Source organism: Rhinolophus ferrumequinum, chromosome 6 (assembly GCF_004115265.2).
Source record: "Rhinolophus ferrumequinum isolate MPI-CBG mRhiFer1 chromosome 6, mRhiFer1_v1.p, whole genome shotgun sequence".
NCBI classification, from domain to species: Eukaryota; Metazoa; Chordata; class Mammalia; order Chiroptera; family Rhinolophidae; genus Rhinolophus; species Rhinolophus ferrumequinum.
Window position 1 is genome coordinate 64930021 of NC_046289.1, and position 108352 is coordinate 65038372.

Genomic DNA, 108352 nt, shown 5'->3' on the forward strand with positions numbered 1-108352 from the left:
CCTTGCTCTGGAGGAGAAGTCTGGTGGGGTAGGCATTCCCATTCTATTCAGAAAGACACATAATCATACTCTATTCAAAGAGAGAGACCTTCACACTTTATTCGGAGAGACTGGGCTCAGGGAAGGCACCAAGTTCTGCAGGGACAGAGGAGCGACCAGTGATAATAATGGATGTCTGCAGAGAGCTCACAAATGTTACACAAAACACACAGTGCTGATCGTTTTGAGTGAAGCAGAACAGGGCAAGGCAAGGTGCTTTGGATCAAATTGGGAAGAACATGAGGAACAACATAGGGCTGACTGACCCAAGGGCTTTTGGAATTCCGAGCAGGGTCACTTCTCACTGGGGTAATCAGGGAAGGCTTCTCGAAGAAGATGGTATTTGAGCTGGGGGAAGGAGAGGGAGGGGAATGTCACTGGGCTGAGTTGGGGGAAGGTGGACCCCAACCAAGGCCCTGGAGGCCTTGGTGCCAAAGCAGAGACTGAGAGATGCCTCCTTGTTCCAGATGAAACACCTGGGAGGAAATTAAACACATAAAAAGGGTGAAATATTCTACCAAGATCAGAAAGAGAGGGAGTTGTGTTTACTATTTTTCCTCTGCTTCCTCTTCCTTAGGAGGGAGGGTATAATTCTTTCTCCTCTTACCCATCAATTTCTGACCCATCCTACCACCTTTCCATCCTCAGCCCCGCTTCTTTGCCCTACAGGAACTGTCCATTGTAACCGCAGTATAATAAAAAAAATGTATATTTGGTCTTTGTCCCCTTTTCCCTGACACAGAGCTTCAAACACCCTTGTTGTTTCCTGAGTAATAGGAGTGTCTTTTGTTATTTATAATGAGCCCTTTCCACCATACCTGAGTTTATGCTAATGAGATGACTCACGTGGGCACTTAGTTTCAAGGGAGGGTCTGGCCAGTCCACACAGACTGTAGGAAGGTGTGATTAGAGGATTGGAAATTTCATCCCCACCCCACTCCCAACCTCTTGGGGGAGGAGAGGGGCTAGAGATTGAGTTCAATCAGGAGATCAATGATTTAATCAATGATTCCTATGGCAATAAACCCCATATAACAATTCTGGACACTGAAACTGAGAGAGCGTTCTGGTTGGTGAATATACTGACGTGCTGCAAGGGTGACACACCCAATTCAATGAAGAGGGGCACAGGGGCCGGCCCGGTGGCTCAGACGGCTGGAGCTCTGTGCTCCTAACACCGAAAGCTGCCGGTTCTATTCCTACATGGGCCAGTGGGCTCTCAACCACAAGGCTGCCTGTTCGACTCCTCGACTCCTACAAGGGATGGTGGGCTGCGCCCCCTGCAACGAACAACGGCAACTGGACCTGGAGCTGAGCTGTGCCCTCCACAACTAAGACTGGAAGGACAACAACTTGACTTGGAAAAAATCCTGGAAGTACACACTGTTCCCCAATAAAGTCCTGTTCCCCTTCCCCAATAAAATCTTAAAAAAAAAAAAAAATAGGGCACAGAAGATCTGTACCCCCTCTCCCCAGACCTTCCTTATGCACCTTTTCCCTTTGCTGTTCCAGAGTTGTGTTTTGTAATAAAACTCTAATTGTAAGTATAGCAATTTCAGTGAGTCCTGTGAGTCATTCTAGCAAGTTATGGAACCTGAAGGGGGGTAGTAGGAGCCAACTCAGACAGAAGTGTGGGTGGCCTGGGGACCCATTTGCATCTGGCATCTGAAGTAAGGGCAGTCTTCTTGGGGACTTTGACCTTTAACTTGTGGCATCTGAGGCTAACTCTGGGTAGTAAGTATCAGAATTGACACTGAATTGAATTGCAGGACATCCCATTGGTGTTAGAAAAACCAAAGAGGGCTTCTTCTAACCCTCCCTGTAAATCACCCGCCTAACTTGAAATGTCTCCTCACCTCCCACGTCCACTAGGCCATGGGTCTCAGCTTTTCCAAATCTTTTCTTTCCTTCAAAGTCCACCTCCTTCGTAACATAGTACTGGAGGTGCTGCTCTGAAGCTCTTCCTTGCATACATGCATCCTTTCCTACTGCCAGATAGCATCTGTTTCGAGGAGCAGGGCCCTGGGCAAGGGAGTGGCTTATTTAATGCTCCTAGAGTAGTAGAAGGGGAAGGCTGCACTGGAGTGAGAAGGCTGCTGGCCTGGCTGAGCGCTCCGTGAAGATGAAGCCTGCAGTGCCGGCCTCTCCACCTCTCTCCTTCCTGTGTGCTGTGAGAAGCAGGGTCTTGGGAGGGGCAAGGGTGGGAGGTGGGCTTTCACTCTTCATTTCACAGCACCACTGGCCTTGATTGTCAATACAGAGTTTTGGAATCTTCTCTGTCATGGTTTCTAGTGCTCACTTAGGCCAACAAATGCACACCGTCGTGTGCATGTACGTCTGTGTGTGTGCATGTATGTACACGTACACACACACACACACACACACACACACACACACACACACACACGAGCATACCAAGCCAGAGTCTACATGCTCTGGGCTACAGTTGAGGAGTGGCACACAGGTCTGGCCTGTTCCTCCTCCATCTGTATGCGATCCGCCAACATTGTCTTGGCGGTGTGCAGCCTGCAGACTAAAAGCCAACGGAGAGCCGTGTGTTCCCGTCTCCCACACCTTCTCACCCTCCCTTCCACCCCACACACTGCACCCTGTACTGAAGCTGCCTCCAAGAATCAAGGGTGGTGGCTCCTTTTTAAGCAGCTTGGACAGAGTCTATTTCACCTAAGCTACGTGGGTAATGCGGTGGGAGGCCCCGCCTCTCTCCCACTCCACTAGAAGATGAGCAGGTAGTAGACATGTTGGAGCTAAACTGGGCTCCCTTTCTCAGGCTGCTAGGGCCTAGGAAGCAAACGTTTCAGAAAGTGACCCAGAGGCATTGAAGAAGCCCACAGCCTTCTGCCATATCACTGCTCACGGGGAACTGGTCTGGGCTGCCAGTCCTCTATCGGGCCTCAGAAAATGCCTGGCTCCTCTGCTGTTTAGAACTCTACCTTCTCTCCTTTTTCCAGTCCCAGCCCTCTTAAAGCCTCTCTCTGCATACCCTGGGTCCTAGAAAGGTAGAATCTTAGCCATTTAGACCATCCCGGGAATTTCGACGGTATGTCCAGTTTTAGCTGTAACTGTGGTATGAAAGGCTTGGTGCGCAGCTGCAGGGGTTTTAAGGAGCAGCTTAAGTGAGGAAAAGCATCGGGACAGCTGGGACCTTTCCTGCCTGGCGTTACCGCATCCCACTTTCTGCTCTCAAGGGTGTCCCTTCTCCCAGCTCATTCAAAATTGGGGGTGGGGGACTGGGACTGAGGAATGACCTCAAAATATCTAGGATTCTGGCTCTTCACCAAGCGTTGGGACATCTTCTTCCATAAAATTAGCTCATCTTGAGGTATTGTCAGTCTGACAGGCCCACATTTCTTTATCATGGGGACCTGGGGAAACAAAACCCATCTCAGGTCCTAAATTGAATCCAATTCCATTTTATCTAGACCTGAATCAGATTCTCATCCTAATTTCTCTCCCAGCTACCCCAGCCCCAGACAGGCATTAGAACCACCCCAAAGCTACTTCAGGGCATTGGAGTCTCACATTTTTAAACTCAAAGTCCCCCTTGAGCTCATCAATTCCAGTTCCTCATCTTACAGGGGTGGAAGATGAAGTCCACTGATGGGAAGTGACTTGTCCAAGGTCACACAGCTTTTTAGTAGCAGAATGAAGATTAGAACTCAGGGCTTCGACTTCCAATCCAGTGCTGTTTCTGCAAAGCCACACCACTTAACATCCCCACTCATTTCAGAGTCTGAGACCTGGAGATGAGGTCTTCACGAAGAGTCAGTCCCTGAGCTCCCTTTCTACTCCCAGCTCTTGTTTTGTGTTTCATTGTCTCCATAAACTGAAGCAAGGCTCTAGGGTAGGAGGAGGTAGGGAGTGAGGGGGGCTGCTCAGCCGTGTCATGGCTCTTCTGGCCTCTGTGCCTGGGCCGATGGGGGCTTGTCCAAAACCGACCTGGGGAGCAGGTGTGGGCCCTCCGTCCCCAGAGCTTCTCGAAGAACAGTTTGTTCTGCAGGGGCTGCAGCCGGGGTGGAAAGAGAGTGACAGACACCAGCACAGCCCTGGAGCCTGCTGCAGCTGCTTCCTGTTGTCAGAGGGCTCCTCCAGGGAGGGGCTGAGCTCCCTGGCACCCCCACTCTCCTGCCTAGCTCTCCACATGGTCACCCGCTCAGTAGGCCAGCAGCTCCCCATGGACACATGTTAAGGAGAGGGAGCTGAGGAAGGACGTGTCTCTGGGCCAGGCATATGACCAGCCTCATTGCTGTGCATGCAAATAGGGTCCTGTCCCCTAATATGCATGTTCATTCCTGCCTCAGCTTCCCTTCCCTGCCTGGAAGACCTTTAGCACCATCACTGCAGAGCTGAATTTTCCCCATTCTCAGGGCCTCCTCAGCCTTGTCTGAAGTGACTACCTCTACCCCACCCCCTCAGCCATATGAGACTGTCCAGCATGAGAATGTGGGCCCCAATCTCACACTGCCTTGTTTTGTGGTTTGACATTTCACCTGGGTTTGTTCTGTCTCCTCTTGAAGACTTAAAGATAGGAAAATCTGGGTCCCTAACCATTGCCTCCTACTTCAAACAAGATCCCGTACAGAGCTGAGCTCAGAGCTGACCCTATTGTAAGGGCATGATAAATCCTTGCCAAATGTTTCAACATCTCTCTCTTGGTTCCTGCCTGAATTTTGGTCATGCCAGGCTGGGGCATGTTGGGAGGAGGAGGACGACGACTGGGGCTCCCCTCCCTGGAATTTTCTGCCTGGTAGTCACGTTGCCTCATTACAGGAAGCTGACCAATGGCTTGCCCCTCTCCAAGCTTGTTCCCAGGTTCCCTCTGCCTAATAATGAGTGTTATGGGGCTACCCTGAATGGACTGCCTCCTGTCCTACAAAGGATTCCTGCAGTGTGAACTCTTGCAGGTGTCTGGCAAGGGAAAGGGAAGCGTGATGGGCACCTGCAAAGCTGCCCCCATGCCCAAGTCCAGGGCATGGCTCACAGAGCCCTCACAATGGGGGCTCTCCAGCCTTGCTTTCCCTTCTATATTCCAAATCTCAGGTAGGGCCTAGCTCATTCTCCCCAGGGGGCCTGAGAGGGGCTGCAGTAGGAGTGGAGTGAACAGTAACCCAGGACTCTCAGCCCAGCACTCTTTCCCCCATTGTGAAATGGCCTTGGATGAGGGCCAAGCAGGAAGCTGCCTCCTACAGCCTCTAATTTGGTGTTGGTGCGCGGGGTGTGAGGATGGGCCTCCTTCCCAAGGGAGGACTGAGGTTAACATGGAGCCCACCTGCTAGGAGACTGCCTGAGCTGCCCTTGGCTAATCATGAGGAGCCTATGTTTTCCTTCCTGGCCTCTGTCCCAGCCCTGTGGGATTTTCAGAGGGGTGTGAAAGGCAGTGGAAAGTGCATGGGCCTGGGGCTCAGGGCTTCTAGCCCCTTCTCTCCATTGCCAAGCTTTGTGACCTTGGGCAAGTCACTTTCCCTCTTGGGCCTCACTCAGTTTTCTTACTTGTCAGTAACCAGACGGTAAAAGGTTGGTCTAGAAGGTCTCAGAGGCTTCTTGCCTGTCAATATTTTGACTCATTGAAGTCAGTGATTCCTGGATGCTATTACCAGCACGTGGCTCTGAGGTGATGGGGTACTGCTCATTGTGTCTGTTCGGGCGCCCTACATCACTCTGCATCTGCGGGTCTCAGAGCTGTGGAGTGGGCTTGCCCGGACCATCAAGGATGCCTGATGACAGAGGCCAGGAGATGACCAGCATGTTCCTTCTGGGAGTTAGGACACCTGGCTAATTTGGGTAGAAACTGGCTATATAATCTCCTGTCCTGGACTTCCAGGCAGGAAATTTAAAATTTTGGGACCCCTAATCATAACGAATAAAGGGGCCCATCTGCCCACTCACTAAACCCATAGAAGTGGGGGAAGGAGGAAGGCAGGAAGAAGACAGAGTTCTTTATGCCCCAGACCTCCAGCCTGGGGCTGGGACTATTTGAATAATAACCATGCCTGCTTTCCTTGGTCTCAGGTTCCCCTCGTACAATATGGGTGGGGTGTGGTGACGCTCCCCATCCTGAGGTTCAGCAAAGAAAGAAATCATTAAAGGGAAGAACCTGTTAAAGCTCACACGTTTCATGAGTTCCACCACCTGATTCGGTGCACAACTAACCTTCCAGGCATGTGGGGCTAGGGCTGCCATGGGGTGCAGTCTGTGGGGTACTGAGAATTCCTTTGAATCTCCCCAAAGCCCCAGCACCTGAAATCCCACCTTTAGAGTCTTTTCTTTGTTTACTATTGCCTAAGTTGCTTCCAAAAATGGAGTGTGTGTGACATATATAGCCATTTGTCATGAACATGTTAGCATGGTTTAGCTCCCAGGTGGATTGCCTCTGTGCAAATAGCTGAGGTTAGCGAGAGGCTGGGGTTTTAGTGGGGGTGGAGGGGAGCTGTTTTGGAGGACGGACTATTGCTACTCAGACCACTGCTTGAGTAGGAGGGGGAAATAACAAGAAACCTGACCTTCCTACCATGCTTTGTCACTTATAACTGCACCACAGCAGTGTGAGGAAGGCACCCATTTTACAGTTGAGGAAATGGAGGCTCATAGGCATTGAAGAAGTGACTTTCCTTCAGAGACACAGCCAGAAGGTGCTGAGTTGGGCCTAGAACCTACGGATTGAAGACCTAAGCGACAAGATTTTGCCTGTGTGGTGGTGGTGGTGGTGGTGGTGGGATGTCTGGGATGGGGGTGGACAAGGACAGGGCCTTGGGATGTGGATCCACATCAAGAGGAAGGGAGGGAAAGTGAGAGGTGGAGAGTGGAATCCCAGGTTTTTCTACTCTGCCCACACCTGGCCCCTTCCCTGATTTCCCTCCTTTCCCACCACCTGCTACTCCCTTCTTACCACCTCTTTGGATATCTGAAAGTCCCTGTCTCCAGCCTGGGCTCCCCTCAGGCTGGGTTCATTTGCTGTCCTTCTGCACAGAGCCTGTTGGAGCAGGCTGGTTAGCTCTAGCGTCACTGGGCAGGGGTTCCAATCTCTACTCCACCTCTTTCTAGTTGTGTGACCCGAGGCACGTTGTCGTTTTACCTCTGGTGCCTCAGTGTCTCCGGCCAGAAAATGGATGTAAAACAACACTCACCTCACAGGGCTATTCTGAGGGCTCAAGAGAGAATATATTTAAAGCACTTAGAAGGAAGCCTGGACTTAGTATATTCTCAATAAATATAAGCGAGCTACTATTATCTGAGAAAAAATTAGTCCCTCCTCTAATGCAGAACTGGTCAGCTTCTTGTGATCCCAGCACCTAGAGCAGTGCCTGGCACGAGTGGGTACTCATTTATTCAATGGTTGAATAAATGGTAATATCCGTTACACAGAAACCGCTAGCTGCAGCAGAAATGACTTTGAAAAATAATGACAACAATCTTGGATATTCTTATGGTCTAAGGTGATCTGGAAAGGCTGGGGCTGCCCGTGGCTGCGCTTTTTCGGCGAGGTCAGGGCGTCCCCTGCTGGCCCCAAAGAGAGCTGCAGGCAGGGCCCTTCAGGGTGCTCCCACCCCGAAGATGCTCGCTTGGAGGGAGGGCATGGTGGTATAGCCTAGTTCCCTTTTCTTCCCATTAGGCAAGGGGAAGGCCAGTGCTAACCACTGACACTCATGCGCTCCTGAAACTTCCCTAGGGCCCCCAGGAGGGGCCAGGGGCAGAGAATCAGTAGCTTTCAGAATTTTGGAAGTAGAAGTAACCTTAACAATCTAGTCTAAGTCCTTAATATAATGATGAAAAATAAAAGAAATACACCTATTTGGTGCTTACTCTGAGCCCGTTACATGGATTTTCTCACTGAAACCTGAAAACAACCCTTTGGTTTAGGCACTATGCAGAGGAAACTGCAGATAAGCACCTAGCTCAAGGTCCAATAGAAAGTAAGGGACCAGCAGCAAACCCAGGCCCCCTGACGCCTAGTCCAGTGCTCTCATGCTGTCTCTCTAGGGCACTAGTGCTGAGATCTAAATCCAGGAGTTCATCTCCACGGGTGGCGGCGGGGGCAGAAGTCACTGGAGCCCTGAATCTCCCAAGAAGACACACAGTGAACACTTACTGACCGACTGACTGAAGGAAAGAATAAAGGAATTGGTAGCTCTGAGTCTCTGGGTGGGTTCAGTTTAAGAAGTGTGTTGCCATGGCTTTGGGGAGGTTCTTCTCTCACTCTGGGCACCCAGACATCTAGGACACACCTTCAGTTCCCTCTGGCCAACCCTCTGGCCTTCTCTAGGATGCCTCCACCAGACCTAACCACTTCCCAGACTCAGAATGTCTCCAGGCCTTAGGACCTCACTCCTGTCACCCTGAACCCAAACCGGCCAATGCCATTCCCTGCTACATTCTGACAACACCCTCCCTCCTCCATTCTGCGCTGACCCTAAAGTCAGCACACTGGGGCTAGTGAGGCAGAACCTGTGGTGCCTCTCAGAGTGAAACTGGAAACCAGCACAACAGCTGGCAAGGTGGGCACTAATCCATGCTTGGTGTCATTGTGACTGGCTTCTGCAGAATCCACCTTGACAAATAGAAGAGGGAAACAGCCAACTCCAGTCTAAGGGACTGGAATGTAATAATGCATACCTTAGCTCATTTACCCCTCCCCACGACACAGTGAGGTAGGCATTTGAATTACATCCTCATTTTACCCGTGAAGAAATTGAGAGACAAAAGGATTTAAGTAAACTTGAAATAAGCAAAAGAAAAAAAAGTGGGTGTTTCCAATGGAAAACGATGCACTGTTTAGAGCACACCCTTCTGCGCCATCTGATTATAGCCTTTCATTGCCTTTGAGCTACGGTAGTTGGCAGACCTGTAGGTTGCAGAGAATGGATGGCAGTGCAAAGGATTCTTGTCTATGGATATGCAAATGATTCTGTTCAACTCTCCTCTGTTGTGGAAAATTCAATTTTACTTCCATTTTCAAATTCATTTCTATATTCCTGATCTATAAATGGTCTGTACTTTGGATTTACCTTGAATGGACTGTAGCATCTCCCTAGTTCCCTCATTAATAAGAAGGTAAATAGATTATGAATATGGGGATGAGAGTTATTTCACTTTTTTTTTTTAAATGACCTTTTAATTTGCCTCCAGTCACTTAGACAAGGAGAGGTAGAGCTGGGATTTAAACCCAGGCAGCCAGGATGTAGCATCTATGTTTATAACCACCATTCTATATTCTAGGCACTGCCAAGCTTAATTGCATTCGAGTAACTGCAGCCGTAAATTACTCAATCTTAACCTAAATAATACCCTTAAACCTAATTCAGACCTTAGCCCTAATTAATACCTACTAAATTCAATATGTTCTGTATGAGGAAAGGACACATGTGACCACAGCATTCGGGAGAGATGACCTTAGGTAGTACAAGCAGGACACTCCTCCAGGCCCAAAGGCCACAGACCACTGAGGAGCACGTGGTCTTCTTCTCTTCCAGATCTTGCTTCAGCCTGGCACTTGGGGTGGCAGCTGAGGCTGGTCTAGCAGGCACAGGTGTTCTGTGCTAAGGGGCTCGGTGTTGCTCGTGTTGCTACCTACGCCCTTGATGAAGGTCCCAGCAAGTGGGAGGAGATTTGGGAGCCATTTTGATTTTCTAGTCCTCCAGCGAGGGAGGATTGAGAAGGTGTGTGGCCAGCGTGACTGGGCGCTGGTGACCCAGCTTCCTGCCTCACATACTCCTCTGCTTCAAGGGCCAAACACCACTAACTTAATTGCAAGGTAGAATTTTGGGTGCTTGGCATTAAAATTTTATTGACATACGACCCTCAATTTCATTGTTCACTGAGCTGTCTTTATTCCTGACCATTAACAATTCCGTTTTTTTCTCATTGGGGAATTTATTTTTCAGATATCTATTTTTAGACATTTATTTGCTTCATTATTGCATTATTCATTGTTTTTAACTTTTTAAATCTAAAAATTTTAAATTTAGCCAAATTATTTTGTTTGGTAGTATTTATTTTTATGATTCCTTTTACTAATGGCAAATGATAGTGATTTTTCATTTATGATAATAATCTTAAATAAACAAGTATAAAATGAGTCAACATAAAGTATTAACTAATAGTATAGGTGGTATTAGGATAATGGCAAAAATCAAGATGGTGGTATCCAAATGATGGAAGATGGATGGTCCATAAATAATAGTCTATTACTGTTTATTGAGCATTCATTGTGTGCCAGCCCCAATGCTAGCTAGCCACAGTAACACTGCCCAACAGAATATGTGATGACGGAAATGCTCTATCTCTATTCAAGACACATGTGGTTACCGAATCCTTCAAATGTGGCCAATGTGACTAAAGAATTGAATTTTTTCCTTTACTTACTTTTAATTATTTAAACGTAAGTATCCATACTTACCCTATTAGACAGAGCAAGCCTGAGTCTTAAATATAGTATATTATACATTTTTTATAACCTCTATAAAATATTGTCACTGCTGATAGAGATTTAGACCTTCAGAGGTTGCCTGAGGTCACATAATTAATCAGTAGCAGAGGCATGATCTGAACCCAGATTATCTGACTTCAGAACAGGTGCTGTTAATCACTTCCAACAGAGAAATGGAGCCTGAAGAATACTCTGGCATTAGTTGAATTATACTAGGCCAAGTGTGATGCTAAACTGGCAGATTTGGATACTTCTATTACTATGAGAGTAGTTTATTTTGTCATGGATGGAAATGAGATGTCACTGACGGGCCACCATGACTGTTGATTCTTGAGTGGAACTGAGGTATGACCGAGCCTACAGGAAGCAGTGAGATGCGTCCCACTGAAGGCTAGTCCTGATAAAGTTCCAGATGAATCATGGCCTCCAGGCTCTGTTCTCCTCTGGAGAAGGGCCATTTCCTTCACCCTGGTGCTCCCAGCACCAAGCCCATGGCTCCAAAGAACATCACTCAATGTTCAACGAATGATAGAAACTCAGAGCAAAATGGTCACAATTTAGGCCAATCCTTAGATCATGCAAACACTGTAACTTGTTCCACTTAAATTTATGACCACAACTATGAAGTGGACCCTGACATTTTCTGGTAATCTGATAACACATCTTGAATATGTTTGCTTTCTGATGATTTCACACTCTCTTCCAAAGGTCCAGCACCCTCTGCCCACCTCTCACCCTAGGCTAATGCTCTTGTGTAGCAGATCGATGCTGGCTTTTGTTTTCCTGGGATCTGAACCTATTTGTAATCCCCCATTGTGGGGGTCTTGGTGAAAGGCAAAGAAAATAAAAGGGACAGAGGGTCGCTCTCTCATCCACCTACAGGATTTAGGCTCAAGCATTTGACCTAAGATTGGCCAATCTGGGGCTCCCAACCAGGACTCCAACTTCTGAATTAGTGATACCAAGGCCCAGGGCTCTTTAGAGGTATCATGCAGGCTGTCATGTGGGGTATCTGCTCCTGCTTCCCGCATAAGAACGCATGATATGGTGAGGCCAAAAAGGAACCCCAACAGAGCCATGGATAGGGGAGTCATACCACTACATTCTCGCTGCCGGCTGGGTTGGAGACACAGGAAGCAGGAGCCATATGATCTGCAATCCGCTGGCCGCTTCTCTGCCAACCAACAAACAACCAAACCCTTGCTAACTGCAATCCGCGCTTGCCAGCCACCATCCGCTGCTAGCATAGCCACGGCAGTTACATTAGTGGCCAATGGCTCACTGGTTACAGCTGATGGCCAAATAGCCACAGTTGATATCCATTTACTACCCGAGCCAGCACCCTTCCACGTGAGGCCGAGAGCCTGGAAACTGCCCTCCTGGCTGTTCCCACATTCCAACCCTCCAGGGTCTCGCCTTACAATCTACGTGACAAGTGTCTTCCGCGAGGGGCCCTGTGCGAGGAGCCTGGAGGTGAATCAATATCCTGGACACAGCCAGGCTCTCTGGGCACAGCCAGGGTTTCTCAGGGCACCACCAGTCCTTCTGGGCACAGCCAGACTTCCTGGGCTTCTTAGGGTACCACCAGTCTCCCCAGGCACAGCCAGGGCTCCCAGAGCACCACCAGTCTTTCTGGAACAATAATGGCTCACAGTCAAGGTGCTTACATATTCTCGACGGCAGCCGGTCAAGACACAGGAAGCAAACACCCACCGGTTCCACTGCATGGTGGTATGTTCCCAAGCACACAGTCAAGCGGTCCATCAAATCAGGGATGGAAGGCAATTCCCCATAGTCCACAGTCATTCGCCTGGGCTGTGCACTGGCCCCACAACGTGTGCCCTCTCCGCAGGGCACGGGCTCCAAGTCCGCCCCAACCTGGGGGTGAGGGACGACCTTGACCTCACCCACATCTCCCACCGAGGACTCAGCAAGTGTTTCCTCCTATGACTACAAGTCCCGCATCCGGGCTGCCTCAGCAAGCACTTCCCAGCCCACATGGCCGCAACGACCTTTGCTTTCTCCTGCCTATGCTGGTTGGGGAACCATCCACATCTTCCCACCCCTCCAGGGGAGTCCAGCTCTCCGGCAGCTGCTCCTCCTGGTCTTCCTGAGACTGAGTGTTCATAGGCACAAACTGCTCCACCACCGCCTTTTGGAGAGCTTTGGCCGGCACCGTACCCTGCTGGAGAAACTGAGCTTTCATACGTATAGACTGCTCCATTATCCCTTTGGGGATTCTGGCCGACACTGTACCCTGCTCGCTGTGCCATGTGCCATGCAGGGTGTCATGTGGGGTCTCTGGTCCCGCTCCCCGCATAAGAACGCAGGAGATGGCGAGGCTGTAAAGGAACCCCAACAGAGCCATGGATAGGGGAGTCATACCGCTATATTCTCGCTGGCGGCTGGGTTGGAGACACAGGAAGCAGGAGCCATATGATCTGCAATCCGCTGGCCGCTTCTCTGCCAACCAACAACCAACCAACCAACCAACCCCTTGCTAACTGCAATCCGCGCTTGCCAGCCACCATCCGCTGCTAGCATAGCCACGGCAGTTACATTAGTGGCCAATGGCTCACTGGTTACAGCTGATGGCCAAATAGCCACAGTTGATGGCCATTTACTACCCGAGCCAGCACCCTTCCACGTGAGGCCGAGAGCCTGGAAACTGCCCTCCTGGCTGTTCCCACATTCCAACCCTCCAGGGTCTCGCCTCACAATCTACGCGACAAGCGTCTTCCGCGAGGGGCCCTGTGCGAGGAACCTGGAGGTGAATGCAATATCCTGGACACAGCCAAGCTCTCTGGGCACAGCCAGGGTTTCTCAGGGCACCACCAGTCCTTCTGGGCACAGCCAGACTTCCTGGGCTTCTTAGGGTACAACCAGTCTCCCCGGGCACAGCCAGGGCCTCTCAGGGCACTGCCACTCTCTCTGGTCCTCTCAAGGTACCGTGCTGGAACAACAGCGACTCACAGTCAAGGTGCTTACATATTCTCCACGGTGGCCGGTTGGGACACAAAAGCAAACATCCGCCAGTTCCACTACATGGTGGTATGTTCCCAAGCAAACAGTCAAGCTGTCCATTAAATTAGGGATAGAAGGCAATTCCCCATAGTCCATAGCCATTCGCCAAGGCTGTCCTGGGGGTGAGGGACAACCTTGACCTCACCCGCATCTTCCACGGAGGACTCAGCAAGCCTTTCCTCCTGGGACAAGTCCCGCATCCGGGCTGCCCCAGCAAGCACTTCCCAGCCCACACGGCAGCAACGACCTTAGCTTTCTCCAGCCTATGTTGGTTGGAGAACCGTCCACATCTTCCCACCCCTCCACGGGGGTCCAGCTCTCCAGCAGCTGCTCCTCCTGGTCTTCCTGAGATTGATGCACAAACTGCTCCACCGCCTTTCGGAGAGCTTTGGCCGGCACCGTACCCTGCTCGCTGCGCCATGTGTCATGCAGGGCGACCTGGGGGTCTCAGCTCCCGCTCCCCACATAAGAACGCAGGACATGGTGAAGCCGAAAAGGAACACCCACGGAGCCATAGGTAGGGGAGTCATACCACTATAGTCTCGCTGGCGGCTGTGTTGGAGACACAGGAAGCAGGAGCCATATGATCTGCCATCCGCCGGCTGCTTCTCTGCCAACCAACAACCAACCAACCAACCAACCCCTTGCTAACTGCAATCCGCGCTTGCCAGCCACCATCTGCTGCTAGCATAGCCACGGCAGTTATATTAGTGGCCAATGGCTCACTGGTTACAGCTGATGGCCATCCAATCTCAGCTGACGGCCATTTACTACTACCTGAGCCAGCACCTTTCCACGTGAGGCCGAGAGCCTGGAAACTGCACGCCTGGCTCTGTCCCCAGAGGTTATTCATAGTGGCGGTCATGGCAGAGTGGTCCTGTGCTGGCAGCCCCATAGGAAGGGATTCACTAGACTGTTCCAGTCTGTGCTAGTTCGGTGGCAGACGGAGATGTCTCCCCAGTTTTTATTTTTGTTTACCTTGCCACTGAACTCCAAACTTGCATATTTAGCTGCTTACTTGATAGTTCCACTTGGACATGTAATAGGCATCTCAGATATTACATGACCAAAACAAAACTTCTCATCTTTTTACAAAACTTTTTACTTCCCAAGTCTTTCTTCTCTTAGTAAACGGCACCACCATCCACCCAGTTGCTCAAATAAAAAACCTGAGTCATCCCTGATTTCTCTTTTCCTCGTAATGTTCACATCCAATTGAACATGAATCCCGTTGACTCTCCCTTCAAAATACAGTGAGTCCTCACTTAACGTTGTCTATAGGTTCTGTGACTCCAAGTGAAATGATGTATTATAAAACCAATTTTACCATAGGGTAATCGACATAAACAAGAGTTAAGTTCTTAGGGCATCTCATCAACGTTATAATGATGTTAATTAAGCACCTGTTATATACCCTAATCTGATTGCAAATGTGCTAGCACCTGGACTTTTGCAATAACTTCTGTGGTAGGACCCCCCAAAGATGTCTATGTCCTAATACTCAGAACCAGCGAATGTTACCTTACACGTTTAAAGGACTGCAGATGTGATTAAATTAAGGATTTTGATATGGGGAGATTATCTTCGATTATTCACATGGGCCCAGTGTAACAATAAGGGCCTTGTAAGAAGGAGGCAGGAGAATCAGAATCACTAGTACCATGTTTCCGGGAAAATAAGACCTACCCCGAAAATATGCCCCAGTTAAGATTGTCAGCCAGATGGACACATTTAATATGTTAGGATGATGTTCCAGAAGAAGATGACTATATTTGAATAAATGTAGATTGTTGTATGTAAAAAAAGAAGACATCCTCTGAAAATACACCCTAATGCGTCTTTTGGAGCAAAAATTAATATAAGACTCGGTCTTATTTTTGAGGAAACACAGTAAGAGATGTGACAATGGAACCATTGGGTTATAATGATGTGAAGAGGGGGCCACAAGCCAAGGAAGGCAGGTGGCTTCTAGAAGGGCAAGGAAACAAATTTTTCCTGCGAAGCTTCCAGATGGAATGCAGCCCTGCAGACATATTGATTTTAGACATCTGACCTCCAGATCTGTAGAAAAATAAATTCATCTTATTTTAAGACACTAAGTTTGTAGTGATTTATTACAACAGCAATAGGAAGCTACAATCCTCTAATTGGTCTCCCCATTTTCTGCCTTGTCTCTCTACAGTGCGTTCTTCATGCTACAGGCAGGGGAATCTTTTAAAAACGTACATTATAGATGGACACTGTCCTATTTAAAGGGACAGTGTCCTGTTTAAAGCTTAGCAAGAAGCTTCTCTTTGTATCTGGAACAAAATCCAAAATTACCATGGTGGTAGGCCCTACATGACCTGATTACCGGCTCTCTCTCCAAGCTCTCCATACTCCTTCCCTCCTCCTTCCACGTGCCCTCTCTACTCCCCCACCACTCCCAGTCTTGGGGAAGCAGGACAACTAGTTTCCCTTTTGCGGCCTTTGTTCTAGCCATTCCCTGTTGTCTGAAACGTTTTAGCCTCAAATCTTTGAATGGCGATTTCCTTTAGCTTTCAGCTCAGAGTTCTCCTCACAGAGCCTTCTCTGACCCCAACCTAAACTAGTGCCCTGTTGTTCTCATCTGTGTCACCCTGTTTAGTTGTCTTCACAACACATCATCATTGAAGCTATACTTCTTACTAGTTTTATTGTTTATTTCCTCCCTCCTTCTTTAATGCAAGTTCCAGGAAACCAGGAACTTAGTTTGTCCTGTATCCTGCTGTATCCCCAAGTCCTACAAACAGTGCCTGGTACAGGCTAAGAGGCTCTCAGTAAAAAACCGTTGCACGATTGAATGCTTGACGTTACAGGGTTCAAGTTGGCCACTGGCATAGCAGGGCCTGGAACACACATCCCTTGACTGAATCCAGAGGTAAAACTAAGACCGGGTTCCAGTCCCTCTTCCTAGAGACCCTTCAGGGCCACCCCGCCTGGTCAGAGAAGAGGGAGGGCTCAGAGGACGGCTGTGGGAATATATAATAATGACGACAATGGTAATGAAAACAACAGTAACAGCTAACGATTACCGAGAACTTTCTATGTGCCAGGCACTGTTCTAGGTATTCAATATAAATTCAATTTTCACAAGCACACTGTGAAGTGGACACCATTAGTATCCACACTTTAAGGATGAGGAAACTGAACCGTTAGATAATTTGCCCAACATACAGCTAAATATACACAACCGTAGGTTTCTATCACATCTTTCTTTCGCGCTCTCTCACTCCCTCACGTGATTAGGAGGACAGGATTTCTGGTCAGGTAAAACCCGGGACAGCCCAAGGTCCCTCGGGGTTGCCCCCCTCCCCCACAGGCGGGGGCTTCCTAAAGCGCAGGCGCCGGGCAGACGGGGCGGAGAGAGGGCGGAGGCAGAGATTTGTGGACTAGAATTGAAACCTACTAGCGGAAGTCCTGCGCAGCCTGGGCGGGACTTCCGGCTACAATTGCGTGGGACTTATGCTGACGGTGGGGAGCGAGTGGAGCCGGGATGGTGCTGTTGGAGAGCGAGCAGGTACGGTCAGAGTTGGCCGGCTGAGGGGCCGATGCCGTTCGGGGAATAGCTCGGGACCTCTGTCTCCTGCGGGCGGAGCCGGGACTTGACGCGGCGGGGTGGGGACGCGGGGCTGCTTAACGTGGCGGGTTTTGTTGTGTTCTAGTTCCTGACGGAGCTGACCAGGCTCTTCCAGAAGTGCCGGTTGTCGGGCAGCGTGTTCATCACCCTGAAGAAGTGTAAGCACTGTCGACGCGGCAAGGCCGGAAGGAAGCTGGGAGGCCGAGAGATGGCCAGGCCTGGGTGCCCAGTGTCCGGGAGTCATGAGCGGACGCTGCGGCCCGTCCCTTGCTTGTACATCCAGGACTGAGGGACCCGAGGATATTAGGAGTTGGGGCTGGTGCGGCCGCCAGCACTTAGCTACTGAAGCCGGTTTCGTTTACAACGGGCTCCAGCATGTCAGATTTCTTATTTTTGTCAAGGATCCCAAAGCCCACTACACTTAGTGAGATTTAATCTGCTTTGATGTTACAATATTCCCGTCGAGGCAGTAGCAAGTAGTTTCCTAAGGAGGTTTGGCTACACCGTGGATAATGGTGGAGGAGCTGCTTAGCTGCCCTGTAGCGGTTCAGGTGGATCAGGCATCCCCTTCGTATCCCTTCCTTCCTTTTTAACTTATTAACTAACCGTTACCGTCTGTGACTGTTCACCAGGATGTATTTTTCATGCAGATGATGGGCGAACTAAACCTATTCCAAGGAAAGGTTCTGTGGAGGGCTTCGAGCCCTCGGACAACAAGTGTCTGTTAAGAGCCACTGATGGGAAAAAGAAGATCAGCACTGTGGTGAGTTGGATTGCTAACAATACAATTTTGGAATTTAAAGACTTAACTTGAGGATGGGGTTATATCTAAACCAGATTTTTTTAAGTAAAGGCTAATGATTGTGTAGCTCCCCGGATGTTTTGGAATCAGGGCCTTCTCTTACTACCTTAATTAATACTAGAAAGCTCAAGAGCAAAGTTAAAATGAAGGTAGAAGTTAGACACTTGTTCTGCTGAAGTTTTTGTGGAAATGAAATTAGCATATTGGTCCATACTCTTAGCAGCACTTTGAGGAGCCAGTTAGGATACATATTTGATTACTTAGTCCCCTTACTGTGCTGGGCTTTCAATGAACAGTTTCTTGGTATCAGATGATGCTTTTAAGCTGTTTATTCCTTTACTTTTGTGGTTCACATAGCAAGTGTGTAGAGCTATGTTAGGCTTGGGACTCCAGAGTGTAAATTTAGTCAAGAGCCCTAGTGTTCCTTTTCAAGGTGGAGACTGAATATGGCAAAGCAAGAGACTCCCTGGACACTGAATGAATACAGGCATACCTCGTTTTATTGCGCGCTGCTTTATGGTGCTTCCCAGATGTTGCGTTTTTTTAAAAATTGAAGGCAAGAGCCTCCATCAGCAAAGATTATGACACACTTTATTGTGATACTCACTTTACTGTGGTGAGTCTGGAACTGAACCCGCAATCTCGCTGAGGTCTGCCTCTACTTTTTTATTCTGCTGGGCAGAACCAGACTGTCCTCCAGTCACGTCAGTATAGGATGCTCAGGAGAACGTAGACCATAATTAATTGATGTCTCCCATTACCAGTTATGTAGAGAGGACTTTTATAGTAAAGCTTATGTGGTTTTTAAAAATAAAGTTTGGGTATCATGAAATATGAAAACCCGAGGAATCTTGAGAGGTAGAATTTCTCATTGTGGTAGCTTGCAGTTTGCTTAAATTGACCTGAATTAATGGAAGGTAGGTTTACAATAAGATGGGGAGGGAAAGGTTTAAATGTATCTTGCACAAAAGATTAATATTTGATCCTTTGACATCTCTCAGAACCCAGGGGGATAAAGTAAATGCCATGTGTGTAAGAGATTTCAATAGAGGTGAGAAGCAGTTTCTTTAGGACCCCACTTCTGCCTCTTTCCCATCTTGGTACAGTTCTCGTGAAAAAAAGTCCAAAGCGACTTTACTTGTTCCTCAGGCAGAGGAAAGCGGAGTAGAAAAATAACCTTTAGTGTAGTATGACCCCTGAAGTTGGGAAGAAATATTTTAAAGATTAAGATGTTGTCTTCTTGAGGCTTTTGAGTTATCTGGGATGAGGCAGGAGATTTCTATATGGGTAACGGGTGAACTTTTTTTCCCTCTTTTCCAGGTGAGCTCCAAAGAAGTGAATAAGTTTCAGATGGTGAGTTTCTGCTGTTCCCTTTCTTAGGGCAAGATTCAGCACAATATTGAGCACTGGGTCAAAATTGATACTTAGGTTCACTGCTCTCCTGTGATTTACCAGTTTATAAGTAAAAACTGCCAGGCTATGAATTTTATTTTCAACACTGATACTGTTTTCCGTTTTAGTTTTTTAAAGCTAGATCTTGTCATCTTACGCTTCACATCTGCTCTACCTATAGTATCGTTGAACAAGAAGTTGCCTGCAGTTTTCCCTTTTCATTTTTTTTAAAAATATGCAACTCACTGTGGGTGTTGTAGAAGCTACTATAATGTATTTTCCTCTTACCCCATTTTCCTTAAGATACAAGTATCCCATTGTATTACATGCTTTATCAGATAGGATTTCTGATTTTGGCTACACTAAATCCATTATGGAAATGGGGCAGCTGCTCTACCAATTTGCAGTTCTTCCCACTAAGGTTGCGCTCTGTGTCTTTTAGGCTTATTCAAACCTATTGAGAGCTAACATGGATGGACTGAAGAAGAGGGACAAAAAGAGCAAGAGTAAGAAGACCAAAGCAGCACAGTGAAGGGCGCCTGATTCCCTGCTTTCCCCAACTAACCACTGAAGTGCTGTTTTTCCTTTTGACCACAAAGCTAGGTTTCTGGTTCCCCTACAATAACTGTTTTCATGTGAGATTAGGGTCATTTTGGATGGGAGAAGGGATGTAATGTTTACAGGGTAGTTTTCAGAAGCCAGTTTATTTTAGATCTGGCTAATTGGTCTGTGTTGCATAGTGTATATTCCTAGATTAAAGTCTCTATAGCCATCTGTGTGAAGAGGGATGTATCATTAAATCTATTTATCAGCACTGATCATCTCTTATTCCTTTTCCCATCCCATAGTAATAGTCTCTGGCAATAACTACTAATTCTGGAATGTGATTATGAATAGGCTTTAGCCTTATCTTCCAGGTTATCGGAGTTGAAACCTGACAGTTTTATAAAAAGTTATGTTAGTTCACGGGTATTTTTCCCAACTGGCTATATAATTTTATTACCATAGTTCTTTTAGCAAATTTGAGTGGGTTCTCATAGTTAAATTAGAGTTTGCTTACCCACCTTAGGATAAGCATATTACAAATTCAAGAATAAAGATTCCAAGTTAATGATGATATTTGACTTCTTTACACTCTTCAGTTTGGACATTCTCATGTGCTTAGTCATAAGAGTTAAGGGAAGAACAAGGCTGTTGTATTCTAGCACCACAAAACCTTTAGTGTTAAATTTGCAATTAAAAAGCAGCAGATATATGAAAGCATTTATTATATTCCAAAAGATAAATTTATATTACATACGAAAAACTTACAAAGCTCAACTTTGTAGGACAGCTTCTTAGAATGTCAAGTTAACTTAAAATTACAATGAATGTACAACATTTTATAGTATACGTTCCTGTCTGAATAGTGTAATGACCGTTGTTTAGGATTAAAATAAGATTCTGTAGTAGTCATCTCTGTAGCTGTATAGGAATAGCACAGACACCCTGCAAAAGAAAGGAGAAGGTATGATCAGTATAATGGGTGAAGAACATTAATAAAAAATTATTTTTAGAACATTTAACTGTAGGAGTTTCGTTTAATCAAAAACAAGATGGAAGGCTAGGCACTAAAATATTGCATAAGTTTTATAGACGTTTACTGGCTAGGGTCTGCAGTATAAAGTTCCTAAACAAGGAGACCACCATTCACTTCACAGGCTTTGCTCTTGTTGCCTTTTAAGTGTCTGGTAACATGAACAACTGGGTTCTGACATGAGGACATAAAGCAAAGTAGTCACGGCTATCATTTAAACATTTCTAGGAGTTACCTGGATGATTAAAATTATAAGTGGGATAGCTGTTCCTCGGACTGCTGTGTTTTGTTACTGATTGATTCAGTCCTGAGCAAGATTTACTGGTTACCAGTCGCAGTTCTAACATAACAGCTTATCAGCCATCAAATCTCAATAAGACAATAAAATCTATTACTTTTAAACCCCAACTTGAGTTTTAACCCATGTTGAAATCTGTAATGCCAAAGTGATAACTTACTTTTTTTCTACTTTGATGTTATAGATTTCATCACAGACTAATTTCAGGTATCTTTGCTTTGGCAGGCGTGACAGCAGCTGCTTCACAGTTGTATTAAATGCCTGTTCATCAGCATCCCACTAGGAAAAAACAGATAAGACTTAACAACAGGTACTAGGGTTTATTAACTGGCCTTTTTCTGGGTCACTAATGAAATGCCAGTGCCATTCCCCCCTTAAGTATACTGAAGAAATCATTATAGGGAGACAGTAGAATTGGTGGGGAGACTTCCGGCCGTCCTCTGAAGCCTCAGTTTTCTTGACAACAGACTACCTTATTAGATCCTGATTAGCTGCTGCAGCCTGTGTGCTGATGTAACTTTACATTGACAGGAATATGCTTATATACAAGACAACAAAATAGTATGAAATGTTCTGGGGCAAAGTTTATTTTTCATCTGTAATCTGACTAAATACTCTGGGTAGAAAAAACAGTATTTGATACTACATGTTGCAAAAATCACGCATAACTATGATTACAGTTAAACATTCTTAATAGCAAAGGTGTAACTATTAATTAAAATTTTAAAACAGTTCTTATTAGGCTATTTGATAATAAGGGTATGTACCCATAAAAAAACAAAAAAAGGACCAAAATTAATTTTTACCAAAAGATCTTCCATATTGTTCTAGTTCTACAAATGAGCTTCCCTAGCTGGAGTGAAGGTTTGAGGCAGCAGAGTATGGATAGTGGTTAAGGTCATGCATTCCAGTAGTCTGCCCTGCTTCAAATCCTGCCTCTGCTACTTATTAGTTGGGTCACCGTGAGTAAGATATTTAACCTCACTACTTCCGTCCTCTGTAAAATGCTTCCGTTTATCTGTAAAATGGGGATAATAACGGTACCTGAGTCTTGGGGTTATGATTAAATGAGTTAATATTTGTAAAATGCTTAGAACAAGGCCTGCCAGAGCCTGACACTCAGTAAAATGCATCAGGTATTTGTTAAATCTCTGAAATTTAAAAGAACATCACTAGAACAATATGGTTCCTTCAAAATCTGATTTAGTAATATATAGATGACGAAAGGAACAATGTTACCAAATTCCTGGAACTGCCAGAAAAAATACCTAATAATCATTAACAAAGTAATGCCATTTTCAATTTTATTTTGGCAAATTAACAGCAAAACTTAAGAAGGATTTTAAAAATCGTAATGTAGAAGAGTTCATCTTGCTTACCTCTAGTGATAAAAATTGTAGGATTGTATCTTTGGGTAGATCCACCTGTTAATACACAAAAATGTACGTCTTTACTGACTTGTGACAGTGGTGTCACTGCTCGGAGCAACACAAATACGGCTGCAGAGTCTGGGATGCCACTGTGCTACAAAGCAGCCTCTAGGAACCATGCCGTGGGAAGAGCTCAGCGCTGGCTCACAAATGACACTCCAAGGGTTTGACTCAGTGTAGGCTTAGTGAGGCAAAGGCCTGAAACCGAAGAATAACTTTCGTTTTCACGTCCCCCACCCCCACCCCATCTTTCAGAGGAAGAAAGCAGGAGAAACAAACATAAAATCTTCAGTTTTCTCCCCAGTGTTTTACAGATTTAGATTACAGGTGGTTCACACCTGTATCAGCCTACAGTGATAACAGGCTTGCATCCCATTACTGCTGACAGTGAGTAGAAAAGCCCTGACCTCTGAGGAAACTACTTTGACAATATGGGTAGAAGCTATCCTTAAAATGTTAAAGAAAGCGACTTACAGCCAAAATTTCTATTTCACTGCTTTTCTGATGTAAGTTGGCAAGGGAAGTCTGAAGTCGGGTTTGTACCTAACAAGAAAAAAACATGTCAGAATTCAGAACCTGTCAAACCAAGCCATCTTGTCATTTTATATCCTATTCCAGGAAACAATCAGGTGACAAACCAAAGCCTAAAATGGATCCAAGTATTATCCTAGGACTTGCTCTTAATCCACCTGGGGAAGATGCGTGTGTAGCCTATGATGATTTCAGGGGAAATGAGATTTTATAGCCTGTCTTTATAATTTAATAATCCACCTAGTTGCTTATTTCTTTGTAACTTTGAAACGATACCTAGTAAAAGCTCAGTGAGACAGTGCATGTGGAAGCAGGAAGATTTCAGTATTAAGCCCAATTTGGCAAAAGGGGAAGGTGACAGCAATGAGCACATGGAACTGAAATATGGCAGGTGAGGAAAGCAGTGGAAAGTTGTGGAAAATGAGTTTCCACCTGGCCTGAGAAACAGGAGAGCTTCCAAAAATGAGGTAACCTGATCTTTTGTATTTCAATCTGTCACATTTCTAAAAAATGACTGCCCTCTAACACCCTCTCCCCCAGTGCGGCCTGTGTGCTGGCTGTGCTCATTAGAGTGTCCAGACTGCTGGACACTCTACCTTCCACTTGGAACACCCTCACCTGCCCTCCCTGCTTATTTCAGTTCTTCAGGGGTCACCTCCATAAGGCCAACACTGGCCTCTGTCTCTCCCATGTCTGTAGTACACTCTGACATTCACAAACATTTTATTCAGCCTTCTATTACTTATTTTTACCTATTGTCCCCAAACTATAAAATGCATATGCTGCTAAGACGATCAACTCTTTTGAGGATTTGGGCCGTGTCCTATCTCTCATATTTACCCGGCACTTAGCACAGAATCACACACATAGCAGATTATGTATGCAGTGAGAAACCTGCCCCAAGTCTTGGGATAGATCTATTCTGCTTTGTCACTTAAAGCAAAAACAAACCCCATCTGCCATTAGAGCCAGATCAGAAAGTTTGTTTTTGGATCCAGTTAATTCTGACAACAGGTGCTTTCTAGGTGGGCGCCCACAGTCCACACTGGAGAACATAACAGGGCAGAATCCTGGCACCAGAGAGATACTTTGTGTTGATGAAACTTTTAGAGGCCACCAAATTAGGGAAGTGGGAAGGAAGATATTTCCAGGAAACTTTATTTTCCTTTCTTGCTTTTTTCTCTGTAGCTCCCATTAGAAAGCTTCCCATGGAGACTGTGAAGGTACCTGAGTTTCATATCGCCGCCTACAGCTGGCTGACAGCTTCTCTGGGGCTATCACACTCACAGTGGGAACAACTGCTGCTCCATGGATTTCAAACAGACCTGAAACAGAGAGTTTCAGAATTCATGGTCTTATCTTGTTCTATGTTCTGTAACACCCCCGACGACGGTGGTGGAGGTGATTATAGAATCCACTCTGGTGATTCTATGGGCTAGATTCTGTCTGGGCTTTGTCTTCTCTCTAACGTCCTGCACCTTCCCATGAAGGCCCAGAACCCCAACAGCCAGCAGTTCTGATGCTTCGTCAAGCCCACCAGCCTTCTCTCCTCAGGTGGGAGTGGGAGGTGACAAAGGCAGAGGGATGCAATATGAGTCACCAAAACCTCATGAACCTAAGAAAAAAATCAAAAAGTATCTCCCAAGCTCTAATATGTCCTTAAATTCCTCAAATATTTGAAATCTGATGGTGGCAGAGTCAATACTAACAGAAATGAACCAAAAAGACCCAATTCTGTTAAAAGCCCAATATGTTGTCTTGTGTACTTAAGTGGGACATTTCTTTTTCAGTAAGATAGATAAGATGAAACTGAAGGCATAACTATCACCACTGTTCCTTCCTGGCTTTCATGAAAAGAAAATGTATAAAGTGTCTTTCTCCAAGGGATTTTAGAATACTTTCCTTTAATCTTCTGTATGGGGAAAATTTCCAGGAAATTTAAACTATACGATAAACCAAGTCGAAGGAAGATTAAACCACTTGTGAAAATAAGACAGTAAGACAGAGACATACCAGGATCAGAAGAGTCATGAAATGCCTAGTTTCATTATTTTCTAGGATGTGGGTTTCAAACCATAGGGATAAACTCCATTTGTTACAATTAATTGTATATGTGTTACCTTAAAAATATATTTTTTATGCAGCAAGGCAAGGTGTTAGCCACAATCATAAGTGCTTAGAGCAAACACACACAAAAGCATTATTATGTTTACATAATAATTAGTAATTATACCTGAAGCATTAGAAAATGACCCCTTCAGATTTTGTACTGCAAGATTTTCAGAAACTTCTCTAAAAACAAGCAAACAAAAACAGAAAACAGTCAATAAGGCAACACAGATTACTTACAGTGAGCTATACTTAGAGTGAACCACTTTTTCTATTAAATATAAAAATATTTAATATTGGTTATTATTCGAGGAAAAACAAAAGCAACAAAAGATTTGCACTTAATTATGCTCTTAGTCAAAGAGCAATTAAGAATTACAAAGGATGTCATTTCAAATTAACCAAGACAACATTCTGATTTATTCAGCGGGGTTTGAATTCTTGGCTAACATAAGAAGCTAATTTCAATGAAATATAATGGATGTTCTTTCTGTTATCCTCACAATATAAGCAAACATTAGTAACGGCAAGCCCCACTTTCATTATGGCAACAACCTTGGCTGATCACCCACAGGAGAACATTTAGTAAATCAAGAGATTCTTTCAAAAGCTGTGAATGGATGTTCTTTCAAAGACTGTGAATTACAACCTGTAAGAGACAATAGCACTGTATCTTGGGAAGACAGGTAAATAATCATTCATAAGGAGGAGAGACTTTAAAACTTTCCCTGCTAAAATTAGATCCCATCAAGCCTTTTAAGTGTCTTGATAATATTCACCTGCACTCAGTTGACTTTGTTTTCTAAGCTTCTGTCTTTGATTTAGATTTGTAATCCTAATAACTGGTGACATCAAAACCATTCTATTCCCTCAGAAAAAGCCTGGAGAATTTATGCAAGCTGGATACAGATGGGAAGGGGTGGAGCCGGGAGGGAAAAGAAAGCAAAAACGTTTATTTTATATAAGCCAGGATTTCTCAGTCTTGGCATTATTGGACATTTTGGACTAGATAATTCTTTGTTGGGGGGTGCGGGAGTTTCAGTCCTGTGTATTGTAGGATGTTTTACGGCATCCCTGGTTTCTATTAGACACCAGTAGCACCCCCAGTAGTTACAACCAAAAATGTCTGCAAACATTGCCAAATGTGCCTAGAGGGCAAAATTGATGCTGGTTGAGAACACTGATGTAAGCCAAAAAAGGATATTGTATTTTTATGATTATGAGCCTATATACAAAGAGTTACAAAAGATAAAGGAAAAAAACAAAAAAACACACAAAAAAGTTATAAATAAATAGAACAACTTAAAGAAAACTAAAATCCCTTGTAATCCCACTAATCAGAAATAACTACAGTTAAAAATGTGGTACATCATTCTAGACATTTTTCTATGCATGGGCTGTGTGTTTTGGTTGAGAAAATTAGGATCATGTTATACATGCTATTTGTGGTCATCCTTCCATGTGAATAAACTCAGCTTTACTAGAATCATCATTTTTAAAGGCTGCACAGTATGTCACTGTATTTACCATAACTCAAACAATCTACCAGTGAATGTTGTGATAGTATAAGTGAGAGATTCTCAAAGTGTGGTCCAGGGACCTCTGAAGGTTTCTGAGATCCTTTCACAGGGGATCTGTAAGCTCAAAACTATTTCACAATCCTAAAATGTTAATTATCCTTTTTATTCTCATCGTCTCATGAGTGTGTAGTGGCATTTTCTAAAGATTACATGATGTGTGATAATACAACAGACTGAATACAGAGCAGATATGACAGTCTAGTTTCTTCTATTAAGGCATTTTAAGAAGATTCAAAAAAATGTAAAACCATGCATTAACAATATCTGGGAAAATGGAAAACTATGCTGCTCTTCTTACTAAATTTACTTTGTTTTGGAAAATACAGTTATTTTCCATTAAAAATATTTAGGTTAGCATGTAATGGGTTTATTATTGTTATTTTAAAATAAATAAATAAATACATAATTTAAAAAATGTTTACATTTTAGTTTCTAACACAAATCATTGATAGATGTTACCCACACAGACAAAGCTCTTTGGGGTCCTCAAATAATTTTGAAGGATATAAACGGGCTCTGAGGCCAAAAAGTTTGAGAACTGCTGGTACAAACAATGCCTAGATAGACCTCTTTGTTCATATCCCAAAGGAATAATTTTTACTATAAATTCCTGAAAGTGGAATTGCTGGGTCAATTTTTTCTTAGGTTTAAGGCTATTAAATTCCTATCCAGAGAGTTGAACCAATTTACATTCCCATGATAAATATATGAGATCTATTCCCAGAACATTTTAGAGCTCTCAAATACATTGACAGAACACTACTGAAATTCACTGATTAACAGACCAAATAAGATAATAGCAAATAGATTTTTGGCTCTTTAGGCCTTTCAAAATGATAAAAGATTCTTTGACATGTTATGAAGAACAAACATTGAAAGTAAGATATGCCTAGTCTTACACAGGAGGTCATGCAAGTAAACTGCGGAGTTATTCAGAAGCAATACAAAGGTTCATTAAAAGTTATCCTGACGTATCTTTATTTCCCAAAAGGATCAAACTGACTTTTAAAATAAATGTATGTAAGCTCCATCTAGGCACTTGCAGCTGGCTTTCTGGGCTTTCGCTTACTAGTTACCTGACCGTCTTTTCATCACTGACTTTAGTCCTCAGTTTCTGCACAACGTGGTCCACAAGATCAGACTCCAGCACGCGTTTCTCTGTTTGCCTTTCCTTCTCAAAGGACTTAACCTTAAAAAGAATGAAACAGACCCATCATTTCTGAAGCCAGCAGGCTGAATCAGAGTACCAAAGTAGACTACTCAGTCAACATTCAGATTGGTGATTCTTAATCAGGGGTGATTTTGCTCTCCACAGGACATTTGGTCATGTTTGGAGACATTTTTTGTCCTGACAACCGTGGAGTGTATTACCAGCCTCTAGTGGGTAGAGCCTAGGGATGCTGCTAAACATCCTGCAATGAATGTACAGGACGACAGCCCCATGAAGAATTATCTGGCCCAAAATGCCAAAGTGTGGCTGTTGAAAAACCCTGGTCTAGACTAGAATAGCTTATCACAGATAGAATTAAAAAAAAAAAAAAAAAAAAAAGGCCACAATGAACCAGCTCCTATATTTTTGATTCTTTCACATATCCTTCCCTTTAAACATCCTTTAGTCAGTCACCAAGGTTTCTACAACTCCCCCTCCTTTTCAAATCCAAGTCCTGTTACCCCACTTTTATGGTACCTGCCCTTTCATCTTCACTCCCATGGCCAGCACTCAACCGAGGCTTGGGATAGCCTGATATTCTTCCCACAGCCATCCCTGCCTTAAGTTTTCTCTCACTCCATGTTACACACACCCTGTAGATTTTCTCATATACAACTCTCAACTCTGATGTCCCCTTCTGTCTAAACATACCTCACTTAGGTGCCAAATCAAGTCCAAATTCCTTGGTTGGGTATTTTGGCTCTCCATGATCTAGCTAGACCCATTCTCTCCTGCTGAAGTACCCTCGTTTACAATCTGGCTTCACCCAAAATATTGAAGGTAATACCAGAATAGTTCTCTGCTGGCCTGCCTCTATCTTTGGGGTAATCTATGGAAAGCACTACCATTACATTTGCTATTCCTTCTGCTTTAAAAGGCTCTTTCGGCACATAACCTATATCCTGCCCATCCATGAAGATCCAACTCTGCCCTGAGGACTTCCTTGCTACTTCCCAAATAATGTCCCAGGCTGATGAATCCTCAGAGAACTTCCTCTGTAGAACTTTCATGACATTTAGCATTTTCTAGGTCATAATTATGCACAAATGTTTTATGTTCCCTACCAGATTACAGGATCCTTGAAAGCCTGTGGCTTTAATGGCCCTGTATCCTTCACGGCCCTAAATTTAATCCGTCCCACACTATGACTGCTTAAAATGCATTTGTTGAATGGATGAATGCAATGTTTTGCTCTTCAAATATGAAGATGATGCTATTGACCCATCATTAACCGGCAGAAACAAGATTCAAAAGAATTGGACAGGCTGGAATATGTTGAAATAAACAAGATCACATTTAATAGAGATAAAGATGAAGTCCTGTAATGAAAGCCGTCATTGTAGAAGGCCAGCCAGACATAATGTTAACTGAAAAGTCCAATGGGTTTTAGTTGATATATTCAGTATGAGCCAAAGGAGCCATGTGGTTGCTAAGAGTTCACTTAGGAGAAATATGGTATTTGGCTTGAGGGAGGTCAGAGACCCTTCCCATTTAGTCAGAACATGCTTACAGAACTCTGTAGAATTCTAGTATCACATATAAAGACAGTCATTGACAAACTTAAGTGTGCCTAGGGAGGTTAACTAGGAGGGTCAAGGATGTGGAAACCATATTATGAGGAATGGCTTAAGTAATTAGATTGTTTAAGCCAGAAAAGAGGACACTTCAAATGGCATGGCAGCTACCTCCTAAAATTTATTTGAAGGTGGTTGAGAGGAGGAGGAAGAACTGGATTTGTTAACCTTGACTACTCCAGAGGGTAAAAATAGGACCAACGAGTGTAAATTTTGGGAAGCAGATTCTGATTCAAGCTTTCAAAATCTGCTAACCATTATAGCAGTGTGTTATGACACTGGAATTATCCATCAGAGGCTAGACAGTCATCTCTTGGTAACATTGCAGGAGCAATCACTGCTCTGGAAGAGGCCTGATCTTAGGGTCATTTATGATTTTGTGATTAACGAGCAGAGAAGTAGTGGGGACTTTCAAATCTGCCCATGGAGGATTAACTACTATAAGAATTGCCCTCCTGGGGCTGGCCTGGTGGCTCAGGCGGTTGGAGCTCTGTGCAAATAACACCAAAAGCTGCCAGTTTGATTCCCACATAGGCCAGTGGGCTCTCAACCACAAGGTTGCTTGTTCGACTCCTCGACTCCCGCAAGGGATGGTGGGCTCCACCCCCTGCAACTAAGGTTGAACACGGCACCTTGAGATTGAAAGGACAACAGCTTGACTTGGAAAAAGTCCTGGAAGTACACACTGTTCCCCAATAAAGTCCTGTTCCCCTTCCCCAATAAAATCTTTAAAAAAAAAAAAAAAAAGAATCGCCCTCCCACCTTAAACTAGAAAACCAGGCAAAACATAAACAATTGTTTTGAGACACTGGACAACTGAAGGACAACTTATCTCTGAGATAAGGAAAACAAAGTGAGCCTACAAGTGCCCCAGGTTACTGTGTTGAGGAAGTTTGCAGACTGCAATGCTGGGACGTGGAACCTAAACAGACCAGGAGTCTTGCTAAATGAGGGAGACAGACTGGAGTTTAGGCAGGCCAAGTTGGCTAGAAATTGTCGGGCAGAGGACCAAAGAGGAGAGACGTACACATTCACAGAGAAAGAATGATTTCTCTCCAGAGGGGTCCACTCACAACTTCGGTAGAGAATTGATCTGTGCATGGGTGAGAGGAAACTACCCAAGGCTGAGGTAAAAATCACCAGAAATGAGTAGGCATAATAATTTCTGGAACTCAGAGGCTGGAAATACCAGAATAGAGAGATCTCATAACAGGGCATGAGGCAGAATCCTCCGAATGGCACTGCCTTATACTGGGGCTAAATTAGGCAGAGGCTAAAAGCTGCCCTGGATGTGCCCAAACAAAGTTTAAAACCAAGCCTGGAAAGGATCAAATAGAATCCAAGGATCCTAACTACATCCCTGAACAAAGCTCAACAGTATTTATAGAAACTTAAGAAAACTCAGCATCCAAAAATGTAAAATTCATAATGTCCAACAACCAGTCAAAAATTACTAGGCATGAAAAGTGGTGAGAAAATATGACTCACAATCAGTTGAAACATTAAAAAATAGAAACAGTTCCAGAAATGTTGGAGATGATGGAATTAATCGACAAATACCTTAAAACAACTATTACAAATCTTATAAAGAATGTAAAGAAAACAAGAACTAGAATGTGGAGAAAAATGAGAGACATTAAAAAAAAACACATCTATAACTGGTACAGATGAAAAAACACAGTATCTGAAATAAGAAATGCCCTGGATGCGATTCACAGCAGGTTAGAGATTGTAGGGACTGACTGAGAATAAAGCAGAGGGGGAACAAACAGAACAAAACAAAAAGGAGAGTCTCAGTGAGCCGTGGGGCAATATCAAATGATTAACATAGTGCAATCAGAGTTCCAGAAGGAAAAGGGGAAAAGGGACCAAAAAAAAAAAAAAAAAAAATTGGAAGAAATAATGTCTGAAAAATTTCCAAATTTCACGAGTACGATACATCTCCAGGTTCCAGGTCAAAGGAGCCCGAGGAATACCAAGTATTAGAAACAAAGACTACCACACAGGCACATTATATTCAAATCGCAGAAAACCAGTGACAAAAAAAATCTTAAAAGCTACTAGAAAATTTAAAAAAAGATACATACAGAGGATCAAAGCAGACTTTAAAAATCAGGTCAGAAGATAAACACATTTTCAAAGTGCAAAAAACAAAAAATAAATAAAAAAAGTAAGTAAATCTTGAATTCTATAGTTAGCAAAAAAAAAAAAAAAAAAAAAAAGTGAAATGAAGATGTTTTCAGACCAGTAACAGCTGAGAGAATTCATCACCAGCAGACCTGCACTAACCAGAAATATTAAAGGAAGTTCTTCAGGCAGAAGGAAAATCAAATCAGAATGCTACCTGGCTCAATACAAAGAAATAAACAGTTCCAGAAATGGTAACTATGTGGGTAAATATAAAGGACATTTTCCCCCTTATTTGAAACCTCTTTAAAAGGTAATTGACTAATTAAAAATATTAACAATGTATTATAGGGTTTATAACATGTAGAAAAAAATATTTGGCAACAACAGCACAAAGGATGAAAGGGGAAATGGAAACATTCTGTTGTAATACATGTGAAGGTGTGTGATATTTTTTGAATGCAGAGTGTGGTAAGTTAGAGATGTGTACTATAAATCCTAGAGAAGTCACTAAAAAATCCTACCCAAAACAAAGAGTTATAGCCAATAAACCAACAGTGGAGATAAAATGGGATAATAAAAAATAATGCAAAGACATGAAAAGAGGAAAAAATGGAAAAAAGAACAGATAGTAAAATGGTAGATTTAAATCCAAATATTTCAATAATTGCATTACATAAAAATGGTCTAACCACTCCGATTAAAAGGCGGATTGTCAGAGTGGATAAAAAAGCAAAACTCAATTAGTGACAGTCTCTAAGGAACCTACTTTAAATATAAAGACACAGATAGGGTGGGAAAAGATAAACCATGTAGACACTAACCAAGAGACTTAATAACAAGAAATATTACTAGGGATGAAGAATATTTCATAATGATAAAGAGGTCAATTCATCAAGAAGATATAAAATCCTAAATGTACATTCACCAAATAACAGTTTTAAAATACATGAAGCAAAAACTGACAGAACTAGGGGCGGCTGGATAGCTCAATTGGTTAGAGTGCAGTGCTCTTAACAACAAGGTTGCTGGTTCGATCCTCACATGGGCCACTGTGAGCTGCGCCCTCCACAATAGATTGAAACAACTACTTAACTTGGAGCTGATGGGTCCTGGAAAAACACACTTAAATAAATAAAAGTTTAGGAAAAAAACAAAACAAAACCGATAGAACTAAAAGGAGAAATAGATAAACCTACAATTATAGCTAGAGATTAATGCTCCTTTCTCAATAATTGATAGAACAAGTAGACAAAACAATTTAGTGAAGATACAGAAGACTTAAGCAATGCTAACATGAGACTAACATGAGATAATTGATGTTTATCAAACACTCCTCCTAACAATGCAGAATACGCATTCTTCAGGTGTACATGAAAATTTATAATGACAGACCATATTTTGGACTTTAAAACATGTCTCAATAAAATTTAAAGGACTGAAATCATATAGAGTATGATCTCTGTATGATTAATTCCACAAAGGAATTAGAAATCATTAAAGAACGATTTCTGGAAAATACCCACATATTTGGAAATTAAACCACACACTTCTGAATAGCCTATGGGTCAAAGAATAAATCATCAAGGAAATTAGAAAATATTCTGAACTGAATGAAAACAAAAGCACTAAATATAAAAATGTGTGGTATGCAACTAAGGCAGTACTTAGAGTGAAATTTATAGTGTTAAATGCTTGATTTAATTGAAACACCTAAAATCCATGATCTAAGCTAGGTGGCCAGCAATTTTTTTTTCTGTAAAGGGCCAGGCAGTAAACATTTTAGGCTATGCAGGTCACACACTGTCTTCAGGTCGCACACTCTACCCCTCCCCCTTCTCTTCCTTTGAATATAAAAACGATTTGTAGCTCACAGGCCATACAAAAATAGGCTGAGGGCCAGATATGGCCTGTAGGTTGTAGTTTGTCAACCCATGATATCTGTCTGAAGAAACTAGAAAAAGAACAAACTAAATCCAAAGTTAGCCGAATAAAGAAAATAATAACGAATGGAAATCAATAAAATAGAAAACAAACAAAAATCAATGACGCCAAAAGCTGGTTCTCTGAAAAGACAAATAAAATGGATAGACCTCTAGCCAGGTTGATCAGGAATTAAAAAATGGGAAGACATAAATTACTGGTATCAGGAACGAAAGAGGGATATCACAACAGATCCTACAGAAAGTGAAAGAACAACAAAGGAATATTTGAAAACTAAGATGAAGTGGAAACATTTCAGGAAAGATATAAACTACCAAAACTCATTCAACAAAAGGTAACTGGAACACCTCTATGTGTATATCATGGCCCATGTGGCTTTACTGGTGAATTCAACCAAATATACGAGGATGAAATAAGACCAATTCTACACAAAATCTTCCAGAAAACAGAAGAGAACACCATCCAGTTCATTTTGTGAAGCCAGCATTACCCTAATATCAAAACCAAACACATTATAAGAGAAAAACAAGCAGAAAATGTTGATTTTAATTTTTTTCCTTTACAAACGGAAATAAAGATTATGAGGTGGTATAGTTATGAGCATTTTTAATTAAATGCAACACAGTAAAACTGGTTAGTAAGCAGCCAGAGGATATGCTAGTCATTAGTATCAGCTCTAATTATTCTTATTTTCTTATATGGAAAAAGGAAGCAATGGGAAAAATTTACAGATACCGTTTTATTTTTTTAATTTTTTAAGCTCTAAGGAAGTGTTCAGATTCAGTTACTCTCTTCCTCATTTTATATAGTCTCTCTAGTAACAAGCCCAGCAATGCAAAGAGAGTGAAGTAATGAATTTCCACCCACACCTAAGGCTACGGCCTCAGTGGGAAGCTGCGTGCTCCACAGTTAATACAGAGTTTTGGAAATCTGTGGAACTGTGAAAGATTTCTTTACCTTGACATGGCTTCCTTCTTTATCTGAGACAAGGGCCACATATGTGATTTCACGATGTCTGCAGTACTCCTGTAATTCCTCTTGGGACTGAAATAAATAAGCACAGTATATGAAATAAACACTGAGCATCTGGAGAAGCAGCTTCAAGGAATTAAGAATGAAAACACTGTTCAACTGTATTCTCAAAGCGAACATGCTGACTTCAGGGGTTATAAATATTAAGCAAGAAAAGTATAGAATTCAAAGGAGGAAGAAGACCTCTTTTGCTTTCATTACTTTCACTATTGTTCTACCATGTTTCCCCGAAAATAAGACCAGGTCTTATATTAATTTTTGCTCCAAAATACGCATTAGAGCTTATGTTCAGGGGATGTAATCCTGAAAAATTGTGCTAGGGCTTATTTTTCGGTTAGGTCTTATTTTCGGGGAAATACAGTGTAAGGGGCCACTGGCAATCAGTGTGGTCAGGACACAGTAAGAAGTTTTCAAAAGCTTCAAATCTTGATGGAAGGTGCCAAAAATTACACAACACTCTCTCTCTGAAATGGCCTTTGAGGAAAGCAAAGGCAACACAAGAAATAGTGGAAGGTGAAAAGCAGAACTGAAGCATAAAGCATAGAACCTCAGAACAGAGAAGCCCGCGGGGGACGCCCCTGTGCCGGACTGGGCTTATATTTTACTGTAAGACAGAGTACTTACTTCTCTAACAATTTATGAAAGAAGTAAACAAACGGAAGAGGATACTGCTCTGTCAAATGATTAAAAGTTATTGCCCAGCCTACTTCTGACATGAGTTTTTATATAATACACAAAATGGACAGCAGCAGCTTCAGAAAAACCACTTGGCAGGTGATGTGAAAGGAGCAGGAGGGAAGGTGGGCGTTCTGTTCCTACGGGCATCTGTCTTCATGCTCTGGTGCACCTTGAGTGTGGGTGAACGTGTGTACAACCTGGACGATCACTTAGGGGTGCAGCCCCGCTGTGATCTGCTTGTGGCACTACAGAAGTTACTTATGTAAAGGCCCCACGTTCTAAAGGGCAGGCAGGTGTTCAGTCGGCTATAGGAAGTCTGAGGATATGAAGCCACAAAAACACTAAACACAGCATGCCTTTGGGAACTGTGGTCGGCGGGATAATGGCCTACAAAGGTGTCCACGTCCTAAGCCCCGGAACCTGTGACTGTTACCTTATACAGTAAAAGGGACTTTGCAGATGTGATAAAGTTAAGGAACTTGAGATTAACTGGGTGGGCCCATTGTAATCACAAGGATCCTTGTAAGAAGTAGACACAGTCAGAGGTAGAGTCAGACAGATGTAAGGATAGAAGCGTAGGTCACCAAGGAAAGAAGATGCTACACTGCCGAGCTGGAACACAGAGGATGGGGCCTTGAGCCAAAGAATGCGGGTGGTCTCTCGGAGCTGGAAAAGGGAAGGAAATGGACTCTCCCCACCACGAGCCTTCAGAAGGAATCACCCTATCAACACCTCGATTTGAGCCTACTGATACTGATTTTAGACTTCTGAATTTCCGAAATGTAAGCTACTACACCTGTGCTGTCTTAAAGCACGAAGTTTGTGGTCATTTGTTACTCGCAATCAAAAACCACTACAGGAAGCAAGTCTAACCACAGAGGTAGATAGAGTTTGAGGACCTGAAGCTGTCGAGGACGGTGTGCCATGGAAGCCATGACTATCTGCACTCCTCCCACGGGTGCTTTTGGTCTCCTTACCTGTGACCAGTCATACATGATTTCTGCTGTGATTCCCGCCGTCCAGAGCTTCTGGGTTATGTTGATGGCCCTGGACATGGACATCTGGCCAACACTTACCACCAGGAGGTCACAAGAGCTTATTGTAACCTGGATCAGAAACAGAGTGATGACATTTAGAAGAGATTGCAGGCGTGTAGGCAGGACCACCACCCAGGAAGGAGGCAGCACTCCTACAAAGACAGGCATTTGAAATCCTGTACAGCAACACGTGTGCAGAAGTCTGTGCTTCAAAGTGATATAGTAAAATACATACATACATAAATAAATAACAGTTAAAAAAACCCCCACCTTTAATATTAGTCTTTTAAAATAGAAGTTATTTCAAGTACACTAAGTCATCAGGAAGATATTCTTTTCCTCTGGGAAAACTAATCTTGCTTGAAACACAAAGGAATTACATAGCTTATGATAGACGAGGAGAGTGAGGTTAAGAAAGGATGGATGGATTGTCTAAGGTCCCCCAGCTAGAGGTTGAGGACTGAAATGCAAGAACTCATGCCAAGTCTTAGGCTTGCTTATCAGGGCAAAAACAATCTCCCAAACTCTAGTCTATCACTGCCATATGGGGGCTCCATGTAAATGACTACAAAATGAAAGACCACTTAAGGCGCACTGGAAAGCAAAGCCAGAACTTACTTGTTCTTCCATGTTGAGGACAGCAGCAGATATCTTGTCTATAGCTATGCTGACCCCAATGGCAATGGGAACTGGCCCCAGAGCCTGTGGTCCTCGAAAATGGGGGATCTGCAGAGAAAGACACACAGCTCTGGTTATGAAATAGAGAAGAAACTTCAATGATGGGCAAAGCAATGATTAGAGGGCAACTTATCATCAGAGTTCAACAAAAAGATGTGTGTGTGTGCAACGAGAGCGAGAAAGAGAGAGAGAAGCAAGCACACATGCAAGTTTAGGAAAATGTTACATACAGAACTGCACTGTTCAATACGGCAGCCACTAACCACATGTGGCTTAAGCATTTGAAATATGGCTAATCCAAATAGACATGTGCTGTATGTATAAAATACATACTGGTTGCAAAGATTCGGAGTAAAAAAAGAATGTAAAATAGCTCAGTAATAATTTTTAGATGTCTGATTACATGTTGAAATAGTATTTGGGTATATTGGGTTAAGTAAACACTGATTGAAAATACTTAGAAGAAAGAATGTACAATAGCGCCTTGATTATTTAAAAATTTTTGATTACATGTTGAAATAATATTTTGGATATATGAGGCGTGATCAAAAAATACGGTGAATGTTTAAATTTAAAAAAATTTATTACAGTAAAAGACACATTGCCGTTAATCCCCCTCAGAATATTCCCCCTGCTTGGAACACACTTATCCCATTGTTCTTGCCACTTTCTGAAGCAGTTCTGGAAGTCTTCTTTCATGAGTGTTTTCAGTTGTACTATTGTGGTTGCCTTGATCGATGCCCTGAATCAATTCAAAACGTTTACCTTTCATGGCCATTTTGACTTTGGGAAAGAGCCAGAACTCGCATGGTGCCAGATCCAGTGAATAAGATGGATGAGGACACACCGTAATGTTTTTATTTGACAGAAATTGCTGTACACCAGAAGCGATGTGTGACACGGAGTGTTGTCATGATGGGGAATGATTTACAGCACACTTTATAACACACCTTCTCTCAACCACAGCTCACACCCGACTGATGCACTGAACAAGTTGAAACTTGTCACACACTGTCACCAAGGTACAACGTGCCGCTTCCCGTATCGAATATCCCTGCCTTTCTGTTGGACGGCACTCGGCAGCAGCATTCACTGTATTTTTTTTATCACACTTTGTATTGTATTAAATAAAATCTATTATTAAAATTAATTTCACTGTTTCTTTTTACTTACTTTATGTTACTAGACAATTTAAAATGTAACATATGGAGGTTCTGGATCCAAGATGGGTAGGTACACTTCTCCCTATTCCTCCTGCTAAGTACAGCTAAAAATTACATATAAAACAAACATAAGACTGTGAAGTGCAGAGAAGGTGGTAGATCTGTGGCTACCACCTGACATGACATGTGGCTAGTTCCCTGGTTTGGTCTTTGCCTCATATATCCTGGACTGAGTGCTGGAGAAACCAGTAACCCAGACATTCCAAAGAGAACCAACAAAAAGCCCAGATGAAACCTCTCTGGCCAAAAGACCATGAAAGGGACAACCCAACAGGACAGAAAGTTTAGACAATACTGCCCTGCTCCAGCCAAACACCACAGGAAAAAACACAGGCCCTCCCCCACCAGCAAAGGCTGAGCGCAGGCCTACACATTCATCTAGGTGTATGGGGTCCCCCATCAACCAAAGTCCCAGCAGGGTGGCATCAGAGAAGATGAAATAGGAGCCAGGACTTTCATATCTTCCTGAAGATAATGCCCTCATCCCCAACAGAATCAGGGGAGGCCAGCAATCCCAGGCTCCGGATTTCCACCCCAACTCAAGCAGTAACAAGGCCACCGTACCCGCTGGGGGGCTGTCAGAGGAGGCTGAGCAGGAAGCTGAACTTTCACCACTATGCAGCGTAAGGAGGTCTCCCAGCACGCCCCCACCCCCCTCACCAGTGTCAGTGGAGACATGCGGGAAGCAGTAACAAGGCACGAGTCTCCTACTCGGGGGACGTCTAAGAAGGCTGAATGAGGAACCTGGATCTTTACCCCCAGTCGGCAGGAGCAAGGTGGCAACTCTCTGCCTCACAGGTGTGGTACCCGAGGAGGCCTGCTAAGCCAGAAGATCTAGATAACCTCCAGAGACTCAAAATACTCAAAATATCTGGGATGCAACTAATAGCCACACATCATACCAAGAACCCAGAAGATCTCAAAGTGAGTAAGAAACGGTAATCAACAGACAGCAACACTAAGACGACACAGTTGTTGGAATTACCTAAGGATTTTAAAGCAACCATCATAAAAACACTTCAGCAAGCACTACAACAAACAGTCTTGAAGAAGTAAAAAAAGTACATCTTTAAAGAATAGATTTAAAAACTCACTGGATGGGCTCAGTAGCAGAATGGAGATAACAGTGGAGCGAATCAGTAAAACTGAAGATGAAACATTAGGAATTACTCAATCTGAACAAGAGAGAAAACAGACTATAAGGCAAAATGTTCCAGAACCTCAGGGATATAACAAGAGACCTAACACCTGTGTCATCAGTCCAAGGAGAGGAAAAAGGTGACAGCAACTACTAATGCCTGTCACGTGCCTACACTGATACTGTGGTGAGGGGTGGGGGCGTGGTGGGCGGCCCCGTTACTGCTGCAGAGCGGTGCAAGTCCCAGCTTCCCACTCAGCCTCCTCTGGCACCATCCCAGCCTGGAGGGTGGCTTTGTAGCGGCTTGGGTGGGGGTGAAAGTCCAGGATCCTGGGGTTGCTGGCTTCCACTGACACTGGAGAGGGGGAACATTACCCGCAGGCAGATGTGAAAGTCCTGGCTCCCATTTCATCTTCTCTGATGCCGCCCTGCTTGGGTTCAGTGCGGGGCCCACACTGGCAAAGGACATAGACCTATAGATTCAAGAAACTGAGAAAGTCCCAAACAAGATAAATCCAAAGAAAGTCATGCCAAGACACATCATAAACTTCAAACTAAAGACAAAAGTAAACAAACAAATACATAAATAAATCTTTAAAAGCATTGAGTGAGAATCACCTTTCCTACAGGGGAAAAAAAATAATTCAAATGACAGCACATTTTTCATCAGAAACCAGAGATGTTTGGGAAATACAATAGATTTTCTTCTCTTGAGTTTCTTAGAGTTTGACAGTCGAAGTAATAAGCACAGCATTGTCTGATGGCTCTCAGTGTATGTAGAGGAAGAATTTAAGACAATTACATTCTACATGGGGGATGGGGTAAGGGACATAAAGGCAGGTCAGGTTTCTACACTTCTTTTGACGTGGTGGTAAAAGTGACAGCAACAGACTTTGTGGTGATGGAACAACTCTGCATCTTGACGGCAGTGGTGGTTACGGCCACACAATTGTGATAAAAGATCACACACTTGTGATAAAATGACACAGAACTGTACACAGACAGTAGACCAATGTCCACTTCTGATGCTGATGTTTTATTAGAGTTATGCCAGGTTTAACCATTGGAAGAAACTAGTAAAACGTACACAAGACCTCTCTGCACTATCTTTGTAACTTCCTGTAAATCTGTATTTTAAAATAAAAGTTTAAAAACATTACCAATGTGGTTCACAAGACATTTCTATTCCTAGAAGAAAGGTATACAGGTGTTCCATTATACTACTGGTTCCATTTTTCGGTAGGTTTGAGAAAAATCTCAAAATAACAAGTTGAGGAAGAAATGAAATTAAGCCAGAACAGATCAACAAAAAAAAGCGTAAGCCCTCACCAGCAGGTCATATCTGCCACCAGCTGCAAGGATTTCGGATATAGCCCTCTGCCTCCGTCTGATGAGTGCCATGAACTGGAAGACGATCCCGCTGTGCTGCTGCACCTTGTAAACCAAACCCAAATTGATCAAGACCTGTCAAGTGAAACACCACACGAATGTGTCAGAGGCTCCGTTTTCCATTAGTAGCATCAGAACAATCTACACAGCATAAACCAAATATTCAGTAAGATCTGGCGCAAAGTCTGTTTAGTTATAGATCGCCAAGAGAAACTCTGCTCTCTTCAAGAATAACCACTTCTCTGAGGCTGTACGATAGGAACTGACCCTTGCAAAGGAATTCTGAATTAAGCCAAAATTATTACTAGCTATGAGATGTTCCAAAATGTAGAAAGCAGAGTTCTTCTGGAAAAAAATAAAATACTTATTAGTGTTAATAAAATGAAAACCATTTCCCCCTTGTGCTGTTATTAATGTTACAAATGCCAGAATCGAACAATTGCCAAACCTGTAATTTTATGCCAAGTTTCTTCAACAGTCCAACCACCTCCTCTAGGTCTTTTAAGCCATACTTCACCAATTGGGCAACACCTGTTTTCTGTTTTATTAATGAATTCATTGTTGGTGTTAGATCTTGCAAATCTCCCTTCTGCTCAATAAATTTGTAGAGTCGACCCAGCTGGAAAGCAAAGAGAGACAGTTAGCTTCCAGTCCGCGGCCGGCCGGGAGGACTCACTTTGCACTGTGTTCTGTACACACAGGGGAGCCCCCGCAGAGCTTTGCACCGCCGAAAGGGGAACTTTGTAGTTGAAGGTTATTTGAGCCTTTACCATAATCCCAATCGAGGATGATCCTTTTCCAGCAACTCTAAGGCACCTCGCAGAAGTGCTTCAGGCACCTACTCCCAGTTTATTTTTACTCACACAAACTACAGTTAATGCTGGCCCCAGCAGAGCAGACCTTGGCACTAGCAGAGCCTCCATTAATGATACATTTTCAAGCCAGTATTGTTCCCCTTTCATCCTCATTCTCATGAGTTCCCATTACTACAGGCACACAAAAGGGGGGCAGGGAGGCAAAGACAGACTCGTCCTAGTACCACACCCAGCCAGCCAGAAATCCCTGCTGCTCCCTTGGCTTGAATGACTCCCATTGGTAGCTGTAGGATGCAGCTCGGATGTTATCTCCTGTAGGCAGTGATCTTTCCTTCTCTCTGCTCCCACCTCTCACCAGCTGTACACATCATCCTCGCCAGGAGAGGGCAGAGGCTAGTGATGACCTCTGTGGGCCAGGCACAGGCCCTGGCACGAACAGGTGAACGGAAAGAAACCAGGATCCTAAGACTAGAGAGAAAACTCCCAGGAGCTGAAGTGCAAATTAACAAACAAAATTATAGCTATTTTAAGGTTGTAGGCAAGCAGAACCTGGTTCAACTAAACTGGCACCTGGAAACTAAGAGCTGAATGAAGACTTGCTTAATATTAGTTTAATATAATATAATCTTAAATCATTTGTATTTTTAAAAAAATCCAAAAGTATTAAAATCTATAATCTCTTTACTAAAGATAAAATATTTTAATTTTAATTGTCTTATTAAAATCTTCGTAATAAAATAAATTATTTCTTCTCAATAAATTTTAACATTAAATTACCCCATTAATAAAATACCAGAAGCACTAGAGTCAAAATCCCGAGGTCTGGGTCCTTATCCTGTCATCACTAACACCACGTCACTTTGGGTAAGTCATAGTATCTCTTTGGGCCTTACTGCCTCATCTGTAAAATAAGACTGGGCCACATATTTGAAACTCTTTTGCAATCTTTTTACTCCCTTTTTAAAATATCCTTAGAGTTCCATTTTTAAATAATGAGAGTACCAACTGCCTTTATTAGATAGTAATTTTTCCATTTTCAACTAATCAAACATACAACTTTGAATTAATGCTTATCATCATCAAATGACCAGTGGCTTTAGCAAAAAGAAGTATTTTAGCAACACCAGTGCAGCTTTTCACGTGCAAGTGTGAAATATTTTTGGAATGTGACATTAGTTCAATGTACTTCGGAGGCCTAAATCTTCGGGTAAGAAATACTGAAACGGGAAGCTCCTTGAGCAGATTCTTTGTGCTATTATACATTTGTACACATAGGTATGTGTTGTGTACATGTCTAGGGTATCATTTAAATACCGTGCTTCATATTAGAATATAATGACATTGGGTCACTTTGCATATCATTAATATCTCCTCCAATATTTAACACTTAAAATTTAACCTGGCTGAATTTCTAGAACTCCTAGTGCTATGTATCTGGTCTACTTTCTCTGTCTGCAGACTATATGGGTGATTTCTTTAAACTGTGGTCTACGTGTATCCTGTGAAAGTTGTTTTAAAGATCTGAGGGTAGATATATGAGTATGCTACAACATATCCCCTCATGGATGTTTAAAGGCCAATATGAATTAAGATGTTGAAAGCAGTCTGTAGACTCTGCAACTTACTTCCCATTATATCCCTAGCACTCTGCCTGCAACACTGGAGTTGTCCAAAAATTGAGTGACTCTGCCTGACTGGTGTATAATCATATTTTAATCTACCCCATCGTGAATTCTGAGGACCAAACAGGCTCAGGTAATTGAGTGTCAGACCAAGGGCTAGAAGGGTTCTGGGAAAGGGTTTTTTTTTGCTTTGTTTTGTTTTTTAAATCTCTCTTCTTATATAAACATTCAGAAAAATGTAAGAAATCCCTGTTGTCTTCTGCTTTTTAGGGACTCAGTTAAGTGTGGGTTATTATGCCAAAGATCTGGGCCCAATCTGATGCCTGTAGAGAGAATACAACAAACCGGGTTACGCCGTGAGATATTCCTCATGGCCAATGGGATCAAATGCAAGATTTTAGGAACAGGAACTGTACCAGAAAAGCAAGAACTTTAATTAGACTCAGAGGTGACAGAAGACTGGGGTGGGGAGGGCTGTGGGATGGGTGAATACACAAATGAGTCTGCAGAGCTCTGTGCCTCATTCTAGTCCCATGGGATCTATTTCAGAAGAGGACAGCTAGTACCAGGTCTGCTCAGCGGGAGGCTCTGCCAAGCAGTGCCTTTACAAGGGATGTGACAGAGAAGTATCTGAGATGGAGAAAGAACGATGATTACAGCACATTAAGCAGCAGCAGGGAGAGGCATTCTTTGATCACAGCACTGGTTTCTCTCTTCCCCTAATCCCAGAGGTTGCCATGGTACCTATTAAGACTCAAGGGAAAAACTGTCTGTGAGGCGGCAGGAAATGCTGCTGCCTTCCTGCAGCAAGAATTTGGTGACATTTTTCTGGTATCAAAATCACAGAGAGAGCTGTAATAACACCATTAGGAGGTACTTACACTATACTTACACTATTAGGAGACAAAGACAGATTACAAAATTTAGCTTCCACTTCTCTCCTCGTCAGCTTTTCTGTCTAATGTAGAAGAAAAAGGTAACGATGAGTGATCAGACTGGCCCTGAGCAAGATACAATTTCCAGGCTAATTCTGATAAGTACACCCTTCGTTTTGGACAAACTCCTCTTAATCATGAAGGATGGATTAATTTTGATTTGAAAAAAATTTTTTTCCAAGTTACTTATAAAACTGTAACAGTGTTTTAAAATTTGAAAAACTCTTACATAAAAGAATTAAAAAGGGGTAAGCTGCACTTGCTAATTGGTGAGGCGACCCAGAGTTGGATGGGCTTACCCAGGGTGTTTCTGTTCGGGTGGGGAGTGGAAATTTAAGTCAACTGATCTGTGTTCGCCTAATAAAAACCACGTACTGATAGGCTCAGCATTTCATCCCACGCTGGCAGTTAGGCTGTGGCTGTGGGATATGAACAGGGCTGACCTGAAACCCCTCGGCACGATCCCTGGGGTTTCTGCCAGTGTCTGATCGACAGCATCATATTGTATCTGTCACTGCTAAAAAGCAGCAGCACTTTTGGGGAGGAGAGAACCACTAGAAACAAACAGTAATGTTAGGGACCTCGAGGTGTACCTGCCAGATGAAAGAAAAACTAGTTAAGCCTTTTGGTGTATCAAAAACAATAAGCCATTATGGACTTCCACTATTTGTTCTGCCTTAATCATAGACTGGCACTGCTACTGAATCTCTTACATGCCTCTTATTTATAATAAAAACGATATTTAACATGAAAAGAAATTAGAAAAGATAAGCATTCACCTCCAGCCAAGCCCCGTAATATAATACTATTTCAAATTCTCAATGTTTCCCCTCCAAGCTCTGTACACATACGATAAAGGACCTGCACACATACTACAGAGTATTGAATACTACGATGCAGCTAATGAGGAAGGGTACCTGGAGGTACCACTGCCCCGTCCCATAGGGAGGAGTGCTAAGTGAGGCTCCAACAGAGACTTAAGCCACTCTTCCCCAATGCAACCAATCCAAATCCAAAATGACGTTACTGAATAGCGTGGACAGGTTGGAAGAATTCAGGGCAGGGCATAAGTCTTTTATTCTCAATATTAACATTCCTTTTTCGTGGCTTCTGTAAGGTAAGTGTAACAACAGCTCTTCTGAGGATGGAGTGAGTTAATCCACATGCAGAGCTTAGAATACGCTGGGCACAGGGGTAGGTAGGTGCTCACTACAGGTCATTTATTTTGTTTTTTGCCTCGAGCAGTAGGTTAGTGAAGAACTTTATTATCTTACAAATTAAATAAGATAATTTGATCTTGGGAAATCAGAAAAAAAAAATCACTCCGGAGTCACTAGTAGTACAAGGTTTAGTCCAGAATAAAAGCTCAACCAGTACTTGTTAACTGTTTATATAATCAAAACTAACTAGCTCTTCCACCTTACAGCAATGAGGAAAGGAGATAAAACTCCCAATTCAGTGTTATAGTTACATCAGTAAGAAACAGCTCATGAACTAATATTATCCTTCAAAATCATCTGAAAGTAATTAAATGCTTACCACGGCATCATACAGAATAACATATACTTGACTGAGTTTATCTTCTGGGATCCCACAGTGTAAGAGTATTGCTTTCAATAACATGGTATGGTTCAAGTAAATACTGTAATTTCTTTCCTAGGATACCAAGAAAAAAAAAATTTCATTATAAAAGTAATATAGGTACACGACCAAATCTAGAATCTTACCACCAATTTAGCATCCTAATACATGGGTGGACTGAACATGGTAGACTGAATTTTAGCATATTGCTTTCTAGCTTACTTTTCAATATACATTCTTTTTACATTGCTGTAGTCAAAGAGTATAATTTAACACTTTATTACACACATGAAAAATACTTGGCCTTCAGCTGTTAAAAAACCGGAGCAAATTCACAGATTTCAAGAGGGAAAGGATCAAGTTCAATAGCAACTGAACTATAAGCACAGGCTGGTGGAATGGGTATCGTTACTTTTGTCCACACAAGCCCATTAACGAGCATTCAGAATCGCGAGCTGTGTGCTGGGCTAGGTGTAGTGGGGCACACAGAAAAGCAGACACATGGGCTCTGCCCTGAAAGAGCACACACTCTGACCGAACAACTAACAACAGACACAACTCAAGGAAGCAGTGATGTCTCATCTCAAGTGCTGTCAGTGAGAGTGGGAATGAAAAGGTGGCCAGCCCAAAACGAGGGGGCAGTCAGGCTTCCTGCGGAGAAAGGGCCCAAACCATGGCTGGGAAGAAAAAACCTTTTAAGACAAGGCAACACTATGACTGATGGCACCGTGGTGGAAGTGGATGGGGCATGTGTGTGGGATGGGCAGGGAAGGCCTGAGGAGAGTCAAAAGCAACATCATCAAACTCTTTTCAGTTGCTTTAGTAAAACTGTGATTCCTTGCCAGCACACTCTGAGGAGTTCTATAGGCGGTGTCTTCCCCCCATATTGGGTGAAGGACCCTATGCGGAATAACCTCAAAACGTTAGAATACGGAAAGCAACCTGAAGGGCTGGAAACTCTTGGATGATTTCATAGATAGTGTAGATGATTTCAGCAGTGGGCAGAGAGCTGTTGGTGGTAGAGGTGACGATATCAAATGCACATTCCAGAAGTTCTTTGGGATGAAATCGGTCCAACTTGCGAGGTCTGAACACACGTTCTATGCAGTATCTGGAGAGAGAAACCCGGATTTCTAAAGTCATTGTTTACTGGAATCAAATATGCATAAGAGATTGAACAAGATAAAAGTAACAAATAGGAAAAAGTTAATCAGGGGTATGATCGAGAGCTCCTAAAGATACATCTGCCCAGAACAGTCTTGCCTCGTGATCTAGGTTTCCATTCCCAGTTTTCCCACTCACTATTAAATGATGGGGCTCAATTTTTTTTTAATGTCTGAAATAGAGATGAAATTACACACAAAATAATTTTACCTTAATGCTTGCTCCTACACAGTGATATCCACACCTTGGGACTATGACTATTAATTGTTCACCTGGCAGCTGAGAATAAAGGTGTGTAAAGAGCTTGATTTCTTTGAGGAGAAAAGCTCAAAGTAGGGTGCCTCGTTGACAACAATACTGTTCCAATTATTGAAGACCTTGGTGTTAGACCCCTGTGGTATTTGAATGTACAGAAAACCTTTCTCTAGTGCTAAGTGCCTGGAGCTCCCCAGCGTTCACCGCTCCTGCTGGGTTTACTCACTTTCCTTACACACCGCTTTTGTGTCAGCTGCCTGTGTAGGCAGTTTTCACATAGGGACCATCGGCCATTTGTCTCTCCAATTAAATTTTAAAAGGGGCCACCTAAGATCAAGAATAGCCAGATGCTTTTTTCAAGCCACCATTTGTGAAAAATAATTATGATGTTCCTTGGGGACATTTAGAAGGCACAGAATAGACTGCAGGAGCTTCAAGGTACTTACCCAACTGCTACCTTCCTTCTAAAGAGGAGGCTGCTGTCCTCCCCACCTTATAGAAAGGGTTACTGTGGCTGGGCCTTTCGACCATATTCCAAGCTCAGTACTCTAAACCCCAAATTCTTTACGTGTAGGGATCACAGATGATAAAACATTTGTCCCGGGTTCTTCCCACATCCACCAAATGAAACACCCATTGCTTCTTACCGTTTAAATTCAATATATTATTTCTTGCCACGTATCTTGCAAAAGGAACCTGAAAAATAAAGTTTCAAAGATCAATGTCAAGATGTGCCAACTAGCACACTCCTTTTGGTTGTTTTAATGACAGCTTTATTGAGACGTAACTCACATACCACAAAGTTCACCCTTTGAAAGTGTACATCATTGGTTTTAGTACAAAGTTGTGCACTGCTTATCATTCACGTTTTCTTGAACTGGTGTTATCTCTTACGGTGAGTTTCCTGTTTTCCTCTCAGTCTTTTAGGAGAAATTCTTAATAATCACCCATTAATAATCACCACAATTTATGAAACCATTTTGAGATTGTCCCAAGAGATCTGATAGTATCATTAACTAATGGGTCAAATTTTCAAAGGGTGAACACTTTTATATTTTTGGAATGACTATTAGCTCACAGAAAGGGAGCTGTTTAAAAATCTACACTTTACTCTCCTAATGTCTAGAGAAGCAGCAGCCAGTTTAAGTATAGCTATGTAAATGCTTGTACTTTTACACTTTCCTTAACAGAGCCCAAAAGTCTGAGATACTATTAGTCATCTCTCACTCAAAATAATCCCAAGTCACTTTATTTACTGTAAAGGAAAAACAGAAGCCGAGAATATGGAAGGAACTTTCTTCTGAAAACATGTTCTTGCAATAAACTGCACAACATAGATATGAAAAAGAAACTGCCTTGATCCCATAACGCCTCCAGAAAAATATGGTTAAAGGTTCAGTGTATTCTTTCACACTTCACTCTACGGTGAGAGAAACAAGTTGGTGTGCGTGGTCATTCACACGCATGAGAGCATGTTTACACCTCACATATATTAGGTGATACAAACGTATAGTGCACTGTATGTACACACTCAGTTGGTGTTTTAAAAAAAGTTTCTCTCTTTCTTTATAACCTAAATGGGATATTAGAGTTCCTTTTAAACACACTTTTTTTTTTCCAGCTAACAATATACCATGGGCATTCCTACAGATCAAATATAGATATGAATACATCTGAATATATATGTATGTTGATCTTATACCTCATTAATATTCCGTAAGAAATTATTCAACGATTTTCCCGTAAATGAACATGCAGTTTCAGTTTTTGACCACCATAATATGACAGTGAACGTCCTTTTAATATTCATACACCAATATGTTTATTTTATTTAAATCAATTTCTCAAAGTGGAATTGCTCATTCAACGGGTATAGCATGTGCATCAACACTGTTAAAATTTGTATTAAATACTTTCAGATTGCTTTTCTAAAGGTTTACAATTTACATTCCCATCAGCAACCTACGAAAGTACCTATTATCCTACCCCCTTGTCCTCTCTGGATATTTATTTAAATATTTTTGCCTGTCTGATGTGGTGAAGTGGAGATACCCTTGCTTCGCATTTCCTTATTATTAGTGAGGTTGAACATCTTTTCAGCAGTTCATCAGTCCTGTGCATTTTCTCTTCTGAGAACTGCCTGGTTATATCCTTTGCTCGTCTCTCTACTTAGAAGTGCTTTCTGTACATGAGAGGTATTAAACTCGTCGGTCTTACAAAGGTACAGCGCTATAGATAGGCTTGTTAGCAGCCAACACTACATGGGTAAACAACTGGAACCGTCACTGTCCAAGGGAACCCTGGCGATCAGAAGAAAGCATGAGCAAAATTCAGCAGATCCAATTAGCAGAGACACTGCTGTTACAAGAATTTAATTGTTCCAGACATTAACACATTAGGAAGTTACCGAAGATCTAGCCAGGAAGTAAAGAAAAAACTCTTATTTATCTGTCTGAGTTGTCTGGGTTAACTTGCTATGGTTACTCGGCTGAGCTCAGTACAGAGGTACAGACATGGCACCTACAATGCAGGGTTCCGGTGTCTAGGGCCAAAAGCACTTGTACTATTAGCACAGTGGACATTCACTAAATTCCTAGTAAACATTTAGTAAAGCTCTCACCCTGATAACTTCCATAAGAAAACGTTTCCTAAGGGTGACATTTAGATTGTAAATCCAGCAAAAAAATAAAAAAAAAGATTGGTGGGGTAATCTTTTAACAGATGTGCCACCCCTGTGACCAGACACGGCAACCCAACTGTCAGCAGAGTACTCCCAGCCTCACCCTCAGGTCGAAAGGAAGCGTCACCAACATCCCGCTGTGGTCCATGAATAAGGCGGCTTCGTTGTGCTCGTATATTTGCCTATTTCGGGGAAGCAGTAGTGGGGTACACAACTGGACAGCTCCTACACCAAATGGGAAAAAACAGCTGATCATCAGGTTCTCCTTCTCCTAGGAGGCAAGTTAACATGACTATAACGCTGACAGTTAAATAATCTGCTACTGGGACTGTTGGAAGCATCATCCGTCTTTGTTCTTCTTCTTTTTTTTTTTTTTTTTCAGTTTTTTTTATGGGGGAATATTGGGGAACAGTGTGTTTCTCCAGGGCCCATCAGCCCCAAGTCGTTGTCCTTCAATCTAGTTGTGGAGGGCGCAGCCCAGCTCCAAGTCCAGTCGCCGTTTTCAGTTTTAGTTGCAGGGGCGCAGCGCACGATACCACGCGGGAATTGAACTGGCAACCTTGTCGTTGAGAGCTCACGCTCCAACAACCAACTGAGCCATCAGGCTACCCCAAAGAATCTTTGATTCTTAATGGAGAGCTCACCTAAGATTAAGTTTGTCAATCTAGTCACATTTTTGACTCTACAACCAGCTGTACAGCAAGGTTGTAATATTCAAATCTGTTTCTCCTCAACAAGCTGAGCTGTAAAAATAAGCTTAAATTTCACATGATGTCAGCTGCTTATAACTGTATTTAAAAGTAAAATATGATTGCACCCAAATCCACTGACAGTACATTTTAATGATGAAGAAGCTAATATTTTGAGAAGGCATAAGAGTTTTAAAAAAGAACATACCATGTCTTTTAAAGACGCGGATGATGGTTTCACACACATGCTGCTGTATCTTGGCAGTACGGATTGAGAAGCTACCCTAAAATGACCAATTAAAATGTCATCAAAGCCTAATAAAAGGGATTCTCCTAAAATATTAATGTGTGGCAGTCAGCGTTACATTGCTTATTCTCAGTATCACAAAAGTATCACTGATCTCAACAAGTCAGGCCCTTTTTGAACACATTCAGGGAAGAAGAAACCATGTGTCTTGCACTATGTCCTACTTGAGGAGGAAAGCAAGGTTCAAGGTCCAAGATCTTAACCACATTGACATACGCCTTTCAGAAAAAGCTAGTCAAATATCCACGTGCTCCCTGAGGACTCTCAGGGATGCTGTGAGCAGTAAAATTCCTAACGACAGCAGGCCCCCTCCCACATATTAATGTGATTCACAGTGAGCCCATTGAAAGCACCTGGCATTTACATATTTTGTAAAGGCCTTTCTTTTTTCATGTTTCTTATTATAAAAGTGGTACCATTCACTAGAGAAAATTAGAAATATATGAACAAAAGACAAAAGAAAAAAATCACCTACAATCCTGTATCTTTCTAATATTGTCAGACAGCAAAAACTGGCTCCTGAAATCTACAGTGATCTTCCACATATCTTACCACTACTTCCTCTACTAGGAAATTATCTATTTTAAGCATACAGAAACATACAGACACTATAACAAAAATCTGTTATTACGCCCACCCAACGTGATGAAATTTTAACATTTTGTTATATTGCTTCAGATTCTGGTTGCTGTTTTTTGTTTTGTTTTTGTTTTTTAAAGAAAATATTGATGCCTCCCAAACCTAGCTATGCTTCAGAAACCACCTGGGAGCTTTCAAACAGATTCTTGAGGTATCTCGCACCTGGAGATTCCATGTCATTAGAATGGATGTCGGTTGGGCCTGGGCAGCTGGATTGTCAAAGGGCTTCCCAGGTGGCTCTGATGTGCAGCCAACACTGGGAGGGGCTGACCACCTGAACTGGATATGAGCTGGTTGGATGTTTTTGGCTCTGGGCAGTTGGGCCAGTGCTCAGTCTCTAAAAGCACTGTTTCTTAATCTGGTGGGCGGGTGGAAAGGGGGGGGTGGGTCAGGAATTCCTCCAAGTAAGTGATTAAGAGTGTGGCTCTTGGCTCTTCCCAGAATAAGGGATATGCACACAGTCTGCATACACAGACCTCAGGTTAAGAATTTATGTTGGAGGCATTAAAGGTATCCATGAAAAGCAAGGAACTGACTTGAGCCTTGCGTGAGCCTGGCGTAAGCCCACCTTCAGGATGTCGCTGTCATAGGTGTAGTCGATGGCGGGGGGGATGCGCTGGGAGAAGATGTGGGCCATCATGGTGCGGTAGGCCTTCCCGTCCGCGTTGGCCAGCGTGTGGTGCAGCACCTCATGCAGCTCCGCTTCCTCCAGCTGGGGTGGGGGCAGCAGCTCGCTCCTGAGTAGCTCTGTGGCCGTGGGCCGCTTGGCTGGATCGTGGTTCAACAGCCAGGAGATGACAGACTTCTAGAACAAGACCCAGGCACACCAGTGATGCTCAGGAATTCTCCGGAGGAGCAGCAGTCGGTTCAGGTCAAAGAAAAGACACCACACTTCTTGCACTTAGTTGGTGCATTTTAATTTCTGAAATCTCTGAATTTGTCACTTTTCCCCCCTGCACCTCATCACGGCCATAGGGCTGTGCAACCAGGTAATAGGAGTGTTTCTTAAAAGGTGGAGGCCCTTTTCCTATGTTACTGTCATAAAGGACCCAAAAAATCCGCAACTCAACAACTACTTAGAAGCAGAATGTAGGCCTCCTACATACACAAAATACTGTATCGAAAGATATGGGAACATAAAACAAATACCTTTGGATGTCTAATTTTACTAGAATGTGTAGTAGCTGCTGGAATCCTTAAAGTGGTGTAAAACATCTTTTTATTTTTTTCTTCTCCGCTTATGTTATCTGTATTGATACCATTCCCTAGAATTCTCTTGATTTATGTTACTCTTTATCATACCTTCACAGCTACTACCTCACCAAGCAGGGAACTATTTGAAGGCAACCTAAACCTTCGAAAGGTTCCTTAATTCTCTTGTCTATAATAAGGATTTATAAGGAGTTAGAGCAACATTTGAGATCAGAAAATCTCAATGTTTAGATGAAACTTATTAAACATTTTCTAATAATATATCTTTAATATATGTTCCCCATACTCGACCTAACTCCTACCCTGGTTTTAGGATAAAATTCAGGTAACTGCTTTCATGTAAGAAAGGAATTCACATGATACAACTTTTATGAAAGTTATGCTACATTAAACTGGTAAAAACAATACCCTATTCAGCACAACAGACAGACCCTGTTATACTGCTTAATTTCTGTGTGTGGCAAAAATTGTGTCACACTCAGTCTATGAGTATTTTCTATGTTGCCTCCTTTCAGATAAGAAGTAACGGCGGCGGTGTGGCAGTTACTGGTAGTGGTTTTGTCGTGGTGGCTTTGGTGTTGATTTTACACAGTCCAAACACAAATGCTCAAGAGTATCCAATAAGTACCTGTGATGGACAACTATCACTGTGGTGAGAAACGGCTTGTATAGTTGCTCTCGTGTGTGTAGTTTAATATGGTTGCTATGCCACCACAGCCGCCAACATGTGGAAATGCCGAGTAAGACTGACCTTGTTAGAGGGAAAGGCTATGAAATGAACATTTACTTAGGACATCCAGAAACACAGGAATGACTCAGTTAAAAACAGTCATAAGAACAAAAGAAGTAGAAACACAACTCAATGTATTTTCTAATGGTTCTTTCCCAAATTCATAGATGAGGCAGGAAGAGTCCCTCTAGCCATAAATGTCATGTTAATGCTGATATATAAATAAAGGGTATTTAATCCCTTTATTTTACAGGTGAGGAAAATTAAAGTCTAGGAAAGTTAAGTGACTTGTCCATCTGATACATAACCAATAAGTAAGAAATAGCAAACTAATGTAATGTTCTAGCTAGGTTTCTGTTCTGAACATTAGTAATTTAAATTAAGAAATTTTTGCCTTGATTATAATTGTTAAGAAAAGTCAGTCTAAGGAATAAACTTCCATATGACAAAAGTATTAACCAAGGAACACTTCACCAAGACAAACCAGCACTAAGAAAAAATATACGCCAGAAGTGCAATGCACAAATTCACTAATAATTACTCTGGATGCCAATATTAACCCATGACACGGTTACATACACACTCAGAGATTTGTAACACGGAGAATTTATTTTGCTTTAAAATACTGTACCATCAGACTGTCCAGTCTTCCCCTCTACAATCTGAGCTACTTTAACCACAAAACAGAACACAATTAGTTTTAAATTATTTTTTCTTTTCTTAAAAGTACCAAGCTTTCTCTAAAACAATGAGCTGTAAAAGCATTCTCTTTTTTTCAACAGCTGAGCCAAGGTTCCAAATAGCACTTCAAAAGCACAATGAGCCACACAAAAGAACACTGTTTGTTAATTTTCTATGCCAATTCTTGACATTTGACGGTGTATTTAAATCTAGCAACATTTTAAGTGGTTTATCTTTTCATCCCCCTCCTCCCCACACACACATTGTTCCCAGGACAAAAGAATGAGTGGCAGAAGATTACTAATTGAAAAAGAAGAAAAATAGTAATTAAAATCCAAAAGTGAAGATAGTAATTAAAGCATCAGAAAATTACCTGCTTTGTATGCTCTCCATCATCAAAGTCTTCCGGAAACTTAGGCGAAGTGGGCTAAAAGAATATTATATTCAAATCAGCAAGTGCTTGGCAGACTGCCACAGTGAAAAGCATTTATTCACCAGAGGAAAGAAAATCAAACGCAGTAATGAAAAATCTGCTAATAAAGGAAAACTGATGTGATACCTTCTTGAAACCCAGTGCACAGCCTTCTAAGTACATACGTATTATTTTAATACAAACTTTACCCAAATGACAACCTAGGTGATAAAAAGCACCTCCTCTGAGGACAAAGGTACGTATTTTAAAATCAAATGGTTTCAGAGAAAGACCAAGTCGCTTTATTAAACACACAGATGGAAAAAAGGCAAAAACACCACACCACCAATGCAGGGTAAGAGAAAAACATTAACACTGAAATCTCTACTTCCCCAAAAGGTCTCACCTTTCTGGTAAATACGACTTCAATCATAACATTAACTTGATAATTTAGATATTGTTGAAATGAGAGAACAAACATGAATTTTAGACTAAAGAAAGGCACTTCATCAAAGACATCATTCTCTAAGACCATTCCAAGTCAAGGCAAGAGCACAGTAATAATTTTATATACTCCTATATTATATGAACACAGCTGTCCACGCTATACTGGCAGTGAAATAATTCTAGTGTTTTCCAACATTATTTCGCTCTGCTCAGGAAGGAAGAGGAAGGCTCTCTGGATCTCTTGTTCATGAATATGTAAATCTAAATCATCCTTACCCAAACCTCACTCCCCACTTTCACCTCAATGCTGTTTCTAACGGGCATCCTTGACCTCAGATACTGTTAACATTTGTCCCTTTTCAGTTTGGGCAATAACAGAGGGTTAATCTCAAGAACACAAATGGAAATTTCATTGCCGAAAAAAATTCAAGTGCCTGATTATTTTTCCCAGACTCCTTTTAACTTCTGGTTATGGTGGTTTTCTTTACGCATTACTACACCAGGTCCATTCAGCTGGAACCTTTAATTTCTAGAATTAAATATCCATTATCCTTATCACCCATTCCCACTGCTGTAATTGCACTGATATTATGCAAAATTTTTGGATTCCTCCTTTGCTTGAAAATTAAGAGTAAATCTCTCAGAATAATTTTTAAAAATAACCTAGCAATTTCTCCAAATAGGATTTCTAAAAATAAACAAAACAGGGAAAGTTTCTCATTGCTGGAGGTTGCCATTTACTAGCAACATAGAAAATTACAGCAGGATCACCTCTTCTATATTATAAATACCAGAAAAATACCCTGCATTGAATTCTGATGTCCACGCTAAGATTCAGGTTACTAGAAATTGATGCACTAAAACATCGGATACATACATCTCTGAGTTGGGTGAGAACAAAGATCCTTTCTGAGGCTGTGTCCATGGGGTGATAGGACATCTCAAAGAAGATAATTCCCAGGCTGAAGAGATCCACTTTCTGGGGAGGAAAAAGAATTGTATTTAGACAGCCTTGATAGGAACGTGTAATTTACAGGGAATTAGAGCATGAGCACTGTTAGTTGGAACAAAATTGGCCTAAGTGAAAAACAAGCCACACTAGAAGAAATCTGATTTCTTCTGAAAAAGTATAGGTATAAAGTATAGATGAGGTAAAACATTTGGCATGACTTTGCAACTTTTTCCTTGAAAATTAATTGGAACTGGTTTAGCTGTGTATACAGACGTATATAACCACTGGTTGACCACTAAGAACAATCACTAAAGAGCAAGGACAACCTCGATTTGCCATAGGCATTTACTTTGCATCTTTACTAATTGTCTCAAAAGTGAAACACTGACCAAACCCTGCAGTTAACAGCAAAGATGAACTATTGCTTGCAAAGCCATACCAGTGAGGATGGAAGAATGGCACAACAGAAAGATCCTGTAATAAATCCTGATAACATATGAAAATATACAAGTACAAGTAAAAAAGAAGGTCAAGTCAGTGCAGAGTGTCAGAGGGAAGAGGGCTTTCAGAAGACAGTGTGCCTGAGGCAGCCGAGCACGACCCAGCTGGGGGCCTGCGTATGGTAACTGCTCAGGCACAGAAGCCACTTTCAAGAAAAACTCTTGAATGAATTTGGATTCAAGGGTTAGTAGGAGAGCCTCTCTCGTTATCACTGGTGACCCCCGAAGTCTTAAAAACAAACACTCATTGTGGCATTTCCTACATGTGTTGGCTACAGAAAATGTGGAACATACAGAAAAGCCCCAAGAATAACATAGCACTCACCCATAATTCCACTGCTCAAGGAGTTACTACTGATGTCTAATATGCACATCGGGTGTTGTTTTTTTAATGTATATGTACATGTACACACTAGTTTTTGTAACTTTTATTCCCTTAATATAGCAAGAATATTTTTCAGGATATTTTTCTAAAACAAGCTTTAAAATATGGTTTTAATGACATATAGTATTCAATTACATGAAGTCCCATAATTTACTTAACCAATTTTCCATTTTTAAACAGTTTTATCGTGTTTTCACTGTTATATAAATAATGCTGTGGTGAATCCCTTTCACATTAATTGTTTTGGACCATCTCTAGTTCTTTCCTTTGGATACATTTTAAAAGGTAGAATTGCTGGGACAAAGGGTAGAGTCCTTTTAAGGGTTTCATTATGCTATTCCAAACTGAACTCAAAGGGGGACACTGAAGATGCCTTCCCACACCCACGCTGTGTGCACGTCCAGCTCCCCACACGCTCACCCTTGCTGGGTATTTGGAGGTCTGCCTTGGTGCTCTGTCACTGCTCCCTGTCAGAACCAAAACCCAGGCTTGTATTTCCACTGCCAGCCTGAAAATACACTTTGATGTGAATTGCTTGCCTAGTATATTTAAAAAATTGAACTCTGCACCCTAAGTGATCTCATCCAGTTTCACGACTTTAAATCCCATCTGTGTGCTGATGATGCTCACATTTATACCTCTGCCTCTGACCTTTCTTCTGAACTTGAATCTTGAGCCTCTCACAGCCTGCTGGACATCTCCTGTTGGATTTCTCAAGAGGCATTTCAAATTTAACATGTCTCAAACAGAATTTTCCTGCCGTCTTCTCCTCCTGGTCCCTGGTGTCTTTCCTAACTATCCTGCTCCCAGCTGCTCCAAGCAGAAACCTGAGCACTGTTCTGTTTTCCTTCCTTTTCCTCACGCAACATGCCCTCCATGAGGGAAACCGTTTTGTCAATCCCCCTCCCCGAAAGCATCTTTTATTAGCATGCTTCTCCCCATTTCATTTGCAACCACTCTGGTTCTAGCCATCGGTTGCTCCATCTGGACTTCTGCGAAGCCTTCAGCAGCAGCCAGAGTGAAGTCTGTCGCTCAGGATCCTTCAGTGGCTCCCTGTGCACATTCCTTATCATGCTAAGCTGGCCCGGCAAGGTCTGGCCCCGCCTGCCTTTCCAGCTTCACCTCATGCCTCTCTCCCCATGCGGTACCCACACGGACCTGTTTTTTACTGTCTTGAACGTGCCAAGCTCTCTCTCACCCAGAGCCTTTCCTTCAGGCATGTTATTTCTGGTGCTTCACCCTTTTCTCTTCTAGGCATGCTCCAATTTTGCATTACTTTTCCTTTCTCCTTTATTCTAAAGCCATCTTCTTGGGGAGGCCTTCCCTGGTCTATCTAAAGACGATGTCTCCTATTATTCTCTGGTCACTGTACTCCTTTTCTTCTTAGCTCTTATCACAATTTGTGGTTATTTCTTTTCCTTTTTAATTTGTTTATCATGTTTCATCCACTAATGGATAAGCTCCGTGAGGGCTGGACTAAGACATCTGTCCTATTACTCGACTGCCTTATTTCTTGTGTGGCCTGGGCCTGGCCAGGAACCAGGTTAGTTCAAATCTATGGATGGATGAGGGGACTGTAAGTTCCTTGGCGGCAATCATGCCAGCTTCAGTCAGTCCTTAAGCACCACGTGTCTTATTTGCTGTAGTCACTTGATATACATATGGACATATAGTATATATCGAATGAGTGAATGTTCCTATTTTAGCTGGTAACTAAACCCCACATGCTGTGATCTTAATGTTCCTACTATTATCTCACTCTGGAGACCTTTCCTTTTCCCCAGAAAGCTTCCCCTTTACCTGGTTGTACGCAGATTTGGTGCTTCCTTGGACCTCTGGGCTTACATACAGAGCAGTGCCAACCATTCCAGTCAAATGACCTGCATGGAAGAAGGCTTTCCAATAAGAGGACTCAGAGAAGCCACATTTTTATTTAAAAGAAAAAAAAAAAGGTTTATTAAGAGAGAGGCACGATCTGTTAACTGTTCACATTATTCACAGGAAACAGCAGAGCGCATTTCACCAAGCGACTGATGCCAAGTCCTGTATGGATGCACACTGTTCCACACAGGATGTCTTTGCTGCTGCAGAGGACAGGCAGGGCCAGCTAGAAGACTCAGGATGGCCTGGATGGCCCAGCTCATGAGGTAACCTCCTATGACCACGTGGGCTCAGACAAACTGCACTGTCTACTCACAGCAGCCAATTACTCTAACTGAAGCTCTAAACTCTTAGAGTTCTAAAGAACAATTCATATAGTGAAAAGGGGAAAACAATTAAAGTATTTTCATCATTTTGTTAATTTAATGAATAATTGTACTTTAGGATAAAATCTTTACAAATGAAAAACAGGTTTCAGATTAAGATATTTTATACTACATTGTATGCTTAAAATTTATCTTATGTTAAGTGTTCTTATCACAAAATAAATAAATGAATAATAATAACAGTAATAATAAGTACAAGGGCAGGAGAAAACTTTTGGAGGTGATGGATATGTTTATGGCATAGATTATGGTGATGGTTTCACGGGTGTACATACAGCTCTAAAGTCCTCAGGTTGTATACTGTACATATGCACAACCTTTGGTATGTAAAAAAACAAGATAAGAGAGAAGCAAAGAAATTTTGCGGTCTGCTCTTTAATACACGAATTAAATCTACTGGATTTACCTGAAGGGTCTGATTTAATCAAGCGATCTCCTGACATATCATCCTGTTTTCCGTCAGCCTTAAAATACAAGTAAGCCAAATATCACATTAAAATGTTGTATTACTCCATAGGAATGGCTTATCCATTTCTAAATGAAGACTGAGTAAAAAATATTACACAGAAACCAGAATAATTATAATAATGCTTTTCTTGAGCTTAAATTTTTTTGGTTTCGTTAGCCCACTAACGCAGGGCTTCGCAGAAACCCAATGAGATCAAGAAGAAAGGAATTCGCTATAGAACTCGTTCTTCATGACAGAAACCCACGGAAGCTTACAGAAGCAAAAGCCAAAACAGAATCCATTTACTAGGAAGAATAAGAGTATTTTAACAATAACAACCACCTCACTTTCTAACTTTCCTCTTTATATGGGTCAATTTTTACTCTGCTTTCCTAGACGTTGTCACGGAATCTATTCCACGGACACTGCGAACACCTCCGAGGTAGCCTCGCCTTCCCCCACTGTATCTGTGACCTGCTGTCGCATACATGACCCTAAAGCACTTTTCTCCACAGGTTGCTTTTTCAAGCATCACCATCGACACGAGCATCTTTAACATTCTTAGAGCTAGGCACTGTTCCAGGTACTTTATCTGTATTCTTATTTCATCCTGCTGACAACTTTCTGAAGTAAGGACTAATATTAGGCACACTGTACAGATGAGGTACTGACAGGTTAACTCTGGGGTTGGTGCAAAATTATCTGTGGTGTTTGCAATTTTTAACCTCTTAAACCTCAATTACTTTTGCATCAACCTAATAACTTGCCTAAGATCATGCCATAAAGAAGTGGCAGACATAGGATTCTAGCCCAGATCAGTGGTCCTCCAGAGCCTGTGCTCTTATCTATCTCATTAAATTAATACTACAGCTTTCCAGAAAGCAAGTTAAATTCTTTAGTTTGGGGATCAAGATCCCCATTATTTAGCCCTTCCTTGGTCTTAGCACTTTTCAAAATGCCCTGCTGTTCTGGTCAGGAACACGTCCTTATTGTCCCCTCCCCTTTCCTCCCTCTCTGCTCCTTCTAACCTGTCCTTCTAATCTATCCCCTATTTACCATTCATCCAAATGGATTATTGAGCATTAATCCAAATCCTATTTCCTTTTTCTGACCACCCTTAAAATTAATTGCATCTACTCTAGATGTTGGTGCCTATAATTCTGGCTTATGATGTCAGTAAAACTCTTTCTCTAGCATGCAAGGCTGCCACCTATAAGACCCCAATCTTCCAGAATTCTCTCTCACTGAACCCCTACACCTCATAGTTCCTACCAACCAGACAACATGTTGGCTTTCAAACAATCATGCCTGCTCACCCCAGGGTCTTTGCTTATGCTGTTCTTTCTCTCTGGAATCTCCTACCCTGGTGTCACCATGCTCTGCCCTCAATCTCGGCCCGCTGAACTCCTACCCATCCTTTAAGGAACACTTGAAATGCTGTTTTCTTTATACAGCTTTTCTTGATCCTCATAACCATATGTAAATTTTATCTTGTCTTTCACTCTAATATCACATTTCTCTCACTTCACGTTAGTTTAGCTTTGTATGTTGAACAGCTTCTGTACAACGTTGTGAAGAACAAACACCTTCTGGATCATATGTGCTCTAGGATTGGTGTTTTAAGTTTCTTTAAGCCTGATTTCCCTAAACTAACTAAAAGCCCCTTGAGTATAAAGTATCTAGGCCATTGCCTGGCATGGTAGACCAAAATTCCAAATTATCTCATAAAGTATTATATACCTTTGACCTAAATATCATTCACAAACCAATAATTTGATGTCCCTCAAATGGAATGTACTCACTAAAATGTATTCACAATGTGAAAGCCTAAACGATCATTTGCCCACCCCTTCGGATCTGTATCATTCCTGGGGATTACACAGCAGAGTTCAGTGAACTTATCATCTATCCTGTCTTCTAACACTTCCATGACTACCAAGGAATGTGGGTCCATTTTCAGGACCCATTTAAAAATACTCACAGCAAAGGTGAGGTGGTCTGTCGCCAAACCAAAATCACCTATTTTTACATGGTCATCGGAATCCAAAAAAATGTTGACAGGCTTCAAATCCCGGTGAATCATTCCCTGACGGAAGAGAGCAGAGAAACCAACCATAGTTTATAGTTATACCTGCTTCCTAATTTGAAAGGCCACCCCAATGACAAAATTGGATGAGTCTTCTCCCACAGACCATGCTGCTCCAAGCTGTCTAGCCACGGCAATGTCTCCTGTCTGTTCTGCCAATGACCTTGTCACATTCCCCCAGTCTACCTACAAGGCTCCCCTTTACCACGCACACAATTTTCTTTCTCTCGGTGCTGCATCACCAATCCCCTGCTCTGGTCAGGGAGACGGACACCATTTTCACTCCTTTTTCAACTCCTTTCTTCACACTTTTGCCCTGCCTAGGGAATTCTTGCTTTTCTCCCCTCATTTGAACTGTACCATCATTAACAAGCGCCAACTCGTTCACGAAGCCTATCGCAGGCATTCTATCACTTCAACTTTGCATCCCCAGCACATACACACACAAGGTACTCAATGATTACTTGTTAAATGAGCATGCTTTGTCCCCTTCCTAATGGCATCCTCGTAATACTTATTGTTCCAGGTATTAGGAGATAATCATATGTAATAAAAACACACTGTGATCTCTATTACCTTTACATGAAGGTAAATTTTGGCTCCCTCAAAAAAAAAAAAATAAAAGTCCTTCTCAAATATGAGGTTTCTCACATACTTGTGCCTCTCTGTATTTCTAGGTGTGGCACAGTGTTAGCAAATGATTAGCAGATACTGAGCAAGTTAGATTGAAAGAAGAGCGCATATAGGGCACGGTTTTAGGACCTCAGGATGCAACAGGTTCTAATGGCCTTAGAACTCATTCTTATTTATAACCTTGCAAATTTTGCTTCCACCAAATCATTTGTAAACTAGACATGTGTAAATTACGGTCCTGGCTTTTTAGTATAAATATGGTACAGTATAAACATTTTAAGGTTAAAGAAAATTGAGGCAAAGGAAAAAACATACTTACTAATGCTAACGCATTAGATAATTCCATTTTTTAAAAAAAGTGAGCAGTATTTCATCCTGAAGCTAGGCCCATTAGCATTTACAGTGTAATGGCAATTTCTAGCTTTAAAATGATATTCTAAACATGTGGCAAACTATGCTACTCAGAGTCTTATCTCTATCCTTGCTAGATGGCCTTCTGGTTTCTCCACGCGCGTAGGGAGGACGGCTCTAAGTCAGAATCAAATAACATGGCATGTATTAATCACGCTCTCACTTTATTCTAAACAACTCAAGGAATCATCCTCACATTCTATACATGTTCATATATTTCTTCCAACCCAGAGGCTAGCAAACTTTTTCTGTAAAGGGCCAGAAAGTAAATATTTTAGGCTTTAGGGGCCATACAGTCTCTGTCGCCAACTATTCAACTCTGCAACTGTAGCACAAAAACAGCCATAGGCAATATGTAAACAAACAAGTGTGGCCCTGTTCTAGTAACACTTTATTTATGAACACTGACATTTGAAGTTCATAGAATTTTCATGTCATGAAATATTATTCTTCTTTTGATTTTTTTAAATAACCATTTAAAAATGTAAAAGCCACTCTTAGCTTATAGTCTGTACAAAAGCAGGTGGTGGGTTAGATTTGACCAGTGGGCCACAGTTTGCTGATCCTTGTTTTAACCTTCAATGTTTTTTTTGAACTTTGGGACTTTGTATTATTTTCTTATCTTTTGACACACTGTTCTATTTCCTATAAAAATAGATTATTTCAATACATCTATAATTTTCCCTGTATTTCTGTCTTTCTCCAATCTTACATTATTTTTTTATTCAGTCCTAAATTTTATGTAAACAGAAATTTTCTGGTATGAAATGTTATAAAGTTTACTTTCTCATGGATATAAGCCAATCCATCCAGAATCTCTCGAAAAAGCCTCCAGAGTCTGACGGTATCTTGATACAGTCCCTGGTCAATGGTGTCACGTAAAGTGCTCTTTTCACAGTACTCCATCTACGGACAAGAACAAACCAGGCAGGATTTGGTTATACAGAGTTTCAGTTAAGGAAGACAACTGCAATTAATGTAATCCTTCATTTTAAAACACGTACCACAGATTTCAAATAGTTATGGGAAAGGCTTGATTCTTTATAAATTGACAAAAGAAACCAAGAGTATTTAAAAAAATTGGGGAGAAAATATGCATCATCTTAGCATCCTAACGTAACCAATTTTTCATAGTACTGTTCCTTAAAGAAAAAAGTACTTGTTTAAAATCTATCACAAATAATATGAAAAATGGAGAAGTATATTTATTGTTTTATGGGATTGTTTCTAATCCCAAATTTCCGAGAAGGGCTAATTAACTTAATGAGGTCATTAGCCTTTCTCATTTGTACATTAAATTAATGACAATGGCCTTAAGTGTAGCACAAAACTATAAATATCAAAACATTCAAGAAAGGACCCTTAAGTGTAATGTAAAGGCAATTTCTAGCTCACCCCCTATGTGTACTGATGTATCACAAAACAATACAGCATCATTTAAATCCTAAACTGACATGTAGCATTTGATTTATGAAACTAGCCTGGATGTGCCAAACCAGTGTCAGAGTTGAGATTTCTCATGAAGGAGGATCTAATTGTTTTTAAATAGAGGAACATCACCTTTTAAACGAGAGGAATATCCTCTCATGCTCTGAATAACTACAAATTCTGACTCATCCTCCAGGACTCACAAGGGCCTCTGACTCCCACACCCTGATCCAACCCCACCTTGGATGCACCTCTGCCATGTACTGCTGTATCATTGTAATTGTTTAGCGAGTAATCAGAAGTTAGTGGTTTGGGAGACAAATGCTTTGTCGTGTGTGTGAGTGGTACCTCAGAGATGTTTCTGCTAGGGAATACCTAAAACCAGCTCCAATCCCAGGAAAACAATCACCTAATTACTCTCTTGTCTGAGGGTTCCTTCTTCCATCGTATCTCACATTTGAAGACTTGCCTACTTGCAGACATGACTGAAAATATTAATAATGATCCTGTCAACTTGGGGCAGAAGCAAGTTTTCCTCTTTAGTTTGTGGCTGTCCTTCTGCCGGCAGAGCTCACCACTGTCTAGGATGCCACCTCTCAGGTGTGTGAGCAGGTTTCCCTTTAGATACATCTCATTGGATCTGGCTTGCCTGTGGCTCCTGTCCCCTACAGGTTCTGGGACAAGCCATTCTGCCTAAAACTACCATGTTTCCCTGAAATAAGACCTAGCCGGACAATCAGCTCTAAAGCGTCTTTTGGAGCAAAAATTAATATAAGACCCGGTTTTATATCATATCATATCATATCATATTATACCCGGTCTTATATTATAGTAAAATAAGACCGGGACTTATATTAATTTTTGCTCCAAAAGATGCATTAGAGCTGATTGTCCGGCTAGGTCTTATTTTCGGGGAAACAGGGTATGTTGATTTCTTTGTGCACACAAGGATATGTGTGCATCATATCTTACTTGTCTGTATTCAACTTGTTAGACAAAGTAGAGTTTCTGTACATGCATCGCCTAGTATTTATGGAACTCAGATATGGTTCTAATTACTTCAGACATGTTATTTCATTTATTCATCATAAGGCATTGAGATAGCAACTATTATTTAAGTTATGGATGGGGAACCTCAGGTACACAATGCCAAAGAAACTTGCATGAGCTCACACAGCTGTGATTGGTGGATCAAGGATATAAACTTACGAAGCCTGAGTCCAGGGCCCATCAGCACCGCCCTATGCTGTCTCCTGCTATGGTACAGGAAAGCATGAGTGCACGGCTAGGGGCAAGGGCCTCCATGCTGCAATTCTCTCTGGCCAATCAATCTTTGGTAGTGCCGGTGACTGCTCTTCTGCCCAATGTCTTGCTCTGGTCTCCTGAAACATCCCCACCAGCAACTACTAGAGTTGCTGTGTCCCCAAGTTACATACCAGGGCCTCACCTGGATATAAAGGTAATGCACAGCCTCAGTGGTTGCCGATGGCTCACTTTTGTGGCAACTGTTCTTTCCATTGCAGTCTTCATCCTAACCCAAGAGGAGCACACAAGAACTCAAAATGGGGACTAAAATTAAACAAGGTCATTAGCATCATCAAGTCATTTGTGCCTGCCCCCACTAAATACATGGCCATTCTGCTGTCTTAGAAGGGAGCTCAGGGAACAGAACACAACCACTGTCCTTTAGCTGTGTACAGCATTCAAAAGGCAATTTTGCTACTACCAGAATCCGCTGTATAGGTCTATCACTGTATAGAACAATGGAGAAAATAGAAAACAGGTAGGTATTAAAGGTGTGCAATTTATAGAAAGACCCCAAGTCAATTCTACCATTAATATCTTTCTGTGGATAAGAAGGGAAGAATGTATACAGGCTAATACTTTAAGGCTTTAGTTTTACCGGAATGCCTTCCTTTGGAAACAGAAGGTTAAAAATCCATCTTTAGCTGAAACAATTTAAATATGATGATATGACCAAAGAACAGGCTGCCCTCTGGGCTACACTCCTGTAGAACAAGCACTTAGAGCCACCGATCCACGTGGCTAGTCTGTTTGTCCCCCACAGCTAATTTTCTAACTCATGTCCCTTTTTAAAAATTTTTCTTTTTTCTTCTAATAGATGTATTTAAATACTCCACCCCACTCCCCTGCCCCAGTATGGAAAAAAGCATTAGGTAGCATTTGACCATTTCTGATGTACGGGGTTTTTTGTTTTGTTTTTTTGTAGAAGCATTTTTCAACATTTTCCTTTATCAAAGAAAAAAAAGTAACATTGTTCTGGAAACAATCAGATTCTACTCGAGTCATTTATATACTCTGGGAATTATCTGCGGAAGACTGTTAATCTCTTAGAGGCTTCTCCCCATTAATTAGAATGCCCATGGGAGGGTGCCCTTAACAGCAAAACCAAGATTGTAAATTTGGTATCCCCATAATAATTAAATGCACAATTAATGCTAAAACCAGTAGTTTAGATGATTTATGCTATTATTCCTGGTTAAATTTATAATTTCTAAATTTAAACCAAGAGGATGATTTTAATAGAAAGGGAATTACTTATTAAAAAATGCTGGATAATGCATTCAAACCTTCTTCAAATCAATTTAACTGCTTATCTAACAATCTATATGTAGTCTTTTCTTTATCTACTACGGATGCCCTTTATAACTGCTAGTAATTATATTTTTATTTCTGGTAATAAAGTCACTGCATTCAACCCCCAGGTGCAGAATGCTTCTCTGCAGCGACAACTGACAGCCCTAGTAGTTACAAAGCTTCACGCTGGGCTTCACACACCAGCATCAAGGGCCCTTGCTGGACTGGGACGATGAAAATACAGAATTGAGTACGGTTCAAGGCCTGGAACAGCGCTTTTCAAACTTTTCTGAGCATGATCCACATGAAGAAATATATTTTATATCACACCCAGTACACATACTCATGAGAGACAAGTTCCACAAATAGAGTTTACCGTTACTAGTGTGATACATTTGGTATTCTCTACTCTTTTGTACAGCATTAAGAATAAAAGAAAGATGGTTGTGACCATTGAAATAGATTTCATATCCTGTTATTGGATCATGGCTCACACGGTAAAACACTGACCTAGGGGATGGATTATGAAAATAAGGAATCAAGATTAACTGATGTGTGAGAGAGTATATGAACTCCACAATTAGGCTGTTTAGTCACTCAATGAATTTTCATTGAATCCGCATCCCCAAACATATAAAATTTCCCCAAATCCTTTAGGAAATGGTTTTTATTAAAAAAAATAAAAAATACAAGTTATCATTTTACTCCTCTTTTCTAAAAGCAGGCATGTTCTATTATGTGGGTAAATTAAGGCCTATAAATAAACATGTGAGTAGCACATATTTTAAATAATTATGTTTTTAGATGGAAGATTTCTATATTTGCATATCAGATTAATGCTTTACTATTCGACCTGAGATTTATATCATCAAATGTTAGTTTCTTACATACCCATCCCATGATGAATAAAATGGTATAATTTCTATTTATATATCTACCTGATTCTGGCTTTTACTGTTCTCATCTTCATTGTCAAAGATGATGTCACTTTCAGAATCTGAAGCAGGTCTTAAAAGAGAAATAGAGAAATACTAAGGAAACCAAAATCCCTGTTATAATTTTGAAAATCAACATTTGTTCATGACTAGAAAGCAAAGAGGCTAGAGACATTGTACCATGATTGTGTAGGCATAAATCTGTCCACAATACTGTGCTGCTTTGTGGTTTCCTAATATGTGTAACACAGAACTCTTGATTTAAATAAAAATTGGCCTGAATAACTTTCCTGAAAAAATTTAATAGTTAAGAATTATGATAAACTGTATCCACCTGGATACAATGAAATAAAATCATGAAATTAAATGACCGGGGTAGATTCTGAGATGCATAACTATAGGTTAGGATCATAATTATTGGTTTGGTAACCTTTTCTGGAACTGCAGTTGGCACTATATCAAGACTCCAAATTAGTTCTTCAATGTTCCACAGAGTGGGAAGCCCTTATCTAAAGGAATGACCTTTAAACAAAAATTCTGTTCAATGTGTTAAGATAAGGTATTGGAAAAAATTTCTATTTTTTTTTTTCTCCAGGGCTTGGATTTTGGAGATCTTTTGAAGATAGTGGAAAAAACCCTTTGGATTGCATGTGGTTACTCTGTAAAAGTGGGTTTCATATTTTGTTGTGTATTTTTGACATGGCAAAGAGGACTGCATTTCTATCTGAACCCCTCTTTCCTGGGTGGGCTTGTGAGGATTAGATCAGGGGCTTGCCTCCAGCAGCGGGGACCCCCAGGCGGCCTGCTGTGAGCGCTGTGTGCTCTTACAGGAAGGACTGTGCGAAGACACCGTCGTGCTCATCTTCATCATCGTCCTCGTCGCTGCTGGAGCCCGGGCTTGCGGCGGAGAAGCGGGCGCTGGCAGAGCGCTCCCCGGACGTGCTCCATTCCACCGAGCCCGTGAGGATGGGCGACGGGGCGGCGGCCTCCACGCTGTCGGGGCCGTCTGTGTCGCTGTCGCCCACCGGCAGCCGGGGCAAGGCTCGCCCGTCCTGGGCCTGGCGTCCAGTGCCCGAGCGTGGCGTGCCCTGGCCAGCCGGCCGCTCGTGCCTCTCAATCCAGGCGTTGTAGTAGCGCACAATGTTCTCATGGTGCAGGCGCGACAGCAGCGTCACCTCGCCCTTGATCCTGCGGAAGTGCCTGCTGGCTGGGTTGATGGGGATACGCTTCACCGCATAGCTGCAGCCGTCCAGCTTGTTCTGCACCTGCAGGGCGGAAGGGGCAAGGACGGCTCAGAACTCTGTCAGCGGCTCAGAACCTCCTGGCCTGGCATCTGGACCGTCATGCCTTCCCTCACTGTTCCCCTCGCAAGGAGAACCTGGACTTCTGAGAGAAAACCAACAACTACAGTCGAGATCCACAAGTTTGGGACAATTATGCTGAAGAAAGTCTTGACTGACAACAACTTAGAAAACATCTCACCCCAAACTAGATGTATTTAGCTTGCTAAGAGACCCTGGGGAAAACAATATCCGTTTTAATCATTAGTTTTATTAACAATTACATCCCTGCTTTTCCAATATCACATCTGCTATCTAAATTTCTAAGTAAACCTTATTGTTTTCTTAACCTTGTTTTAAAAAGTTATTTTCTAAAATCAATGTATGGTTTCAAGTGATTTTAGTTTCTCTTTTTTTTTTTAACACTTAGAGTCACTAAACTCCAAAAATTTTAAGACTTAAATGAAAATTATAATTCTCAACTTATAAAGCTGTGTGAACTTGGACTAATTTCCTTGAGACTCAATTTTCTCATCTGTAAAATGGCATCTATAGCACCTTCCTTACCTCAAAGGGTGGCTGTAAGGATTAAATGAGATGTGATGGGTAAAGGCCTGTATGAAGGCCTCACAGAGAAGGGTGTTCAGCATTAACACAACTCCTGCCCACTGATTTTGTTACAATGACTGAAGACTTACCATTGATGACATGTACTGAAACTAGAACGGTATCATTAAGAGCACAATATACTACAAATATAAGAAAAAGTTTCAAAGGCAAGTCTCCAGCCATCCTTATGCTGGGCAGTTTCACTATGCAATTGGGTTGACTGAAGTAACTTTTATAAAATTTCATTCCAGTCCCACCCGTGCAGGTCAAGGGAGCAACAATTTGGCCAGGGGCAGAGAGAGAAAACTAGTTGAAAACAAAAGATAAGAGAACATCATTCTTTTGTTTGGCTCAGGTTTCAACTGGACTACTGAAAAACTACTTCTAGGAATGAGAAAGGAATACTATAAAATGGAGTTTCAGGTAACCTTTTTTGTGTGGAAGTAGTGGACAGAACACATGCTTCCGAGTAAAATTGATATGGGTCTGAATGCTGCTTTTAGCATGTATGTAACTTTCGGCAAATTACATAACTTCTCTGAGCCTCAGTTCCCTCATGTGCAAAGCGAGGATAACACCTATTTCATAAGAATGTCATGAGATTGAAGGAAAGGTTTGTAAGCCACCTGGCACACAAGATGAAATATGAAATACACTCCAAAAAAATGACAGTTCTTTTCTTGTCACATTAATAGAGTGGGAAACAGTAGGAAGTCTTAACGTTGCCTTTCAATCTCATGTCTCCGTACACATCATTTATGCTATGAATCACTGACTGGGGGGTGGAGACTCCTAGGAATTCATTTATTCAAATGGAAAGGTGCATAAACAGTTATGGTCCAACTCCTAAGAAAATGCCACACCACTGAGAAGAATGCCCTAACCTAACCTGGAAATACAGGTGGGGTGTGAGGGCTGCAGGGCTCTCAGAGGGAGAAACCTTAGGAAAAACTTGAGGGCTTCCATTACTGAGGTGTTTTTGTTATATGAGCTTATTAATCATTTTTAAGTACTTGTAAGGAAATTAAGTTTGATAATGGTTTGCATTCAAGAATCTAAAATATAAATAAGTTAAAAAATAATAAAAATAATTAAAATATAAGGAAGTGAAAGGATTTGATCAAAATGACAGTCTGAGCTACAGTAATAACAACATACTTTAATCATTCACGCCTCTTCAAGTTAACTGTGATGACCCAATCAGGATATCTGTCTGTCCACAGTAGATCTATTTAATCACCTAGCTGTAATGTGTATTCTTTCAAGAAGAAAGTTGAAAAATTTCTCATACTATAACATCCCTTTGTAAAACTTGTTTAAGATGGTTTTTCTGCCTGATTATTGCAGAAAACCAATCTTTTTTTGGGGGGCTGTAAAAGTCGTTCCACAGTAATACTAGTCATGCTTCCAAATAATACTCTCAGAATCCTAAACAGACATATGCCCTATTGATGGTGGGCTACTTCTTATGGGCAAGATGACATATATTTTATATGGATTTAATATTAGTCTGGGTCTCCTAAATTCAAACAAAATACTTAAATTATATAAAAATAGCTGAAATCTCTTTCTAAAGGGGCAGATAATAATAAAAGTCATCCAAATAGACCAGAATAAAGAAAGGCAGACCTAACAACAGCATACCTTAATAATGTATCACAAATTTTCCATCTCAATAAAAACTGGAAAATAAAAGCCATCAAGACCATCTGGGGCCATTTCCCAGTTGGAATTCCATCTTTTAGTTCTAACCTTGCAGCCCTTTTATCTACAGCAACTCTGAAAGCAAATGAGAGAAAAAGAGAAGAGTTTTCTTTCTAAACCAAAGGACACAAGTAAAGGTCTTGACTCTACGTGCAGGGCAGTTATAATCACACGGTTTTCACGTTAATGCATCAAGCAAGGAAGAGGAATGATGCATTCTTAGTGTGTCCAGTGGAACTTCAAAGCCTTTAACTTCATGAAGGTCATCATAGTTTCAAATGGTAGAATTCACTTCCCTCCCCCTCTCAAAACAGAGGCCAAGTCCATACGTCTGAAGAAAAAGAAATGGAACAGAGTAAGAGCTCTAAAAGGGACTGGGAACAACTATGTATCACACCTTGATGACGGCTCCAAAAGCTCCTTTGCCTAGAAGCTGTAATTCTTCAAACTCAGTGAAATATCGGGAAAACTGTATCTCTGTCTCACTGAAGGATGAAGCATTGGTTAGCTGGTTGCTAGGAATAACGGTCTCGATGTCATCTTGTCCTCCAGAATCTGAGATAAAACAAAAGACAAGAGACAAATGAGGCACTGGAAATACAGGAAGAGCTGCAATATCCAATAATGATTCAAGCGCTAGAAGAAGGGGCCCCAACCAGTAGTTTGAAAAGTGCCTCTTACCTGGCAGACCCTTTAATACTTTCCTCACTTTGTCCTCCTTAAAGTAGGTTGAAATATATAATTCGCCCAAGTTTACAGGTGGAAGTAACTGAGACAGAGAGCAAGGAAATGACTGCACAATAGAGCCAGAACCCAAGCCCAGTTCTCCTGATCCATACCAATCTCTACTGAGGTCCCTTAAACTTCTACTTTAGAAGCAGCAGGGAAATCCAGTTACGTGGTAATAAGGGTGACATGACAAGAAAGGTTACTAAACACTAAAAGGGCCTACACCAATGTATACTCCCATCAGTAAAGACTAGAAAAACCAGGATGGCAAAACAATTCCATGTATATACTACCCATTAAATGAATGGATTTATGTACAGTTCAGCATAAAATAGGTAAAATAAATGATCCATAGAGTCCTTTCCAGTTTTAGGTTTATGTATACTTTCAAAATAATTTATGTCAAGAAGCGAAATCAAAAAAGAATGGTAAAAGACTCACCTTCAGGACTTTGTTCCAGTAAAGGCATTTTTGGCTGAGGATTTATAAAGCTGTGTTTCAATAGCTGCTGAGGACTCCATCTTTCCTTGTCATCCAGGCAAACACACCTCAGTGAGAGGGAAGAAAGAATTTATATGCTGAGTACCAGGCTGGGTATAAAGGGCGAATCAAAAACAAGTATGCAGTAGCCCCCCCTTATCCCCGGTTTCAATTACCCATAGTCAACCATGGTCTGAAAATATTAAATGGAAAATTACAGAAATAAACAATTCTTAAGTTTTAAATTGTGTGCTGTTTTAAGCAGCGTGATGAAATCTCCCGTCGTTTCGCTCTGAGTCATCCCTTTGTCCAGCAGGTGTACTACCTGCCTGCTAATCACTTAGTAGCCGGTTATCAGATGGACTGTTATTGGTATTACAGTGCTTGTGTTCAAGTAACCCTTATTTTACTTAATAATGGCCTCCAAGGTCAATAGTAGCCTACTGCTAACTCACAATGCCTGTGTCATTCATCTCACTTCATCTCATCACGTAGGAAACTGTATCATCTCACATCATCACAAGAAGAAAGGTAAGTATAGTACAATAAGGTATTTTGAGAGAGAGGTAAAGAGAGACAACATTCACATAACTTTTATTACAGTATATTGTTATAATTGTTGCATTTTATTTTTAGTTACTGTTAACCTCTTACTGTGCCTAATTTATACATTAAATTATCACAGGTATGTATGTATAGGAAAAAAACAACATAGTCTATGTAGGGTTCAGTACTATCTGTGGTTTCAGGCATCCACTGGGGGTCTTGGAATGTATCCCCCTCAGAGAAGGGGGTAATACTGTAGTTTCCAGAGGCAGAAAGACTTACCCTCATGGAACAATGTTTAAACCACCTGAGATTGCACAAGTATGCTATAAATTTTCACTCCCATTAATAGTTTAATGACTTGTCATGCTAAATCAAGCCTTTCCGGAGACCAGGCATGAAGCTTTCCAAAAAAAACCAAATAAAATAGCTGAGCAGGCTTGGGGCCCAATACGATAAACTTTAGATAAAGCCTGTTCATTACAGTATGAAGTTGGTAACAATTAAGACCTACTTTTTTAAAGTCCCACATTTTATCATATACTACTATCTTTTAATTCTCATTCCTTGAACCTCTTAACTATTTATTTTCATTTTTTAATGATAAAAACAAGCCATACTTTTAACCCAGTGGTTCTCAAAGTGGGGTCCCTGACCAGCAGCATGGGAATTTATTAGAAATACAAATTCTACTCCATCCCAGGCCTAGCAAAACAGCAACTCTGGGGGTGTGGGCAGTAGTCTGTGCCTTAACAAACTCTCCAGGTGGTTTCAATCCAAGATAAAGTCAGAGAACAACTGTTCCAACTAATCTAAGCTGTCTGGTTTTCATAACAAATGACCCACGTAGCACCACTTGGTAGCACTTGACCCCGATTATAAACAATGTATTTAAAAGAATCAACCATCGTTCTGAATTCTGGACTTAAAATCTATACCTATGAAGTGGTGACAGCAACTATCATGAAGGGTACATTTTATTTTTTTTATGTCAGCACTAAAAAATTAAGCACTCCTTACTTTATATTTTGAAAGGGGAAGAAAAGATGGTAATAAAAGCATTTGTATGAGATACTGTATTTCCCTAAATTTAAAATTAATTTTTATTAATAATTATACCAGCAAAATATAACTTCTCCTTGCAAGTACTATTAAAACATTACTGATAATGATAAAGTCTTTGACAACTATACAAACAAAAGATATAGTTTGGTTTTGTGAACACTGATTTAAAAAAAAAAAATGACATCATTCTGTACCTATTATTCTACAACTTGCTTTTTTCATTTGACCGTGTAAAAAATTCTGCACCCAATTCCACCATGGAAAGTGGTGTCCAAACCCAAGAAGCAATTCTCTGACACTAGCTGGATATCCAATTCTGACACTATTAACCTGGACATAACATCAGATCCCATAGGTTAAGGGTTCAGTTTTACAAGACTGCTCCCCACCCCCACTTCAGACAAGCCAATAAGCAAGCCCAAGTAGTTACCTGAGCTCTGACCTTTTAGCTATAGACCAGAGGTTCCAATGACCTCCTCCCCTGGTTTATTTGCTAGAGAGGTTCAGAGAACTTAGAAACATTTTCCTTACTAGATTACTGGTTTATTATGAAAAGATATAACTCAGGAACAGTCAGATGGAAGAGAGGTCTAGAGCAAGATCTGTGGGAAGGTGGAGCTTCCACATCCTCTCTAGGCACGTCACTGTCCCTGTACCTCCACGTGTTCACCAACTTGGAAGCTCTCCGAACGTTGTCCTTATGGGTTTTTATGGAGGCTTCATTACACAGGCATGATGGATTTTATCATTGGCCACTGGTGATGTATTCAACCTCCAGTCCCTTTCCCCTCCCCAGAAGTGAGGGCGGTGGGACTGAAAGGTCCAACCGTCCAATCACGTGGTTGGTTCTCCTGGCAATCAACCCCAATCCTCAGGTAGTTCCAAAAAATCACATCATTACCATAACAAGATACCTTCACTGCTCTCAAGGAAATTCTGGGAGCTCTGTGCAGGAAATAGCGACAAAGATCAAATATAGGTATATTTATTATAAATTACAGTATCACACCATGTGTCTTAGAGATCTTTCTAAGCTCGTACTTAAAGATCTTTTTGAATTTACCAGAATTTTACAAATTCTCCTACTGTTGGACATTTAGATTATTTCCAACTTTTCACTCGTACCAAAAATGCTGCAATGAACACCCCCATACATGTCCTGTGGGGTTTCTTAAGTATATTACCAACTCTAACTCAACTGTGACAGTAATGTGATTGACATCACAACAAATCTGGATCAAGGAAATAATAAAGCTTACCTAGAATGAATTATAACTTCAAGAGATTTTTATAGCCACCAAGATTTCAGTTAAAAAGACGAAATTCTCTGAGCCAAGAATTTTGGCATCATAATAACCATAAATAGCAGAGGGATCTTACTTCACATTTAACAGAGAAACAGAGAACCTAGGTCTGGCTTGGACTGAAAATAGAGGCAGGGCTAAACTTGAAAACACTAAATTGAAGGACACGCACAAAGACTTTAGGCCCAAGGAAAACGTCTCAGCAGATTCTCTCAAAGTGGGTAAAATTTGGCTCTGTAATGAAATGTGCACCTGTAATTTATAGGTGTGGAAAACCCTCTGGCTAGAGCAAGAAAATCATTTGCATTCTACAACTTGGCTGAATGAGACATTGCTAATGAAGAATGGTTAAGAACTGGGGGCAGAATTCCACTCTGGAAGCTGATTTCTAAATAGGAGGCCTTGTCTTTGACCCCTTAGGAACTAACAGCAAAGGTAGACAGAAAGGGTCTCCCATTGGAACACCTGGGGCATTTCTCCACGTAGCCATCTCCACTGACTTCCTAGAGCATACCAGGTGGTCCCCAAAAAGTGGCTTGAAAATCTATTATCTTATTAAGCCCAAGTGAATTTAGGAGAATGTGGGAGTTAAGGGCATGAGAAACATAAGCAAGAAAACAGAACATATGTGGCTGGGAAAGGATTGGGAGAACAAAGAATTAACTCTAATCCTGTTGCCACTTTTCAGCTTATAAACATCACTTAGACGTTTAACATTCAAGCACAATCAAAAGGACAGGAGTAAAGTGCAATTAGAGGGGATCTCAGTGCTACTTACTTCTTTAGGAAATCTTGGAAGTCAGCTGGTAAGTCACTAGGGATGGTCACAGGGTACTCTGCGTATTCTTGTCCCTGGCTGAGGGAGAGCAGCAGGAGGCCAAGACGCCAAACATCCCCTTTCTTCCCCGTTTTATATGGTAGGGCACTGTCACTAAAACGGACGCGGCTTTGCTCAAACACATCCTCCTTGCAAACGTCTGCTAGGCGTTTAGAAATGCTGTAATCTGTAATCTTGACGGTGCCCTCTGCGTCCACCAAGACATTTGCTATGCTCAGAACTTTGTGCACCACAGAATTGCTGTGCAAATAGTCAAGGCCAGACAAGAGCTGAGCTGCATACCGTCGAAGCTGATGCACGGGAATGGGGCCTGAGTGGCTCAGGTGTGCAGCAAGGGAAACCCCATTGAAGTGCTCCACTAAAATGTGCACCATGATGGAGTCGTCTTGCTCTTTGAGATTCATTGCAAAGTAGCGTACCACATTGGGATGGCTCAATTTTACCAGTGAGTTGAATTCTGCTTCTGCCCCTTGAATCTGATAAGGAAAAACAAAACCAAAAAAAAAAAAAAAAACACAACAAAAAACAGTAAGATAATATTGGGTTGATCAGCATTAACTAATGTTTCACCTCAAAAGTGAAATATTTAATAGAAAATGTACTTTCAAAGGAGAGAAGAAGGAATATGCCCTGAACTGAATTCCCCCTTAAACCGTATGATCAATGTAAAGTTCATAAAGATGGAAAAAATTTAGTTAATCCTCAACTTCTTTGGTCTCAAAACCCAGTGTTCAAATACTATAAATTTAGTGAAGAACTTTTAAAATTTCTTTTGTGATAGGGCCCCCAGAAAAAATAAATAATTTTAAAATAAACTTTTCTGAATATAAAGATTCACTGTCAAAATTTTAATAAGTACTAATACAAAAGAAACCCCCCCACAAATTAGCCAGGTGGTCACCATCCAAAGACAACTGTTATGATTTTGGTGTATTTACTTACAGTTGTTCTTCTATCAAAAATACACACGTTCTAAACACAAGGCTTTACCTACTGTGTTGTAACCATTTTCTTATGTAACGTTACAATACTCAATATTAAATGTTCTCCTTAAACTCGGTATTATAAATTAACTCTAAAACTCTCCAGTCCTCTAGAATTCAGTTTTGAAGCAATATTTCAAAAGATTGTAAAAACCATGTGATTATGAAATACTATTTAATTCTAGTTGGAGAGATGGCTATTAATGTTATCATAAAGACTGCGAAAGGAGGTTAAGAAAGCAGCTGCAAAAGTTTGGATCATGTTGTGAAAGTTCTGAAAGCAGCAGCAAGGGCTGAGGAAACTCTGGTGAAGAGCTGGTCCCCAGGCATCCCTTCTGGTTAAACAGATCTCATACCATTCTGGATTACCTTTACTAGCCAATCAAATGCAGAACTGTTTTGTTTAGTGATTAGGCCTTTTGCTTAGGGAGCCATCTTGGATGCCTACCTGCTTTTTGCAATTATCAATCTTCTCTTTCTCTTGACTGGTAAGGAATAGGCCCATTTTTTTCTGCCACTGAAGGACCCACTCATACAACAAGACAAAGCTGCCAGTGGCTGCTTCCAAAGCATTGTAAATTAATTTTCCAAGCTGCTCATCACTGCCTGCACATTAAAAGAAAATGTATTAAATCTCACTGGTACATTTTCTGGGGGGATAAAAAAAGAGGGGATGTATATATTAATTCGTTCAACAGTAGATACCATGTGCTTGTAAAAAATATGATTTCTTGGAATACATGCTCTTTTGTAACCAATTTTTAATATTTAACAATATACCGAGCCCTAAAATATTAATGACTATAAAGGGACAAGAATCAACAATGAGATCTTAGTATCAGACCAACGTTTCCTTCTAGTAGCCAGTATTCACAATGTCCCTTTCATAGTTCACCTCTGATGACTGTGCTACAGGTGCAATAGGGTACCCTTCCTCACACAGCTAAACACCAGTGAGTGACAGAAGGAATCTGGAAATAGGAACACTCCACCGAGATTACTCCATCAACGTAGACTGGCAATTTTTAGGAATTTGGAAATTTGAAAACATCAGTGGTTTTCTAAACACAAAATTTGAATATGCTCAGTAAATACAAACTGGCTAATAGTTTCGAGGGAAGGAACAGCAAATGACAGTTTACTCTGAAGCTAGAAAAAGACATGTTTATTTAGTGATACGTGTATGGTTTTCACTTCTACCTAGAACGAAATTTCTGTAACACCAAAAATTTTCTTATAAAAAGCTGTATTTCTTTCTTTGAAATTTTTTATTAAAGTAAAGTTGACTTTACTTAGTATTATATTAGTTTCAGGTGTACAACATAGTGGCATTTATATACCTTATGATGTGATAACCAAAATAAGTCTAGCAACCATCTGTCACCATTCAAAGTTATTACGATATTATTGGCTATCTTTCCTGTGCTGTACATAAAAGTCTGTATTTTCATTAAAGATTATAATAGAAAATTACCAAAATATTGGAAATGGAGAAAAATATCACCAACAATTTCACCATTTTATTTCTCTTCCAGTTTCCTCTATTCTTTTTTTCCCCCTAATGCACCAAATCATTATGTAACAGGGTTTCTCACCCTTGACACAATTGAAATTTTGGACCAGAAAATCCTTCGTTGAAGGGGGCTGTCTTGCGTACTGCAAGATGTTAGCAGCATCCCTACTCTCTACCCCTTAGATGCCAGTAGCACCCCCACTCTAGTCTCAACCACTAAAAATGTCTCCAAATGTTCCCTAGGGAACAAAATCACTCCCAATGAAGAGTCATGGATATATAGCATTCTTTTTCTCTTAGTATATAAATAATAGTTTTCCATGATGCTGCATTGTCTTCATAAAGAAAAAAAATTTTCAAAGAAACTGATAATAATTTTTTCCATTTAAAAAATGAAAAGTAGGGCCGGCTCCGTGGCTCAGGCAGTTGGAGCTTTGTGCTCCTAACTCCAAAGGCTGCCGGTTCGATTCCCACATGGGCCAGTGGGCTCTCAACCACAAGGATGCCGGTTCAACTCCTCGAGTCCCGCAAGGGATGGTGGGCTCTGTCCCCTGCAACTAAGGTTGAACATGGCACCTTGAGGTGAGCTGCCTCCCGTATGGCTCAGTTGGTTGGAGCGCATCCTCTCAACCACAAGGTTGCCAGCTCGATTCCTTGCGTCCCGCAAGAGATGGTGGGCAGCGCTCCCTGCAACTAAAGATTGAACATGGCACCTTGAGCTGAGCTGCCGCTGAGCTCCCGGATGGCTTGGTTGCAGTGTGTCCTCTCAACCACAAGGTTGCCGGTTCTACTCCTGCAAGGGATGGTGGGCTGTGCCCCCTGCAATTAGCAACAGCAACTGGACCTGGAACTGAGCTGCGCCCTCCACAACTAAGATTGAAAGGACAACAACTTGAAGCTGAGCTGAGCTCTCCACAAGTAAGACTGAAAGGACAACAACTTGACTTGGAAAAAAGTCCTGGAAATACACACTGTTCCCCAATAAAGTCCTGTTCCCCTTCCCCAATAAAATCTAAAAAAAAGAAAAATAAAGTAACCTGTATATATAAGACATAGGACATAGTGGTCTTAGCAAATATACTTTGGAGAAATGTGGCTGAACTAGCTTACTGAGACTTTTTATCTGAGAAATAGTTTTTACTTCACAGAAATGCTTACAATTTAAGAAAATTTAGTTAAAATGATCTGTTATGCTACACATAAATAACTCCTGATGTTCTTAGCCTATGAAAAAACTGGTATTTTAAAATTTGTCAACCAATGCGGGATCTAAGCAGTACACATTAGAAACAGAAGATATTACGTATTTATGAGATAAAGTGTGATATTATTTACATAAATCTTAGTTAAATTTGCGCATTATACAGTGCAGTGTCTTGCAATATTTCTTCCCAATTGGGACTAGGTAGGTATTTCATAATTCCTGGTTACTTTCGGGGTTTTTTTTGGTATTATAATTTTATTATTGCCATCCTCTACTTGTCTCTTTTTGGTGATGGAGATAATAAAAGGGACAAAATAACATACTGCAGTGAGGCTAAAGGAAAACATGTTACCAAAAGAACTCTAACATACTCTATTATGTGTGAACAATCATCATTTATACAGTCTGTATAGTGCTTTATCCTTAAGGAAGTTCTCAATTCTCTGTAGTTCAAATGATTTTAAACTGCAAAACAAATGTTCATTAGGTGATCCTTTATAAAAACATTTCAAAGAAAATTAGGACATTTTAAAACTTGACCCGTTGTGAGAAAACAAAACATTTACGTAGTTGTTTTATAAAAAACTTTCAGATTGCCAATGTGTCTCCTGATGAGGGTCTTCACTAAGGTGACTCTATCTAACGGATATTGAGGAGGATAAGAGACCCAGTTAAGGTAATACGCAGTTAGTTTCCCTTCCTGATCTCCCCGGATTATTAAAAGCCGTGAGTTTTATGCTGCCAGCTCATGAGACTGAAAGGCCTGTGAGTCACCGACAGTCTAAGGACCAAGGCTAGTCATCTCTACCAACGTCTTGAACCTGCCCAATGGTTGCTTTGTCTGAAGAGGGCAAGCCCTGCGTACGTGCAGAATCCTGCACGGTCCAGGCTGCTTTCAGGCAGCCAAGGTTGAGTATCCAGTTCACAGACTAGTCAGATATTCGGCTTCTTCTCCCTCCACCTGCTGCCAGGGAGCTCCCTTGCTTATTTGCATCTCCTTGAAGAGGAAGGGAAAAAGACACTGAAAGGAAAGCAAACTCGATTTCGACTTGGGTAATCTGGCTACCGGTTAGCTCTGATAAGAATATCCATGGGATTGAAAAATTAAACTTAATCATCGAATTTATTATATGCAAGTGATCCCTATACCAATTAGTGGCTTTATCTGTACGGCTGATAAAAGATGACATATGTTTAAGGCAAAGGAATAGATACTGAAACCCAGATTTTAATATAAATAATTCAAATCCCAAATTGCTGAACTGCTTTACTGCAAATAGCCATCAGGAGACAAAACTTCTAAATAAGGCACAAAGAATAATAAAGTGGTTTTCCTAGTCATGGACAACATGCTAAGCAGGAAAATGCTTAGCAGATGGATAGCAAGTTAAGAAAATGGGCCTTGGTCATTAAAAATCACAGGCATTAGAACTCATTTTGTTATATCTATTTTATGAGTAATAGATGCACACAATAAAAAATTCTACTGATTCATAATATTTCAACCATTTTGGCTTCAAAAAGCTCGACTAATTATAATGGTGACAAACTTTAAATTATCTTTCTAATACTATTTCCAAAAGCCTAGGTTTTAATTTCCATCTTACAGAAGGGGAAACCTTGAGTGAATTCTCATTTTGGTCATTAGGAATGGGAGCTAGAGTGACCAACTACTGAGTTTCCCTGAAAATAAGACCTAGCCGGACAATCAGCTCTAATGAGTCTTTTGGAGCAAAAATTAATATAAGACCCGGTCTTATAGTAAAATAAGACCGGGTCTTACATAATATAAGACCGGCCATAATATAATAATATAATTATATAATAATATAATAAATATAATATAATAAAATAATATAATACAATATACCGGGTCTTATATTAATTTTTGCTCCAAAAGATGCATTAGAGCTGATTGTCCGGCTAGGTCTTATTTTTGGGGAAACGCGGTATTAAGGACGACTTAACAGTCTTCCTTGGACAGTGCTGGGCCAGATGACACAGTGTCTACTCTACCCCGTTACTTTATGATTAACTTTTATTGTTAGAATAATTTAAATGAATTTAGCTAGTTTACTCACCAATACATTTTCCTTTGTACACCATGAGCTGATCGGGATTACCGATAGAAAAATACAGGATTTCACAAGAGCCAGGAGAATCTTCACCACTATGTACAGAATACTGACGCTCTCGCCTTAAAAGTAAATTTGGACAATGATTTTCTTTTAAATTTAAGATTAATGCAGGAAATTCTTGCCCCTACATTTTCTCTTCTTTACTAGCCCGTTTACCGTCTAACATCTGTCTTTACTGGGAATTGAGTTGGAGGTGCTAATAGGAAAGTTATTCAACTTGCTCACTCCCACAGAGGTCTTCGGTCTTCTCCACTTGAACTCTACAGACCCCTAACTCAAGAGCTGTGCTGTCCAATAGCCACATGCGGCTACCGAAATTTAAATTAATTAAAATTCAGTTCTTCAACTATAGTAGCGGCATTTAAGTATTCAATAGCCACAGCTACTGATATGGAACATTTCCATCATTGCAGCAGTGCCACAGCAGTGATTTAGCTCAGTCCCACATTGACACCGTAATCTCTTCATTCCCATGCACATGTACATCTGGAGAAAGCTGAAAAACAGGAGGTGTTGGAGCACTACAAATTTCTGGTCTCCACTTGGGCCCCCAAACCACTGAATGCTTATCCATTCTCTTGCTTGTCTTTGGTCGACACTCTCTGCCATTCCCTTTCATGACTTCTCCAAAACACTCAAAGCCCAACTCCTCCTCCCATCCTTCCCTTTCCTACTTTTTTTCTGAGTGGGGAGCAACAGCTGGACAGCTAGATTATAAAGCAAAACTCACGAATCAATCGGGAGGCAGGGGTTGTAGGGAAGAGGCCAGGGAGAGAGCTCTTGATGGTCAGGATTGAACACTTGTAAGGAATGCTTTGATGGGGCACATGGACAGATCTCTAGAAAGCAGCCCCCTCACTCTTAGAATGATCTTGATTTTTCCTTTCACTGAGAACATGAAGCAATGAGGAGTGAAGCCCACATTTTCCATGGTCCAACCTACAAATTTACTTGAATCTGTAGCATTCTTTCTCTTTCCCAGACTCTAAGAAGGGTCAGCTACTCTGCCCTGAGTTCCATTCCCCAGTCTCCTCTGGGATCCTGTCCATCAGTTAGTCCCTCTCTCCTGATGTTCAATCTGTCCCTCTAGATTAGCTCTTTTCCCTCAGTCTATCCATCTCTCCCATCTCTTCTGGCACTCCCTCAGTCTTGCACCCTGCGCCCTCTTGTTCTTCGTTTGCAAACTTCTACACTTGCTGTCTCCACTTCTGCCCTTCTGTTTACTCCTCATACTACTGTAATGTCAATAAAACTGCCACCTCCCACCTACCCACTCTCTATCTAACTTTTCCCTTTGGTTCTTTTATTTCGGTTCATGGCATAGTCATCCATTCTGTTTCAACAGTCAAAAATGTGTGGGTCTCCCTACCTGAAAATCCATCAGATTTCACTATAAGTTGTTTTATGAGGTCTGAAAATTAAGTTTGTGAACTCATCCTAGAAAAAGTGCTACATACCTCATTGCTGAATGTCACTATGGTCACCTTTGAAGTACTCTCCTTGGGAAGCTATGCACCGATGCCAGTGCCTAGTTCACCCTTCAGAGCAATTTTGGAACTCTTTCTGGAATGGCCATCAGAGCTGTCGTCAATTACCCTTGATGTCCTGAATGTCATCAAAATGTCTTCCTTTCAATATTTCCTTTATCTTTGGGTAAAGAAAGAAGTCATTGGGGGCCAAATCAGGTGAGTAGGGAGGGTGTTCCAACACAGTTATTTGTTTACTGACTAAAAACTCCCTCACAGACAGTGCCGTGTGTGCTGGTGCATTGTTGTGATGCAAAAGCCATGAATTGTTGGTGAAAAGTTCAGGTGGTCTAACTTTTTCACCGTCTTTTCAGCACTTCCAAATAGTAAACTTGGTTAATTGTTTGTCCAGTTGGTACAAATTCATAATGAATAATCCCTCTGATATCAGAAAAGGTTAGCAACATCGTTGCAACAAATTCGCAAACTTAATTGTCAGACCTCGTATTCCTTCTACATGTTTCATTCTTTCAGATCAGAAATCTCAGGAACTTACTTAGACCTTCCAGAGGAGTTGGTTCGATGTTTACCATTTCCTACAAAGTCGGGAGAGCCTCCACGTAGAATGGCAGCTGTTCTGTGTCCTCCCGGGTCCTTCCTAGAGTTATGATCTTGGTTTGATAAACTAGCAATTTCTAAACGTTCCTAGAAAAAGGAAAAGTAAAACCTACTGTAAGCGTCAGTCATAAATGGAAGACAATCATGGTACATAATTATGAATTCAATAGAGAATGCACATTTTATTTAAGCTAACTGCTTTCAAGTGTAATAAAGTTGAACTCACTTTTAAAAATTTAATGCCCAAATATGTACTGGTTCAACAACTGGAGGCCAGGTTACAATTTCAAGAGAATGTGTATTTATAAATGAAAATACTAGAATCTTAGAATATGCATGAAAAGTTAGAAAGAAGAGCGAGAGGAGAGAAGAAAGAAGAAGGAGGCATTCAAAGAGAGAGCAGAGGGGCGGACACGTGGCTCAGTTGGTTAGAGCCTGAGCTCTGGGCAACGAACGGGGCTGCCGGTTCAATTCCCACATGGGCCAGCGAGCTGCGCCCTCCGCAATTAGAATGAAGTCAATGAGCTGCTGCTCAGCTCCCGGGTGGCCAGATGGCTCAGTTGGTTGGAGCGTGGGCTCTCAACCACAAGGTTGCTGGTTCAACTCCTCGACTCTTGCAAGGGATGGTGAGTTGAGCCCCCTGCAACTAACAACGGCAACCAGACCTGGGGCTGCGCTGTGCCCTCCACAACTAAGATTGAAAGGCCAACAACTTGACTTGGAAAAGTCCCAGAAGTACACACTGTTTCCCAATAAAGTCCTGTTCTCCTTCCCCAATTTAAAAAAAAAAAAAAGAGAGAGAGAGAGAGAGAGAGAGGGAGAGAGAGAGAGGGGAGTGGCTGACAGGAAGGCGGATCAGACCTAAGCCAGGAATGTTGGCGGAAACAGGAATATCATCTTACATTTGTACACAGCTTTGTACATTCAGAGGGCAGTGAATTTATCTGTGGGAATAATTACATGAGACATAAAGGAAGGCATCATCAGTCCCATTTTAAGGCATGAGGAAAAGGAGTCACAGAGGGTGTCATCCAAAGGTCAAAGAGCGAGGCAGTCAAAAGGCAAAGCTTTAAGCCAGGTGCTTACTTACACATCAGTGATGCCTCCCGCTACACCCCATCATTTCCTTTAGGTTAAATGCTATCATTCTATAAAAGAGAATGAGTGAAATTTTCTCTGGATTTCTCCAAACATATATTAACTGGCTTTTGGATGAAACTGGAGTCAGGAAAAATATTGGAAAAAGGAGGTTATCCTTTTTCACCACTGCTTTTTAAACCTGCTCTGTTGAATCCTTCTTTTCCATCACTGAATGAAATCTCAAAACAGATTTATATGGTTTATATTCACTATTCAGTATGAATAAATTGCTTTATTTTTCAAGTGTTAAGAATTCCAGGGGCAGCCGGTTAGCTCAGTTGGTTAGAGCGTGTGCTCTTAAAAAGGTTGCTGGTTCGATTCCCACATTGGCTAGTGAGCTGCGCCCTCCACAACTAGATTGAAGACAACGAGCTGCCATTGAGCTGCTGGTGGGTGGCCGGATGGCTCAGCTGGTTAGAGCCCATGCTCTTAATAACAAGGTTGCCGGGTTCAATTCCCACATGGGATGGTGGGCTGCGCCCTCCACAACTAGACCGAAGGACAATGACTTGACTTGGAGCTGATGGGTCCTGGAAAACACCCAATAAAATTAAAAAAAAAAAGAATTCCAGTCTGGGTTAATTATCGAAGTTTCCATTTCTTCTCTCCTTTGACTCATTTGATAAATGACTGTAGTTACATAAGCCTAAGTCATCTACAGATAATATACACTTCTAAATTTTTCTTCCTGTTTGGGGATCCTTTTAGTGCTTCGTTTGAAGCTTTACACTGATAGTAACACAGGAGGGGAAAATATCATTAATAGTAATCAGAAGATTTTATGTTTAGCAAAGTGCAAACTATTTCAGTGTGGTAGAATTGGTAGAGTACCTGCTTGGCCATTTCTTTCCTTTTTTTCTCTTCTTTTATCTCTTCTTTCCTTTTCTGAATCTCATGAAGGATTTTACGTTGCTGAAAGAAATCACATTGCCATCAAATGCCAGTCTCTGAAACCTCTGCAACATATAAATTCTGAAATCACAAAAACTCTGTGAATTGCAAAAATAAATAAATAAATAAATAAATAAATAAATAAATAAATAAATAAATAAATAAAAAAGCAAGAAATTCAAGCCCTCCTTTCCTAACAGACCTGAATGTATAGAACCTTAGTACAAACTGTGGTTACATCGTTTTATCAGAGTTCTTACGCGATAGGCATTCCCATTTAAAAATGTGTCAAGACTGTGTGGGGAGGGGGCACTAACCTCCCCCTTCATGTTTCCTCGTGGAGAGACTTTCACCACAGCAGTCCTGTTGGCTTCTCACTTCTCCCCACACTTGACCTAGTCCCGTCTCTTTGCTGTCTGCCTATCTACGGAGAGCATGCACTTGGGCCTGTTCTCTGCTATGAGGTGTGGGGCTGACGTGGGGGAGTTGGGCTGAGCCGTCCTCAGTGCCTGGACCCAGGGTGGCACAGGCGCCACTCCACACATGCCACAGGCTGTCTGTCAGCTGCGTTCTCCAGTCAGCTTTCTCAGTATTAAAAGTGGTATTTCGATCCCAATCCAATTGCCTCATGTGTCTATTGCTCAATTGGGTCTGAATGCAGGTAGGGAAGAAATAATGTGTTTTTACGAGTCCCTTAAATTGTCAGATTGTAATATCAAAACCATTAAGAAACTCATGAGAAACTTTCACAGCAATAAAACAAAATGAAAAAGGATACCTAGAACTTACATAGGTAGTTACAGCAGTACACCAAAACAAGATTGTTAGCTAAATATTCACTATCTTCTAATAAAAATGTGCCTTCCTAAAAATAATGACTATAAGAAGCTTTAAATTTTAAATGATAACTAGGCTATACAATTAAATAGGAGCTAAACAGTAAGAAAGTGAATGGGACCCACAAAGAGATAGTATTAACATAAGCACAGGATGAACAAAATGAACCAGGAAAAAAAAAGGAAAAGCAGGAGAAACAAAATCCTAGAAGTAACTATAAGAAATAGTAACATCTATAGGATGAAAACCAGAACACTTCACCAACTTAAAAATTGAGAAGGAAATTGAGATGTATATATTGACTTTGATTAATGGGTTTTAAAAATGACACAGGAGTATATATCCTTATGCAAATAAAGAAAATACAGATGGTTAGTGAACATAAAAATAGTTCAGTCTCTGCCTTTTGCTACTTATTTGGGCATGCAATACTTGCCCCACAGAGGGAAGAAGAAAATAGCCTCTAAAACTCAGTGAATTCCTGCACAGCTTTACAAGTGCAGAAAGAACACAAGAAGATTGGTTAAACTGAATTCTTTTTTCTTTCTTTTTTTTTTTTTTATTGAAAGACCTGCACTAAGGGCCTTAGGGGCAGCATTGATGTTTGTTGGGAGGGAACAACTGGTAGAATCTCTCAGGTCCTCTTAGGGCCAGTCCTGTCACATGAATCCACAGTTCTTGAATCCAATGCTGAGCAAAACATAAATAAAGGTAAGTGTATAGGCAGAGACACAGTTACAACCTATGGAAGCTCGCAGTACTCCGGGATGGCCACCTGGGGTGGGTGACAAGGGTCTCACCTCTTGCTCCTCTTTCTGCTTGGCCTCTAACAGCCTCTGTTGCTCCTCCTGAGCCCGCCTTTTCAGCATTTCTTCATGAAAAGACTTGGGAGGGGGCTTGTTATGCTCGCTGAGAAATGACTTCACGTGGGAAGCCAGTTCAAATATCATCACCTAAACATGTAGATGAAAATCAACCACAAATGGTCAAATAATGGGAAGATGAGGGCCCAAAGGAGAGACTACAGAAAAACACGCAGGCAATCAGAGACCCAGTTACAATAGTGATGCTCATTTGGATAGGGCACGCTCTGAATTAGGGACATGAAGCAAGCGCAGCAGGAAAAGGCTTTTACAGGGCTCATCTTATCATGTTGTTATCACGACAAATCACTAGATAAACAAAAAGCTTCACTTGTCTTTTGTAGTCCTAGTTGATTTACTGGCATTTTCTGTATAATAAATCTGATAAAATGTTTTTCTGTACCAATAAACCTAATAAAATATTTAAGATTGCCTAAAAGGAGAAAACCTGTCTACATAATGCCAGTCAAACAGAGAACGGTCATTGCTGACATCAGAGCTTTCAGCTGTCCACACAGCATACTGCAAACATTCCACAGGGGTATGGAGGCAGGTGTTGAAAGCTCTCAGCATCTCCCTGCTAGTAACGGGCCAGGAGGAGGCTGATCAATATCAACAGAGCATTTCATTTCCACTTAGGAACGCATTCACAAGCCAGTACAGAAGGAAAAAAGGCCCCCCTCTCAGACATTCTGCCCCCCACCCTTGTTCCGTCTCCCCCTCACTCTGGTTCACGCCGTTATGTCTCAGTCTAGATGTGTAGGACACAGCTCCCTGGCCCATGCTGGCATTAGGAGCCTTGCGCTCTCCCCCAGCTGAGGCAGTCGGTCACCGGTTGGCCGTTCATAGCAGGTCACGGCAGCTCTCGCCCCCTGCTGGCCACTCACGCCGGCCACCGGCCGCTCCTGGCAGGGCACAGAGGCCCACGTAGACCTCTGGCTGCTCATGGCAGCCCAGCTCCAGGGAGAGCCCTTGTTCACAATCTTAGCTGTAGAGGGCGCAGCTCACAGGCCCGTGTGGGAATCAAACTGGCGACCTCGGCCGTTAGGAGCTTGGTGCTCCAACCACCTGAGCCACCCTCATCCTCAGACATTCTTTATGTGACCATAGGAAGCCACTTTCCCCGGCTCCTAGGAGTCATAAATCATAGCGGGGCTGGTAAATCAATAGAACAGGGTTTCTGGAACCCCACACTGACTAACTACCCCATCCCCAAAAAGGTCAAGAATGCCACGCTCCTTCTGCAGATGAGGACCACCACACTGAGATTTATCCTCAATTACAATCAAGCAGCTCAAAAATTATTTCAATTATATGTTCAAAACAGTGTCTAAAGGGACTAAACAGGGTGGTCAATAATAGAAGTCACTGTATACCAGAATGTCAAGTTAGTTCGCTTGGTATTTATCTTTCCTTCAGGGAATAAATGCAAAGAAACAACAGCTATTGTTGGGGGAAACTAATGTATTATTTTTTATTATACCAGAAGCTGTGGCAGTCACTAGATATACTTTCATTTACCGTTGAGACACACGAATGTGGAGACTAGGAGGCAAGCTCTTCTAAGAAAAGTTCTTTTAAAGAAAGCTGGGAAAAGTAGGCAGTTTCTATTACGTCGAAGGAAAACCACTTCTATACTAGAAAGGAGCCAGGAGCCAAGCAGTGGAGGGTTTTTCTTTCAGTTTAATTTCCTGGCATTTTCTATACAAATCTGATAAAATATATAATACTAGATGTAAATAAGAACTACTTTCAAAACTGACAACTGTCCCTCTCTTCCCCACATATCTACAAGGTTCCCTGTCTTGCTTCCCTCAGGCTTCTGCTCAAATGTCACCTATCAGAGGCTTCTCCTGATTTCCTTATTTACAACAGCCACTCTCACTCTCGCAATACACATCTAGTCAGAGTTCTCCAGAGAAAGAGAAGCAACAGGCTGTGTGTAGGGTGGGGGAGAGAGGGAAACGGAAAGGGAGAGAGGGCGAGAGGGAAAGGGAGCGAGAGAGGGAAAGGGAAAGAGAGATTATTTTTTCGAAGAATTGGTTCATGAAATCATAGATTTATTAAGGGTGGCACGTCCAAAGGGTAGGCTGGCAGGCTGGAGACCCAGGGAAGAGTTAATGTTGCAGTTCAAGTCCAAAGGCCATCTCCTGACAATTTCCTCTTCTTCTAGGGAGCCCAGTTTTTTTCTATTAAAGCCCTCAACTGACTAGATGAGACCCACCCACATTATGGAGGGTAATCTGCTTAACTCAAAGTCTACTTATTTAAATGTTAATCTCATCTAAAAAAATACCTTCACAGAAACATCTAGAATAATGTTTGGCCAAATATCTGGGTACTGTGGCCTGGCCAATTTGACACATAAAATCAACCATCACAACATCTATTAGAACAAATAAAATAAAGTGACATCAAATGCTGGCAAGGATGTGGAGAAACTGGATCACTCACATATTGCTGGTGGGAATGGAAAGTGGTACAGCCAATCTGGCAAAGTTTGGCAGTTTCTTAAAAAATTGAACATGTAATTACCATACACCCACAACTGCACTCCTGGGCATTTACTCCAGAGAAATGAAAACTTAAGTTCACATAAAAACCTGTACATGAATGTTTATAGCAGATTTATTTATTTATTTATTTATTTATTTATTTTCCAGATCACAGTGCAGGGAGGGGGACGCAGGCAGAGCCACCCTGAGGTGAAGAGATCTGCAAGTCCAAGGAAGCCAAGGAGGTTAGAATTGCAAGGTAGAGAAGTGGAAAGAGCTACACAGAGGATAATGCTTAACCTGAGGTTATCACATCTGTGATAAACCTACCTGAGGCCAGGAAAGAACCACCCCCCAAAATGAGATTCATCACTAGAGGAGACAATCACCACAGCTCACTGAGGCCAGGGATAGTTCTTCCCATCAGCCAGCATGGAACACCTGGTAATGCAGAGGGAGCAGGCACAGTAAGTACTCAAAAGCCTTTGCCTTAGTAGTAGGGAAAAACCTGCCTTAGACTAAACGTGGCTCTGGTCCTGCCTAACAAAGCTTAAAACCCAAATCCAAAAAGATCAAACTGGTTCAAGTAACTTAATCTTACCCAATAATAAAGCTCAAGTACATAAAAAAATAAAATAAGTACATAAAAAAAATAAATAAATAAAATAAATAAAATAAAGCTCAAGTACATAGGAATATAAAATATCCAGTACCCCATAAGGTAAATTACCAGACATATAAAGCAGAAAGAAATATGACCCATCCTATAAGATCAAACCAACCCAGAAATGAAGAGATGATAGAATAAGCAGACAAGAATATTAAAAGTTATATTGTATTCCATATGTTCAAGGAACTAAAGGAAAGACTGAACATGTTAAGTAGAGACATGGAAATTTTTTAAAGACCTAAAACAAAATTCTAGAGATTAAAAAATGACAATCTTTGAAATAAAAAAAAATACACTGGATGGGATTAAAGGCAGCTTAGACACTGCAGAAGATTAATGAATTTAAAAATACACCAACAGAAACTTATCCCAAATGAAACAGATGGAAAACAATAGAAAAGAATTAACAGAGCATTAGTGAGCAGTAGGATAATTTCATGTGAATAACTAGAGTCCCTAGGAGGGCAGAAAAAAATATTAGAAAAATTTTTCAGCCATTATTTCTAAATATGATAAAAATTATAAACTCACAGATCTAAGAATTTCAAGGAACTCAAGCACAAGAAATATGAAAACAACCACACAGCGGACATCATAATCAAACTGCTTAAAAGGAATAATAAAGAAAAAAACTTAAGGGCAACTAGATAAAAAGACATGTGTAAAGGAACAGACATAACAGCAGACTTTTCATTGGAAAAAATGTAACCCAGAAGATAAGCAACATCTTTTGTCAACCTAGAATTCTATACCCAGCAAAAAATATCTTTCAAGAAACAAAGACTAAATACTCTCAAACATCAAAAACCGAGAGAATTCATCACCAGCAGACCCACAACAAAAAGAAACATTAATGGAAGTACAGTCGACCCTTGAACAACACGGGTTTGAAGTGCCCGGGTTCACTTATATGCGTGTTTTTTCCAATGGATCTACACAGTCCAAGCCTATTTTGTTCAAGGGTCAACTCCACGGCTGGGAATCCGCAGACTTAAGTTATATGCTCCCCTAACCGTTACATTGTTCAAGGGTCAATTGTAATTGAAGCAGGAAAACAACATACCAGATGGAAATATAGATTTACATAAAGGATTGAAGAGCACTGGAAATGTTAACTATGTGAGTAAGTATAAGAATTCTTGTTTAAGTCTTTTAAAAAGATAACTGGGACACGGTTATCTTTTGTCACGGAAGTGACTACTAACAGGAAGAGGAACAGGAAGATGAGGATGAAACAAATAACTGTCCGGGACGCCAATCCGAACTGGACCCGTAGCCATCACGAACAGCAAAGGTCAGTATCCAACACAGCCAACCTACCCTGTCTATAGCAGCTTTATTTTTCATAGCCCCAAACTGGAAACAACCCCGATGTCTCTCACCTGGTAGATGGTAAACAAATTGTGGTACCACGAAATACTATAATATACCATAGAATAGTACTCAGGAATAAAGACTAAGAAATATTGAAACATGCAACAATCTGCATAAATCTCCAGAGAATTATGCTGAGTTCAAACAAAGCCAATTCTAAAGGTTACATATTGCATAATTCTACTTATATAATTTCCTTGAAATGAGAAAACTATAGAAATGGAGAACAATTAATGGTTGCAGGTGTCAGGGAGACGGGGAGGTGGGTGTAAGGAGGCGGCTATCAAAGGGCAACACGAGGGATTCTGTGGTGATGGACCGTTTCTGTATCTGACTGTATCAATATCAATATCCTGCTTATGATACTGTACTATAATTCTGTATAATGTTACCACTGGGGCAAACTGAATAAATGGTATATGTGATCTCTCAGTATTATTCCTTACAATGGCATGAGACTCTATAATTATCTCAATATAAAAAGCGTAATTTAAAATAAAGGGAAAAAGGGCAACAAAAGCAAAAATAAACAAATGGGACTAAATCAAATTAAAAAGCTTCTGCACAACAAAAGAAACCACCAACAAAATGAAAAGGCAACCTATATATAGCATGGGAGAGAATATCTACAAATCATTTATCTGATACTATATATAAGAACTCATATAACTCAATAGCAAAAAAATCAAACAATCCAACTGAAAATGGGCATGAGAAGAATTCAATAGACATTTCTCCAAAGATGACATACAAATGGCCAATAGTACATGAAAGGTAGTCAACATCACTAATCATCAGGGAAATACAAATCAAAACCACAGTGAGATTATCACCTCACACATGCTAGAATGGCTATTATCAAAAAGATAAAAAAAAGAAATAACAAGTGTTGAGGGTGTGGAGAAAAGGGAACCTTCGTGCACTGTGGGTGGGAATGTAAATCGGTGAAGCTACTATCGAAAGCAGTATGGAGGTTACTCAAAAAATTAAAAATAGAACTACCACATCATCCAGCAATCCCACTTCTGGGTATATATTCAAAGGAAAACAGGATCTTGAAGAGATATTTGCACTCCCAAGTTATCACAGCTTTATCTACAATAGCCAAGACATAAAAACAAGCTACGTGTCAATAGATGAATGAATGAAAAAGATGTGGAAAATATACTCAATGGAATACTATTTAGCTATAAGGAAGGACATCCTGCTGCCTTGAGGGCCTTGTGCTAAATGAAGTAAGTCAGAGAAGGAAAACCACTGTATGATAGCCCTTACATGTGGAATCTAAAACTGCGGAACTCATAGAAACAGACTAGAATGGTGGCTGCCAGGGGTCGGGGGTAGGGGAATAAGACAGATGTTGGTCAAAGGGTACAAACTTCCAGTTATAAGATGAATACGTTTTGAGGATCTAATGTACAACATAGTGATTACAGTTAATAATACTGTATTGTAAAAAAAAAAAAAAAGGCAAAAAAATTTTTTCAAAAAACCTCGTAGGTCATGAATTCAAGAAACCAGAGGATTCTACAGCTGAATTTTCAGTAGAACTTCACATTATTTTTCAGTTCAAAATTAGAGTCCCCTTACACTAGAAAGAACTTTGGAATAATTCTCAACGCCTATTATTTTTGTCTGAGCTGTTCTACAAACACTTTCTGTACCTCCACAATCACTACAGTTTGTGGAAACCGCAACTTAAGTGGGCAAAACTTTTATAGCCCCAAAGCACCTCACGGGTCACACTTTGAGTCACTGTATTATAGAATGCAAGTGAAAAACTGTGCAGGCACTTTACTAGAGGTCTGAAACAGAAACAGAGGCCGAGGGCTGTCCTTATTTAACTCTTCTCAGTTTTTCCAGGATGGGACAGTTCAACAGGAGCTGCCTAGGCAAAAACACCGATTTTACACAAAAGTGAGGATTGTACGTCAAGGGGATTGGTCTGTCCTCATCAACACACAGTAACAACACTCAGCCCTAACAAGTCACCTAGATAGCCCTCCAGAGAGTGTCGTGCCACCCAAGGGAGAACTCATGCAGATGCTGATGTGCAGAGGACTAAGAAAGAGCGTTAGTACTGAACTAAGTGTAAATGCTCGGGTAGAGAAGAGACATTGAAGGATTACAGTATGTCACTAATTACTGACAAGGAAAATAATAATTAGTTCTGATCAGGAAAGAGAAGTGACAAAGTATGGTCAGAAATCACTTCTCTGTAAACATTTTCCAACAGAAAGGTTCAAATCAAGATCAGGTCATGATGCCAGGTCCAAAGTACGCAAAAAATATGGCCAGGTTCATACAGACCATTTTCTGAAAAATTCTTTAGCATCAATAATACCATTTATATATACTCTACAATTTGTAATTCATACATATTATAAATTAAAGAAATACAAACAGCAATGTTTTGCTTCGTAAGTATCAATATGAAACAAAACCTTATAGTCAAAATTGGATTTGATGTACAATGGAAAAACCTTTAAGCCAAAGAAAAGCCAGGAAGGCATGCACTGGTAAACATGATGACATTTTTACTGTAATTATAATATAGTTCCAGTTTTCATAATTCCAGTTAAACAAATCTCACCTCTCCGCAATGTTTTTTGGCCACTTCTTCCAGGCAGAGTTTTAACAAATTAACACTTTCATTTGACAGACCCTTGGCATTCTTTAACTCTATTTCAGGGACTCTGGAAAAGAAACAAAACCAAAAAGGAGTTACTCCCGAAAATGTAGCTTGTTTGCATTACTATTCGCTAAGTTCCAAGCACTAGGTCAGGGATTTCATACAGGCCTCATTTGTGAACCGCTCTATAGGCCCAGCAACATTTCCCTTCTCCTCCAAGGGATTTCATCTATACCTCAGCAACTCTGACACAGTGCTTGTCAGGGCGTCACCTGTGGCCAGTCACCAGTGTGGGCTGCCAGGTGTCCTGCTCCCCGAGGGAACCAGGCTTACTGGCGCTCGATCCACATCAACTACTATTTTATTGCCTTAAAAAAAATCCCTCCAGCTCTGTGTATAACTTAACCCTGCGGACACTTTTATGGTAATGTTCGACCCTGGCTTGCCCCAGGTATCAACTCACCCAGCTCGAACAGCTCACCTGCAAGAGGCCAAGTGCTCTGCTCTAGTTCATGTGCTCTAGCATAAACCAGGACAATAATTAGGGCCACACAGAGTCACGATGAGCCCTCTAGTATTCCCAGAACATGCCAGTCACTCCCAGTGATTGTAAACAAGGTGGAAAAATGCTCCCTCACTCATGCAGTAATCTAGTCCTGCACACTCTGCAAACTCTGCCTGTTCCGCAGAGGCCTAACTCACACTCCTCTTCATAAGACTCGACACTGTCTACTCAAGGAAAGTACACAGCCAGCCTTCAGGTTTCCTTTGATTCCCAACCAATAGACGTCCAATAACAATTCACTGAGGTTAAATAGGCTTTATTTGATTTTACTGAAGAGAAGATGATTCTCTACTTCCTACCAAGCATTTCTGAGTAATTCCTGGTATTTAACTGAGCACAGCCTTTAGTAGTCAGTATCTATGAGTGCTCTCAAGGCTTCAGTTATAATAGATTGCTACAATCATTATCTATCTGGATAGATGGAAATCTGAGAGAAGATAGCCAGGAAAAATAAAACCTAGAGAAGCACTGTCTTAGTTTTCTTTCATAAATTTAATTTACCCTTTAATCAATTCATTAACTTGCTGCGTGCCTACTACATCTACTCTGGGCACAGTATTGGAGACAAGAGGGTTATTGACTTTGAAAAGCTTGCCCTGACCTATCTGTATTTTCACATCCTCCATCACCTCTTAGGATAACAAATTCCAAACGTTTACCACCTGCTGTGTAAGGCTGTGCTTCTTTTATTAATAGTTATCACTTTCCTTCACTGGTTCCCTGCACAGTAAGTTCAAACCATAAAACATGAGATCCAGGCCAGTCTGCCTTTCCCTGTGGAATCTCTGGGGAAAGATTACATGGAATATATATGATACTTCAGTGTCCCCCAGAAACAGGGAGACTCTAAATCCTCCTTTACTCTAGGAAGTAAAGTCCCATTCGGCCCAGAAAGCTACTCCAAGTGCTAATGCTGATCATACTTTAAAACTAAGCACAAGTTACCATGCCTTTGTCACTTCCTTCTAGACTGTTTCTCTTCTCAGTTTATGAATAATTAAACAAACAGAAGTTAACACGTCAGAAACAGCAATTAGTCATGGAACAAATATTAGTATACTTTACTACTAGAAGCAGACTTAACACGAGATAGGTTTTATGAAAATGTCTATTGCTGATATGGTTTTGATGAAATATGGGCAACAGGAAATGAAATTTTAAATGGAATGGGGGCAGGAAGAAAAGAATACCATTAATTTCAACCTCTTTCTATGTTGTTGAAACAGAGAACTGAAATCACATCACAGCTATTTATAAGTGTACTCACACATCTGGATAGGTCGGTGGCATTTCACCCTTAAGTCCACTTTCACGTATACTTCTTCACGGTCAGGCCCTGAGGGTACGAACTAAATTGATTTCAGGGGGTCCTTTGACCTAAAAGAGAAAAGGAAAAAGAAATCATTATTTTTTATCTTGAGAGCCATCATTACTGATTAAGACAATGATCACCTTAGCTCAAAAGTTCTCCTTTTCAAATAATACATGTAATTATATCTGATACAGCAATTCGGTCATATTTTCCAAAAGGAGTTTAAAACAACACCTGTGGCCATGTGCCAAAAGGAAAGATGACTTTCCTTTTCAAAGTCATCTAAGGAGTGAAGCACAATGTTCTGTGTGGCTTTAGTCCTTCAATGTTGCCAAGTGCCGATTACGTGTAGGTGCTGTCCTAGAGGTCGACAGGACAGGGGTCACTTTAGACATACGTGGTCCAACTAGCTGAAAAAACTAGAAGACAAATGAATACTTTCAAATAGTGGTGTGTGCTATAAAGAAAACAGGACAGAGACATAGGACACAGTGGCGGGGAGAAGGTCGTCAGATAGGTGGGTCAGGGAAAGCCTCCTAAGCAGAGGATACTTCCCTGGAGAGTTGAATACTGAGATAATAATAAGTGAAAACCTTGACATGGAAACCTGATAGCTCTTCTAAAATTATATATGCTTTCAATCAACTGCTTTTCACCATATAACTAAACACTCTATTGCCTTTTAATGTATTAAATACACTTTTTTCCAAAAAAAGATTTGAGGCGGTTATTATCCATGTAAACCATGAGAAAAGGGAAGAAACAGTTACTCATACGATCCAAGCATTATACCAACTCTGCAAGGTAGGTGCTGTCTCGGTTTTACAGATGAAGCAGCTCAGGCTCAGTTTCAGTTTCCTGTCCACAGAGATATAGTGATAAGGCTAGAATTCAAATCCAACTTTGACTCCCAAACCTGTGTCTTTTTATCAGCCCTCCCTCGTTAGGGCCAATCCTGACTTGCTGTGATTGAGTTGTTGCCTTAACTTTGTCTCAGAATGTCCAGGCAGCCCGGGCACAAAACAAAAAAATGTGACATTATTTCACAGAAGAGAAAGCACAAAAATTCTTTTAGGGACAAAAAAGTACTTAGCAATACTAAACTCTAGCAGAAATTTATAACCAGAACTTCATGTATGGTACCCTGAATTATATAACTAAGTTCTCACTAACTATGTGCATAAAATACGTAAGCTCAGTTTTTTTATGCCTTTAAAATGATCCTTGATGAAAGCTGTGGTAAAGCTGCGGGGAAGCATGACGCTGGGAATGTGGTCCTGGGGAGGGACAAACACCCGTGATCCTCAAGGCCTTCCATCCACTCATTCACTCACAATGTGTTGTCAGCCACACTTATTGAGCCCTGATTCATTCAGACGCTATTAGCGCACACAGGTGAGAAAACAGATGTGTTTCCAGCTGTCACGGAACTTCAGCTCTGGTGGGGGAAAACAAACAATACATTTGTAAGGACAAGTTTAGACAGTGGTACTGAATAGATGATGTGATATCCTTGAAGGATGACAGAATAGGCCACCCCAAAATATGCCACTTTGGCATAAGGATTATTTTGAGCTAAAGGTACTTGAAAACAGCAGGTACAAGAAGGGCACTCTGACTTCCTCTTTGCTTCCTGAAAGCAGAAGAGGAAGCTCCCATGTGAAAGACGCCCTCCTATGCCAGGAAGAAAGAAATATTCTTTTACCAGAGACGGGGGAGTTGAGGCTGGGAGAATAATGTACAAACAGACCTTGTTACAATAACTTATTTTCCTTTAGTCTCCCATATATTTTAGTTACTTTTCCACAATTGCCTGTCTTTGTTCAACACACTATATCAACACTTTCGGTCTAGCTACGTCTTTGGGTCTTCATTTTCCTATGGGGCTTCCTACGTACGTATAAAAATCTGTGTGCTTTTCTTCTGATCATCTCACAGGCCACACATTTTAGAGAGACATTATGATCACCAATTTAAATTTGTCCAGGAAATACTTTTGTGCTTCCTCTTTACTGTATATATCACTTTTGAAGATATAGAATATTTTAGTACCAAAAGTAGGAGGAAGGCCAAGAATAGAACTCAGTCTTATCCTAAGAAGGGTCAACTTATCTTATGCTAATAGGTCTTCCCTTATACATCATTCTGCCTTTCATTTTCTCATTTGACTGTTGACCAGTGTAAACTTTATTTCAGAACTAATGAGAATACTGCTCTAAATCCATATGGACTGACAGCTTGAAAGAGGCAAAAGATCGACCATAAAGAAGGATGAAATCTTACCATTTGCAACGACATGGATGGACCTAGAGAATATTATGCTAAGTGAAATAAGTCAGATGGAGAAAGACAAATACCATATGATCTCACTTACATGTGGAACCTAAAGAATAGAATAAACGAACCAACAAAACAGACTCAGAGATGTAGGGAAAAAAACCTGAGGGTTGCTAGATGGGAGGGGGTTGGGGATGGGGGAGAAGGTAAAGGGATTAAAGTACGAATTAGTAATCACAATATAGCCACGGGGATATGAAATACAGTTTGGGGAATATAATCAATAATGTAAGATTTGTAGGGTGTCCGATGGGCACTTGTCTTATTAGGGAGACCACTTCATGGACTGTGTAGATGTCTGATCACTGCAGTGTACACCTGAAACTGAAGATGAATAATATTGAATGTCAACTATAATTAAACATATATATATATATATATATACACACACACACACACACATACACATATATGTATATATATATGTCCACGGGATGTGGAGTACCGCATAGGGAAGAGAGTCAATGGAATTGCAACAGCTATATATGATATGAGAGGGGTAGTAGATTGGGGAAAGAGGGTTATCACTTTGTGAGGAGTGTAAATCTAACTATTACATGGTTTTGTACACGTGAAACTAAAAAAAAAAGAAAAAGATTAGTAGATTAGTGTGAGTGTGCAGGTCATAGTTAAGCACAAGTTCAGGGTGATAGTCAAAGTCAGAGTGAGCGTGAGAATTAGCATGTCTAAGTGAGGCTCGGGGTCACTGTCAGAATGAGCACCATGGCCAGAGTCAGGTTAAGGATTATGGGTTGGGCCCAGTGTCAGCAAGAAAGTGAAAATCAGAATTAAGGTGAGGGTGAGTACTGCGTTTCCCCGAAAACAAGACGTAGCTGGACAATCAGTTCTGATGCTTCTTTTGGAGGCAAAATTAATATAAGACCCAGTCTTATTTTACTATAACATAAGACCGGGTGTGATGTCATGTAATGTGATGTGATGTGATGTGCAATGTGATGTGATGTAATATAATGTACTGTACTGTAATGTAATGTAATGTAATGTAATATAATATAATTTAATGCCGGGTCTTATATTAATTTTTGCTCCAAAAGACGCATTCGAGCTGATTGTCCGCCTAGTTCTTATTTTCAGGGAAACAGGGTATATGTTTCAGGGTGAAAGGGTGATGATCAATGTGACAGTCAGGTTGAGGGTTAAGGTCGGGGTCATGGTAAAAGTGACAATGAGAATCAGAATTAAAGCCAGCATCAAGTAAGGGGTCGAGTTGAGAATGAGGCTTGTGTCAGGTTCAGGCTTAGGTGAAAGTCTGGTCAAGGCTGCAGATCAGGTTCAGGATACGTATAGGTTCAAGGTTCAGTGAATGGTTTGGGTAAAAGTAAGTGTCATGGAGAAAAGTAAGTGTCAGAGTCATGGTCAGGTACAGGGTCACAAAGCGTATCATACCGTGTTTCCCGAAAATAAGACCTAGCTGGACCATTAGCTGTAATGTGTCTTTTGGAGCAAAAATTAATGTAAGACACAGTCTTATTTTAATATAAGACTGGGAATATAATAATATAATATAATGTAATATAATATAATATAATATAATATAATATAATATAATATAATATAATACAAGACCAGGTCTTGTATTAATTTTTGCTCCAAAAGACGTACTAGAGCTGATGGTCCAGCTAGGTCTTATTTTCGGGAAACACGGTAGTGAGCATCAGGGTCAGGGTCACAGCATAAGTAAGGGTAAGGGTGAGAACGAGATTTAGCATCTGTTTCAGGGTCATGGTGATGATCAGGATCAAGAGGCATATGACAAGGAGTATGAACTCAATGAGATTTGAGTCAGGTTCAGGGCATGCTGGGACAAGTGTCAAGGTCTTGACGAGGATCAGGGTCTAGGTAGTGTTTGCATAGAACTCAGGGCAAGGGTCACGGTCAAGGTTAGGGTGAGTGTGAGTGTCAGCATCACAGTAAAAAAAAAAAAAAGGGCAAAAGAAATAAGAAGGTAAGAAAACGAGGGGAAATGCCATTCAGATGGTCTTATAGTAAAATATTCAAAACCCAACAAGCCCAATGAAAGAGGTTAAGTCAAGATGTTAAAATGCAAGCATACCACCTAGGAATTAATGACAGATCTTCTGTTTTTGAAGCAACAAAATTCGAGTAACCCTCTATAGTTGGAAGGAGCAAGAATCTTGTAAATATAAGTAGAACTATAATTATCAGCAAGTTGTGTAAGTGGAAACTACAAATGCAAACCAAAGGATAGACCTTCCTTGGGCCCAGTAGAGAACCGAACTTGCAACATACAGACTAGAGATACCACAGGAAGTGAGTTATCTCTGCATGTGTAAGGTAACAACTCACTCTGGTTTAACAGTCTTTTGTCTTTATGTAGGAAGTGAAGAGTATATCTGAGTGTAACTACCCTTCTCCAGAAATGGTAGAGAGGCCTTCACATTATGCCCAGAGTCATTGAAACAGGAAGTGAGCTTCAGCAAACAGAGGCCTATTGGGGGAACTACACATTTTGAAGATAGTCTTTACTAAAGGGAATGCTTAATAAAGCACAATAAATCTAGTTAAGGATTGCTGGCAAGCCTCTGGGAAGGAGGCCTCTCTCGCCCAGGCCCTGGGATCACTAAGGAGAACACTGTATGTAGAACACTGGGGCCCGAAAAAGTAGTTAGGATCCTGTAAACACTCCTGGGTTGGACCAGCTATATAACCATGCAGGCCTAGTGTTCCAGTTACTTTCACACCAGCAGGATAGCAGTGATAATGGTGGTGAGCCAACATAATGCCCCATCCAACTTCGAGGGAAGAGGAAAGAGTTTTGATGCAAAGTGAAGAGACTCCTGAAGGCATAAAGGTTTCAGCTTTAAGAGGCACAGGAGTCCAGTGATGATGGCTTGGATGAAGGAACAGACCTAAGGCCACTGAGGAATAAGCTACGATTGGACAAAAACCTCACAATTTGTCCAGATCGAGTACCAAGTGAAGCCAACCCAAAAAAGAGGACACTGAAGCTACCAGGTGACTGGCTACTTTGAAGGACTTTATCTTTGGTTGACCGTTTTACTGGACCAGAGTTATATTCATCTCCACAAGGCATAAACTTTAGGGTATTTCTCAGCAGAGCCTATTAATGGTTCCACAATAGCCGTTCTCCCCTTATTTTTTAACAATAGGACCCCTGATTTTTTAGCTGGAACCTTTCCCAGACTCCTTTGCAGTTAAGTGTGGCCACTAAATTAATTCCTGGACAAGAAGATGAAAGAATTAACATATGCAACTTTATCATCCCTTTCTCCTTCCAATTGGCTGGAATGCAGATGTGATAGTTGGAGTTCAGGCAGCTATTTTGGACCATGAAGGGCATACTAAGGATGGTGGAACAGCCAGGTTTTTCTCAAGCAAACTGAGAGCTCCCCAACATATGAAGAGCTTTTATGCAAAACATGTTTAGAATACCAAGCATTAGCTCATATTAGGGTATTCAAGGACTCCTAGAGCTGAACATAACTTGATTAAAAACATTTTAACAACCAAAATGTACTGGGAAGTGGGGTAGGGATGCATTTAGAAGACAAATGGTCATTAGAACTCAGTGTTGATAAAATCTTTGACTTAACCTGCACCAGGAAATAATAAATTCCTGGAATATTTGCACGCAAATAAATACAAAATAAGGGGTAACCAAAAATTTTTGAAAACACTAAAGGAAAGGAAAACACAATGAAGACTGTATCAGCTACAAAATATGCAAAATCCTACATAAGAAAAAAAATGTTTTGAAGACTGAAAATGCAAGTGACATAAAAGCAGCATAAAAAGTAGTAATGGAGAAAAGGCCATATATTGCTACAATAAGATATGAGTTCAATTTGCTTCTTAATGGGAGCATGAAGCTGGCACTCTCTTAAACTGTTAGAAAATAGTCCACCAAACCCTCAAGCATATAAAAAGTGAAAGAGTGATATAAACTCAGTCCTGAAACAGGAGGCATGTAATGCTCATTTGGAACTCATCCAAAAAATGAAAATAAAAAAAATTAATTCTTCAAGAAACCCCAAGGATCTTAAATTACCCCTACTGGCCTTGGGAACCCTCTTGCTTGGCACAATGCATACCTCCTGAAGGAGCCAATGCTGTCACAATCCCTGTAGCTCAGCACGCATGTGCTTTCTTCAGACATTTCCTAACACTCAGGACCAACAAATCAAGTGGTTTAAGAATGTGTCTAGGGGCAGACGGGTGGCTCAGTTGGTTAGAGCCAAGCTCTGGGCAACGGGGCTGCTGGTTTGATTCCCACATGGGCCAGTGAGCTGCACCCTCCGCAACTACAATCCTCGCTGGCCCTCTGCAACTAGAATCCACAACTAGAAGGAAGTCAATGGGCTGCCACTCCGCTCCCAGCTGACCAAATGGCTCAGTTGGTTGGAGCTGGCTCTCAACCACAATGTTGCAGTTTGACTGTTGCAAGGGATGGTGGGCTGCGCCCCCTGCAGCTAAGATTGAAAGGACAACATCTTGACTTGGAAAAGTCCTGGAAGTATACACTGTTCCCAATAAAGTCCTGTTCACCTTCCCCAATAAAATCTTTACAAGGAAAAAAAAAAAAGAATGTATCTATTTCTGTCAAAAGTACGAGGGTGAAGGACAAGACTATTAAAAACAGAATTTTATCAGCCATTCCACACAGCAGCAAATCTTTTGGTTCCCAGGCTGAAGCATAAGGGTTAATTATAGCCTGTGGTTAGACTTCACAGGTTTATAAGATAAGAGGGAGAGTGATGATAAGGTTTGGAACATGAATTAAAAAAACCAACACAATTTTTTGTTATACAATATAGTACTAAACATTACTGAAATGTACTCTTAAAAATGGATAAGGTGGTAAATTTTATGTTTGTGTTTTTTTACCACAATTACATTTTAAAAAAAATTACACAACTGAAACCACTTTCAGGTGTTTGGCCTAGAATTGCTACCTAGGATTCTGCTAATCATATCTTCCTTAAATTTTGATGGCAAGACTTGGCTCAACATGGCCTCTTGTTTCTTACTTGCTTAAGATATTATATCCTGTAAGTTCTGTGAGGAAGAAACTAATCTGTGAAAATACAACAAATCTAGAAATAAAGTAATATGTTCAAACTGGGTAATCTGGGCAAGGCTTTGGCTTTAGACCTGTGAAGATATTAAAACTAAAAATGATGATAGCAAAAACTCAGAAAATGGAAATGAGATAACAGTCCTCTAGATTTTATAGGATTTTAAAATTCAATTTATTTAAACTAAAAAAAAGTTTGCCCATCCTCTCGCCCCCTTATTTCTATACTTATTTGATGAAAGTTTTAAGACAAAGTCATGAAAGAATGAAAAGAAAACCTCAAAGAATTAATTTTTTGGTAACATTGGAGTAGGTGTCTTTTCTAGAAAAAGAAAAACAAACCATGGGGACCACAAAACAAACAAAATATATATAATATACATACATTATATATAAAATATATAACATAGTCATTTGACTATATTAAAGTTTTAAAAAATTTCATAAATATCAAAATGCACATGGTTAATTAGGGAAAAATATTTGCAATATATAACCCAAAATGCAAATTTTCTTAACTTGTAAATAGCCCCAAAAAATGAATAATATGTAGTGCAGTGGAAAAAAATGTACCAAAGCACATAAACAGTCCATAGAAAAAGAAAAATCCATGGCTTACAAACAAAGGTGGCCTACAAAATTTATAACTAAGGAAATAAAAATGTTTCATGTATCTACTGGCAAAGATGAAAAAGTCTGAGGTCTACAATGTTGGTGAAGATGTAGGAAAACTACTCTCAGATACTACTGGTGGGCCCAGAAACAGAAGCAAGCTTTGGGGAGGAAGTTTGCAATAGCTATCAAATTATAAATGAACAGACCCTTCGCTGACATGGAAAATTAGCCAAGATAATTGATAATAAATGTATAACTCTAGAGTAAATTGTATTTTAAATTAGTGGTGTCCAAGCTTTTTTAGTATGTAAAATAATTTTTTGCATTCACTTCCAAAATGTTTAGTTATTTATAAATCATATACAAATGCTACTAAACTGAAATCTACATCACATTCCCGCCCCTCCCACCAAAGAAGTTTAAAAGACTTAGTTTTAAAAAACCTTAAGTTTATGCAGGTCAATAAATTCTAAGCTGAATTTATTGGCAGCACATTTGGCCTGAACTGACATGAGGCTATTAATAGTTCTTTATTTATCTGGGTTACATGTTTAGTTGCTGTGTTTGATTTTGGATGTTGCCCCACCCCCCACCCCCCACACCAAGGGAGGTGACAGGTAAGGTATGGAATGTGCGCAAGTGAACACCAACATGAACACAAACACTTCTGAATTCCGAAACTCATCAGAGGTCTCAAGGGTTTTGGATAAAGGATTGTAGACCTGCATAACCTTTTCCTAAAGACTGCAAATAGAAGATGATACTAGATAATAAGTACTTGCTGAATGACTACGTTATGATTCATCCTTATGACCATTTGCCTGTGGGGCCTATAAAACTGTTCAGGCTAATTGACCTGTACATCCTGGACCACAGACAGCTATTTGAATTCTTCTGCCTGCCTTTTATACTGTTTGTTTGGTTTTGTTTCATGTCTATCTTGTTATAAAGGTCAACAGCTGTAAAATCTGGGAGTACTGGTATCCCTACCTACAGCAGCTCCTTTTTCCTTTCCGTTTTTCTGCAGCCTTGGGACTAGATAATTAAGCGTGTATAAAGTAAATAAATTGGCTCTGAATGAAGTCTTAGCTGGTTTTGCAGTGAGTCCAGGTGCAACATCTATTTTGGCTGCCTAATAGGCCTGCTTCCTGGTTCTCAATGTTTAGGAATAGTTACCAGATCATAAAAAAATTATGTTATTATTTTATTAGAAGCATTGGGGAATATTTACATTTTTACTATTTCAGGTTTAAAATAACTTTTGAAATTAAGCACTAGAAAAGTAAGCTCCCTGAGGGCAGGAGTTTTTGTCTTTTGTTCTAGGCTGTATTCCCAAAGCCTAAAGCCAAGAGCATACATATTTGTTGAAGAAATGCTGGAGGTGTCGAAAAGATTGTGCAATGTCAGAATTAAAGGCAGATGAAGGAAGAACTAACTACCTTTTAAATGATAACATTCAGAGACCTAGTAGTTCGGTAGATAACTCTTCAAGGTTGGGGGGGAAACTGTCAGTATCAGCAGCTTATAACGGGCCTTAACTTACTTTCAGACAAAAAGGGAAATATTTTAAACCAAATGCCACTTTAAAAAGCCTACTCAGCACACTCCCTCTCCATTACAGCTAAGATAAATGTACCTTAGCAGAAGGTACAGGAAAGTTCCTCCATACTGAAAAACACACTGAGGATGCCTGGGGAGTGAAGTGGAGTTTACGCGCTTTACAGTTGCGAACACACGGAAGGGTGCGACTTGAGAATTCTGATGGATCGCATCCAGTAAGGCCTGTGCAAGAGCCCAAGTTGCAATGGATCCTTACGAATGCGCTGTTGTATCAAATTCAAGGGCTTTCGGGGTGGGGGCAAGGGCAACACTGGAGGGAAGCAGGTACGTTATAGGGTGTCAGAGGGAAAGAAAAGCAGTGCGAAGTAAGAGAAAGGAGCCGACTTGGAGAAAACACTGAGAGAATTCCGTCCAGGTGGGGGTTCTGGAGACCCGCCGAGCGGATGCGGATGCAAGTACAAAAAGTGAGCGTGGGTGGAATCGCGAGGGATTAAAGGACTGCAGAAATCGAAAGAGGGTGGGAGGCTCGGCTCTGACAGGGCCCGGGCCTGGCTAGGGGAAATAGCGCCGAGGGAGGTTGGGCCTCGGTAAGCCAGCGCCGACCGGACGAGCCACGTTCCTACCCCTCCGCACGCGTCCGGCCGTAGGTCCTGGAAGTCGGCGCCGTAGATGGCCTCCAAGGCCTGCAACTCGTGGTCCTGTCGCTGCGGGTAGCTCTCCGGAGGCTCGTCACGGCTGCGCCCGGGGACCCCACGACCCCCAGCCATTGCAAAGCCGCAGCCAAAGTTAAGCGGCCCCACGGCCCCCAGTCCCGGCCCGTGGGCGGGGCCACACGCCGGGGCGGTCCGTGGGCGGGGCGACGTGCCGGGGGCGGCGTGCCGCTCCGGGAGGACTAGGTTCTGGTGGCACCAGGAATCCTAGCTAGGGAGCAAGGCCGGGAGACGATTTTGCCCACAAAATACAGGAGAACCGGAGCAAAGGAATCTTCAGGAACGTGGGAGAACAAGTCAATCAGAATGGAATGATAACGCCACATGGTATCGTTTTCACAAAATAAATCTCTAACAGAAATGCCTGCTGGAATTCCTTTACCCTGGCATGGGTGGTGACTGGAAACCCTTAAAGGACAGACGTTGATAGGTTTTCAAGTCACTTACTGTCTCCGCTAGAACCTTCCCACAAGTCTACCAGGAGTAAAAGTCGTGACCACTACTTCCCTTCCCCCCCCGTTTTGTACCCCTAAACTCATCCTCTTAACCATAGATTCAACATCCTATGTGTATTTTCTGTCCCACTACTTCCAAAGCAGACTATGAGTCACAGTATTTTATAGTCATATCTCATTTTAGAGCAAAGAAGATATTACTGTCTTGATCACTTAATTCACCATAATTGGTACCAGATAACTTTTGGCTCTTTAAAAAAAATCAAATTTATTCTTAAAGGATGTATTTGTTATGATCAGGGATACAAGAAAGGATGTGCTAGCTTCTGGAGTTAATTATAAAAAAGGAGTCCCCAAAATGTGTTGAGAAATGGTATTCTTCAATAGTGAAATAGCTTCCCAAAGTGACTCCTTTAAAGGTGATAATACTCATGGGTATTTTAGTTTTGGTAAATATTTTATATTTGCTGTTAACAAAACACTAGTCAGGTTGCCTTATGATCACTATGTGTATATGTACATGTGTGTATCTGTGTGGTGAGACTACTGAGGCTACCTGGGGTGGGGGAGTATTCAGCTGTCTACCTCCCAGATATTTTGATGAACTTAATAGCAATCTATTACAAATTGGGAAACTGGATTAGATATATTCATAGATTCATATTAGTAGGAAACAATTT

General features: G+C 41.3%; 2 protein-coding genes across 2 annotated transcripts; one reads left to right on the plus strand and one right to left on the minus strand.

Annotated features, from left to right (window-relative positions):
- The first annotated feature begins 16900 nt into the window (after positions 1-16900).
- SRP14 (signal recognition particle 14) lies at positions 16901-20407 on the plus strand. The gene is made up of 5 exons (XM_033107392.1): positions 16901-17042; positions 17188-17260; positions 17753-17865; positions 19225-19257; positions 19739-20407. The coding sequence occupies exons 1-5, from the start codon at positions 17019-17021 to the stop codon at positions 19826-19828; spliced, it is 333 nt and encodes a 110-aa protein (XP_032963283.1). The 5' UTR covers positions 16901-17018; the 3' UTR covers positions 19829-20407.
- Positions 20408-20567: 160 nt separating this feature from the next.
- Positions 20568-107305, minus strand: EIF2AK4 (eukaryotic translation initiation factor 2 alpha kinase 4). The gene is given in 41 exon segments (XM_033107393.1): positions 20568-20784; positions 21331-21449; positions 22550-22594; positions 23075-23143; positions 24359-24456; positions 25365-25423; positions 27897-28009; positions 34633-34719; positions 36363-36491; positions 37041-37148; positions 40791-40925; positions 41299-41469; positions 44180-44245; positions 45762-45878; positions 46746-46914; positions 47863-47918; positions 50006-50127; positions 50800-50875; positions 52106-52342; positions 54534-54587; positions 55897-55998; positions 58657-58736; positions 59530-59587; positions 61553-61657; positions 63485-63607; positions 65577-65660; positions 67666-67735; positions 68491-68927; positions 71653-71810; positions 72426-72532; positions 76158-76693; positions 77649-77806; positions 81999-82114; positions 84078-84226; positions 86111-86191; positions 87808-87960; positions 95003-95105; positions 96874-96892; positions 96895-96953; positions 96955-96983; positions 107131-107305. Coding segments are annotated over 41 exon segments (4959 nt in total). The 5' UTR covers positions 107275-107305; the 3' UTR covers positions 20568-20726.
- Positions 107306-108352: the final 1047 nt, after the last annotated feature.

What these genes read in the sequence shown, in the direction of transcription:
- SRP14 (XM_033107392.1), top strand. Translation starts at nt 17,019, where the DNA reads ATGGTGCTGTTGGAGAGCGAGCAG. An exon ending in GTTCATCACCCTGAAGAAGT is followed by an intron (nt 17,261 to 17,752) that starts GTAAGCACTGTC and finishes TTTTTCATGCAG; the next exon opens with ATGATGGGCGAACTAAACCT. An exon ending in AAGTGAATAAGTTTCAGATG is followed by an intron (nt 19,258 to 19,738) that starts GTGAGTTTCTGC and finishes TGTGTCTTTTAG; the next exon opens with GCTTATTCAAACCTATTGAG.